This window comes from Oncorhynchus kisutch, linkage group LG29 (genome assembly GCF_002021735.2).
Source record: "Oncorhynchus kisutch isolate 150728-3 linkage group LG29, Okis_V2, whole genome shotgun sequence".
NCBI classification, from domain to species: domain Eukaryota; kingdom Metazoa; phylum Chordata; class Actinopteri; order Salmoniformes; family Salmonidae; genus Oncorhynchus; species Oncorhynchus kisutch.
This window is the reverse complement of record NC_034202.2, coordinates 18,032,203-18,176,381: the sequence shown is the minus strand read 5'-3', so window position 1 is coordinate 18,176,381 and position 144,179 is coordinate 18,032,203. Positions and strand designations below refer to the sequence as shown.

Here is a 144,179-nt window from a genome sequence, read left to right as displayed (position 1 = left end):
AATCATGTGTTTTATCTTCAACAACAAGACACAGTTGAGCCACTCTTTACAGGATTGGTGGAGAAAAAGAGCTGGGTCTCATTCAAGGCAGACGACCTGTGATTCTGCTTGCATTCTTTGACCTTCCTTCCTCTCCTTATTCAGTGACACCTAAACCCACCGCCACTCTACGTCATAGTCCTGAGGTGACCACACACACTGCTATTCTCAACCAGCACTGTGGTGTGGTATGCTAACTGAAAGACAGACAGAATATAATTTACTTTTAGTAAACCATGAATGAGCATTATCCTCTCTCAGGAATGTCTGTACAGTGCGTACAGGAACCTCGGAATAGCCCAGTATTGCGTCGCGGGGAGGGGGGGTGGGGGGGGGGGGGGGGGTTACCTTGAAAGAGAATCAGGTGAAGTTTAATCACCTTCCATTTCCATACACTCATGTTGAGATGATTAAGATGGTTAAATCCACAGCCTTGTTCTCTTTAATGGGATTAGGCAGAGAGATTTATGTCTGGCTGTTCTGTGGATCAACTTCTGACAATGAAGCACCGGTGATTAATATGAAGGATATGTTTCCACCCCTGGGAGTGTGTGGTACATGCCTCATTTTACATGATCTGTGTTAGATTGGATTACTATGAATGTGTCATTAAATATGAACCACCTCGCAGACAGACAGGGAGAGAGAAATATAGGCGGGGGGTTAAATAGATGAGAGGAGGTATAGCTGGATCATCTTCCTTTGAAATGTAAGCCTAGAAGCTGTTTTCTGTCTGTTTCTCCATCTGTGGTGAGTCTCACCCAGCAGATTCATTAGCGGGAGGTATGAGCGCATCACATTCATTAACTCAGTCGCAAGGAAAACCTGCCACCTTGAGAAATGTCAACAACAGGAAGCGTACTGTGTGTTTAGTCTGGCAGATAACTGTGGGACACCGTGATATTATAGCCTTGTTGGGGCTACACACCCAGCAATGGAAGGTCAGCTGCTTAAGACGAGAGATCTGCATCCTGCATAGATGAAGGAGAGAATTATGGAAAGTAGGCAACAAGCATGCACATAGGAGCATGTTCTCAATGGTTAGGAGCTGGATGTTCTGACTGAAGTACGTCGCCTGAGGGATCCACACGCAGTGTGCCCTGAGGGCAAAATGGGATTTGATGATCAAATTCAAACTTTGTTTGTGAAACATAATTAGCGGAGTGGTATGATTTACATTTGACGTGTTCTAATTCCTGATCCTGTTTATCTCCTTCGCATCACTGTCACACCTCACGCAGCGACTTCATTTGATCTCACCGGGGAAGCTTTTAATATCTGCTTTAATTCAAACTTTCTGTCCTCTTCATTTGGCTGATGGTTTGAGCAGATGGGTTTCTCACTGACTGACACAGGAAAAAGAATGGTCCAGGAATGAGATGGGGTATTAGCACCCAAAAGACGGTATCATCTCATCCAAAGACGCGGCCTTTGCCGAGTGATAGGAAATTCTCATGATGAGAAAGCCTCTTTTAAAATCATCATGAGAAATCCTACCGCCGCACTGTACGGAACTTGGGTAGGGACAACTTACTGGACGTCAGATAACAGACCTCACAATGGCTCAGTGGCCAATTTTAGGCCCTATTACTGAAATGAAGCCCTATTCAGTTTTATATAGGCCATCTGTAACTCTACTCAAAACTCTATAAATAAGATGGAGTGGAGTTGAGAGTATTCGTCCCTCTCTCTCGTCTCTCTATGGCAGAGATGGCCTCGAGCTGAAAGGGGTTTCTGAGGAGAGAGATGGAGCCAGAGGAAACGGAGAATATGGCTCTCAGATTGACGAGCTCTAAATCTATAATCCAGACGGACAACATGTAGGTCTGGACAAGAAAAATGATTGACCAAGCGAAGACTGGCCTCTCAATCAATGAGCATTGCTGCCAGTTTCTCACTTTGAAGAAAAATGGATGATTCTCCTATACCCATTTCAGACAGAATATGTTTGTATGAGCCCCTTTCAAACAGCCCCTTATTTACCACTTTCTTGCAGGTACATTATACCCCTTTTATACATATCAGTGGGTAACTGGCGAATTGGGAGGGGTGGTGGCAGGGGGGTCTTGTTAAACCACGGGGGCTGTTTGCATTTCAAATTAGGGAGGTGTTGAACAATAATAGTGTTAATGAATTTACCTGCAAACAAGCAAAAAACAATTCACAAAGACCTGATACCTGTATTTTGGTTACAGGGTCTGTACAAATGCAGGAATCATGACTAAGGCCTTTAGGTGGGGATTCCCATGTTGTTGTTTTTGACCACTTACACCTTTCAGATATACAACAGAGTAGGCCAAATGAGGCAGCCATGGTAAATTAGTGGGATTTCAGTCTGTGTGTAAAATGGATACTAGTATGGTGCATACCTGTGACAAGGCATTACTTCAGGTGTGCAAAAGTGTTTTATTCCAGGAAGTTCTCACTTGAACAGGAGAGACATCTGTAATAACATCACATGTATTACATTGTCAAAGTCATCCTACAATGCGATAGGTCCCGAGGAGTTCCTGTTCCGGACTGATTCTACTTTTGCGTTGAATTGTGAGATAATAACATAACAAGAACAACAAACAATATGCTTTACACAAGCCGGGGCATGTGGGATAGTAGAGTCCTCCTGGCTACAGCAGCAGGTGTTCCCAGCAGCCTCGAGCTCCGAGGAGCCACCTGACCCACTACACAGTCACACACACACGTCCCAGGAGCCAGCACTCAGAGAGGACAGGACAGCTCGACGACACACTCGTTCACTGAAGTAACAGCCACAGTCTCTGCTCTTTGTATAAGGTACGAATTGTACAGAATTAGTACAAAGGTAAATGGGACAGTCAGTGGCATACGTCAGACAGAGTTTGACTACGGGAGCCTGTCTGCAGTGTTTGTGTCTGTGTGAGAAAAGAGACAAATAGAAGGCTCTTATCTAGAGCAGCTTACAGCACTACATTTCAGGTACCTTTTTATATTGCTCCCGCGTGGGAATCAAACTCACAACTCTGACGTTGCAAGCGCCATGCTCTACCAACTGAGCCACACAGGAAGACTAGACCGTAAGTGTAATTAGATGACAGATTATAATGTCTTGTTACGGGGTAAATATTATGTCTATATCACTCGCAATGATAATATGCCGGGGTCGCACGAGCGCACACACAGATACACACACAGATACACACACACACTTTGCATTCCTTCCTTTATGTGCAAGAATTCGAGTGACCTCCCGGTGTTTGACATTCCTTCCTTTTATAGGCCTGTTCTTTGTTAATTAGGGTAAATGATTTTATTGTTCGGGTAATTAGCTTGGCTTTACAGTTTGGTGACACTTGACTGGAAGTGGCAGAGGAGTTTTCATATGAGCTGGGGTTCAGACTGGGGATCAGTAGGGTTTCGTGGCTAGCAGACAGATGCTATAGGGTTTGATGGATGACTTACCATTACTCACACACTGCCACTCACTGGCACAACTCCCAGTGCTTGCCAGGAGCAGTGATGGACACAGCCAACTAGATGTGAGAATAAGGGAGAGTTGCTACTGAGGGAACTACTGTGCCAAAGTGGGATTATTTAATTTGGATCCACATTAGCTGACGCCATGATGACAGCTAGTCTTCCTGGGGGTCCAACAAGAGATAATAACGGGTTTTCACACAGACCACTAACGTTGCTGTTTATAAAAACAGTTTCTAAAAAGGAGGAGAGGAGGAAAGGAAGAAAATGAAGAAACCAAAGTGTTCACACTGAGTAGACACACAATGGTAGTTTTGCCTGGAATTATAGGCCAAGTCTAGTTCTACAAGATCCCTCAGCTGGGTTTAAGCCATGTACACACAGCATACGCTTTCTGTCTGCCATCGCTTTCTCTATACGCTGTCAAAACCGCCTCAACAATCTAAGCTCACAGAGGGCAGTAAAAGTGAATATGTCTTTGCTTCAAATGTGTCAGAGAGGAAGTAGGCATGTGTAAGAATAACAAGGCATATCAGAGTTCTGCGGTATTGTTGGAAATGTCCCCTTGTCCCAGTCTGATGCAGAGAAACTCGTCCATTTATTTTGTCTCCTGATCCCTGGCAGGAGTCTCCAGAAGCTCCAGTTCACACTGAGTAGACACACAATGGTAGTTTTGCCTGGAATTATAGGCCAAGTCTAGTTCTACAAGATCCCTCAGCTGGGTTTAAGCCATGTACACACAGCATACGCTTTCTGTCTGCCATCGCTTTCTCTATACGCTGTCAAAACCGCCTCAACAATCTAAGCTCACAGAGGGCAGTAAAAGTGAATATGTCTTTGCTTCAAATGTGTCAGAGAGGAAGTAGGCATGTGTAAGAATAACAAGGCATATCAGAGTTCTGCGGTATTGTTGGAAATGTCCCCTTGTCCCAGTCTGATGCAGAGAAACTCGTCCATTTATTTTGTCTCCTGATCCCTGGCAGGAGTCTCCAGAAGCTCCAGTACATTCAGATCAGCGCTGGCAGGATCCTGATGAAAGTGAGTAAACACTTTCATCATCTCTCCACTGGCTTCCCGAATCGAATTCAAAACCCTCCTGCTGACATTCCAGTGCATCCATGGCAATGCCCCTCCATACCTCAAAGACCAGCTCATATCTCATCTCCCAACCTGCAACCTCTTATCAAGCGATAGCCTGTTCCTCCACATCCCCAGGACCAAGATTTGCTCCATGGGTGATCATGCTTTCTGCTCGACCCCCCCCCCCCCTCCCCCCCCTCCCCCTCCCACCTCTGGAATGTACTCCTGGACAACCTGAAAGCAACCGGACAACAGACTCTAGGCTCCTTTAAAAATGGCCTACCAAGCCTCCTGTTAGGGAAGGCCTTCCGTTAGACATAGCTGTGTTTTTTTGCTGTCCTTGCCTCTTTTGTAGCATCCGCTGTGTCCTTTGTGTCAGTTGCCCTGTCTAGTTACTTCCTTTTTTGTTGTTGTCTACCTCTCGTTTTTATTTATTTTAATGCACTTGCTGTAGCACATTGAGATTGTTTTTCAATGAAAAGCATGTTATAAACTCACTGTGTTATTCTTATTATTTGTGAAAGGACTGTATAGAGGAGGTGTGTGAGGACCAATTGGAGGCAAAATGTACGCTGTCGGCGAAAACATTCCCCACATTGTTACTACACCGCCACCAGCCTGTACCGTTTAACCAGGCAGGGTGGGGGAATGGACTCGTGTTGCATATCCTGACTCTGTCATCAGCAGGACGCTACAGGAACTGGGATTTGTCGGACAAGGCAATGGTTTTCTACTCCTCAATTGTTTCTTCTTGTTTTTAGCTGATAGGAGTGCTGCAATAGCCCATCCGTGACAAGGACCGACGAGTTGTGCGTTCCGAAATGCCGTTCTGCTCACCACTGTTGTACTGTGCCAATATTTGTCTGTTTGTGGCCCGCCTGTTAGCATGCATGGTTCTTGCCATCCGCATTCGACCTCTCATCAACAAGTAAACCCTAGACCAGGGGTCGCCAACCTTTCTATGACATTTACTTTAAACAAATTAAACTTTTCGCTAGCTACACAATCTTCTCTTCTCCTCTGCAACTCTTCCCCGGGTCCTTAGTGTACAAGAGAAAGCAGTGCACTACTTTTTTCTGGCAATATACCTGGTAAACTAATGGTTAATAAACAACTGAGGGGGGCCATAAAAAATCTGTGATTTGTTCCCCAAAATTATGTTTTATATTTTCCCAATAGATTTTATAGTTTTTTTCTCTCTAAAAATTACAATTGTTCACAGTGAAACAACAAAATAGGATGTTCTGAGCCCATGTCAATACTTAAACCACATCAGAAGACAACTTTTTAGGTCAGGAAGAAAACGAACAAATTTTGATTTGAGTGTAATTCCGCATCTAGCCAGTGAGGAATGTGCCTTCTAATGTGCCGGTCTAGGATGGTTCTGTACTGCGGCTGCTCCTTTCATGGCACAGTTTGCAAATAACAAATAATAGATACAAACAATATACTTACTCATGTCCTTCTGCCAGGTAAGCCTACTTTGCAGTTAACATTTAATTGAGAAGGTTTTGGGGAAATTATTTCTGTCAACGCACAAGATTGTTTTCACATTAACTGGCTAAACATGTGTGATAGACAAAGTGTGCACCACACAGACAGACGGGCAATATTGCTGAAAATGTATTGGCAGATATTGTGTTAGGTATGGTTTTTTAAACCAGTAGTGGCTAAACTCTTTCAGAATTTTTGGGCGAGCTACTGGTAGCTCTCTATCAAACTGTTAGAGACCCCTGCCCTAGATAGACACTGTCTTGCGTGAAAAGCCCAGGAGGCTGGCCGTTTCTGAGATACTGGAACCGGTGCGCCTGGCACCAACAATCATATTATGCTCAAAGTCCTTTAGGTCATTTTGCTCATTCTAATGTTCAAACAAACAGTAACTGAATGCCTCAATGTGTCACGTCTACTCCCTCTCCCCCTCTCCGGTGCTCGATGTCGCCGGTCTACTAACCACGGTCCTGGCAACCCATCATTACGCACACATGGCAACCCATCATTACGCACACATGGCAACCCTCATTATGCACACATGCGCCCCATCATGAGGCACACCTGGATTCCATCACTGCCCTGACTACTTCCCCCTTTATCTAGCACTCCCTTGTTATCACCCACCAGGCAATATTGTTTATGTTTCCATGTTAGACATGTTTCCTTGTTTTGTATCGTTCCGTCATCTTCGTAATTAAACTCGCTAACTGCACTTTCTTCCTGACTCCTTGCATTTACGTTACAGAATATTGCCTCACAAAATGGAAGCGGCAGCCAACCGAGACATCTCCCAGATGGTCGACGAACAGGGAGACCTACTTCGCCAACAGCACGATAAGCTGGCACAACTGGGGAAGGCGATGGATGAGGTCCTCCATCTTCTTCACATCTGGCATCACCCCCAACGAGCGGAGGATCCTCTACCATGAGTCGGCCCAGCGAGCCCGCTGTGGAGTACGCCCTCACCTTTTGTGCAGTAGCAGCATCCAGTGGATGGAATGAGCTGGTGCTCTGCACCTTATTCAGAAGAGGATTGAGTGAAGAGGTCCCGACAGAGCTGGCATGCAAAGATGACACCCTCTCATTGGAAGCACTCATCACGATGGCCATCCATCTGGATAACCTCCTTCGGAAGTGTCGGCACTCCCATCGCCTCTCTCCCTCCTTCGTTGACCGATCTGAGTCAGAGCCATACCCGTTCTGCTTTCCGGTTCAAGCGCTGGATAAACGACCACTGGGGTCTGGCACAGTCACACACATCACAGCACCACTCACCATCACCGTGGGACCCCTGCACCAAGAAAGTCTCCCTTTCCTCATCATCCAGGCATCCATACACAAGGTCATCCTCTGCCTCCCGTGGCTCCAATGCCACGACCCCACCATCTCCTGGCCGTGGATGGAGATTACGGAGGTTTACCTAGATCTCTGGGAGGTTTTCTCTAAGACTCACAACATCTGTCTTTCTCCTCATTGCCCCTGGGACTGTGCCATCGACCTGCTATCAGACTCTGCACCTCCGCATCTACGCCCTGTCGGGGGCTGAAACCAAGGCTATGGAGGAGTACATCCAGGAGGCTCTCCAACAGGGTTTCATCCACCCATCCAACTCCCCTGCGTCAGCTGGTTTATTTTTTTGTGGCCAAGAAGGAGGGGGGTGTTTGTCCGTTTATTGATGACAGAGCTCTCAATGCCATCACTACCAAATACCAAATAACCCCTCCCGTTTCTGCCGGCCACCATTGAACAGCTCCGTGGGGGCCAGTTTTTCTTACTAAGCTGGATCTGTGGAGTACCTACAATTTGATCTGCATTCGGGAGGGGGATGAATTGAAGACGGCCTTCAGCACGGTGTCTGGGCACTAATGAGTACTTGGTGATGCCATATTGTTTAGCCAATGCTTCGTCGGTGTTCCAGGCATTCGTGAACGAGGTGTTTCGGGACATGCTTGGGCGCTTGGGTTGTGTTCATCGACGACATGCTGATCTACTCGACCACCTTGTAGGATCACATCACCCGCGTGATGTCCTGGGACGCCTCCTGGATAACCATCTGTACGTCAAAGCAGAGAAGTGCCAGTTCCATCATGTCGCCGTCTCCTTCTTGGGATATCAGATCATCCCGCAGGGAGTGGTTATGGAGGAAAGGAAGGTAGATGCAGTCAGGTCATGGCCAGTCCCAGCCACCATAAAAGAACTACAACGGCCTTCCGCCTGCTGAAGGGGCGTTTGACCTCCCCCCCGTTGCTGAAATAACCAGAGCCTACGCTGCTCTTTGTGGTGGTGTGCCTCAGAAGTGGGTGTGGGGGCCTTCCTGTCACAACGTCAAGGTAATCCACAGAAACTGTATCCATGTGCATACTACTCAAAAAAACTGTCCCCTGCAGAGAGGAACTATGATGTTGGTGATCGGGAACTCCTGGCAGTGAAGTTGGCATTAGAGGAGTGGAGACACTGGCTGGAGGGTGCCACGGACCCATTTCTCATCTTCACCGACCATCGGAACTTGGAGTACATAAGGACAGCGAGGCGTCTGAATCCTCGCCAAGCAAGGTGGGCCCTTTTCTTTACTAGATTCAACGTCACCTTGTCATACCACCCAGGTTCAAATAACATCAAAGCCGATGCCCTGTCCCATCTCCACGATTCGGGAGAGTTCCCCATCCTGAGTGTTCCCAAATCACCCTCCCAAATCGTTGCCCACGTACTCTGGGACATAGATGTGGACATACGCCAGGCACCGGCTACCTGTCTTTCGGAGCACACCTAAGTTCCCACGGAGGTAAGGGATTGGCCTTTGATCTGGGCGCACACATCCCTTGCCGCTGGATACCCAGGTATCACACGCATCACTCAATCCATCTCCGTTAAGTACTGGTGGCTCACCTTGGTGCTGGACGTCACCCACTATGCCAACTCCTGTTCCATTTGTTCCCAAACCAAGTCTCTCCGGAACACTCCAGCAGGGTAACTTCTTCCCCTCCCTGTGCCTCAGTGGCCTTGGACCCATCTGTCGATAGATTTTGTCTCCCTACCGCTCTCCAGGTTACTGAGGCACTGTTCCAGCAGGTCTTCCGGCACTATGGCCTTCCAGAGGATATAATCCCTGATCGTGGCCCCCAATTCACATCACGTGTATGGAGGGCTTTTGTGGAGAAGCTGGGGGTCACGGTCAGCCTCACTTCCGGGTATGGTCCTCAATCTAATGGGAAGGTGGAGTGGATGAACTGGGGAGATTCCTGATGTGTCACTGCCAGTACCGGCAGGGGGAGTGGGCTCTATTCCTTCCTTGGGCTGAACACGCCCAGAATTCATTGCGACACTCCTCCACCGGCCTAACTTCCTTCCAGTGTGTTCTGGGTTATCAGCCGGCCCTGGCTCCGTGGATCTAAGCAGACCGAAGCTCCTGGTGTGGACAAGTGGTTCAGGTGCTCAGAAGAGGTATGGAACGCGGCCCAAGTCCGCCGCCAGAAAGAGCAGGCAGATCACCACTGCAGTGAAGCTCCCGTATTCCATCCTGGTGATCGCGTCTGGCTCTCCACCAGAAACCTCCCATTCCGCCTTCCCTGTAAGAAGCTAAGTCCCTGGTTCAATGTCCTCAGGACGGTCAACGAGGTATTTTACAGATTACAACTCTCCACTAACTACCGGATCTCACCATCTTTTCATGTTTCCCTCCTCAGGCCGGTGGTGCCTGGTCCCTGGCTGATGTCGTCCCCCAGGACACCCCTCCGCCTCCCTTGGACATTGAGGGGAGCCCCACCTATGCCGTCAGATCACTCCTGGACTCCCAACGTCGTGGGAGTCGGTTCCAGTACCTGATGGAATGTGAGGGGTACGGTCCAGAGGAGCTGTGCTGGGTTCTGGTGGATGACATTCTAGATCCCAGCATCATCCGAGAATTCCACCTTCGCCATCCGGAGCGGCCCGCTCCTCACGCTTGGGACTGTCCTCCAGGCTGGCGTCGGGGGGGGTACTGTAACATCTACTCCTGCTCCCCCCCTCCAGCGCCCAATGTCACCAGACTACTAACCACCGGTCCTGGCAACCCATCATTATACACACCTGGCAACCCTCATTACACACACATGCGCCCCATCATGAGGCACACCTGGACTCTATCACTACCCTGACTACTTCCCCTTTTATCTAGCACTCCTTTGTTATCACCCACCAGGCAATATTGTTTGTTTCCATGTTAGACGCTTCCCTTGTTTTGTTAAATGGCATGTTCTTCATCATTAAACTTCTCCTAACTCTGTGTCTACGTTACACAATGCCTGCTATATATAGCAAGCCAAGTGACTCCCTGTCTGTGGGAGCGAACCATTTTCATGAACGGGGTGGTGTACCTAATAAACAAAAATACATATTTTGGATAGATAGTAGGCTAGATAAAGGCTCCCCTCTTTCCCTAAAATATGCCTGGGTTTAAACATCTGTTGTACAGAAAGTGAATAGCTTAATCAATGGATAGTGACAGAATTAGATTACTTTCCAAGCAAAGTCAATTGTTTGTCTCCTATAGAAGGTTGTAGCTCAGATTCTGAATGTCAAAGAAAAAAAAAGAAGATATCCCCAATTGTATCGGAGTCACGTCTTTCCCGGGTATTTTAGCTTGTTTCTAGTATAATGCATCACAGACCAAAACGCTGTTATAAATCACTTTATATAATCGGCTCTGTTTTTATTTTCTTCAAAATCTTAAGCTAACAAGAGGTAGGCCTGTGCTTTTTACCATTTTCTTGAATAAAAACTAGGCCTATGGCATTCTCTCTCATACCCCCTCAATTCTAATCTTTTCATTTTAATTTAACAACCCTTCACGTTCACTCGGGTAGGCTATTTAAAGAGTGCATGGTGGGTGGAGGAATTGACCAACAAATCTTTGGATATAACAGCTTATAGCCTAATTTTGTCTGTTAAACAGGAAGGTCTACCTATTATTTCTAACTATTATTTATTGCTCTTGCTGATCAAAACAGTTTTGATCAGCAAGAGCAGAGCAGGCCAGGGCTCAGGATTGGAATATCCATTGCAGTGTGTAATGCAGCCTAGTTTTATTTACACTTTCCCAGCAGCTATCTTAGAAATATAACTTTTGCTCTGTGCTCTGTGCTTCCAAGCATGCACTTCATAGCCTATAGCTTATAGGCTATGGATCATTTGATTGAGACCACACTAAATAGCCTATAGGCACAGATTATATTGTCAGCCCCAGCAGAGAATCAGAGATGAGGGGCGGCATTGGGCACACATGATATATAGCCTAATAAGCAACTCATTCTAAAACACTGAGAAACATAGAAATGTCATCAATTACATGACCCTACCCTGGTCTAGATTAAAAAAAAACACTAAACCATCCCTCTTAAAAAAACATGACCCTCCCCCATTTTCCTCCAGGTATCCATTATGTAAATTTCAATCTATCCCTTAGGTTTTCCACAGGAATGATGACATAGACAGAGGCTTGTTTACATCTAGTTTTCTGTTATATTACAGTACAAGTGGGGAAACAGTCTATTTTTGATGCCCATTCAGAATTCACAGTACTGTAATAAAATACATTTCAATCCGTCACGAATCCAGCCGAAGATGGTGCCTCTTCCTGTTCGGGCGGCGCTCGGCGGTCGACGTGGCCGGCCTATTAGCTGCCATCGATTCCCTTTCCTTTTGTTTCTGTTTATTGGGTTTAATTGGGTACACCTGTTTTGAGTTAGTGTTGTTTGTAGGCTATTTAAGGGCACTAGGTCCGCTGGGTATTGTGCGGGCTTGTTCTCTGTTATTTTGGTGTTGGTGTATAAGTGTTATCTCATTATTTACCGGACAGTTTTAGTCCTGTGTATTTTGGACGGGTTGTTTCATGCGCCCGAGTGTTGGCATGTCCATGTCTCCGCTGTCGTTGGAATAAATAGATTCACGTACGACATTACCTGCTCTCTGCGTTTGACTCCTCCACCGCACCATTTATAGAAGGCGTAACACAATCGTAAATAAAAACCAATAACAGAAGTCAACCGGATCTATTTGTATCTGTTTAGGAAATAGACCCTTAGTAAATAATCAAATATATAACTCAATGAGCCAAGTCTGATGTTGTATTTTAAGCGTGTTCGGCTTCCTCTCCCAACATGTGTTCTAAATGAACCTTTAAATATCTTTCCTGGGTTTATCCCAGTTCTGCCACTGCCAAAGAAGCGCAGGCCTCAGATGGGCAACGGCTCATGTGCAAAACTCAGGAGAAAGCAAATAAAGCCAATGTTTCATATCTAGTAATTAAACTCCATTCATCATTGTGTTCTCTATTCTCAACCCACTGTTTTTTCATATATGAGAGTACTCAATGGTCTACAGTACATGCTCTATATCATTGAGATTGAACACGTCAGTGGAAAGTTACAAACAGAGGTTAAACTAGGAGGGAACACCAACCAGCATCCTTAGTTTTTATGATCAAGGAAAGCCTAGTTTACTGTCTATAACTTCCATTTATCTGACAGGAACATTTGGCCGGTATGTTTGCGCTGATGGTTTTCCGACTCCTACACAGGCCTATATTTTAGGCTTACATGTCAATGAGGAACATATCCACCCACCACAATCAGGAGATTCTTAAGATTCACCATCATCACATTCTCATCTTCCTTTTATCCAGACAAAACATAGCTGGTATGTAAAGATGGAATCCCTAATAGAATCAAAGATGCTTTTGGAACTCTGTGAAGAAGACGACGTAATGAGATGTGAGGCATTCCGAGTCAGCCTCGGTGAGAGTTCCCCCCCCGTTCCCCCTGTTCCCCCTGCCAAGCCTCTGAGGCCCACCTCAGGTCAGCCCCGCTATGTGATTTATGTGCTTCTTTATCAGATATAATGAGCCTTTTCACAATTAGCTTATAGCCACTATCACAAGCCAGCCAGCGCTCTGTCAGTCCTGACCCGTGCAAAAACAGCTGCTTTTTAACGACACAAACCTGGGGTTTCTGTTTAATGGGCGGATATCGCCGCTACGGTCGCAGGCAGCCGCAGCTCATTATGCCATCTCATGAGAACTGCTCTCATCTCGGCACAGAAATGCACCGGCTCCATTCTCTCCCTGCTTCCACAGCCCTTTGAGTTTTTAGAGGGATGGTAAATCATGTTTCTAAATAGCCAGCCGCTGACTGCAGGTGTCAACATTGTTTATAGAAATGTAGACGTATCACTGAACCTACTGAGCACTGTGTCGCTGTCTAAACTCCAGCTATCAGCATCTTAATCACCACAAAATAACCCACCTGGGGAACTGAGGCTTTAAGAATCCCATTGTGCTAAACGTTCATTCTGCCTTGCCATTTAGACCCACTGAACCTGCTGAAGTGCTCTGCTGCAGAACGGAAACCTGCGTTACTGACTGCATTATTGACAGGATGTGGCTGAACCCTTCAATTTAAAGATCCATGAATGTGGCAATTAGTCAGCAGTGGAGGCAGCATGCCACTTTGACTGTTCACCCGGACAGTTTATAAGGCAGGGTTATACTGTAATCCAAAGCCACTCTCTATTCAGCCTGCCCGTTTATTAGTGTGTCATAGAGCAGAGGTCTGGTGCTTGAATCATTGGTTCCACAGGCTCAAAAGGAGCAGGCAGGAACAAAACACTAACAACGAGGTGTGTAGAGGAATGACTCATAGATTCGATTCGATACATTTTTTGCTAAAATCCATGGGTTTACGGATTATATGAACTAAAGCATGAATCATTTCTAAATGAATAGGCCTATGCCAGTAAAAGTTTCAAGAGAATGATGGTGCCTCAACTCTTCAGAGCACAATGAAGCTTTGATTTCTGATAAAGCCTTGTGCTTGCAATTGGAGTTCACAAATAATTTATGAACACGCCAGTCTTCAAGAAATAATGTGCTTATAAAGCACATGGGGGATGTGTGAAACTTACTCTCTAGCCTGAAGGGTTGCCCCTTGCGCCACTTGTTAACTTTTCAGTGGAGCCTACTGGTAAGACACTTCGGGACAGGGGTCACGTGTGCTAGCAAAAGCAGAGGTCCTGGGTTTAAGCCTCGGTGTGAGCCGAATCAGGAGGAAGTGATCCTCGCTAAACAAGCAGCGTGACATCCTTTATACTTAGTAGGCATTTTATGATACAGCCTTGGCAGTGAATCATTCAGTAAATATTCAGTGTCGTGGGGAATGCACTGCAAACAAAAGCCCTCTAATAAATGGCCATCCATATAAAATACAAATGGTCTCTCTGAAAAGCATTTCCATAAATAGCCTAACTCTGAGTCATTCTTCCGTACTGATTTGCCTCGCATTTCCATAAATTGATGAGAAATGAGTGACAATGGGAGAAATGTGCTGTGACACAAAATGCTGAGAGGACTATAATGTGGGGCTTCAGTTTGATTATTTAGCTAAATAATTTCAGAACAATCTCTGGAGCACATGCGTGCCTTTTCCGCGCTCTGCAAATAAGGCCGTTTGTTTTCTCAAGGACCATGTATCAACTTCCAATTCAGAGCTCCTTGCTTCATTAGACAAATACGAATCTTAAATCTTAAAGAGACTCTCTGGTACTTTTGTATACTTTTCCCCCTGGGATTTCATGGCTAATTAAGACTGTAATTATGCTCATAGATGATGCATGTATGAACTACACATTGACACATTCTGCCCAAAGCGGGAGGTTTAAAACATACTTTGTAGTTGCCAAAGTTCCGGAGCATCTTTAATTACAAAATTATGCAAATGTCTTCGAAGATGTCAACTTCCCTTATCATCATCAAAATGAAAAAGTTGAAATCAACCCACTCAATCAGTTTCAGTAAGTTGTTTGAAGCAAAAAATATTGTTTCCCATGATCTAAGCAATATCTCCATGCCTCAGGCTCCCAGCATGAATCACTGTATGGTGCCTATAGAGTCAGACTTTCTGGCACACTTAGGACCACTAAGGGACCCGGAAGTCAGACTGGGACTTCCTCAGAGTCTCCTTCAGAGTCACACAGATGTAGTAAGTACATAACATGAGACATTGAAAAAGATGGTACCAAGAGATGCATTTCTTCTCTTCTGATTTCAATAAAACAAAAGGAGGCTTAATTAACCCATAACAGTTCAAAGGTGTGTTCGTGTGTGTGTGTGAATCTGTTATTCATACAAATGCATTGAATAACAGATTCACTATATGGAACAATAGATAGTCCCCCCAAAAAAATGTCATGGAAGTTTGTTCTGAAATGTCTGTCCTATACCTGAGCAATATAAGAAATACCAGGAAACTTATATATATATATTTTTTACATGTATTTAACCCCTTATTTTAGGCACTAAACATCTCCATATATAGTACCAGTCGAAAGATTGCACACATCTACTGTACTCATTCAAGGGTTTTTATCTATTTTGACTATTTTCTTAATTGTAGAATAACAGTGAAGACATCAAAACTATGAAATAACACATATGAAATCAGGGAGTAACCAAAAAAAGTGTTTTTTACATTTGAGATTCTTCAAAGTAGCCACCCTTTGCCTTGATGACAGCTTTGCACACTCTTGGCGTTCTCTCAACAAGCATCATGAGGTAGTCGCCTGGAATGCATTTAAATTAACAGGTGTGCCTTGTTAAAAGTTAATTTGTGGAATTTATTTCCTTCTTAACTCGTTTCAGCCAATCAGTTGTGTTGTAACAAGGGAGGGGTGGTATATGAAGATATCCCTATTTGTTAAAAGACTAAGTCCATATTATGGCAAGAACAGCTCAAATAAGCAAAGAGAAACGACAGTCCATCATTACTTTAAGACATGAAGGTCAGTCAATCCGGAAAATTTCAAGAACTTTTCTTCCAGTGCAGTCGCAAAAACGATCAAGCGCTATGATGAAACTGGCTCTCATAAGGACCACCACAGGAAAGGAAGGCCCCAAGACCCCAAGTCTGCTGCAGAGGATAAGTTCATTCGAGTTACCAGCCTCAGAAATTGCAGCCCAAATAAATGCTTCACAGAGTTTAAGAAACAGATACATCTCGACATCAACTGTACAGAGAAGACTGAGTGAATCAGACCTTCATGGTCAAATTGCTGCAAAGAAACCACTACTAAAGGACACCAATGAGAAGAACAGACTTGCTTGAGTCAAGAAACATGAGCAATGGACATTAGACCAGTGGAAGTCTTTCCTTTGGTCTGATGAGTCCAAATTGGAGATTTTTGATCCAACCGCTATGTCTTTGTGAGACGCAGAGTAGGTGAACGGATGATATCCGCATGTGTGGTTCCCAACATGAAGCATGGAGGAAGAGGTGTGATGGTGTGGGGGTGCTTTGCTGGTGACACTGTCAGTGATTTATTTAGAATTCAAGGCACACTTAACCAGCATGGTTAACATGTATCTAACTTCAAAATGTTCATCTTCATATAGATTTTTTCTATAGATTAGGGACAGATATAAATAAACAGTTGAAACACTTTGTCAATACAATGCATCATACTTTAAGGCAATTTGCAATGCTATTTGTGATACAATTTACTGATTTCCCATGGCCACCCTTGACTGGGGCCCCCACATTTTTTTTTTTTATCATAGAAAAGCTCATGGAGACACTAATCATGCTATTTAAGTGTCACACCCTGGCCATAGAGAGGCTTTTATACTCTATTATAGTTAGGCCAGGGTGTGACTAGGGTGGGCATTCGGACCGGAGCCTGCAGTGAGGATCCATGGCACGGAGCCTCCAGCATAGATCCGCGGTCCGGAGCCTGCAGCGACGGTCTCCGGTCTGGAGCCTCCAGCGACGGCCTCCGGTCCAGAGCCTCCAGCGACGGTCCCCAGTCCAGAGGCGCCACCAAAGTGGGGGGAGCCAGAGGTGGAGCGGGGTCTGCGTCCCGCACCGGAGCCGCCACTGAAGTAGATGCCCACTCGGACCCTCCCCTATAGAGTCAGGTTTTGCAGCCTGACTCTGGTTAGGCCAGGGTGGGACTAGTGTGGACATTCTAGTTTCTTTATTTCTATGTTTTGGCTGGGTATGGTTCTCAATCAGGGACAGCTGTCTATCTTTGTCTCTGATTGGGAATCATACTTAGGCAGCCTTTTTCCCACCTGTGTTTTGTGGGTAGTTATTTTCTGTTTAGCTGTTTAGTTGCCTGACATAACTGTGCGCTTTCATTTTTTACTTTGTTATTTTGTTGCGGTGTTCAGTTGAATAAATATCATGAACTCCTACCACGCTGCACCTTGGTCTCCTTCTTCAACCCACGAGAGTCGTGACATTAAGTGTATTCAATTCAAAAGCCTGTGGGTGTGAGATAAAAGTTAATGCACTCATTCAGCCTATCATCCACTTAGGAGTGAGCTATTATCTTTTTTGGGGAGATCATTTCTCAGAAGACTTCTGATTACACCGTTATCACCTTGAGGTAAGTCATCTGTTCCAACGTTCTATCCTGTGGTGAAAATGGTCGGAATCCAGTCAGACATTACTACACGACCCAATTACTGAAATGTCAGGCTAGTCATTCCCTTCCCCCATCCTGTTCCATTACAGGCATACTTAAGGCCATCTCTATAAAGGCTGGTATCAGACAAATTAAATTGACAGTACTGGGTGACCCAGACTGAGATTCATATCAAAGGAGAGGTTTATTTATTTTCTGAGAGGAGAAGAAGCCAGGATGTTCTTGTCATAGAACCCAGCTCCCTCTCAATTTCCTGCTGAAACATCTTGAGAGGACCTTTCACATGGAAAGATGTTACATTGTTGTCCCAGACTCTCCCATAGTATCCTCCTAAATTGTCCCACAGTGCTGTGCCAGAGGATGTTAAATCACTATGGGTGGGTGAACATCAAGCAGGGCTCCCTAGATTTCAGTGAAGTGGCTGACCTCAATTCTGTGGTTTGCTCCACCATATTCTCTGGTCTATGATGTTCTTTACTTACCACCTGTACTGAGGTCATTTCCTGAAGTAGCTAGCTGCCCCTATCCCCAATCAATCTAACAGCCTGGGACGTACACATTGTGTCAAGCCTCTCCTGTTTTCTAGAACAAACATACCTTAACGTTGCTCTTAAATACATTCAATGTATCAAATGACCTGAATGTAACATGTGACATGTCCGTTCTCATAGGTACATACCAATGGAATCAACAAGTTGAGTAATTGCTCATTTTACAAGAGACATAATAATGAACATGAGTAGAGGACATAAAACTCAAATTTGGTCCCAACTCCACCTGCATTCCAGCCTAATCCCGTCATGTTGCTGTGTTTGCCCAGCTAACACGATTTACCCTGTGCACTGGTCCAGTCACTGCAGGGCTCCAGCTGCATATTAAGTTATAACCGCCCAACCCATGGAATTTGGCGGTTTCCATTTTTCTGCCCCTATGCTTTTCTGGAAGTCATCCCAGGAAGTTATGTCTTTCAGCAGGATTATAGGGGACTAAAACGCCCTCAGCCAGACCAAAAAACACAGAGGCCAGCCAGGTCAGACATACTGAATTAGATAGGTGCAAGGGTATTTCTATCAGCTTTCATACAGCTGGCTTACAAAAACAACACTGTGATGTAGGGGCTAAATCACTGAAATATTACTGTCAGTGAAATACATTTTTTGGGCGCCAGGACATCCCAGGTGTTACTGTGAAAATTCCATCTGGTTCATTAATTGGAAGTTATTCCAGACGATTACAGATCCCCCCAGGACCGGCGCAAGCACATCTCTGCATGCATACTGAATATCATAAATAAGACACATCTCTGCATGCATACTGAATATCATAAATAAGACACATCTCTGCATGCATACTGAATATCATAAATAAGACACATCTCTGCATGCATACTGAATATCATAAATAAGACACATCTCTGCATGCATACTGAATATCATAAATAAGACACATGTCTGCATGCATACTGAATATCATAAATAAGACACATCTCTGCATGCATACTGAATATCATAAATAAGACACATGTCTGCAATGCATACTGAATATCATAAATAAGACACATGTCTGCATGCATACTGAATATCATAAATAAGACACATGTCTGCATGCATACTGAATATCATAAATAAGACACATGTCTGCATGCATACTGAATATCATAAATAAGACATGTCTGAATGCATACTGAATATCATAAATAAGACACATGTCTGCATGCATACTGAATATCATAAATAAGACACATATCTGCATGCATACTGAATATCATAAATAAGACATGTCTGCATGCATACTGAATATCATAAATAAGACACATGTCTGCATGCATACTGAATATCATAAATAAGACACATCACCAGATGGATCTGTATACATCCTGTTGTCTGTCTGTAATTGTGTAATGACTTGGTGCTGACTGTCTTGGCCAGGACGCTCTTGAAAAAGAGATTACAAATCTCGATGAGCCCTTCCTGGTTAAATTAAGGTTAAATAAAAGATCTGCTGTTGTGATGGGATGAACAGTTCAGTATAGTTTATGCTCATGCAGCTATCTTATTGATACAGGATGGATGAAGTCTCATGTGAAAACATTCAACATCAAAACATTGATTATTAAAACAAAAATGAATAGTCTGGAGACTATCTTTAGAGCAACCAGGGCTGATCTAAATAGCACATTGTGTTTGATCAACAAGGATACATGTATTTTATCCAGCATGGTTAGATCACTGATTACAATTTTTGCCAGGCCTACAAAAAAGAATGTAGCAGATTTTTGGGTCCACACCTTCTCACCCATCCCACCTCAGTATGGGACTGGTTGGGGGTGACATGGGATGGGTGAGAAGGTGCCCCAGACCATGCCCCCTGTAACCTTGAGAGGGAGCCATTGCTCCCAACCTCTTACAGCCTTACCCCCATCATTTACCTCTTTCCCCAGGGGAGATCAACAGGGCTCTGGAGTGGGACTCAGCATGTATCACCAAAAATGTAGTTGAATCTTTTTTTATTATTGGACCTCTGTGTCTTACAGAATGTTCATGTTTCTCATGCTGCTAATGTCATAGTATCCCACCCTGCAAACTCCTGTCCTGGCCCAACCCTCCACCTTAGAATTACAGTTGTAAATTGCCTGAGGTGTAATCCAGTCAGTGATGAAGCCCCATTTCCCCTGTAGTGTGCCTTCAAGGCTTTAAGTGTATCTTTGAGCAGGATATGGGGATGGGGGGACTCATTTGGGGAGTGAGTGATGGATGCTGTTGGTCTGGCTGTCTTATGGATAATAGTGATGGGGGGAATCGATAGTTACATATACCAATACTATTTTTGAGGATGTAATATCGGTACTTTGACTCCAAGTATCGATTTCCTAGGTAGCGTTAGCTAGCGCTAGTCGGCTGTGCATGCGACAAAACTGGTATTTTTCATCCAATAGCTTGTTTTCCATCTTCTTTCTAAATAGTGAACCAACATGTTTTCAGCACTCCTATTTCTGTGACTGATCAAAACTCATTTTCTCATGCTCTCTCGTCTCCCTGCAGCAGACATATAGTGAGACATATGTTTGGAACATCAAATCACTAGGCTATTACCACCTACGTATCGTAATAATATCGTATCGTGTGGTCCTTGGCAATTCCCAGCCCTAATCAATGTGATCTCACTGCAAACAACTAATCAATCCCCCAGATCCCTACATCATCTGGCCTGTCTGGGGCCCTGACTGATGGTGACACCTGTAATTGGATTCAGTCTGTGAAACAACAGGCTAGAAACTATCCAGAAAGAATGAGACAATTATATACAATGGTAATGCACTCTGCAGCAGATTTAGGCCAACTCATATTTATTCTGGGAAGGAGATGAGGACTGTGTTCCTCTGAGGTGTTTTATTGAATTTATCGGGTTGTTTTCTTTCACCAACACCCCCCCCCCCACACACACACACACACACATCCCTCACTCTATCTGCTCTATCCATCAAACAAACACACACACACACACACACACACACAAAAGTTCCTAAAAAATGATGGGTTTTTCCACACCCCGGGGCTCAGTCGACCCTGTGCCAGATTAAATCTTGCCCTCATGACCGTGCCTGTCAGGGGAAAAACTAAGCAGGGGAAAAAACGGTGAGCAGAGAGTGACAGACTAATTAGGGCCTTCCTGTGAGGAGCTTTATTTTCATATTTACTCTAGAGCGACAAAGGCTAAACACCAAGCTAACCCTAACAGCTCGCATTACTTAGGCTGGTCACACGCGCACACACACACACACATGCACACACACACACACACACACACACACACACACACACACACACACACACACACACACACACACACACACACACACACACACACACACACACACACACACACACACACACACACACACACACACACACACACAGAGATCAACAGACATGCTGAGAAAATACCCCTTATGGCCTTTGGAAATAACAATTACAGGGCACAAGCTTTATATTACCACTTAACAAAACGTGCACTACTTCCCCTTCTCAGACTGTAGGCCAGTGTTTCCCAACTCCAGTCCTTGAGTACCCCCATCAACACACATGTTTGTTGTAGTCCCTGACATACTCACCTTATTCAACTCATTGGGGGTTTGAATCAGGTGTGCTTGTCTGGGGCTGCAACAAAAATGTGTGCTGTTGGGGGTACTCGAGGACTGGAGTTGGGAAACACTTGACCTACAGTCTGAGAAGGGGAAGTAGTGCAGTTGGGAAACAGGGGTATTAGGGATAGTTATAAATTAAAAAGAATGGCGCCCTCTCCTGGCTGAGTGATACATCACGTCCTCCACTGTAGGTCATACTGTAAAACAGTGCCAGTTGGTGCCGTTTAAGATGAGTGAGTACAATACTTTTTTTAATGAGCATGGCCTTATTTCTATTACAGCATATTGGATGACTATCATTCATATTCCATTCACCCAGTTCAATGTAACATTGATACTCACATTTTCCCTATACCCTTCATGAGGTTGCTACAACCTAGACAACAAATTAAAGTTTACAACATAGGTGCACACAGGTCGAGAATAAGATTTGAGGTGCCAGACATGTCAGGGTGGACAACATGTCAGTTCATGCTACAAGAGCTCTGATAGGTTGGAGGACGTCCTCTGGAAGTTAGTCATAGTTACTGTGTAAGTCTATGGAAGGGGTGAGAACCGTGAGCCTCCATGGTTTTGTATTGAAGTCAATGTACCCAGAGCAGGACAGAAGCTAGCTGTCCTCCGGCTACACCATGGTGCTACCCTACAGAGTGCTGCTGAGGATACTGTAGACCTTCATCGCATAACAGTGTGCTTTAATCAATTATTTAGTGAGGTGAATATATTTTGTATAGTTTTATCTAAAAAGGATAACTTTTCAAATGTTTCACTATTTTTATGAAATTCACTTATGAGGATGGAACTCCCCTTCCTCCTCGAGGAGTCTCCACTGCTATAAAATAATAATCTCTGTCTGCAGCTGACATCAGACCAAAGATGGCTACATGACCCCAATACAACTAAAATAGAGCTTACATAGCATTGTATGAGGATAAATCACAAACTTCAGAGCAAATATTCTAAACCCAACATCTGTCCAGGGAGGCATTCAAGAGCATGCATAAGCACATTAGAGTTGAAACTATGTGAAATATAGACTTTATAATTCAACATGTTGCTTTTCCATGATTCATGTGCCGTCCATTTCCAGTCCTGTAGTTCTTGAGAGATCTATCCCCAAAGGATAATTACATGGTCTCCATGGTTTAGCGTTTCTCCTGTGATTTCCTGCCTCATGAAATTAGTCCTCGCTACCACCATTTATCACTCCATTACCACATTGCTGTTCCTCTAAATATAGGCTGCCCAGGTCCGCTAAAGTGGAGAGCTCTGCCTGCCAACAACAATAACAGCAATTCCAGATACGGTCATAGTCGCTTGATTATAGCATTTCAAATGACCTTATGCACGTACAAAAACAAACTCCATCAGCACGTGGGCTCCTAAACTCAATGTTAGGTTTGATTGATGCTGCTGAGGTGAATATGGGTCTTGTAATGGCCTACAAAACCCAATAACACATTTTAATAAAGCCCAACCTGTGCCTATTCATATTGCAGAACAAGTCGTGTTGTGAATCAATAGCTGTCATGTAGCTTGAACACGGAAACAATTGAGTACAATTAAAAGCGCACCATTTAAAAGACCTGCAGTACGTGTGAGCCTGTTTGTACATAAATCTCCCGAGTCTCCTTCTCTTTGGTGGACGGTCAGAGATGTGATTTGTCAGACACTTAAAGCATACAATGCCTCGTTATATGAGGGTTCTTACACAGCCTTCCTTTCAGGAACTATTCATCACTCGTAGTTATTCAAATGTAGTTGCACAAGTATGCATGTCTATACGAAACACACAAGGGAAGTGCATACTGGAACCAGGAAATATATCTAGTGCATGTTTGACTTTAGTGGTCAATGAGGAAATTAGGGTAAAATGGTCACACTTAATTTGAGGCTTATACTTGACAAGGTGTCACTGTGCACACCACGACATGGCCTGTAAACACACACTTTCACCTATAATCTGAACAATGTTCACACTTTAACACTTTAAAATAATGTTCACACTTTAACACTCGATCCTTATCTGCAAATGACCATTTTCACAAGATGTGTGTTCCATTTCCATTGAATCATTTGTATATCGTCTTCTGCCGTCACGAGGACGGCGGGGGAAAGTGTTTATATTCAAAATACCATTGAAAGAGGAAATCATGAAAATGTCTTTGACCTTTGAACTAAGATTAGATTTTGATAAAGTGGGGTGCAAAATGGCCACAGAGGCTGTCCTGGCAGGTCATGTGTGGTGGGAAAATATCTGATAGGAAGTGGAAAGCGATGAGGGTCATGGTAAAAGGTCGTGACAAGGGAACCCTCACAGGTCTGGGGTATAGGACCCTGGGGGGCCTTGTTCAAATAGGAATAGTAAAGAAAATAACTCCATCTGAATCGCTGACAGAGTTTACTCTATGTATGACGAACATGCATTTCCCTGTAGATCCATAACTATTCATTAGTTATAATACTTTAGGTAATAATATGATATTACTGTCATGTTTTTAGTACTACAAAGAATCATTCTGAATTCAGTTCAAATACACATCGTTTATCTGTCTTGATTTAAGCAGGGTTTTGACTATGCACAATATGGTTAGCTTTTCCTCATAAATGTTATTACTACTCTTATCATATTTCCCCGGGAGTATCTGTCGTTTTTTCCTGCGGAGAACTAACTCAAAACATGTTTCCTGTGATCCCGCAGAGCGAGCCTGGCCCTTATTTATCCATAAAACAAGAGCTTAATTTTGGCTGGGAAGATCGTGAAGCGCCTGGAATGGGATCGTGTATCACTGGTCATTCTCAGAATTCGGAAAAGACAGTCTCCAGGCAGTCCGAGAAGGCAATTCCAAAAGGCAAAACAATGTCCCAACGTGAATGCCACTCAACTGTGTCAGCTGATGAAGAAACATGTTTTGAGTTAGACCCAGACATAATAAACTATGATAAAAAGCTTATTAACAGTCTAACATGGCTGGTTAAAATTAAAAAAGGGAAAGTTGATATACCCATATATACATATTGTCTGGTACGCTCCGGGGTGCAGAGTCCTTAGGCTAACATTAACACACAATATGGGAGAAAAATGTAAACTTTTTCTCAGAAATGTATGAAATCAACCCCGAAATTAAACTATTGTTGTATCTTATGGCTGTCGAAGGTCGAAGGTCATTTAATAGCGACTGGTGAGCAGAAATATGAGGTCATGTGAATTTCACAGCCAGTGCTAGGGGCTGTGGTGGTAACGAAGGATGGAAGGGTTACCCACAGTTTATAACATTCCCATGACAAACATGATGAAGCAGAAAGTAGAGGTCCCTATATTAAACAAGCACAGAGAGCAAACAAGAGCCAGATAAATTCATCTCTCAAACAAATCACACATTGGGCACAAACATTTGTGTATCCTTGGCGTCGCTCATAGGCCCCTTGTTTGATGTTTATACATGTTCTCCTGGGAAGAACTGCTCTCGACATACACTACCGTTCAAAAGTTTGGGCACTCTGAGAAATGTCCTTGTTTTTTAAAGAAAATGACTTATTTCCCCCTTTAAAATAACATAAAATGTATTAGAAAGTGCAGACAGTGTTGATGTTGTAAATTACTATTGTAGCTAGAAACGGCAGATTTTTCATGGAATATCTTCATAGGCGTACAGAGGCCCATTATCAGAACCATAACTCCTGTGTTCCAATGGCATGTTGTGTTAGCTAATTCAAGTTTATCATTTTAAAAGGCTAATTGATCATTAGAAAACCCTTTTGCAATTATGTTAGCACAGCTGAAAACTGTTGTGCTGATTTAAGGAAGCAATAAAACTGGCCTTCTTTAGACTAGTTGAGTATCTGGAGCATCTGCATTTGTGGGTTCGATTACAGGCTCAAAATGTCCAGAAACAAAGTACTTTCTTCTGAAACTCGTCAGTCTATTCTTGTTCTGAGAAATGAAGGGAGTAGTACACAGCGGTGTACGAGTTTTTCAGTTTCTTGGCAATTTCTCGTATGGAATAGCCTTCATTACTCAGAACAATAGACTGACGAGTCCTTTGTTTCTGGCCATTTTGAGCCTGTAATCGAACCCACAAATGCTGATGCTCCAGATACTCAACTAGTCTAAAGACCAGTTTTATTGCTTCTATAATCACGACAACAGTTTTCATTTGTGCTAACATAATTGTAAAAGGGTTTTCTAATATTCATTTAAAATGATCAACTTGGATTAGCTAACACAACGTGCCATTGGAACACAGGAGTGATGGTGGCTGATAATGGGCGCCTATGTAGATATTCCATGAAAGAATCTGCTGTTTCCAGCTATAACAGTCATTTACAACATTAACAATGTCTACACTGTATTTCTGATCAATTTGATGTTATTTTAATGAACAGAAAATTGCTTTTCTTTCAAAACAAGGACATTCCTAAGTGACCCCAAACTTTTGAACGGAAGTGTGCATCATAAAGTACTGCAACGCTCAAACTTAATGTGTGTCCTACACAGAGACTTTGAAGGAGGATAATGATGGTGACGATCACAAAGATGATAATGCTGACAGTAATGGGCATGATGATGGGAATCATGACAAAATACATTGTTGAGGTTAAAGATCAGGATGAGGAATAGGAAGAAGATAATTGGAGGACAAAATCTTAATCTTAATTTAGATATATACATAGTAATTCCTGTTGGAGAGTATTTCAAGTCTCTTCTCCTCTTGCACATCCCCTCCTACTTTGTATGTGTACTGTGTATGAGTCATGGCTGACCTCGTATCAGCAGCTTCTGACTGATCCCGTCACAAATGAGTTTGAACATTTTCATGATCTATTCTCAGACAAATGGATCCAATGAGTTTAAATGAAACCTGAACATATGATTCTAAAATGAAGCCCGATAAACATCAAGTTTTGTGCTATGTGGTTGTATTTCACCCAGACGCCATGCAGTCAATGTACCTAGATTAATGAATCACCCAGTACATATGGGTCAAATAATCCATGCCATAATTATAGCTCATCCATTACCTTACCCACTATCCAACTCGTATGAATGGGTTTCAGTCATTGTCTTAATGATTCACAGTCTTAGCCAATACTGTAGTATCCTGGATTCAGAAATCAACACATGAAAAGGATGAACCCTCATCCATTTGACTTACTCCTCGAATTAAGCACTAATGATGATCTATTTTGCCTACCTGGATGTTTGAGTGACATAGGTCAGAGATCATCTTGCGTGATTCAGGGGGCTGTCTGTCTCTCCTGTACACTCTTAACCTCTGTGAATCATAGACATCTGTTAAACCATTAGTCCATGTTATACAGCAGGCCCCGAGGTAGCCTGGGCAGCCGCTAGTGGGCGCTATGGATCTCCACTATCGTCTGGATGTAATGTGCCCAGCCGGTAATCACTGTTCCCCGGCGACCAGTTCATACTTAAAACATTCTCCATTCAGGCTTCAATTTCCTCCTTAACTAGATTTAATGGCAAGAAAGCTGGTGTAAAGGACGCCACGCTGCTTGCTTAGTGAGTACCGTTCCCTCCTGATTCGGCTCACACCTAGGCTTAAACCCAGGACCTAGCTAGCACACATAACCGCCTTCCTTACGTGTCTTACCAGTCAGCTGATGTTGTTGCGTATCACGATCAGCCAATCAGGTCGTAGCAGTCTGTTTATCCAACCCTAACCTAACATAGCAGGTGCAAAAGAACAGAACAACGGGTCTGATAGTCTCAAAATAAAAGTTGTGCTTACTGAACATACAGCTTTAAATTACATGCTATCAGGTATCAAGGTAAGACCCAGATGCAGACCATGTCGAAGTAACAATGTTTATTACAGCAACCGGGGCAAAGGTACAGGACGGTAGGCAGGCTCAGGGTCAGGGCGGGTGGGTGGGTACAGGGTCAGGACAGGCAGAGTGGTCAGGCGGGTGGGTACAGGGTCAGGATAGGCAAGGGTCAAAAACCAGGAGGATGAGAAAAGAGAGACTGGGGAAAAGCAGGAGCTGACACAAAAACAGTGGTTGGCTTGACAAATAAGACGAACTGGCAACAGACAAACAGAGATGTAAGAGGTATAAATACACAGGGGATAATGAGGAAGATGGGTGACACAGGGAGGGGGGTGGAGACAATCACAAAGACCGGTGAAACAGTCAGGATGTGACACATATGGATTTGTTGGCATGAACTCTTAAAAAACATGATTCACAGTTTAAATAAGAGAGATTAAACATTTATGAAGTGAAATTATAAAGTTAAAACGCGACTTAGTGTAGAATACATTTATTTTTCACCCCCACACTATCAACAGCAGACAAATACAGAAAATACTCACTCAACTGACATATTCTAACTTGAACTTCACTCCTTTCTTGTAGTTGTACGAGTCATTGACGTCAGCTAGGCCTACTAACACCAGCCGATCTTCCCATTCTCAGGCTGCTGTGTGTGGAGAAAGCATTACGGCCCATATAGACTATACAGTGGTAACTTGCCGCATGCGTCTACAGCCGCCCAGATTGGCTTGCTTGTGGGGGTGCTGGCAGCATATAGCAGCACGTTCGATTGTGCATCAAGAATTGTGCATGGCAAGTTTGTATGAAGGTCTGGTTATTAAATGGGTAAATAGTTCCATCCATTCTTTGTAAAACTTTTTTTTTTTTTACAGGTAAATAGTATCTTTTTTGGGTGTGTATAAAATCAATACAACCAGCTATGCTAGCTGAGGTTCATAGTAGCCTGTACTGGTGGCAGTAATAGCTTTCATTATATTTCTCATGCAACAAATACATAATTACTTAATGAGTAACAAATGAGAACTGCAGAACAACAATGTGCCCGTAATGTACCGTCCTCTGGCTGTGGTTCAATGTGGAGTAGTAATGTACCGTCCTCTGGCTGTGGTTCAATGTGGAGTAGTAATGTACCGTCCTCTGGCTGTGGTTCAATGTGGAGTAGTAATGTACCGTCCTCTGGCTGTGGTTCAATGTGGAGTAGTAATGTACCGTCCTCTGGCTGTGGTTCAATGTGGAGTAGTAATATACCGTCCTCTGGCTGTGGTTAAATGTGGAGTAGTAATGTACCGTCCTCTGGCTGTGGTTCAATGTGGAGTAGTAATGTACCGTCCTCTGGCTGTGGTTCAATGTGGAGTAGTAATATACCGTCCTCTGGCTGTGGTTCAATGTGGAGTAGTAATGTACCGTCCTCTGGCTGTGGTTCAATGTGAAGTAGTAATGTACCGTCCTCTGGCTGTGGTTCAATGTGGAGTAGTAATGTACCGTCCTCTGGCTGTGGTTCAATGTAGAGTAGTAATGTACCGTCCTCTGGCTGTGGTTCAATGTGGAGTAGTAATGTACCGTCCTCTGACTGTGGTTCAATGTGGAGTAGTAATGTACCGTCCTCTGGCTATGGTTCAATGTATAGTAGTAATGTACCGTCCTCTGGCTGTGGTTCAATGTGGAGTAGTAATGTACCGTCCTCTGGCTGTGGTTCAATGTGGAGTAGTAATGTACCGTCCTCTGGCTGTGGTTCAATGTGGAGTAGTAATGTACCGTCCTCTGGCTGTGGTTCAATGTGGAGTAGTAATGTACCGTCCTCTGGCTGTGGTTCAATGTGGAGTAGTACTGAAGCAGGACTTTCATTCCATAATAACAGTCTGACATGTAATAGTCACATTTCCTTCACTCAGTCGTTTTCTGCAATTTCTTGGTGATTAATAATTAACCAGTGGAAGCAATTATAACCACTGTTCTGAACTCATATTTACAGTATACCAAACGTTCGGCTACATAGCTACACATCCACAGGCATACAGGTCTTTTTATCCTCCACTACACAATAAGCAAGAAAATAGTTTGCTACGTTACTTCAACTGGATTGCATGGCCCATATCTTCAATCCCAAACGTTAACATACTGTTACTACCATAAAGAACAATGAGACGCTTGATTTTTTTATGAACAGCAAGGCAAGCTTACAAAATTGTATATTCAATTTGCAGTAAATGCTTTAGCTAGATTATTTACACATACTGTGTTTCACAAGATCACAGCCTGGTTTGCTGGTCTTCTCAGGAGTCCCTAAAACATTTAACAACACGAATTACAATTTCATACATGTCAAAACGCCCATGAAGCTAGCTAACACTGAACACTGACAGCTTGCCTTTGGACAAGCTAAACACCTTCTTCGCCCGCTTTGAGGATAACACAGTGCCACCGACACGGCCCGCTACCAAGGACTGTGGGCTCTCCTACTCCGTGGCGACGTGAGTAAAATGTTTAAACGTGTTAACCATCACAAGGCTGCCGGCCCAGATGGCATCCCTAGCCGCATCCTCAGAGCATGCGAAGACCAGCTGGCTGGAGTGTTTATGGACACATTCAATCTCTTCCTATCCCTGTCTGTTGTTCCCACATGCTTCAAGATGTCCCCCATTGTTCCTGTACCCAAGAAAGCAAAGCTAATTGAACAAAATGACTAACTTAGGACTCACTTCTGTCATCATGAAGTGCTTTGAGAGACTAGTAAATGATCATATCACCTCCACGTTACCTGACACCCTAGACCCACTTCAATTTGCTTACCGCCCCAATAGATCCACAGAGGATGCAATTGCCGTCGCACCGCACACTGCCCTATCCCATCTGGACAAAAGGAATACCTATGTAAGAACGCAACAGTGCCTCTTCAACCTCAGGAGGCTGAAAAAAATGTAGCAGCGAACTAGCTAACTAGCTAACCGACCCTCTGCCCATTCATCGCCATTTTACCTGTTGTTGTTTTAGCTGATTAGCTGTTGTTGTTGTCTTAGCTAGCTCTCCAAATCAACACCTGTGACTACTTTATGCCTGGCTGTATGTCTCTCTCATATGTCAATATGCCTTGTATACTGTTGTTTAGGTTAGTTATCATTGTTTTAGTTTACAATGGAGCCCCTAGTTCCACTCATTATACCTCTGATACCTCCCACCTCCCACACATGCGGTGACCTCACCCATTATAACCAGCTTATCCAGAGATACAACCTCTCTTATCATCACTCAGTGCCTGGGCTTACCCCCGCTGTACCCGCACCCCACCATACCCCTGTCTGCACATTATGCCCTGATTCTACTCTACTACGCCCAGAAATCTGCTCCTTTTATTCTTTGTCCCCAATGCTCTAGGCGACCAGTTTTGATACCCTTTAGCCGTACCCTCATCCTACTCCTACTCTGTTCCTCGGGTGATGTGGAGGTAAACCCAGGCCCCGCGTGTCCCCAGGCACCCTCATTTGGTGACTTCTGTGATCGAAGAAAACCTTGGTTTCATGCATGTCAACATCAGAAGCCTCCTCCCTAAGTTTGTTTTACTCACTGCTTTAGCACACTCTGCCAACCCTGATGTCCTTGCTGTGTCTGAATCCTGGCTTAGGAAGGCCACCAACAATTCTGAGATTTCCATACCCAGGTACAACATTTTCCGTCAAGATAGAACTGCCAAAGGGGGAGGAGTTGCAATCTACTGCAGAGAGAGCCTGCAAAGTTCTGTCATACTTTCCAGGTCTATACCCAAACAGTTTGAAATTCTAATTTTAAAAATGAACCTCTCCAGAAATAAGTCTCTCACCGTTTCCGCCTGCTATCGCCCCCCCTCCGCTCCCGGCTGTGCCCTGGACACCATTTGTGAATTGATCGCCCCTCATCTAGCTTCAGAGTTTGTTCTGTTAGGTGACCTAAACTGGGATATGCTTAACACCCCGGCAGTCCTACAATCTAAGCTAGATGCCCTCAATCTTACACAAATCATCAAGGAACCCACCAGGTACAACTTGCCCTCCAAATACACGTCCGCTGTTTTCAATCAGGATCTCAGCGATCACTGCCTCATTGCCTGTATCCGCTATGGGTCCGCGGTCAAGCGTCCAACCCTCATCACTGTCAAACGCTCCCTAAAACACTTCTGCGAGCAGGCCTTTCTAATCAACCTGGCCCGGGTATCCTGGAAGGATACTGACCTCATCCCGTCAGTCGAGGATGCCTGGTCATTTTTTTAAAGTAATTTCCTCACCATCTTAGAAAAGCATTCCCCGTTCAAAAAATGCAGAACTAAGAACAGATATAGCCCTTGGTTCAGAACAGATATACAGATATAGACCTGACTGCACTTGACCAGCACAAAAACATCCTGTTTTTGCACTATTTGATGCTGCCATAGCATAGAATAGTGCAACTGTTCAGGGAAGTCAGGAATCAATACACGCAGTCAGTCAGGAAAGCAAAGGCTAGCTTTTTCAAGCAAAAATGTGCATCTAACTCCCCCCCCTCCTTCACCCAGATCCAGATAGCAGATGTTCTGAAAGAGCTGCAAAACCTGGACCAGTGCAAATCAGCTGGGCTAGACAATATGGACCCTCTCTTTCTAAAACTACCTGCCACCATTGTTGCAACCCTATTACCAGCCTGTTCAACCTCTCTTTCGTATCGTCCAAGATCCCTAAAGATTGGAAAGCTGCAACGGCCATCCCCCTCTTCAAAGGTGGTGACACCTTAGACCCAAACTGTTACAGACCTATATCCATCCTGCCCTGCCTATCTAAAGTTTTTGAAAGCCAAGTTAATAAACAGATCACTGACCATTTCGAATCCCACCGTACCTTCTCCGCTGTGCAATCCGGCTTCCGAACCAGTCACAGGTGCACCTCAGCCACGCTCAAGGTACTAAAAGATATCTTAACCGCCATCGATAAAAGACAGTACTGTGCAGCCGTCTTCATCGACCTGGCCAAGGCTTTCGACTCTGTCGACCACCATATTCTTATCGGCAAACTAAATAGCTTTGGTTTTTCTGACGACAGCCTCGCCTGGTTCACCAACTTTGCAGACAGAGTTCAGTGTGTCAAATCTGGGGGCATGTTGTCCGGACCTCTAGCACTCTCTATGGGGGTACCACAGGGTTACATTCTCGGGCCGACTCTTTTCTCTGTATATATCAATGATGTCGCTCTTGCTGCGGACGATTCCCTGATCCACCTCTGCGCAGACGACACCATTCTGTATACTTCTGGCCCTTCCTTGGACACTGTGCTAACTAACCTCCAAACGAGCTTCACTGCCATACAACACTCCTTCCGTGGCCTCCAACTGCTCTTAAACGCTAGTAAAACCAAATGCATGCTTTTCAACCGTTCGCTGCCCGCACCCGCCCACTAGTCGAATAGCATCACCACCCTGGACGGTTCCGACCAGGAATATGTGGACAACTATAAATACCTAGGTGTCTGGCTAGACTGTAAACTCTCCTTCCAGACTCATATTAAACATCTCCAATCCAAAATCAAATCTAGAATCTGCTTTCTATTTCGCAACAAAGACTCCTTCACTCACACCGCCAAACTTACCCTAGTAAAACTGACTATCGTCAACTTCGGCGATGCCATCTACAAAATAGCTTCCAACACTCTACTCAGCAAACTGGATGCAGTTTATCACAGTGCCATCCGTTTTGTTACCAAATCACCTTATACCACCCACCACTGCGACCTGTATGCTCTAGTTGGCTGGCCCTCGCTACATATTCGTCGCCAGACCCACTGGCTCCAGGCCATCTATAAGTCTATGCTAGGTAAATCTCCGCCTTATCTCAGTTCACTGGTCACGATAACAACACCCACCCGTAGCACACGTTCCAGCAGGTATATCTCACTAATCATCCCCAAAGCCAACACCTCTTTGGCCGCCTTTCCTTCCAGTTCTCTGCTGCTAGTGACTGGAACGAATTGCAAAATCGCTGAAGTTGGAGACTTTTATTTCCCTCATCAACTTTAAACATCAACTATCTGAACTGTAGCTGTACATAGTCCATCTGTAAATAGACAAACCAATCTACCTACCTCATCCCCATACTGTTTTTATTTTATTTACTTTTCTGCTCTTTTGCACACCAGTATCTCTACTTGCACATCATCATCTGCTCATTTATCACTCCAGTGTTAATTTGCTAAATTGTAATTATTTGCTTCTATGGCCTATTTATTGCCTACCTCCTCATGCCTTTTGCACACACTGTATATAGACTTTCTTTTTTATACTGTGTCATTGACTTGTTTGTGTTATTGGCTTATTTATTGTTTACTCCATGTGTAACTCTGTGTTGTTGTCTGTGTCACACTGCTTTGCTTTATCTTGGCCAGGTCGCAGTTGCAAATGAGAACTTGTTCTCAACTAGCCTACCTGGTTAAATAAAGGTGAAAAGCCAAAAAGCTCATCAAGGACAACAACCACCCGAGCCACTGCCTGTTCGCCCCGGTGTCATCCAGAATGGCGAGGTCAGTACAGGTGCATCAAAGCTGGGGCCGAGAGACTGAAAAACAGATACCAACTCATCAGACTGTTAAATAGCCATCACTAGCACATTAGAGGCTGCTGCCCTATATACATTGACTTGAAATCACTGGCCACTTTAATAATTGGAACACTAGTCACTTTAATAATGTTTACATATTTTGGATTACTCATCTCATATCTATATACTGTATTGTATCCTATTCTACTGTATCTTAGTCTATGCCGCTCTGACATTGATATATTGATATATTCTTAATTGCATTCCTTTACTTTAGATTGTGTGTATTGTTAGATATTACTTGTTAGATATTACTGCACTGTTGGAGCTACAAACACAAGCATACTTGTTAGTCTCTACATTAAGAAACATATTCCTCTTAACTGTAAATGTTTTGCATGATTCGTTACAAAGTTATTATTACTTAAATTTGCTTCCATCCTAGTATTTTTCAGTCATCTTGGGTCGCAGAGGGAAAGGGCCAAAAGGACACGCCCAAACTGCTATTTCATTTCAGAGTTTATAAACATTAGGTTACAGTTAGGTTTACATTTAAGGTCAGGGTTAAGGGTTTGGTTAAGGTTAGGTTTAAGCGTCAGCTGTGTCCTTATAGTCTCTCCCTTCCCAGAGCTTGGGAGTTTTGGGAAGCACTTGTTATGATTGGTCATTACTCAATGTTCACCGCTGGAAATTTGAATAAAGTTGGGTAATCCGATATGCACTACGTTACGTTGGTCAAAACTAGGCCACGCCTAGCTACCATTCCTAATTTCCTTCTTCTTTTTGGGTGCCTAATTCCTTCTTCCCAATGCAGTACTCGTGGTGGGTTAAACTGATTTTGTTGCTAGCAGTTCCTGTGGGTCAGAGCATAATTTCAATCTTAAATTGCAGCAGTGGTATTATTTTTATATATTTTTTTATAGACATTCCTATTGACAGATGTAGTTTGAGATGTCTGGAAGAGGTGGAAAGCATTTCAGTCTGAGTACATGCAGCAACTGTGAGTGGCCAAATGTAACTATTTCAAAGAGAGAGTAGGTTTTCTGTTTTCTCCATGAAAATGTTTTAGAAGTGCATTTACTACTACTCTCCAATCTAAACTTTTTTATACATTTGATACGGTTTCAGATTAAATGTGACCCTGGTATTAAACTTGTAAATCTATCTTTATTTTAATCTGGAATCACATTGAATTGAAGCTAAAATACAAATGTGACCATCCTGCTTATCTTTCTGAATGTTGTCAATGCTACAACCCTTACATATTTCATATACAGTAAACTTTGTATATCACATTTTTGTTTGTGTGCTGGATCCTTTCAAATGGCCTATTCACTCTTATCAGTATGCACTGTTGAGATTGCTTTGAGGCACAGTACACAAAACATCCTGTACAAATCAGCTTTAATATTGCAAATACATTGTGGCATCTATCAATGTAATTGTCTGCATAATTTCCAATTCCACATATATATATTTTTCTAAATATATATATTATTTTAAATACAGTATATTTGTTTATATATTTTCCTTCATTATTCTCCCCTAACCTTAGAAGTAAACTAATTGACAACAGCACTTAGTTTTCTACTTCAAGCTTTAACATACTATCTACATTTTGTGGACACAGTATATTTTAGACAAGTTATCTTTTGTTTGTTTTTCGTCCCATCCTTCATCTACCCTCAGCCCCTCACATCTATCTCTGAAGACCATCCTGTTTTGATTTGCCAAATATTTTTCAACTTTGCTGTGATGTTCCACAAAGTCACAGTATGTAATTTGTGTAGCTAGTTGTGTCATACTATGGATTCTGTCCTCTCACTGTAGGCAGAAATTGCTCTGGATTGTCAAGTAAATAGTGTACACATGCATTGCTTTATTGAATTCTTTATAAGCATTTGTATGGGTGAAATCTAGTCGTAGGATACTGTACGTCCTACAATTCATATTATATTGTACGACCGCTATTCCATTGGTAGACTAATGTAATGCAACCTAACGTAACATATCATACTAAAGCAGTCACACGTAATTTCGTGACAGGTGGCTCGGCTCCGGCAGCTGGATACTATATGGGAATCCAGAACTTTTCCTCCACCCACTCTGCTTCTCACCACTTTCCTTCAATTGAAAATGAATAGGAAGCATTTTTTTCCCCCCGTGGTGCCGCTTACTAGTGTATACCATGTGTTACACCTCGAACACAGAGGTTATTGCCGTATGGTACGTTTTATGTAGTCTTCATTCACGCGCCGCATCACAATAAAATGAATCATGCTACACATTAGCAACTTCTTTGGCGGTTAACTACTGCTACCACATGACAAAGCACAAACTGAAAAAATCTAACGCATGGGACACTCTGCACTCAGTGCCACCCAGCACAACCCAATCCAGCAAATGATTTGCAGCAATGCAGATTGCCTCCCAATGAAATGAATGGATTTCTCCCAATGAAATGAATGGACTCCTGCCCGAACGCATGCAGTTTGAGGCAACCGATGTGCACGAGGCGTTAGCCACCAGTTCCAGAGAGAAAAGACGCATGTTTAGAGTTTGGTCAGGATGTGGCAATTGGTTTAAGCAGGCACAACTAAAGCATCAAATCAAATCACATTTTATTTGTCACATGCGCCAAATACAACAGGTGTAGTTACAGTGAAATGCTTACTTAAACGCCCTTAACCAACAATGCAGTTTCAAGAAAATACACCCCCCCCCAAAACAAAAAAAAGTAAGAGATAAGAATAGCACCTAATTAAAGAGCAGCAGTAAATAACAATAGTGGGGCTATATACAGGTAACGGTAAAGAGTCAATGTGCAGGGCTACTGGTGTCGAGGTAATTGAGGTAATATGTACATGTAGGTAGAGTTAATAAAGTGACTATGCATAGATAATAAAAGAGAGTAGCAGCAGCATTGGGGAGGGGGGGGCAATGCAAATAGTCTGGGTAGCCATTTGATTAGCTGTTCAGGAGTCTTATGGCTTGGGGGTAGAAGCTGTTTAGAAGCCTCTTGGACCTAGACTTGGCTCTCTGGTACCACTTGCCGTGTGGTAGCAGCGATAGCAGTCTATGACTTGGGTGGCTGGAGTCTTTGGTCATTTTTAGAGCCTTCCTCTGACACCACCATTGGCTCATTTCTTTCCTTGAGGCCCCCACAACGGCCCATTTTTTCCTTGAGGCCCCCATATAGACTTGTCAAGTATGCTGTTCCATGTTCATCGTCTGGTTTGTTATTATGTAAAAATTGTAGACAACTATTTATCCACTTGCAAATAAAAGGCCAGAAAAACATTTGCCTCCTCACTGCATCCACCATGACGATCTATCTCACAGCCTGCTTTCAGGTAAGATGCAGTGAGTCAGATTTAAAAAAATAAGATTGATGAATAGATATCAAATCAAATCAAATTTATCTATATAGACCTCTGTACATCAGCTGATATCTCAAAGTGCTGTACAGAAACCCAGCCTAAAACCCCAAACAGCAAGCAATGCAGGTGTAGAAGCACGGTGGCTAGGAAAAACTCCCTAGAAAGGCCAAAACCTAGGAAGAAACCTAGAGAGGAACCAGGCTATGTGTGGTGGCCAGTCCTCTTCTGGCTGTGCCGAGTGGAGATTATAACAGAACATGGCAAAGATGTTCAAATGTTCATAAATGACCAGCATGGTCCAATAATAATAAGGCAGAACAGTTGAAACTGGAGCAGCAGCACGGCCAGGTGGACTGGGGACAGCAAGGAGTCATCATGTCAGGTAGTCCTGAGGCATGGTCCTAGGGCTCAGGTCCTCGGAGAGAGAGAAAGAAAGAGAGAAAGAGAGAATTAGAGAGAGCACACTTAAATTCACACAGGACACCGAATAGGACAGGAGAAGTACTCCAGATATAACAAACTTACCCTAGCCCCCTGACACATAAACTACTGCAACATAAATACTGGAGGTTGAGACAGGAGGTGTCAGGAGACACTGTGGCCCCATCCGAGGACACCCCCGGACAGGGCCAAACAGGAAGGATATAACCCCACCCACTTTGCCAAAGCACAGCCCCCACACCACTAGAGGGATATCTTCAACCACCAACTTACCATCCTGAGACAAGGCTGAGTATAGCCCACAAAGATCTCCGCCACGGCACAACCCAAGTGGGGGGGGGGGGGGGGGGGGGAGGGGAGCCCCAGTAAGCCAGTGACTCAGCCCCTGTAATAGGGTTAGAGGCAGAGAATCCCAGTGGAAAGAGGGGAACCGGCCAGGCAGAGACAGCAAGGGCGGCTCGTTGCTCCAGAGCCTTTCCGTTCACCTTCCCACTCTTGGGCCAGACTACACTCAATCATATGACCCACTGAAGAGATGAGTCTTCAGTAAAGACTTAAAGGTTGAGACCGAGTTTGCGTCTCTGACATGGGTAGGCAGACCGTTCCATAAAAATGGAGCTCTATAGGAGAAAGCCCTGCCTCCAGCTGTTTGCTTAGAAATTCTAGGGACAATTAGGAGGCCTGCGTCTTGTGACCGTAGCGTACGTGTAGGTATGTACGGCAGGACCAAATCAGAGAGATAGGTAGGAGCAAGCCCATGTAATGCTTTGTAGGTTAGCAGTAAAACCTTGAAATCAGCCCTTGCTTTGACAGGAAGCCAGTGTAGGGGGGCTAGCACTGGAGTAATATGATCAAATTTTTGGGTTCTAGTCAGGATTCTAGCAGTCGTATTTAGAACTAACTGAAGTTTATTTAGTGCTTTATCTGGGTAGCCGGAAAGTAGAGAATTGCAGTAGTCTAACCTAGAAGTGACAAAAGCATGGATTCATTTTTCTGCATCATTTTTGGACAGAAAGTTTCTGATTTTTGCAATGTTACGTAGATGGAAAAAAGCTGTCCTTGAAATGGTCTTGATATGTTCTTCAAAGGAGAGATCAGGGTCCAGAGTAACGCCGAGGTCCTTCACAGTTTTATTTGAGACGACTGTACAACCATTAAGATTAATTGTCAGAATCAACAGAAGATCTCTTTGTTTCTTGGGACCTAGAACAAGCATCTCTGTTTTGTCCGAGTTTAAAAGTAGAAAGTTTGCAGCCATCCATCCAGATATAATTGTCAAACCGACACATCGTGTTCAGCAAGCATGGTAGACGCATGTCTGTGTGTAGCTGCTTTTAGCAACGGGGGTGTCACGACTTCCGCCGAAGTCGGCCCTTCTCCTTGTTCGGGTGGTGTTCGGCTTTCTAGTCACCGGCTTTCTAGTCACCATCGATCCATGTTTCAGTTTCGTTTTGTTTTGTCTGTATTACACACACACACCTGGTTTCTATTACATATCACGTTCCTTATTTAACCCCCTGGCATACATTCCTGTTCTGTCCGTGATTGTTTATGTCGTTAGTGGTTGTGTTTTGTGCTATTGTTTTTTGTATGTTCCTATTTGGAATTTTGCTTGATATTTTGAGTCAACTCAGTTATGTTACTCAATACCTGTGTCCTGCGCCTGACTCCGCTATAACTCTGCACCCAATCGCTGACAGTGGGTGTATTTACATACACTAGGGTTGCTCCTTATTGTATTGGGTTGCACAAAAACAGTGTGAAGCCATAAGTTAATTATATAAAATTATATTTCAACTTTATTTGCCAGAGGACAGGGCGGTTGGTCATTATGAGACAAAAATATCTAAAGGAATGTATTATTCAATAGACTTTCCAAACACGGAAGTGGGTCTGTTGTAGACCTATGTCAAAATAAAAGTAATACACGTGCGCCATATGTGCACTAACTTGGGGGGGACTTTTATTTTGACATTTTGTAAGCAGAGAGAGAACGGGTCTACAACAGACCCATGTTTGTAGCCTAAAAGCGTTCCCAGATATAGGTTTGGATTGCAGAACTTGGTCAGGTCCAGACCATTGCTTGAAAAACAAGATAAAAAGTGTCAATGTTAGTGATTGTCCCTCTTGAGATGCTATGCCAACAACATCGTCAGTGTACACTTCCTCAAAATAGTCCGAATGAATCTAAGATAAATCAAGAAATCTGCAATACATTTTGACGTGTTTGCTGAGGAGGTCTTACTCACGCAATTTTAACTAAGGAGTTTGGTGCAGTATTTCTCAATAATGTGCATGAAAAGTAGTCTCTCGTTGAATGTGACAACAAACACTTATTTGAAGAATCCTGTCCATAGTTCCCACTCCACTAGGAGTAGCCAAGCAGAAATTGTATTTATTTCAAAATACTTTAATCATGATCATACTTCATCAATATACACTACATGGCCAAAAGTATGTGGACACCCCTTCAAATGAGTGAATTTGGCTATTCAGCCACACCCATTGCTGACAGGTGTAAAACAAATCGAGCACACAGCCATGCAATCTCCATAGACAAATATTGGCAGAAGACTGGCCCGTACTGTAGAGCTCAGTGACTTTCAAAGTGGCACCTTTCCAACAAGTAAGAATGGGACCGCCGAGTGCTGTAGCACTTAAAAATCGTCTGCTCTCGATTGCAACACTCACTACCAAGTTCCAAACTGCCTCTGGCAGCAACGTCAGCACAATAACTGTTTGTTGGGAGCTTCATGAAATGGGTTTCTACTGCTGAGCAGCCGTCGTGTTTTTTCTTCTTCTCAGTATTACCTCAGTGCCTTGTTGCATACAAGATGCATGTTTTCAAATATTTTTTATTCTGTATATTCGTATTCTTCTTTTAACGAAGTAAGCCTAGTAAACAAAATATCAGATCAATAAAGGCATGACACAATCTATAATAGGCTAGTTACATTAACAGTAAACAACCACAGTAAACAAAAGGTGAATGGTGATCCAAATAACCAAAACAGCCTACAGCCTACTACAGTGAGATGCAGCCATGCACAGCTGTCAAATACACTGAGTGTACAAAACATTAGGAACACCTGCTCTTTCCATGACATAGACGGACCAGGTGATTCCAGGTTAAAGCTATGATCCCTTATTCATGTCACCTGTTAAATCCACATCAATCATTAATAGGAAGAGGCAGGTTAAATAATGATTTTTAAGCTTTGAGACAATTGAGACATGGATTGTGTATGTGTGCAATTCAGAGGATGAATTGTGCAAGACCAAATATTTAAGTGCCTTTGAACGGGGTATGGTAGTGGGTGCCAGGTGTACTGCTTTGAGTATGTCAAGAACTGCAAACACAGCTGGGTTTTTCACGCTCAACAGTTTCCCATATGTATCAAAAATGGTCCACTAACCAAAGGACATCCAGCCAACTTGACTGTGGGAAGCATTGGATTAACATTGGCCAGCATCCCTGTGGAATGCTTTCAACACCTTGTAGAGTCCATGCCCCGACGAATGGAGGCTGTTTTGAGGGCAAAAGGGGGTGCAACTCAATATCAGGAAGGTGTTCCTAATGTTTTGTGCAATCAGTGTAAATAGGCCTATACAGGCCCGCTTCAAACATGGAAAATATTGCCGCTTGCTCATGACTTCAGCATCAAGCTGTGATATGGCACAGTACACTTCTTTTTTTGTAAAAAAAAGAAATTCAGAGGGGGCATATACAGCTATTTTTCTTTTTTTTTCTAAATGAATATGAAGATAACCCCGTCCCATTTTCCCTCTCAGTCCTCATCCACCCACCCACATTCTCCTTCCCCACTCGGATACCATACTTCCCACCCCGCCATTCTAACCTCGCGCCCCACCACAAAGAAAGCATGCCTCCCACTCCTTCCCACCCCTTACCGTACCACCCCTTCCCCGTTGGCCTGAAAGCAAAGAAAGTTACAAAAGTTAAAATAAATATATTTATAACTAAACACAGCAAATACAGAAATGTCCTCTCACAGTCACCTGCGTTTACTGTCAGCAAACTTAACATGTGTAAATATTTGTATGAACATAACAAGATTCAACAACTGAGACATACAGTCCCTTGCGAAAGTATTCGGCCCCCTTGAACTTTGCGACCTTTTGCCACATTTCAGGCTTCAAACATAAAGATATAAAACTGTATTTTTTTGTGAAGAATCAACAACAAGTGGGACACAATCATGAAGTGGAACGACATTTATTGGATATTTCAAACTTTTTTAACAAATCAAAAACTGAAAAATTGGGCGTGCAAAATTATTCAGCCCCTTTACTTTCAGTGCAGCAAACTCTCTCCAGAAGTTCAGTGAGGATCTCTGAATGATCCAATGTTGACCTAAATGACTAATGATGATAAATACAATCCACCTGTGTGTAATCAAGTCTCTGTATAAATGCACCTGCACTGTGATAGTCTCAGAGGTCCGTTAAAAGCGCAGAGAGCATCATGAAGAACAAGGAACACACCAGGCAGGTCCGAGATACTGTTGTGAAGAAGTTTAAAGCTGGATTTGGATACAAAAAGATTTCCCAAGCTTTAAACATCCCAAGGAGCACTGTGCAAGAGATAATATTGAAATGGAAGGAGTATCAGACCACTGCAAATCTACCTAGACCTGGCCGTCCCTCTAAACTTTCAGCTCATACAAGGAGAAGACTGATCAGAGATGCAGCCAAGAGGCCCATGATCACTCTGGATGAACTGCAGAGATCTACAGCTGAGGTGGGAGACTCTGTCCATAGGACAACAATCAGTCGTATATTGCACAAATCTGGCCTTTATGGAAGAGTGGCAAGAAGAAAGCCATTTCTTAAAGATATCCATAAAAAGTGTCGTTTAAAGTTTGCCACAAGCCACCTGGGAGTAACACCAAACATGTGGAAGAAGGTGCTCTAGTCAGATGAAACCAAAATTGAACTTTTTGGCAACAATGCAAAACGTTATGTTTGGCGTAAAAGCAACACAGCTCATCACCCTGAACACAACGTCCCCACTGTCAAGCATAGTGGTGGCAGTATCATTGCTTGGGCCTGCTTTTCTTCAGAAGGGACAGGGAAGATGGTTAAAATTGATGGGAAGATGGATGGAGCCAAATAGAGGACCATTCTGGAAGAAAACCTGATGGAGTCTGCAAAAGACCTGAGACTGGGACGGAGATTTGTCTTCCAACAAGACAATGATCCAAAACATAAAGCAAAATCTACAATGGAATGGTTCAAAAATAAACATATCCAGGTGTTAGAATGGCCAAGTCAAAGTCCAGACCTGAATCTGTGGAAAGAACTGAAAACTGCTGTTCACAAATGCTCTCCATCCAACCTCACTGAGCTCGAGCTGTTTTGCAAGGAGGAATGGGAAAAAATGTCAGTCTCTCGATGTGCAAAACTGATAGAGACATACCCCAAGCGACTTACAGCTGTAATCGCAGCAAAAGGTGATGCTACAAAGTATTAACTTAAGGGGGCTGAATAATTTTTCAGTTTTTGATTTGTTAAAAAAGTTTGAAATATCCAATACATGTCGTTCCACTTCATGATTGTGTCCCACTTGTTGTTGATTCTTCACAAAAAAATACAGTTTTATATCTTTATGTTTGAAGCCTGAAATGTGGCAAAAGGTTGCAAAGTTCAAGGGGGCCGAATACTTTCGCAATGCACTGTAAACTCAACAAGTTCCACAGACATGTGACTAACAGAAATGGAATAATGTGTCCCTGAACAACAGGGGGGGTCAAAATCAAAAGAAACAGCGTTGAGATTGCCTGCAAGGAAAACAAGCTCAGTCCGATGATGCTGTGACACACCACCTCAGACCATGACGGACCCTCCACCTCCAAATCGATCCCGCTCCAGTGTACAGGCCTCGGTGTAACGCTCATTCCTTCGACGATAAACGCAAATCCGACCATCACCCCTGGTGAGACAAAACCGCAACTTGTCAGTGAAGAACATTGCAATTTATTGCCATGGCCATATCTACAGTCCTCATGCCTCCTTGCAGCATGCCTAAGGCATGTTCACGCAGATGAGCAGGGACCCTGGGCAACTTTCTTCTGGTGTTTTTCAGAGTCAGTAGAAAGGCCTCTTTAGTGTCCTAAGTTTTCATAACTGTGACCTTAATTGCCTACTGTCTGTAAGCTGTCTTAATGACCGTTCCACAGGTGCATGTTCATTAACTGTTTATGGTTCATTGAACAAGCATGGGAAACAATGTTTAAACCCTTTACAATGAAGATATGTAAAGTTATTTGGATTTTTACAAATGAGCTTTGAAAGGCAGGGTCCTGAAAAAGGGACATGGGGATTTAGCTGAGATTGTTCTTTACAGAGTCAAGTTTATTTGTCCAGGCCTCAATTGTTTCATGATTAGCACCATTCATTCTAGCTGTCGGTTATTATAGTTTTGAACATCTAAAAATAACTGTATCCACTGGTTAAATGGGAATGTGTGAGGTGGTTTCCATCTTAGAGGAAACTCATTTTTGCATTTCAGAAGTAATCTTCTCTGATTGATTGAGAGATTCAACGGGTTATCACCATTAAGTAACATAATAGATGGAAAGCCTTGAATATTTTAATTCATGCACTTCTAAATGAATTTTGTTACTTTGCCCCAGAAGCATTTAACTGAGGGGACACAGTGAACAGATGGGAGTTGGGGCCAATTTCCTTGAAAAACACTTCCTTGGTGTTAAATACAGTCTTTTAACAAACTTAAAATGTATCAATACATTTTCCATATTCTTTACCAGTTAACGCGTGGCTAAGATTCAATTAGATCTGTGGACCATACTTTTTTAATAGCTAGCTCAGAATATGAGCTTTCCAAAAGTTGTTTATATATTATAAAGGTCAGTCCTTTTGGGAGCCTAGATAATTTATTTATAAATGCTCCCATTGGATATTTCGGTATTTGGGTTTCCCCAAGAGACTCCATAGGCCAGCATAGCTTGACCTAAGTTGTAAATATAGAAAAAAGGAGTTGTCTGGTATGTATGTGTCTTATAAACCTTGGAATGTTCTCAAACCATTGCTGTCCATGATATTGGTAAGGGTACGGATTCCACATTTGGAACATTGGGGGGGGATACAAAAGGCCGCCCTCCAGATCACAAGGCATTATTGTGAAATATTGGAGTATGGGCATGCCATTTTGAATCCCAGTTACATTGTTTTTCAATTTTGCGCCCAATAGAAATGGTGTGAGCAATAACAGAACCAAAGCATACTTTACATTGTTTAAAGGATATATCAGTGAAGACCACCTCTTCCAGGGCAATAGGAGACACCATATGTCTCTCTATACTCAGCCAGGGGGCAGAAGAGTCATGTCTAAACCAATTTTGGATGGGGTCAAATGCTAGAGCGTGGAAATACATTTTTTTAAATGATGTACAGATAGTCCTCCTACATTTTTCCCTCTTTGTAAATGTGTTAATTTTATTCAGTATCGTTTACTTTACCATATACATTTTGAAACTGCACTAGGAATGTTATCCCAATAGCCAGAAGGAGGAGCCATGGGAAGCATTCAACTACAAAAATTCAGCCGTGGCAATATATTCATTAGATAGATATTCTGGCGCTTAAAGCAACTGCGATGTTAGTTCATCTACTGAGGATGGATTGAATTCATTTGAGCGTTCTGTTAAAGCTTCTGGCAATGGTTTTATCTAAAGAAGGAAATATATCTAGTTCCAAATATTTAAAATGGGAAACTTGTTAAGTGCCTTTTTGAAGGAGGGACGTGCAGGAATCAGGAGCAGGAGAGCAAGGAAGTCCCAGTGGCACAACAGTTTATTCCGAAAGTCCCAACTCAACAACAACATGGGGGGGAATACGCCCAAACGAGGTCGCCACACCCAGGGATAAACGATACACACGGGGAGAATAAACGATACACACGGGGAGAAACCTCTACTCCTACACATATACCAAACCGGTACAACTGCCGTGTGAAAGAGAAAAAAAAGACAGCAAAACAATCCCGCACAAAGACTAACAGGCAGCGAAGGTAAATAAACCCACCAAAATCAACTAATAGGACACAGGTGTAAACAATACACACAGACACAAACAAGGACGACCCGGAGGACGAGAAGCAGGGAGTTCCGGATGAAGGCGGTGAAACTCACTCAGCAGAGATGGGTCCAAGACGTCCTCCACCGGTACCCAGCATCTCTCCTCCGGACCGTACCCACCCAATCCACGAGGTACTGCAGGCCCCTCACCCGACACCTGGAATCCAATATGGAGGGGGGGCGGACCATCTACCACCGGCCTGAGGAGAGACACATGAATTGAGAGGTTAATATGGTAATAAGGGGGAGCTGTAACCTATAACACACCTAGTTTATTCTCCTCAGGACTTTAAATGGCCCCACAAACTGCGGATCCAGCTTACGGCAGGGCAGGCGGAGGGGCAGGTTTCGGGTCGAGAGCCAGACGAACACCGGGGCCTCACTGCGGTGGCGGTCAGCGCTCGCTTTCTGCCGCCCTTCGGCCCGTTACGAAGATGGAAAAAGGCTGCTCTTTAAATATTTTTTTATATGTTCGTCAAAAGAGAGATCAGCTTCCAGAGTAACGTCGAGGTCCTTCACAGTTTTATTTGAGACAACTGTATAACCAGTAAGATTCATTGTCATATCCGACAACAGATCTCTTTGTTTCTTGGGACCTAGAACTAGCATCTCTGTTTAGTCCGAGCGTAAAAGTTAAACAATTGCAGTCACTCACTTCCTTACGTCTGAAACAAAGGCTTCCAATTTAGGCAATTTTGGGGTTTTACCATGTTTCATCAAAATGTACAACTGTGTGACGTCTGCATAGCAGTGAAAGTTGACATTATGATTCCAAATGACATCACCAAGAGTTAGCATATATAGTGAAAACTATAGTGGTCCTAGAACGGAACCTTGAGGAACATCATGGATTTATCAGAGGACAAACCATCCACAGAGACGAACTGATATCTTTCTAACAGATAAGCTCTAAACTAGACAAGAACTTGTCCACGTTGACCAATTCTGGTTTCCAATCTCTCCAAAATAATGTGTTGATCGATGGTGTCGAAGTGGTACTACGGTCTAGGAGCATGAGGACAGACGCAGAGCCATGGTCTGATGCCATTATATGGTAACCACCTTCACGAGTGTGGTCTCAGTACTATAATGGGGTCTAAAACCAGACTGGAACATTTAATTTGCATTAAATGTGAGGCAGTGAGTTGCTTGGCAACCGCTTTTTCTAAAACGTTTGAGAGGAATGGGAGATTCGACATAGGTGGGAAAGTTATTTTCTGGGTCAAGTTTTGGCTTTTTCAGGAGAGGCTTTATTACTACCTTTTAATCCCGTTTCCACTGGCACTTAAAATGATATCCCTATATCCCCAGCACCATCTTCAGACTTTATGTCGGTATCCCTGCCCTCTGGTAAACAATGTGTGATCGCTGGATGATTATTTTTAAGTCTAATATTGCGGGTAATGAAGTTGCCAATGACTAGGGTTTTCAATTTGTCATAGGTAATGGTTAGGGGGCTTCGGTGGCTCAGACCCCGTAACAGGTGGAGGAGAGACCCGAGAATGCTCAGGCTCTGACTCATTGCTAGGCGTGGTTTCTATCGGCTGAATGAGTGACACCGGTTGAGCATTCCGACAACATTTCTTTCCAGAAGCCGTGAGAAAATTGTCCGACGGGGACTGTGTGGGGAGATTAACACTACTACCTGTACTTACTGGTGGCACGGATGCTGTTTCATCCTTTCCTACACTTAAATTACCCTTACCTTACGATTGCGTCTGAAGGTGGGCTTGCAAACTCGGCTATCCTCACCATAAGGCGATAGTTCTCCTGCATATTAAGAGTACAGCGACTGCAATTAGAAGGGTTAATGTTACTTAGCTTTTTTGGCTGGCGGAGGTCCTGCAGACTCATGTCTAAAACAGTCTTCTCAGAGAACGAAGGGGAGGACCATCCTCCTAAGTGAATTTCATAAAAAAAGATGTTTTTTTAAACATTTGAAAAGTTATAGATAAAGCTATACTAAATATATTCACGCCACCAAATAATTGATTAAAACACTTCATTGTTTTTCAATGAAGGTCCACAGTAGCCTCAACAGCACTCTGTAGGGTAGCACCACGGTGTAGCCAGCTAACTTCTGTGCTCCTCTGGGTACATTGACTTCAATACAAAACCTAGGAGACTCATGGTTCTCACCCCATTCTATAGACTTACACAGTAATTATGACAACTTCTGGAGAACGTCTTCCAACCTATCAGAGCTCCTGCAGCATGAACTGACACGTTGTCCACCCAATCAAATGGTCAGATCATGAATCTAGTACTGAAAGCATAAGCTACAGCTAGCAAGCACATCAGTGCATAACATGTTGTGAGGAGAAAGACAATAGTTTAACAGTTTTGAACAAATTATTTTATTCAAAAATGAAGGAGGACGTACTTAGCTAACAAATGCAGCTAGCTAGTTGGTCTACTCAGACACCCTTCTCAAACAGAGGGATGTTATGTTAGCTAGCTGGCTATCAAATCAAATCAAATCAAATGTATTTATATAGCCCTTCGTACATCCGCTGATATCTCAAAGTGCTGTACAGAAACCCAGCCAAACCCCCAAACAGCAAGCAATGCAGGTGTAGAAGCACGGTGGCTAGCAAAAACTCCCTAGAAAGGCAAAAACCTAGGAAGAAACCTAGAGAGGAACCAGGCTATGTGGGGTGGCCAGTCCTCTTCTGGCTGTGCCGGGTGGAGATTATAACAGAACATGGCCAAGATGTTCAAATGTTCATAAATGACCAGCATGGTCGAATAATAATAAGGCAGAACAGTTGAAACTGGAGCAGCAGCACGGCCAGGTGGACTGGGGACAGCAAGGAGTCATCATGTCAGGTAGTCCTGAGGCATGGTCCTAGGGCTCAGGTCCTCCGAGAGAGAGAAAGAAAGAGAGAATTAGAGAGAGCACACTTAAATTCACACAGGACACCGAATAGGATAGGAGAAGTACTCCAGATATAACAAGCCGACCCTAGCCCCTGACACATAAACTACTGCAGCATAAATACTGGAGGCTGAGACAGGAGGAGTCAGGAGACACTGTGGCCCCATCCAAGAACACCCCCAGACAGGGCCAAACAGGAAGGATATAACCCCACCCACTTTGCCAAAGCACAGCCCCCACACCACTAGAGGGATATCTTCCACCACCAACTTACCATCCTGAGACAAGGCTGAGTATAGCCCACAAAGATCTCCGCCACGGCACAACCCAAGGGGGGGGGCGCCAACCCAGACAGGATGACCACATCAGTGACTCAACCCACTCAGGTGACACACCCCTCCCAGGGACGGTATGAGAGCCCCAGTAAGCCAGTGACTCAGCCCCTGTAATAGGGTTAGAGGCAGAGAATCCCAGTGGAAAGAGGGGAACCGGCCAGGCAGAGACAGCAAGGACGGTTCGTTGCTCCAGAGCCTTTCCGTTCACCTTCCCACTCCTGGGCCAGACTACACTCAATCATATGAGATGAGTCTTCAGTAAAGACTTAAAGGTTGAGACCGAGTTTGCGTCTCTGACATGGGTAAGCAGACCTTTCCATAAAAATGGAGCTCTATAGGAGAAAGCCCTGCCTCCAGCTGTTTGCTTAGAAATTCTAGGGACAATTAGGAGGCCTGCGTCTTGTGACCATAGCGTACGTGTAGGTATGTACGGCAGGAGCAAATCAGAGAGATAGGTAGGAGCAAGCCCATGTAATGCTTTGTAGGTTAGCAGTAAAACCTTGAAATCAGCCCTTGCTTTGACAGGAAGCCAGTGTAGGGAGGCTAGCACTGGAGTAATATGATAAATTTTTTGGGTTCTAGTCAGGATTCTAGCAGCCGTATTTAGCACTAACTGAAATGTATTTAGTGCTTTATCCGGGTAGCCGGAAAGTAGAGCATTGCAGTAGTCTAACCTAGAAGTGACAAAAGCATGGATTAATTTTTCTGCATCATTTTTGGACAGAAAGTTTCTGATTTTTGCAATGTTACGTAGATGGAAAAAAGACCTTGAAATGGTCTTGATATGTTCTTCAAAAGAGAGATCAGGGTCCAGAGTAACGCCGAGGTCCTTCACAGTTTTATTTGAGACGACTGTACAACTATTAAGATTAATTGTCAGATTCAACAGAAGATCTCTTTGTTTCTTGGGACCTAGAACAAGCATCTCTGTTTTGTCCGAGTTTAAAAGTAGAAAGTTTGCAGCCATCCACTTCCTTATGTCTGAAACACATGCTTCTAGTGAGGGCAATTTTGGGGCTTCACCATGTTTCATTGAAATGTACAGCTGTGTGTCATCCGCATAGCAGTGAAAGTTAACATTACGTTTTCGAATGACATCCCCAAGAGGTAAAATATATAGTGAAAACAATAGTGGTCCTAAAACGGAACCTTGAGGAACACCGAAATTTACAGTTGATTTGTCAGAGGACAAACCATTCACAGAGACAAACTGATATCTTTCCGACAGATAAGATCTAAACCAGGCCAGAACTTGTCCGTGTAGACCAATTTGGGTTTCCAATCTCTCCAAAAGAATGTGGTGATCGATGGTATCAAAAGCAGCACTAAGGTCTAGGAGCACGAGGACAGATGCAGAGCCTCGGTCTGATGCCATTAAAAGGTAATTTACCAACTTCACAAGTGCAGTCTCAGTGCTATGATGGGGCCTAAAACCAGACTGAAGCATTTCGTATACATTGTTTTTCTTCAGGAAGGCAGTGAGTTGCTGCGCAACAGCCTTTTCTAAAATTTTTGAGAGGAATGGAAGATTCGATATAGGCCGATAGTTTTTTATATTTTCTGGGTCAAGGTTTGGATTTTTCAAGAGAGGCTTTATTACTGCTACTTTTAGTGAGTTTGGCACACATCCGGTGGATAGAGAGCCGTTTATTATGTTCAACATAGGAAGGCCAAGCACAGGAAGCAGCTCTTTCAGTCGTTTAGTTGGAATAGGGTCCAGTATGCAGCTTGAAGGTTTAGAGGCCATGATTATTTTCATCATTGTGTCAAGAGATATAGTACTAAAACACTTGAGCGTCTCTCTTGATCCTAGGTCCTGGCAGAGTTGTGCAGACTCAGGACAACTGAGCTTTGAAGGAATACGCAGATTTAAAGAGGAGTCCGTAATTTGCTTTCTAATAATCATGATCTTTTCCTCAAAGAAGTTCATGAATTTATCACTTCTGAAGTGAAAGCCATCCTCTCTTGGGGAATGCTGCTTTTTAGTTAGCTTTGCGACAGTATCAAAAAGGAATTTTGGATTGTTCTTATTTTCGTCAATTAAGTTAGAAAAATAGGATGATCGAGCAGCAGTAAGGGCTCTTCGGTACTGCACGGTACTGTCTTTCCAAGCTATGACTATCCAACACAACACTGGAACTCTTCCAAGCCAAGGTAAGCTTTGGTTTTTACAAATGTATTGCCACTGGGGCCCACCCGTGTCCCCCTCAACTACCAATTGGATTAGTTGAGCTTTCAGGTGTAGCATGCTTCTTCTTTGCTGACTACACATGTTTGTCAAAGTGGACAATTCATTTTCGCATTTAGCTGTGGACACCACAAAGGTCAATCCATGTTTCAGTGCAGTAAACACGGTCGGCATAGTGGAGACCGGGCTAGAGAATCATACACACTGAAGGTAGACGGGACCAAGGATCCTTCTGGATGTAGAAATAGAGAGAGCCATGACTTTCTTTATGTGAAAAAGGTGAAACCGCTACAGATTTGGTGGTGAATCAGGACGAGACAGTCAGGCAGGCAGTGTTTCTTAGCCAGTCAAAATCATGATTCAGCTGTCCTAATTATTCTGGATATATACAAGATTTTTTTTTTTTTTTAAGTAGCCAGAGTGTGCAATTTCAGTCTACAAAAACTGGCGAGCGACATTAAACTCAGCTTCCAGCAAATATGTTTCTCTTAGATCCAGAAGTGGTTTCACCTTTGCACATCTAGAAAGTCATGGCTCTCTCTATTTCTACATCCAGAAGGAGCCTTGGTCCCGTCTATCTTCAGTGTGTACTAAGATTCTCAGATTTCATTACCTACTTCCTCAGTAACAATCTCACTTATGAGCCCTATGATTTCATTTTTAATATGTGTGACGTGTATGTGGCATTGTGGGGTATGGTGCTAAACCCCTTGCAAAGTTCATTTATTTTCAGAGAGTATATTCCATCATAGACAGAAAAAGTCCACTGCCCCCTCCCCTCTTGACTCTATCGTGTCCAATGTCCTCCTCAATGGTTGCTGGTTTGAAACAAGGAACTCAATAACGTCCACAATCGCTGACAAATACATGCGAAGGCTATCATTAACAAGTGTTGACACTAATGTTTCTCATTGCACTTTGAAGTTGTTTTTCTTTCCATGGTGCAGTGCATTTCAAACGCTCTTTGCTTGATGGGTGCCTAGCAAATCTTTTGGTAGTATCAATAGCATTCTTCAAAATACCGAGCTTTGTTGAAAGCCTTGTCTGCGTTAGCATTGGACCCAGCACAGAACTTTCTACATGGAAAACAAAATGCCGCAATCTGCAGCAACCGAGTATTCCAGCCACTCTCTTCCTATGAACCATTAAATACATTAGCTGGAGCTCGGCAGCGGCTTGGCAGCTGTCTCATGGTTTGATGCTGCTGCTCATCGCTCTCCTTCTCCTTTGTTTGGATACTTTGGCGAAGTCAATTTCTGATATCCATCGTGGAAGATTAGCTGGTTCGAGCTAGCTAAATAGGCTAAGGCTAATAACACTAACCCTTTTTACAGCTGGCTAAGAAGCTAACTAAACTCAGTAGTGGTGGAGCGTGAGGCAGAGTTGTGTGAAGCAGCTTCAACGGTACACTTGACCCCACCCTTATTAATCAAGATCAAATATTACAGGTGGAGGCATATCATGTTATTCCTTTAGCCCACCACAGAGATGAGAAGCATTTTCCCCACTTTTTATGGAAAACCAAAGGAGTCATCCCTAACTGCCCAGTGGCTTTCCGTAGACCCCTACACACAGATTTTTATTTTATTTTCGCCAACCTGTCGTTCAATCATTTAAACTGTTTTGCTATTTATATAAGGACATAAAACTAAAACTGAGAGGGCTTAAGCCCCCTTTAGCCCCTTCATGGAGCCGGGTATGCCCCCTTCTCTACAAGTGTTCTAATCTAGGCCAACAAAAACGTCACACAATGTCTTCATAATATATGCGCAAACTGTTCCGACTGGGAAGCATGGGACAGGTTTTAGAGTTCAGAGAGTACAATAAGCCCTTCTCTGCAAGTGTTCTAATCTAGGCCAATAAACGTGTTAATAGTTTTAGCTTTGTGAACGCAGGGAGGACCACATAGTGTGTGCTATTCTGTCTCACAGCTTATTGAGAAGCATGCAGATCTTACAAATGAGAGCGTATATGCTGGGGCTTCTGTGTCTCTTGTGTGTTTTCAGTTCTGTGTGGTCCCTATGATTCATGGAACTTTATACAACGGTGGGTCTAATCATGAATCGTGCTGGTGTCTATTCCACAAGTTGCCACCGGCTAAATCGATGATGTGAAAATGCTTATTTACACTGTTCCATCTGACTGCGCAATCCATTGTCTCATCAGCCCAGCCAAGCAATTTATGAACTTGATCTGCACTATAAAAAGCATCTAGACATTATCTCACATTTCTTTTAGACTAACATTTAGTTTTCAAAAGAGATTTGTATAAATCTTTCTGTCTGTCTCTCTGACATTTGCAACATTGTTTCAATATTCAAATTTGAGCTCCTGCTGTCCCATAGTAATAGAGAGAGCCATGACTTTCTTTATGTGAAAAAGGTGAAACCGCTACAGATTTGGTGGTGAGTCGGGATGAGACAGACAGGCAGGCAGCGTTTCTCAGCCAGTTGAAATCATGATTCAGCTGGCATCATTTTTATGGATATATACAAAAAAAATGTCAATTGAAAAAAGGTAAAATGAATCGCAGCTAATTTGCGATCTTTCCAGCTTCACTTTGAAGTGATTATGTTACTGTAGTTGTGTTATTGGATAGTTCCTCTGAATAATAGTGTCCTGACGAGAGAGCACATTTTCCATGTCAGACGAAATCGCGGCTCATCAGTTTATTGTTATGGATGCATCCAAATAAATGTTTAAACAGCTTAAACAAATGCCAATGTGGCTACTTTCCTATTATTCTGGCTTCACCTTTTGACGTGACTGTAAATTAGCCGTAGTTGGCTAGCTAGCAAGCAAGGGATAAGAATGTTACCAGCCAGTATGGCAATGAAACATTTAGAATGAACGACTGGGTCGCGTCCATAGATACAGAACAAACAGCCTGAACGACTGGGTCACGTCCATAGATACAGAACAAAAAGATTGAACAACTGTGTCGCATCTGTAGAAACCCTAGATTTGTGTCAGGACTATATTTTGCTGAAGGATGAAATAGTATGAATAAATTAATCAAAATAACATTTTGAATGAAAATGTGTCAATTATTTGAATATGTTGGTAACCCATTGTATAAAAGTGACAATGCCCTCAAAGCCGGTGTTTAGAGGATAGATTGGCACGATTTGCATGGTTAACAATACCCATGGCAATATATCCTCCAAACACTGGCTTTGAGGGCATTATCACTTAAATATAATTATAACATAACATCCATTATGTTTTGCGGATTTAGTTTTCTGTGTAGACTGTTGTTTTATGTTCCGCATTCACTTGTGTATTAAAGAATCTGGCAGTGATAATGGCCTCACACTGAGAGTCCACTGATGACCTTATTAGCTGCTGTACGACTAACTACAGTTACTGAACACCCTATGTATCTTTTGGCTGACATCTCTCTCTCTCTTTCTCTCTCTCTCTACCTATGCCTCATGTACTCTCCCACACATATCTACACATACCAGGGCTTGAGGTTTAATTGTCTGTGGATGGTTTTCACACACCACACATGGACTCCACAAGTGTAACTCCATGCCCCACCCTCATTGGAGGAATGCAGATAACATTCTTACAAGAAGAAAGAGAGTCACACACTTAAAATGTATATGAAATCATTCTAAACGACTAGCGTGATAACATATTTCCAGTGAAGTGAAATCGCTACAGCACACCATGACATTTTAGATGATTCTGTGCTTCCAACTTTGTGGCAACAGTTTGGGGAAAGCCCTTTCTTGTTTCAGCATGACGATACCCCCATGCACAAAGCGAGGTTCATATAGAAATGGTTTGTCGAGATCTGTGTGGAAGAACTTGACTGGCCTGCACCGAGCCCTGATCTCAACCCCATAGAACACTTTTGGGATGAATTGCAACGCCGACTGCAAGCCAGGCCTAATCGTCCAACATCAGTGCCCGACCTCACTAATTCTCTTGTGGCTGAATGGAAGCAAGTCCCCGCAGCAATGTTCCAGTGGTAAGCCTTCCCAGAACAGCGGAGGCTGTTATATCAGCAAAGGGGGGAACAGCTCCATATTAATGCCCATGATTTTGGAATGAAATGTTCGATCATGTAGTGTACCTTAAAAAAAGGGAGGGGCGGGGATCTGAAAACCAATCAGTATCTGGCGTGACCATCATTTTCCTCATGCAGCGGGACACATCTCCTTCGCATAGAGTATTTTATTTTATTTTTTTACCCCTTTTTCTCCCCAATTTCATGGTATCCAATTGTTGTAGTAGCTACTATCTTGTCTCATCGCTACAACTCCCATACGGGCTCGGGAGAGACGAAGGTTGAAAGTCGTGCGTCCTCCGATACACAACCCAACCAGCCGCACTGCTTCTTAACACAGCGCGCATCCAACCCGGAAGCCAGCCGCACCAATGTGTCGGAGGCTACACCGTGCACCTGGCAACCTTGGTTAGCACGCACTGCGCCCGGCCCGCCACAGGAGTCGCTGGTGCGCGATGAGACAAGGACATCCCTACCGACCAAGCCCTCCCTAACCCGGACGACGCTAGGCCAATTGTGCGTCGCCCCACGGACCTCCCGGTCGCGGCCGGTTACGACAGAGCCTGGGCGAAACCAGGGACTCTGATGGCACAGCTGGCACTGCAGTACAGCGCCCTTAACCACTGCGCCACCCGGGAGGCCTCCTTCGCATAGAGTTGATCAGGCTGTTGATTGTGGCCTGTGGAATGTTGTCCCACTTCTCTTCAATTACTGTGCGAAGTTTCTGGATATTGGCGAGAACTGGAACATGCTGTTGTACCCGGTGATCAAGAGCATTCCAAACATGCTCAATGGGTGACATGTCTGGTGAGCATGCAGGCCATGGAAGAACTGGGACATTTTCAGCTTCCAGGAATTGTGTACAGATCCTTGCGACATGTGGCCGTGCATTATCATGCTGAAACATAAGGTGATGGCGGCTGATGAATGGCACGACAATGGGCCTTAGGATCTCATCACCACCACCACCTCTGTGCATTGAAATTGCCATCGTTGTCTGTAGCTTATGCCTGCCCATACCATAACCCCACAGCCACCATGGGGCACTCTGTTCACAATGTTGACATCAGCAAATCGCTCGCCCACACAATGTCATACACACTGTCTGCTATCTGCCCGGTACAGTTGAAACCAGGATTAATCCTTGAAGAGCACACTTCTCCAGCGTGCCAGTGCCCATCGAAGGTGAGCATTTGCCCACTGAAGCTGGTTACAACGTCGAACTGCAGTCAGTCAGTCAAGACCCTGGTGAGGACGACAAGCATGCAGATGAGCTTCCCTGAGACGGTTTCTGACAGTTTGCACAGAAATGATTTGGTTGTGCAAACCCACAGTTTCATCAGCAAATTGGGGACCAACTCCATATTAATGCACATGATTTTGGGATGAGATGTTCCACGAGCACGTGTCCACATACTTTTAAATGATTGTAAATGTAGTACATCACACATTAAAATACAAAAACAGTCAATAACACAACCAAGCCCAAGACGGGCTAGCCTACATCTATCCAACACAGGCTAGAGGGCACCAAACCAACATTGACCAGCCCACACCAAACCAACATGGGCCAGCCCACACCAAGACCAACACGGGTTAGCCCACACCAAGCCCTGCACAAGAAAACATTCTGTGTGCACGAACTGCCTTTCATAAAACCTGCCGAACACCAAAACAAACAAAAACATCACACAATGTCTTCATAATATATGCCAAACTGTTCTGACTGGGAAGCATGGGACAAGCTTTAGAGTTCAGAGAGTACAATAAGCCCCCCTTCTCTGCCAGTGTTCTAATATAACCCAATAAAAGTGTATGTCGTGGATTCTCTAATCCCAGTTAAAATAAGGAAACAAGGAGAGTCAAAGTCCACAAAAACACTAGAATAGTTTTAGTGCTGTGGCCGCAGGGAGGACCACATAGTGTGTGTTATTCTGTCTCATGGCTCATTGAGAAGCAGATCTTACAAATGAGAGCGTATACGCTGGGGCTTCTGTGTCTCTTGTGTGTTTTCAGTTCTGTGTGGTCCTTGATGATTTATGGAACTACATCATTTCATACCTACTATGTTTTGAGGATTCTGTTTTCTGTGTACTGTTGTTTTATGTTCCACATTCACTTGTGTGTTAAGGAATCTGGCAGTGAGTATGGCCTCACACTGTGAGTCCACTGATGATCTTACTAGCTGCTGTACAACTAAACACAGTAACTGAACACCCTATGTATCCTTTGGCAGACCTCTCTCTCTCTGTCTACACCTCATGTAGTCACCCACACATATCCACACATAACCAGGGCTTGAAGTTTTAATTGTCTATGGGTGGTTTTTACACACCACACATGGACTCCACAAGTGCAACTCCATGGCCACCCCCATTGGAGGAATGCAGTACACATTTTTATAAGGTGGGAAAGAGAGAGAGAGAGAGCAAGATCATTTTAAACAGCTAGCATCGTAACCCCCCGCACCTATGAGAGCCATAAGCAAATTATAAAGGCAACTAACATCTGCATTTCTCTTGTATATCCCAAGGTAATTCCCCTATAAAACAGTCCTATAGTTATGTATACCAGTCAAAGGTTTAGACACACCTACTCATTCCAGAGTTTTTCTTTATTTTGACTATTTTCAACATTGTAAAATAATAGTGTAGACATCAAAATGATTAAATAACACATATGGAATCACATAGTAACCCAAAAAGTGTTAAACCATTTTTTTTTTAAATATTTGAGATGCTTCGAAGTAGCCACCCTTTGCCTTGATGACAGCTTTGCACACTCTTGGCATTCTCTCAACAAGCTTCATGAGGTAGTCACCTGGAATGTATTTCAATGAAAAGGTGTGCCTTGTTAAAAGTTAATTTGTGGAATTTCTTTCCTTCTTATTAAGGCATTTGAGCCAATCAGTTGTGTTGTGACAAGGTAGGAGTGGTATACAGCAGATAGCACCCAGCTGAAATAAGCAAAGAGAAACGACAGTCCATCAATACATTAAAACATGACGGTCAGTCAATCTGGAAAATTTCAAGAGCTTTGAACGTTTCTTCAAGTTCAGTCACAAAAAATGAATGAAACTATGATGAAACTGTCTCTCATGGTGTTTTCAATTAGTGTACAAACATTAGGAACATCTGTTCTTTCCATGACATAGAATGACCATTTGAATCCAGGTAATAGCTATGATCCCATTTGAATCCAGGTGATAGCTATGATCCCATTTGAATCCAGGTGAAAGCTATGATCCCTTATTGATGTCTCTTGTTAAGCCTTTAAGCCTTGCCCCCAGAACAGCCTCAATTCGTTGAGGAATGGACTCTACTTGGTGTTGAAAGCGTTCCACAGGGATGCTGGCTCATGATGACTCCAATGCTTCCCACAGTTGTGTCAAGTTGTCTGGATGTCCTTTGGCTGGTGTAGTATTCTTGATACACAAGGGAAACTGTTAAGTGTGAAAACCCTAGCAGTGTTGCATTTTTGACACAAACCGATACGCCTGGCACCTACTACCATACCCCGTTCAAAGGCACTTAAATCGTTTGTCTTGACTATTTGTCTTGACAAGTCTTTTCAGACAGATTATTTCACGTATAATTCACTGTATCACAATTCCAGTAGGTCAGATGTTTACATACACTAAGTTGACTGTGCCTTTAAACAGCTTGGAAAATTCCAGAAAAGGATGTCATGGCTTTAGAAGCTTCTGATAGGCTAATTGACATCATTTGAGTCAATTGGAGGAGTACCTGTGGACGTATTTCAAGGTCCACCTTCAAACTCGGTGTATCTTTGCTTGACATCATGGGAAAATCAAAAGAAATCAGCCAAGACCTCAGAAAAAATTGTAGACCACCACAAATCTGATTAATCATTGGGAGCAATTTCCAAATGCCTGAAGGTACCACGTTCATCTGTACAAACAATAGTACGCAAGTATAAACACCATGGGACCACGCAGCCGTCATACCGCTCAGGAAGGAGGCGCGTTCTGTCTCCTAGTACTTTGGTGCGAAAAGTGCAAATCAATCCCAGAACAACAGCAAAGGACCTTGTGAAGATGCTAAAGGAAACAGGTACAAAAGTATCTATATCCACAGTAAAAAACGAGTCCTATATCGACATAACCTGAAAGGCCGCTCAGCAAGAAAGAAGCCACTGCTCTGAAACTGCCATAAAAAAGCCAGACTACGGTTTGCAACTGCACTTGGGGACAAAGATCGTACTTTTTGTAGAAATGTCCTCTGGTCTGATGAAACAAAAATAGAACTGTTTGGCCATTAATGACCATCGTTATGTTTGGAGGAAAAAGGGGGAAGCTTGCAAGCCGAAGAACACCATCCCAACCGTGAAGCACGGGGGTGGCAGCATCATGTTGTGGAGGTGCTCTGCTGCAGGAGGGACTGGTGCACTTCACAAAATAGATGGCTTCATGAGGAAGGAAAAGTATGTGGCTGTATTGAAGCAACATCTCAAGACATCATTCAGGAAGTTAAAGCCTGGGTTTTCCAAATGAACAATGACCCCAAGCATACTTCCAAAGATGTGGCAAAATGGCTTAAGGGCAACAAAGTCAAGGTATTGAAGTGGCCATCACAAAGCCCTGACCTCAATCCTATAGAAAATCTGTGGGCAGAACGGAAAAAGCGTGTGTGAGCAAGGAGGCCTACAAACCTGACTCAGTTACACCAACTCTGTCAGGAGGAATGGGCCAAAATTCACCCAACGTATCGTGCGAAGCTTGTTGAAGGCAACCCAAAATGTTTGACCCAAGTTAAACAATTTAAAGGCAATGCTACCAAATACTAATTGAGTGTATGTAAACTTCTGACCCACTGGGAATGTGATGAAAAAAATTAAAGAGGAAATACATAATTCTCTCTACTAATATTCTGACATTTCACATTCTTAAAATTAAGTGGTGATCCTAACTGACCAAAGACAGGAAATATTTACTAGAATTAACTGTAAATATTTGAGTATATCTTTTCATGTGACAACTCTGAAGAAATGACACTTTTCTACAATGTAAATTAGTGAGTGTACAGCTTGTATAACAGTGTAAATTTGCTGTCCCCTCAAAATAACTCAACACACAGCCATTAATGTCTAAACCGCTGGCAACAAAAGTGAGTACACCCCTAAGTGAAAATGTCCAAATTGGGCCCAAAGTGTCAATATTTTGTGTGGCCACCATCCTTTTCCAGCACTGCCTTAACCCTCTTGGGCATGGAGTTCACCAGAGCTTCACAGGTTGCCACTGGAGTCCTCTTCAACTCCTCCATGACGACATCACGGAGCTGATGGATGTTAGAGACCTTACACTCCTCCACCTTCTGTTTGAGGATGCCCCACAGATGCTCAATAGGGTTTAGGTCTGGAGACATGCTTGGCCAGTCCATCACCTTTACCCTCAGCTTCTTTAGCAAGGCAGTGGTCGTCTTGGAGGTGTGTTTGGGGTCGTTATCATGTTGGAATACTGCCCTGCGGCCCAGTCTCCGAAGGGAGGGGATCAAGCTCTGCTTCAGTATGTCACAGTACATGTTGGCATTCATGGTTCCCTCAATGAACTGTAGTGTTGTCACATGAAAAGAAATACTCAAATATTTACAAAAATGTGAGGGGTGTACTCACTTTTGTGATATACTGTGTATATATATATATATTAGCGACTCAACCTACTGTTGAAAATTACAATAGTAGAATACACAAGTTGCAATTGTGATATTTGGTTGTGCAACAACAGTTTTTCTCTTTAAATGACAGTCACTCAATTAGCCATATCTGCTGACAATTTTTAGATTGGTAAATTCATCTAGCCAGCTATCTAAACCTGTAGTAATCGTTGCCGAATACTGACTTGCCACTTAGGGCATGTGCCCAGGGGACCTGACCTCCGTGGGGTTCCCCTTGATTTTTTTTTGTCACTCTCACACAGATATCACATTAACATGACATAAGTCATAGCAAAATGTGTAGAACGGCAGAAAGCTTGCTTTAAAACGGCAACGTTTTCTCTACATCCCAATGCAAAATGTATAGAATTGCAGGAAATTCACTTTAAAATGTATTTTTTTCTCCCTGCTGTCAAGAGGGTACCACTAAAACAATTTGCCTGCGAGGTGGGGGGCCCCCCAACCAAATCTCGCTTAGGACCCCCTAAAGGCTAGGGCCGGCCCTGGTTATCAGGAGCAAGGCAGCAGCAGCATAGTAGCAACTGTTTATTCATGTCTGCACATGTACACACACACACACACATGAGATATGCTGAGACAGGTATCTCCCATTGCACAGAGAGAGAGAGAGAGAGAGAGAGAGAGAGAGAGAGAGAGAGAGAGAGAGAGAGAGAGAGAGAGAGAGAGAGAGAGAGAGACGGAGAGAGAGAGAGAGAGAGAGACGGAGAGAGAGACAGAGAGAGAGAGAGAGAGAGAGAGAGAGAGAGAGAGACAGAGAGAGAGACAGAGAGAGAGAGAGAGAGAGAGAGAGAGAGAGAGAGAGAGAGAGGTATTTATTCTCATCCACTACGGGAGAGGAGGATATCACGCTACCTTGTTTGAGAATGTGATGAAAGAGATGAGCGAATGTGTTTGTGTTTCTGGATTAATGTATGACCCCTGCAGCTGTGCAAATAGCAGTGTTGAGCAAAATTCCTCACTGCAAAAGACAGGCTGTGTTTCACTATCATAACAATAGACCATCACTGTATAATTAATCTGAGGAGCATAAAATATGCAACGGCTTTAAATTTCTTTTGAATACATTCATCATAGGTCTCAATGCGCTGCCCAGAACACCACAGCACATCGACAGAACAATGTTAGATATTATAATGGAGAAGGGAGAAGGAACTTTACTGCAAAAGACTCTGAAAGCCCTTAACCAGAAATACTTTATAAATAGGTTGTTGTAACATTGGTCTTATTCTACATTGGTAACATCAGTTTGATCTTTGATGTGGAATTATATGTAAGAGAAACATTTATACATGAGTTGTCATCTGCATGAATGGACTGACACAAGTAGTAACAGTAAGTACTGATCATTTTGTCCTTTACATGTGTAGAATGATGTAAACAAATAAACGATATATGTTGATATGGACACAATTATTATGATGACTCAGTATTACCTAACACAGGAAAACAGTGGCCTGACTTTTAGGGTAAATTATCTTCCTTGTCTTTCTGTACACATCAAATCAAATCCTTAGTTTGAACAATTTCAGCTAATTCATTCAGCATGGACCTCTCTGGTGTCCTAGCACTGCTTCGGGGCACATGCAGCTCATCGCTGCATACACATGAACGTTTATTTACTCATCCCAGCCTGCCTTCTTCAAGCGGGAACCAGGCTTTGATATTCATTACAGAGCAATTTGCTGGTAATATCTCAGCCAACGTTATGACTGTAATTATGTCTGTCAGTCAAACCAGGCTTTTAACATAATTGAGTCATAAGGAATTAGCATAAAGTCCAATTTGTTAGATTATGTGTGAATTTTGAGCATGATAGAAGTGAATGACAATGACTGGGAGGATATTTGACAAATTACTTGACAGAGGATCATTTACGGACTTAAACAGACACGCACTGATGTACAGTTAGCGTGAGCATACACACACACGTACACGCACACACGCGTACGAACGCACGCACGCACGCACGCACGCACACACACACACACACACACACACACACACACACACACACACACACACACACACACACACACACACACACACACACACACACACACACACACAGTGTTATGAGGGCCAGAGGCTTCTGTTCCCACTAAATAAAGACAGAATGACAATACTGTACACTAGGACTGCTGATTTGCTGACATGGCTGGTTTGGCCGGTCTACACGTACATCTTGTAAACCATATGTACAGCCTGAGGCCATCAGTACAGTAGGTGTCAAATTGTGGTGAAATGCCATGCTCCAGTCCCATGTGTGCCATTCACATCGTTTTCAGACCTGGAAGGGAAAGACTTTGGTCCGGTGTAATACAGTGATCCTCTGGAGGCAGCCGAGCGCAGAAATCCAATTTGCTCTGTGGAAGTATTAGCCTCCTGTGTTAATTCTCTCTGAAATGACTTCCATTGGATCTATCTGCTGAGCGGAGAGACTGTGAGGGAGGAGGGGGCTGCTACTGAGCCTTCTGTTGGCATGGGAACTGGGGTGGACACCAGTTCAGACACCGAAACACCCCTAAGAGCAACCTTGGGTTGTCTTCTCCTCCTAGTGCAGTGATGATGAATGTGATGAATTACTGATGTTCTCTCTTTTCTGTAGCATCGTAGTCAGAGCATTGGAATGCCTTGAGCAGCCCAAAAACATGCTAAAAGCATGATTGTAATGATACGCACATTGACGTAACATGCTTTCATGTGTGTCTTAGCTGCACGCATACACATACATTTCCAAGGAGATACGCTCTTGGACTCACTTCAGAAGAATTGTTGACAGATAAATAATAGGAAAGTTAGTCAACCACATTTGAGGCTTTCATGTTAGGCAGAGTCTGTCCATTTATATGTGGCACAGGTGAAGAGTTAAACTTGACTTCTAGTCATTTGTGGGATTAAGGAAGGAAAATTATGTGGATCTATATTGAGGCAACATCTCAAGACATCAGTCAGGAAGTTATAGCGTGGTCGCAAATGGGTCTTCCAAATGGACAATGTTCCCAAGCATACTTCCAAATTTGTGGCAAACTGGCTTAAGGGCAACAAAGTCAAGGTATTGAAGTGGCCATCACAAAGCCCTGACCTCAATCCTATAGAAAATCTGTGGGCAGAACGGAAAAAGCGTGTGTGAGCAAGGAGGCCTACAAACCTGACTCAGTTACATCCACTCTGTCATGAGGAATGGGACAAAATTCACCCAACTTATTGTGGGAAGCTTGTGGAAGGCTACCCAAAATGTTTGACCCAAGTTAAACAATTTAAAGACAATGCTACCAAATACGAATTGAGTGTATGTAAACATCTGACCCACTGGGAATGTGATGAAAGAAATTAAAGCTTAAATAAATCATTCTCTTTACTATTATTCTGACATTTCACATTCTTAAAATTAAGTGGTGATCTTAACTGACCTAAGACAGGGAATATTTACTAGGATTAAATGTCAGGAATTGTGAAAAACTGAGTTTACATGTATTTGGCTAAGGTGTATGTAAACTTCCGACTTCAACTGTATCCTCTGCCTTGAACTAATCTGTATAAATATATTTGCCCAGATAGAAGTATACTTTCGCAAGGCACTGTAGCTCTCATCACTATTCAAATTCGTCCATCTTCTCCTAAACTCATCGCCTGTTTTCATCCAAGCAAGCGACTCTGCTGCGAGGTTTACCCTCTGTCTCCAGCAAACTGTAATATAGATGGCAACCTCATCATGTCTCAGCAGGTCTCTCAGAGCTACAACCACAGGCCTGTAGTCTTGTCTCTGTAAACAGCAGTGTGGAAAATCCATCCAGCCCTCTTCCACACTGTTGGTGATTCATTTGACACGGGAAGTTTCCGGGTCTGCCATTTCCTGTCCAATGTACCTTATGCCAGTCTGATATTACTGACGACTTATTGAAATGAGACTCTTCTTCTCCTTACATCTCTGAGCTCATGAGCTCACGGTCACATTAAAATGACCCCCACTCAACAACATCTGGTATACACAGTATGCATAGATAACTGGTGCTAAAATCAATAATTTCTAATGGAATGGCTTAAAATGCTTAGCTTTTATTTGGGCGGCAATGTTCTGTAAAACAAACCAAAGCTGTGTAAATGCAGTACAATTATAGGGGTTTAGCTGAGCAGTAATGTAATTAGAGTGTCTGTGTTATTTTTGTCCAATAGGTGACACTGTTGCCCCATAGTCAGTTGAAGCAGACAGTTCTCTGATTCAACACCAGAGGGAAGCAGCAATGTGGACTTGGCAATATCTGCAGCACTTGATGTTGACTACGAGAAAGCAGCTCTCACACATCTCAGATATAGTCAGCAAGGGAGGTGAACAATCATCTGAATTGTGGTGTGTTTTCTGAGTCGGATCTCACAGTATGGGGTGGTAGGTACCCTAGTGGTTAGAGTGTTGGGCCAGTAACTGAAAGGTTGTTAGATCGAATCCCCGAGCTGACAAGGTAAAAAATCTGTCATTCTACCCCTGAACAAGGCAGTTAACCCACTGTTCTTAGGCCATCATTATAAATAAGAATTTGTTTTTAACTGACTCATCTAGTTAAATAGATAAATATGTGGCCAGTTTATTGTGCAAATAGAACAGTGTTTTCAACATCCACCTGCATATTATTGAGTTTGTTCGAGCAGTATACTGAAAAGAAAACGTTATATACTCAGAAAACAGATAAGCCATTCCTCAATGTATTCCCAATAGTGTAATGGAGACACTACAATCTAAAGATTCAAATCAACGTCACAAACTGAGGTACAGCTAACAGTATCTATTGTATCACAATAGAGCTAATATGATCTACTGGATAGATCTGCATGGGGTATGCAACTTTAAAATGGCTAAATAGGAAAAACTACAACTACTTCCATTACTTTTTAAGAAGACTACAAGCTCACTTCAACTAATTCAAAAGGAGGACCATTAAAACAATAAATGACCTATCATAGCTACACTCAACTTCTTGAAGAGAAGCTTCACTAAGAGCATAGAAACACTCCATCCACATCCAATCAGAAGCAGTGATCTTTGTTATGGTTGGGGAGTGCAATGAGTGCAGAGCTAGGACTGAGCTGCTGTTGGTTAGAAAAGGCCTGCCTCTACTAGGCTGGTGATAGTGATCCCTGAACAGATGAGATTCCTTCGCCCATATGGCTGCCCTCTGGGACTCCTTTGTGCTGTGACTGATGGGCTCGCGTTAATGCCTGTGAACTTTATGAGCTCTTTCTCTTCCAACCCAACCCATAGTAGCAGCTCCACCCATCCCTCTGCTCTCTCCTTTCAAAGGAGAGCCCACGTTGTCCTGTCAAAGTGTGCCTTTCGTTTTGTACACAAATGCCCCACCCGCCCTCTACTCTTTCCCCCCTCCTCCCCTGCACCCCTCCACCCTGCACACTCTCTGGTCCAGACTTTGTGTTTGTGAAAAGGACCGTCTCAAATGTCCTCTGCAGCCGCGGCAGCTGCTCCTGGACCTCACCATTCTTTCAGGGCCGAAACAAAAGGGGGGGTCTCAGTGAACCTTTGTGTTGTGCCCCTCCTACACACCCCACCCTTTGACAAGGGTGTAAGAGTTGTGGCTGCATCTTTTGTGTGAGCGTTCTTTTTTTGGGGGGGGGGGCTCCACATGACCACACAACCACATTAGCCATCTGATCAGTGCCTAGACCAGCACCTCCCCTCCATGGGGCTCTCGTAGGCCCCTCGAGGCCCTGGCTCAGCCTGTTTACACAGGCAGCACTCAGAGCACTGCTAGCGAGCACAGGCTCCCTAGCCTCCTCAACACACCCTCACACACACACAGCAATGATATAGAGCTGAGGAGAGAGATGTGTATGTGTGTGGGCGGAGATCTGCCTCAGCATCGTCTGGTTGAGGAGCCGTGTTTTGGCAAAAGTTGACAACGTGTGTCAGCACTAGGGTTGCAAAGGGAGGGCATTCTACTGGCAACTTTTTAAGTTCACAAGTTTTTATTTTACCTTTATTTAACTAGGCAAGTCAGTTAAGAACAAATTCATATTTACCCCTGCCTTGTTCAGGGGTAAGCAACAGATTGTTTTCCTTGTCAGCTCAGGGATTTGATCTAGCAACCTTTTGATTATAGGCCCAACTAGGCTACCTGCCAACCAGTAACCTACCAGAATTTTTGTATCTTTAAAAGATTTTATGTAATCTATCAAAATACTTCTTGTGGCTCTTTTGGGTACTTCAGATTATCACAGGTGTCTGTAATTATCTCTAGCCCCCTTTCTGGTCTTATCACATGTCAAATACTGTATATGAAATAATAATACTAAAATAAAAAGCTGCAAAACATCCTAAATATAACCATCGATTTAGTGAATACCATTGGTGTTTAATATGAGGGTTTCAGCGTTACATTTATTTTACACACTTTTATTTATTTTGCTACGTAAATAAGGATTTGTTGTCAATGTTTTTTTTAAATTAATTAGGGTTCTTTCACGTATTCTCCTATGATCCAGATCCTGGAGCATTTAGTACCCTTATCTGTGCTATGAAGCATGTGTGAAACGCAAACAAAACCTGGCTGAAAGGAATCCTGGATCAGCATGAGTAGTTACCGGTAACTGAGCTCCATTGTTACAGCACTAGACATGACAAAGCTAGAAACATCACCACGCCTGATTGTAGCTGCTCTGTGTAGGAGATAGTGGTAGAGTAAACAAGGAAGAATTTCAAGTACAGGCACGCAAGGATGGAACTGAAGAGCAAATTGTAACGATTTGACGAAATGATAGTGATGCAGTCATGGAGCTGACCTTTATTATTTACAATCAGAGGAATTACCATATCTTTATGTGGTGAAACATATGATAATTAGTTATCAGATTAATTATGAATTCAAACAGGGTAAAGCCATCCACTGGTGATTTGCATATGAGCAGCTGAGAAGGAGTGGAAATGTGTGCGTGTGTGTGTGAGTGTAAGGGTCCTGACCTCTGGTCCTCTGACCCCAGCAGCAGATTCATGGTAATAAGTGATATTAGCATAACCAACAGACTAGAGGACAACATATCACTACAGACACAGCCAGCTGAGCCTTACATCCCACCAGACACAACTACCCACTGGGCACAGACGTTAGTTCAACATCTAGCTTTGATTTACATTTGAGTTTGAGTTTTCAACTAACGTGAATTCAATGTGAAATCAACAAAAAATGTCACCATGTCATTGGATTTTAGTTCAAAGTTGGGTGAAAGAAAGACAAAGTGCCCTTTGATTTTTTTTTAGCAAATCCAATGGATTATTTTGATTGAAATGATGTGGAAACAATGTTGATTCGACCAGTTTTTGCTCCATGGTTAGTTTCATCCGAACCACCACCATAGCAGGAATAACACATTGATTCCTAAGGTAACACTTCAGAAACAGCATTATTGTAACGATCTTCTTCAGGAGAAAGAGAGGAGGACCAAAGCGCAGCGTGGTAAGTGTTCATAATTTTAATTAAAGAAAGCACTGAATCACCACAAAAATAACAAAATGAATGAACGAACCAGTCCTGTCTGGTGACATACACACGTAACACAAAGACAGAAAATAAACACCCACAAAACCGAGGGGGAAAAAGGCTACCTAATTGTGATTCCCAATCAGAGACAACTAACGACACCTGCCTCTGATTGAGAACCATACTAGGCCGAACACAAAAACCAACATAGAAAAACAAAGAGAGACTGCCCACCCCAACTCACGCCCTGACCATACAAAAAGACAAAACAAAGGAACTAAGGTCAGAACCTGACAATTATTCCTTTGATACTTCCCAAGCACAACTTTAGATTCTATGAAAAGCTTTACCCACATAGTTCAATCCAGATAAAACAACTTGACAAGAGGATGCAATGTTTACACTTTGTTGGGATGCTATAAATGCATATGTCGAGCAGAAGCAATGTCCAATGGTGCAGTGGTGGAAAAAGAACCCAATTGTCATACTTGAGTAAAAGTAAAGATACCTTAAAAGTAAATGACTCCAGTAAAATAATACTTGAGTAAAAGACTAAAAGAATTTAGTTTTAAATATACTTAAATATACAAAAGTAAATGTAATCGCTAAAATATACTCAAGTATCAAAAGTAAAAGTATGAATCATTTAAAATTCCTTATATTAAGCAAACCAGACAGCACAATAAAAAAATATAGGTTTTTACGATAACCATGGGCAGAGACATAATTTACAAACAAAGCATTTGTTTTTAGTGAGATCGCCAGATCAGAGACAGTAGGGTTCACCGGGGATGTTCTCTTGATAAGTGTGAATTAGACAATTTTCCTGTCCTGCTAAGCATTCAAAATGTAACGAGTACTTTTGGGTGTCAGGGAAAATGTAAGAAGTAAAAAGTACATTATTTTCTTTAGGAATGTAGTGGAGTAAAAGTAAAAGTTGTCAAAAAATATAAATAGTAAAGTACAGATACCCCCCAAAATTACTTAAGTAGTACATTAAAGTATTTTTACACAAGTACTTTACACCACTGCAATCATGTGCAATGAGATAGCAGCAGTTTATGGGATTAAGATGATCAAGTAAAAAGGTGGCCATTCAACTGACCATTTAATCATACCAATCGACTGTCCCCTAAAAATAGAACCAAATAGAAACACAGACTTCCTGCAGACTAGTGGTAATGGAGGATTCCGATGTCTGTAGCCTGGGCAACAGGGCGGCCTAGAACAGAAGCCCAATCTGACCCCCCATCACATCCTCTTCCCTCAGCACCATCTGCTGCTGCTGCTGCTCCTGGGGCGTCGTCAGCTCATTGTGCAGAGGGAGGGGGGCATTAGTGTTGAAAAGACACTTGAGAAGAGCCATGTGGCTGGAACAGAGCCTTTATAAAACGGGTTAAGACGGGGGGTCAACCGGGGTTGTTTGAGGAGGTACAGATAATGAAATATTGTGACACAGGGCAATTAAAGCAGCCTCTGCTGCCCACCTTTGCACATTAGACACTGCACATATCAGAGCAGCTGTGAAGTGCAGAGATAGAGCGATCGAGAGAGCACCAGCCCTTTTGGGATGCACAGCTGCAGAGCACATGCTTTCATATCAGTGCATGAACCTCATGGGGGTATTACTACTAACATTGCATTGGGGGGGGGGGGGGAGTGAGTCCTGCCTTGTGCCAGGCACAGTGCTCCTCCCTTCCTCCTCCTCTCCTCTCTCTCATTACGCGGGGCAGCAGGGGGAGTCAGTGTTTGTGGGCCAGTTGCCGGGTAGATTTAGGGGGGTTGGTTGTAGATTTTGGGGGGTTTGGCTGGGTCTGCAGGCGCTTGCTGTCTGACGGGGAACAATATCCCCGGCTGCACACCGCCATAGACGTTGCACTGGGCCACTAATTAAACAAACCATTCTTGGGGGCTGATTTGATGGAAGCGTTTGGCAGCTCAGTGCAGGGCCGCAGATCTGGAGGTCAGATAGGACTGCTACTGAGGGGGGAGGAGATGGAGAGGGGGGTATTCAGAGATAGAGTGTCAGAGTTGGGGCATGAGGGCTGGGGCAGCTGTTGAATAGTACATACAGGCACAATGCTTCAGAATGACATGAAGCATACTGGCCAAGAATGACATTGGAGTTTGTTTCTAAAAGCACAAAAGCCCCGGAAAGTTCTGAATTTCCAATGAATGGCGGCTATTCACAAACTGTGTGTTCCAAGAGCAAAAGAGCACAGTGAAAAGCTGGATACATCTCTTCTTTGTTTTGTTCGGCTGTGACATGTGTATGGAATAAGATTGCTTTTTGTTATTCTCTGTCATCTTTAGGTGAAATAATTGCCACAAAATCAATGGTCCACATAACAACCAAAGGTAGTTCCTCTATCACACACCACCACTCTAGTAAAAAAGTAGAACCCTGGATCTGAGTGGATCTTAAACAGCCATAAGAGACATTAACAACACCACTATCCTCCATCCACTGCCTCTAAAGCTACCACATGCAATATGCACCCACAGGACTGATTAGAGGCAGTCCTCAGTGCACAACACCCATAAATACACACCTTGAAAATAGAAGTTAGAATCAGGTGCAAACTCAAAATAACCAAAGAAAACTCTCTCCTAATCCTGCTGCAACATGCAATTGGAAGTAGATGTGCATGTTGTGCACAATGGTCATAAACACTATAGGGACATTTGATCAATGTGTATAGGTGTGCCTAATTACCATACAAGGGAGTAATTACGTCATTCAACCAAATCTCAACTCTTAAGTGACTGAGGACATAAAGTGACAATTAATCATCAATGTATTATTGATCAATCAATCTGGTTACTTGCCATCTGATTAGTGACAGACACAACGATTGTTCTCCTGTACTGCTGTGTACAGTACAGCTCATTCTCTGTATGTTGTGGGTATGTGTGGAAGAGAGGTCTGTTAGGGCTAGCAGATATGGGAGTCAATTCAGTTGAACCTTCATAATATCACGGAATGGTTTGGGGTGCTGTAAAAACATACTACAATCCTCTGTCTTGTAGTCGTAGTATATATTTTTGAATTGATGTAGTTCTGTTCTTGCCTATTACTGTTCTGTATTATGTCATGTTTCACGTTTTGTGTGTGACCCCAGGAAGAGTAGCTGCTGCTTTCGCAACAGCTAATGGGGATCCTAATAAAATAGCAATAAAAAAAACAAATACCAAGATAGACCTCTCACAGGTAAATGCTTCCAGTGGTCAGAATAGATGTGGGCCTGCAAGGGCAGTAGTTTGTAAACAAAGACACTGCATAAACATGGATATAACAGGCCATGATGATAGGTCAATTAGGATAGAACACAAGTACATCAGGCCTATGGGATGTACAAGTGTTGGGTAGTGGTAAGAGCACCAAACACTGTGCAAGTGCCAACGGTTATTTAAGAATTATTGTTGGGAGCTGAGTTGATTTAGTTTTTAGTATGGAGAGAACATTCAAGATCCAAAAATAAATTTACGCTCAACATTTTATTGATCATTTCACCATACATGACATTTATAAAGTGAAACCTTTAGAAAATAACAAATATATTATTTCATTTATCTTCTTTCTTAGTTTGACAATCAGGAATTCAACAGTAAAACATTTCATTGAACAATAAATATTTTTTCTTTTATGTAATCAGGAGTTCAACATTGTAGCATTTTCAATAATAAATGCTCATATTGAATGTCTAAAGTAAAACCTTCAGAGCATTACAGTACATTTCTTGTTTCCTTTCTTTTTTGAGTTTGTCATATTCAAATCATCTAAAGTGAAACCTTCAGAGAATTAAGACAATTCTGGAAAGATGGAAGTATATCGCTGAATGTAACGGTTGTTATTGCCGCTCAGCAAGAAGACATTTTTTTTAAATTCAGTTTTTAAGAATGCTTCTTCTTGGCACCGCTTCTTCTCCTACTGCGCGTGCTTCAACGTGCGACGTTCACTCTGTGGAACACAAGATGCAGAACTCGCTCCTCCTTTCTCTCCAAACCTCATCCGCACAAAGAATGAGGGCCGTTTTGTCGCTCTTGTGGCATACCTGACCTCATTCACATAAAGAATGGAAGTCATCTTGGCATGGACGGGACAAGAGACGACGAAATCACGGGGGCCCATTCGGGCCGGCCACGCGATGCCTGGATCAAAATCCTCCTCAGGAGTATCCAGGGATGAGAAACAGTGTCATCCTGTGAAAGGATGAATATTTCCTTATAGGATGAAGGTTTACAGCATCTCAAGAGAAAAGATCAGCGTTTAGGGAGGGTGATCTCTGGAACCCAGTCGTTCAGACCGCGGCTCTCCTCACAGAACAGGTGCAGCTTCTCCAAAGCAGGGTCCTCCCAAGAACCATCAGCTGAGTTCTGTTGACAAACAAGAGGGGAAAGAAACATTAGTCACATGGACACAATTAATGGTTTATTAAAGAGTTCAATAAAGTAGGTTTGAGTTGAATTAGTACATACCGTGATGAGACAGCAGTGGGCATCTTCAAACTGGCCAGCCTTGTCCCCAACAATCTCGGCCAGTCGCTGCATGTTGTTCACTCTGACAATGCTGATGTCGTTGTCAAAACAGTAAGACTGGATGAGGGTGAAGTGGATCTGGAGAGCAATATTACACTCCCACTCCTCATCGGTTGCCAGGACACAGAAAGACACACTGTCTGGGTCACTGTTGAGATAAAAAAAAAAAAAAAATTAGTCAATATTATCATACAATAACACGGTGACTTCAGTAATGAGTAAATCTACATATTTAAAAAAATCTAAATAAAGTTCAAATTCAGAACATAAAATACTTACTCATTCATTATTTTGGCACTTTCATAGACACCAACAGTGAGGCGATCCTCACACTGGGCAGACTTGAGAGCTTCCTTCAGAGATTTGCCAATCGTTTCCATTGTAGAGCCTAGTTCGAGGAAATGCTGACAAGGTTTCAACAGAAGTGTGTTTGTGCTAGTTGTAAGAAACAGCTAGTATTTATAGGGAGGACGTGGCACACGCGCGTTTTGTGATTGGCTGCTGGGAGACAATGCACATGCGACCCCTAGCAGGCTCGTGCCTATAGACACAATTTCAGAAGAAAGGACAGGGCAGTTTCCGTTCGATTGAATGGATGCAAATGCAGAACTCCCTGACGTTTATGAATGAATTAATTCCGATTTGTGCAGGGTCGGTTTGAATGATGAGATTATTAGCCTACTATAATATCCATAATTACCACCCATATCCAAGTGGCACATTTAAGGCTTCCAAACTACATAAAGATATCGCTATACTATCGAAATCTGGTCAACTTTTCTGGTGCACACTTCATGATTTAAATAGAGTAAATGCATGATATATCAAGTAGATTTAGCATACCTTTAGCATACACCTTTATGTATTAAGAAATATTTCTGGAAAACTCAATATTATTGTGTTACTTCAATATCCAGATAACTCACAACTTGTAGGCCTATAAAATTGTTCTGATTAGGCAAGTATTGGAGAACAGAATTGGCTCAAAGTTCCTATTTGCAAACGATAATGGCACGCGCCGCTGTTTTGCATTTGTAAAACCATGGCTGACTTCAGGCGCGTGGCATCTGGAGATGCCTGTATCTCTCTCCATAGCAACAAGATCCCATCTGTCCGTGGGGGTGGGGGAAGGTGAAGGGGTCAACAAAGAAAACTTCTGCTGCACGATACAAGCAGAGATAAGTCGGCACATGCAGTGCATAATGGCCAATGACTGCCACAGATATTGCGCATGGCCAACATAAAACGTGTGTCTGTAAATAAGAAATTGTAATAGAGTGCATTAGTAGCCTTGACTGGTAAAACGAACAGAGGCAAGCGCAATAGTTTGGACATTACAATATTGTAGAAGTCTCGCAGCTTTTCCTATGTTATTTGATTGCATAATATACCCAAAGTATCCTACACTGTGACCGCACTGTTTCAACTTGCAAGTTGCAAACCCAACTTCATCGTGCATGACCCATTTTATTATTAGGCTCTGAACCAACATGATTGCTACTACTAAATGAATAGAACGTTGCTAATGGAAAGTAGTCTAGTTGAAGTTATCTGGTTGTTTGGCTCATTTGCATATGCACAAAGAACTTTTGAGCCATGGGTCAATGTGCAGTAGGCTATGTCATTCGCCAGAGCGAGCTATGGCTTGAGCCAGAAACACCTGTCACGCGCTGCTGGGGAGGGGGCCCCGTCTGGCAGATGTGCTTCTTCATGAACAATGCGTCCTATATCGACTTGCACGCGCCTGCCCTGTTGCCAAGCTAGGCTAGTTTGAGACTTCCAAAAATAGCATAGTCTTTGAGCTGCTATCGGATGAATCAATCCAAGGAACCCTATCTGTTAACTTTGTAAACTGTTGTGCATTAGGCTAACTTACTGTATAAAAAACGATGGGTTGTTGTTGCCTGCAACATGGGCCATTTAAACCTCTCAACTAATGATTGCCTAATAATAAACCAATGATAATTAACTAGTCTAATTGCTCTAATCATTTCGTTTGTTATGTTGTGTAGCAAAATAACATGATTTAATCAAAACAGCATATTTATTTATTGGGTGTGTTTATGCCCAAAACATTTCTGAATGATTCATTCTTGGGCTGCAACTCATGCGCGTGGCCTATGTTAAAGATAAGACTACGCCTATCAAAGATTCATAGTCGTGAGTTTTGACCATACGCTCGCATTATTTACATTTAAATTGGATAAAAACTCAGACAACAGACTTTTTCTTCCAGCGAATGTAAAGACTCGCGGACAATAGGAGCGGCGCGCCACCGGGTGGGAGAAGGGGGGGGGGGGGCTCTGCCGGGATGAGGGGGTGTCCTCATAGCAATAGTCCACCATCTGCCGCGCTGCTATCCACCAAACAATGGAGCTGAATCAATCACCGCGAACCTGTTATCTCGACCCTCTAATTACGCACGCAGCAGTCCTATTCTAGATTATTTTATGCATCTTAAATGCCACCTAAGTGGATACAATTTGGCCAAACTGCGTAATATTCGAATTTTTGTGTAGGCTATTAGGCTTTACCCTGCAAATATAACTTGGCCTTAATGGTTAACCGTGCCAGTTGCTCAACTTTTATAATTAATTGTATGGTAAAGTATGGCTATAATCTTCATTGGTCCATGTGGCAAAAGTAAATAAATAAAAGTTCGGACAGCTGATAGCGATCACGTGGTCAGTATATTGTGCGGCACGCACGGTCTCCTGGCACGCGCTGTTAATTTACATTTGTATTGAGAGGGTGATAATAGGAGTTTCTGCGAGCACAATAGGGGCCGTTTTTGGTCAGGCTCTACAGATGGCCATCCTCCACCTGCCCTCTAATAACGGGGAGATGGTTGCCCTTCTGCGCACTTTACTTTCACTATATTATTGTTTGTGTTTGGACATACTTTCACCTAAAACTGAAACATACAGAATCTTAATCAGAGACCATTTGGGCACTTTTAAGCACTTTACAAAGTTTTATTCTCTTTCGATTTTTTGTTTCAGTAGGTTTATAGACTGATTTAATAAATTATCAAATGCATCTCCGAAAGCATATTTTGAGGCTATTGGCATTAATTAGCGTGTCATGTGAAACAATCAAAACTCAAGCAAAATATGACAGCCAAAATCTCAATTTATTGAGTTCAAACTTGGAGAGAACATTATCTAAATCCATCTGAAATAAATATAAACATTTTTGTTTTCGGTTGGAGCATGCCCGGCACAGAAAAAGACGTGCCATTGTGCCTCCTATCAATCTGCCACGAGCCGTGAGACAATACAATTAGCATACTATTGCGCCATTCAGGTCAACCAATCAGGGCGCTGCGTATTCACAGGCGCCACTAGCCCAAAGGTATAAAAGCGCAGCGCAGTCTCTTCAGAATCACTAATCTTTTCGGATTTACTCTCCGGCTATACTAACTCCCACTCAGGAAGTTTTTGGAATATTCTGCATCATCATGACTCTTGAGGAAGTTCTGATCCAGAAGCCCGTTGAACGTGCCCAGTGCACCGGCAAAGCGCTGGAGGAAGTTCTGCTCTCCGCTAAAGACAACAACTGCCTGACTGTCGGTGTCTATGAGTCTGCTAAAGTTATGAATGTGTAAGTATGAGTTTCTTGAAATGCATATGTAAACTTAACTTCTATGTTTGCTTATTTTGAAGTCATTTTGCATGTACTTATGGTTCTTCTATGTTTTCTTTGCAGTGACCCAGACAATGTGTGTTTCTGTGTCCTGGCAACCGATGAGGAGTGGGAGTGTGACATTGCTCTCCAGATCCACTTCACCCTCATCCAGTCTTACTGTTTTGACAACGACATCAGCATCGTCAGGGTGAACAACATGCAGCGACTGGCCGAAATTGTTCGTGACAAGACTGGCCAGCTTGAAGATGCCCACTGCTGTCTTATCATGGTGTGTACTATTTCAACCCAAGCTGACTTTATTAAAACATGCAATAATATATCATGGTTTTAACTGTTCATTGTGTCCATGTGACTAATGTTTCTTTCCCCTCTTGTTTGTCAACAGAACTCAGCTGATGGTTCTTGGGAGGACCCTGCATTGGAGAAGCTGCACCTGTTCTGTGAGGAGAGCCGCGGTCTGAACGACTGGGTTCCAGAGATCACCCTCCCTAAACGCTGATTTGGGACTTTACTCTTCTCTCTTGAGATACTGTAAACCTTCAACCTATAAGGAAATACTCATCCTTTTACAGGATGACACTGTTTCTCATCCCTGGATACTCCTGAGGAGGGTTCTGATCCAGGCATCGCGTGGCCGGCCCGAATGGGCCCCCGTGATTTCGTCGTCTCTTGTCCCGTCCATGCCAAGATGACTTCCATTCTTTATGTGAATGAGGTCAGGTATGCCACAAGAGCGACAAAACGGCCCTCATTCTTTGTGTGGATGAGGTTTGGAGAGAAAGGAGGAGCGAGTTCTGCATCTTGTGTTCCACAGAGCGAACGTCGCACGTTGAAGCACGCGCAGTAGGAGAAGAAGCGGTGCCAAGAAGAAGCATTCTTAAAAACTGACTTTTAAAAAAATGTCTTCTTGCTGAGCGGCAGTAACAACCGTTACATTCAGCGAAATGTTTCCCACTTTCCAGAATTGTCTTAATTCTCTAAAGGTTTAACTTTAGAAATGTAATAATGACAAAAAATGAACATAAAAAAATATAAATATTACACTTATAATGCTCTAAAGGTTTCACGTTAGAATGTTTTGCCTAACTTTTCAAAAATATATATTTTTACTTATGTTATCTATTTTTATACATGTTTATGCTTGATAACATTTCATTGTTAAACATTAAAAGGGGGAAAAAATGAATAATTATTTAAATGTTTATAAAAAACGAATACCCTAATAAATTGAATGAATATCGTATTTTTCGTCATGTGTTTTCACTCTCCTTATTAAGTTTGGAGAGTAGCCTAGGCCTACTAAACTGGGGAGGTTATTGGGTTGACAAAAAAAATGTGCTCAGCAGGCGCTTAAGGGTGTCAACTGCTCGCTGTTGTCCCACCAGTAAAAGTCTGTTCTGTCCCTTCCTCCCTTCTTGGCTGATCTGCATGTGTATGGGGGCGCACAATAGCAGAATGCGCTCTGTTGTCACATCCAGCAGTCCACACAGAGGGATTATTGTCTGACCGGCAGATGTCTGTGTAGCCACGCTGTGCCATCTGCCGCTTTCTGCAGGTGAGGCCAGACAGGGGAGGAGTTGAGGGTGTTTTGGGTGCCTAAGGGTCCGAAGTAGACTGGTTTGGGGAGAAGGGTGCAATTGCAGCCCACAATTCGGGGCATTCCTACATGTGGGCATTCCTGCCTCTACAGCAACCCCTCTTTATACTTACATTAGGCGGGGGGGGCGACACCATGTGTTCGCTAGCTAGCAAGCTAGCACAGTGTCACTAACTAGCAAGCTGGTTAGCACCCAGTGTGGCTCCATCCTCCCACCTGCTGTATTAGCGGGAGGTGGGGCCACCGGTCAATAGTGTACTTTGCCCTGCCTGCCTTTCAGGCACCGCTTTCCCGAAGTTCTGTTAACAATGGTGAGGGCAGGTGTTCGGCAGGTGGGAGCGAAGGACAGTGTCTAAAGGCAAAAAAACTCATATACTTAGATTTTCCTTTTGACCCACATTCAAAAGTGTGTGTCTGTGTGGGGGGCTGCAGTTGCACACTATTGGGTTTGGGGGTTTAAATAGGGGGCTGACTATCATCTGGTGCTCTGCCAGCTGCTGTGGGCTATTGTTTACATGGTGTTTAGCAAGACTCTGGTGAAACTTTTGTAAACACTTAATACAAAGAATAGCAGCCCTAAATTTGCTTTCAGGAGGTTTATATTTGACCTCCACCTGCTTCAAATAAAAAAAATATGCATGAATGTCAACTAAATGTCAACTAAGTCTTTATTGCGCTTTATTTCGAGCATCAATAAGTCACAATGGTAAAAGTTCCATTTGGTGGTCGAATATAATACAGAGACAATCACCTGCACAAAATCAGTCTTCTCTAAGGGCAAGAAAAATCACGAAGACAAACAAGCATACCGATTTCAGAGACTATCGATGTTTCATCAAACAACCAAGGAGTTGTCTAAAAGCAATGCTCTTTCAGCACATTCTTCATATTTCATGCGCTCTATTGTGCTATGAATAAAAGTATATAAGTATCACTTCTTTTTTTTTTGTGTGTGGAATTTTGACCCCTTTTTCTCCCCAATTTCGTGGTCTCCAATTGTTTAGTAGCTACTATCTTGTCTCATCGCTACAACTCCCGTACGGGTTCGGGAGAGATGAAGGTTGAAAGTCATGCGTCCTCCGATACACAACCCAACCAAGCCGCACTGCTTCTTAACACAGCGCCATCCAACCCGGAAGCCAGCCGCACCAATGTGTCGGAGGAAACACCGTGCACCTGGCAACCTTGGTTAGCGCGCACTGCGCCCGGCCCGCCACAGGAGTCGCTGGTGCGCGATGAGACAAGGATTTCCCTACCGGCCAAACCCTCCCTAACCCGGACGACGCTAGGCCAATTGTGCGTTGCCCCACGGACCTCCCGGTCGCGGCCGGTTACGACAGAGCCTGGGCGCGAACCCAGGGTCTCTGGTGGCACAGCTAGTGCTGCAGTACAGTGCCCTTAACCATTGCATCACCCGGGAGGCCCCCATAAGTATCACTTCTATACTAAAAAGGGTGCTTCTTAAATTCATTTTGATGGGACTCATTATTTCATCAGGCACTTTTACACCTCTATTTCAGCTTCACAAAAGATTACCAATAACAATCTTACTTTGTTAGAGACATCATGACCAGCAGTCCAATGTTTCAGTATCTGTGTGTTACCACAACTGTTCATCTACAGAGGGTCCTGTGTGACATTCACACAAAACACATTTTCACTTTCATCCCAAAGTGCAATAAAACATTTGTAGCTGTATGACCCTGAGTGAATTTTCAATGGATTAAAGCAGGCTTACAAGGACCCACGTCCAGGCTGGTCACTTACTGAAGGACACATAACCTGGAGGAGTGCATCAGACTTCTGTAAGCTCGGAGGCCCTCTCTTTTAGGGTCCCGGACCAACCCTCCGACCACAGGCACAGTCTCAGCGCCACGCCTTTTCTGGGCACGGTGTAAGAGGATGCGGTAAAGTCCGGTGATGGGGCTGCGGCTGTCCTTGCCCTCATTGTTGCGTATGTGTTCCATGTTGACACCCAGCTCCTCCAGGGAGGCCCTGATCTCCTCCTCCTCATCATCCAGCTCCCCAGGCTCTGCATCCGCCAGGCGCAGAGGGTTGAGGGGGACCGGTGGCACCACAGTCCACGGGTATTCCACAGGAAGCAGCCAGTCACAGCCCAGCATCTGGTCCACCGCATAGCGTTCCACTGGCACAGGCTTCAGGATGCCCCGAATCAGCCTCTGGCATGGGCCTGGCACCCAGGGTGGGAGGGTGTAGACTCCTTCTATAACAGCGAGCCTCAGCTTGCCCATGGTTTCGGCTCGGAAGGGCATGGTGCCAGTCACCATGAAGAAGAGCAGGACGCCCATGGCCCATACATCCACTGGCGGCCCCACATAGCACTCGTCCCTGAAGAGTTCAGGCGCGGCATAGGGGGGAGAGCCACAAAAGGTGTCCAGGGTGTCACTGCAGTTGGTGACCCTGGTGCTGAAGCCAAAGTCAGCCACCTTCACACAGCCATTACAGGTGTACAGTACATTCTCAGCCTTCAGGTCCCGGTGGATTATGTTTTTCTCGTGCTGCAAATTAAAACAATAAACATACTGTATGAAATAATTTGATGATTGAAATTGACAAAAATAATATCTTTATATCAAGAATCTCTGTATTGGACTGTAATAAGACCTGGGATCACATGGCTGATTCTACAGTAGATGTGTATTCAATTGAATGTTACGGACCATGTGTTTGATGGCGGATAGGATTTGTGCGAAGGTGATCTTGGCCTCGGCTTCTGACAGCTTGCCATCGGAGCAGATGTGTGTGTGGAGGTCCCCTCCCCCGGCATACTCCAGCACCAGGTAGAGTCGGGTGTGTGACTCCACCACCTCGTACAGACGCACCACATTGGCATGCTGCAGGGCCTCCATGCTGGAGATCTCCCTGGAGAGCAGCCTCTGGGCCTGAACATCCAGCCGCATCTTATCCAGCACCTTGATGGCCACCTTGTCTGGGGGAGAGAAGGTGAGAGGTGTTGGATAACTTGAGACAGGTGTTTTTCTCAGTTAATTTTCAACATGCTTTACTGTGGTGGTTTTACAGTCACACGAATGAATTGCTATGCTGTTAGCATCATTGCATGGATGATGATACCAGCTGCACTGATTAATTATTGATTACATTTTGCACGGTCAGCAATGTGGCCCTTGCCTTTGGTGAGGGAGTGGAAGGCCATTTTGACGTGGGAGAAGGTTCCAGAGCCGATCTCACCTCGGACCTTGTAGAAGCCAATCCTACGGCCCACGATCAGCTCCTTGATGGTCTGCTCATCCTGACACATTTTGGTGGTGAGCTTCTCCAGAGGGCTGAGGCATGGTGGCGGGGTATCCTCCTCCTCATCCTGCCGACCTAATGAGCTGACTGACAGGCTATAGCGGCTGTGGAGAGTCCTCCTCCTGGTGGACACCTGGTACTGCCCCCCTGGCATCTTTACTACTGCTCAGGTCATGGCAGGTTATGGACTGTGGACAGGAAAGAAATTATATACAGTCATCTTGAGAACCCAATAGTCAATAGTATGATGGATTTCCTAGACAGTTACCATGAATTTAATTATATGTAGGAGAGTGGGGTAAGTTGAGCATTTTTTCCAACATTCAGCATCATTCAGCCATGGGAAATATAGTATTCTTTCTAACAAAGGTACAGTATCTACATATATTTCAGGATGTTGTGTATTCTTGGAAATAATTAGAATTCATGTAAACATCACAGTTTTGGAAGCATAGTTTGTACAAAAAAAGTGGTCGCTTGGCACAAATGACCCTGGGTTAAACCACCTATACATTTCTGTATTGCATTAAATCTTACTACCTTTTTAAAAACATGTCTATCTTAATTTCCCAAACACAATTTAACACAATCTTTTTTGGTATTTGAATAATTGTAAGCATCTTTTAACACAGGCTTAATACCTAACAAACACTTTTAACATACATGTACCCAAAAGGGCCACTAGAAGTCTTTGATAGATTATATAAAATCCTTGAATGATACCAATATTCTGGTATTTTACTGCTAAACTTTGGAAAGTTTCAGTAAAATACCCTCCCTTTGCAACTGTAGGCCTGACGTACTGACGTGGTGCTGGCCTACAGTTGCAAAGGGAGGGTATTTTACTGAAACTTTCCAAAGTTTAGCAGTAAAATACCAGAATATTGGTATCATTCAAGGATTTTATATAATCTATCAAAGACTTCTTGTCACGCCTTGGTCATAGTGTTTTGTGTTTTCGTTATATATTTTGGTCAGGCCAGGGTGTGACATGGGTTTATGTGTTGTGTTTCGTATTGGTGTTTTATAGGATTTGGGATTGCTAATGATTAGGGGTGTGTCTAGTTAGGTTTGGCTGCCTGAGGCGGTTCTCAATCTGAGTCAGGTGATTCTCGTTGTCTCGGATTGGGAACCGTATTTAGGTAGCCTGGGTTTCGCTTTGTATTTCGTGGGTGATTGTTCCTGTCTTTGTGTAGTGTTCACCAGATAGGCTGTATTAGGTTTCACATTCCATTTGTTGTTTTCGTATTTAATAGTTATTTCATCGAGTCGAAAAGAAAGACACGGTGGCGCGGAGCAAAAACCGAAAAGCAGCCCCAAAAATGTATTGGGGGGGGGCTCAGAGGGAGAGTGGCTGAGTCAGGAGATAGACCTGAGCCAACTCTCCCTGTTTATCGTGAGGAGCCAAGGAGGAGACCAGAACCAGAGCCGGTGTTGGAGGTGAGCGAAACAGAGACTGTGAAGGAGTTAATGGGGAAATTGGAGGAGAGAGAAATGAGGGAGTTGCTGTGTTGGTGCTTTTTGCATGGGATTCGCCCGACGGAACGGGTTGGGGATTTGATGGCACCTGGGTTAGCGCTCCATACTCGTCCTGAGGTGCGTGTTAGTCGGCTGGTGAAGTTGGTGCCAGCCTCACGCACCAGGCCTCCTGTGCACATCCCTAGCCTTGCACGTCCTGTGCCAACACTGCTCTCAAGATCTCCAGTACGCCTTCACGGTCTAGCCCATCCTGTGCCACCTCCACACTCCAGTCCTCCGGTAGCAGCTCCCCGCACCAGGCTTCCTGTGCGTGTCCTCGATCCAGTACCACCAGTTCCAGCACCACGCATCAGGCCTACAGTGCGCCTCGCCTCTCCTGCGCTGTCGGAGTCTCCCGCCTGTTCAGCGCTGTCGGAGCCTTTCACCTCTCCTGCGCTGCCGGAGTCTCTCGCCTGTTCAGCGCAGCCAGCGCTTTTCTCCTCTCCTGCGCTGCTGGAGTCTCCCGCCTGTTTAGCGCAGCTAGAGCCTTTCTCCTCTCCTGCACTGCCGGAGTCTCCCGCCTGTTCAGCGCAGCCAGCGCTTTTCTCCTCTACAGCGCTGCTGGAGTCTCCCGCCTGTTCAGCGCAGCCAGAGCCTCTCTCCTCTCCTGCGCTGCCGGAGTCTCCCGCCTGTTCAGCGCAGACAGAGCTGCCAGCCTGCAGGGAGCAGCTGGAGCTGCCAGCCTGCAGGGAGCAGCTGGAGCTGCCAGCCTGCAGGGAGCAGCTGGAGCTGCCAGCCTGCATGGAGAAGCCAGAGCTGCCAGCCTATATGGAGCAGCCAGAGCTGTCAGTCTGCATGGAGCAGCTGGAGCTGCCAGCCTGCATGGAGAAGCCAGAGCTGCCAGCCTGCATGGAGCAGCCAGAGCTGTCAGTCTGCATGAAGCAGCCAGAGCTGTCAGTCTGCAAGGAGCTGTCAGTCTGCAAGGAGCTGTCAGTCTGCAAGGAGCTGTCAGCCTGCATGGAGCAGTCAGAGCTGTCAGTCTGCAAGGAGCTGCCAGTCTGCATGGAGCTGTCAGTCTGCAAGGAGCTGTCAGTCTGCAAGGAGCTGCCAGTCTGCAGGGTGCTGTCAGCCTGCATGGAGCAGTCAGAGCTGCCAGCCTGCATGGAGCAGCCAGAGCTGTCAGTCTGCATGGAGCAGCCAGAGATGTCAGTCTGCATGGAGCAGCCAGAGCTGTCAGTCTGCATGAAGCAGCCCGAGCTGTCAGTCTGCAAGGAGCTGCCAGTCTGCAAGGAGCTGCCAGTCTGCAAGGAGCTGTCAGTCTGCACGGAGCTGTCAGTCTGCAAGGAGCTGTCAGTCTGCAAGGAGCTGTCAGCCTGCATGGAGCAGTCAGAGCTGTCAGTCTGCAAGGAGCTGCCAGTCTGCATGGAGCTGTCAGTCTGCAAGGAGCTGTCAGTCTGCAAGGAGCTGCCAGTCTGCAGGGTGCTGTCAGCCTGCATGGAGCAGTCAGAGCTGTCAGTCTGCATGAAGCAGCCAGAGCTGCCAGTCTGCAAAGAGCTGCCAGTCTGCAAGGAGCTGTCAGCCTGCATGGAGCAGTCAGAGCTGTCAGTCTGCATAGAGCAGCTAGATCCACCAGTCAGCCATGATCTTCTAGATCTGACAGTCAACCAGATTCTTCCAGATCAGCCTGTCAACCAGAATCTTCCAGATCTGCTAGTCAACCAGAATCTTCCAGATCTGCTAGTCAACCAGAATCTTCCAGATCCGCCAGCCAGCCAGGATCTACCGGAGCCTACAACCTACCTGAGCTTCATCTCAGTCCCGAGCTGCCCCTCAGTCCCGAGCTGCCCCTCAGTCCCGAGCTGCCCCTCAGTCCCGAGCTGCCCCTCAGTCCCGAGCTGCCCCCCAGTCCCGAGCTGCCCCTCAGTCCCGAGCTGCCCCTCAGTCCCGAGCTGCCCCTCAGTCCCGAGCTGTCCCTCAGTCCCGAGATGCCCCTCAGTCACGAGCTGCTCCTCAGTTCTGTGGGGTTCTGGGTGAGGACTATTAGGCCATGGTCGGCAGCGAGGGTGGATTATCCCAGGATGCGAAGGGGAGGAACTAGGACATTAATGAAGTGGGGTCCACGTCCCGAGCCGGAGCCGCCACCATGGACAGACGCCCACCCGGACCCTCCCTATGGTTTTGAGGTGCGTCCGGGAGTCCGCACCTTAGGGGGGGGGGGGGGGTTCTGTCACGCCTTGGTCATAGTGTTTTGTGTTTTCGTTATATATTTTGGTCAGGCCAGGGTGTGACATGGGTTTATGTGTTGTGTTTCGTATTGGGGTTTTATAGGATTTGGGATTGCTAATGATTAGGGGTGTGTCTAGTTAGGTTTGGCTGCCTGAGGCGGTTCTCAATCTGAGTCAGGTGATTCTCGTTGTCTCGGATTGGGAACCGTATTTAGGTAGACTGGTTTTCGCTTTGTATTTCGTGGGTGATTGTTCCTGTCTTTGTGTAGTGTTCACCAGATAGGCTGTATTAGGTTTCACGTTCCGTTTGTTGTTTTCGTATTTAATAGTTATTTCATGTATCGTCATTCATTCATTAAAGAACATGAGTAACCACCACGCTGCATTTCGGTCCTCTCTTTCAACAAAAGAAGAACGCCGTTACACTTCTAGTGGCCCTTTTGGGTACATCAGATTATCACGGATGTCTGTAATTATCTCTGGCCCTCTTTCTGGGATTATGACATGTAAAATACACTGAACAAAAATATAAACGCTTCCATTTCAAAGTTTTTACTGAGATACAGTTCATATAAGGAAGACAGTCAATTGAAATGAATAAATTACGCTCTAATCTATGGATTTCACATGACTGGGAATAAACATTTGCATCTGTTGGTCACAGATACATTTAAAAAAGGTAGTGGCTTGGATCTGAAAACCAGTCAGTATCTGGAGTGACCACCATTTGCCTCATGCAGCATGACACATCTCCTTCGCATATAATTGATCAGGCTGTTGATTGTGGCCTGTGGAATGTTGTCCCACTTCTCTTCAATGCCTGTGCAAAGTTGCTGGATATTGGCGGGAACTGGAACACGCTGTCGTACACGTCGATCCAGAGCATCCTAAACATGCTCAATGGGTGACATGTCTGGTGAGTATGCAGGCCATGGAAGAACTGAGACATTTTCAGCCTTCAGGAATTGTGTACAGATCCTTACGACATGGGGCCGTGTATTATCATGCTGAAACATGAGTAGATTGCAGCTGATGAATGGCACGACAATGGGCCTCAGGATCTCATCACAATATCTCTGTGCATGGAAATTGCCATTGATAAAATGCAATTGTGTTCGTTGTCCGTAACTTATGACTGCCCATACCATAACCCCACCGCCACCATGAACACTCTGTTCACAACATTGACATCAGAAAAGTGCTTGCCCAGACAACGCCATACATGCTGTATACCATCTGCCCAGTACAGTTGAAACCGATATTCCTCTGTGAAGAGCACACTTCTCCAGTGTGCCAGTGGCCATCGAAAGTGAGCATTTGCTCAATGAAGTCGGTTACGACGTCGCACTGCAGTCGGTCAAGACCCTGAGGATGACGAGCTTCCCTGAGATGGTTTCTGACAGTTTGTGCAGAAATTCTTCGGATGTTCAAACCTACAGTTTCATCAGCTGTCCGGTTGGCTGGTCTCAGATGATCCCGCAGGTGAAGAAGCCGGATGTGGAGGCCCTCTGCTGGCGTGGTTACATGTGGTCTGCGTTTGTGAGGCCGGTTGGACTTACTGCCAAATTCTCTAAAACAACATGGGAAGCGGCTTATGGTAAAGAAATGAACATTTGATTCTCTTGCAACAGCTCTGGTAGACATTCCTGCAGACAGCATGACAATTGCACCCTCCCTCAAAACTTGAGACATCTTTGACATTGTGTGTGACAAAACTGCACATTCTATTTTCCCCAGCACAAGTTGCACCTGTGTAATCAGCTTCTTGATATGCCACACCTGTCAGGTGGATGGATTATCTTGGCAAAGGATAAATGCTCACTAACAGGGATGTAAACAAATTTGTGCACCACATATGAGACGAATCAGATTTTTGTGCATATGCTTTTTTCATTAAGTAGGCTATTTGCTCTTGAACCATATGGTCTATCTACTAAAACTCAAGGACACAGATATAACAATTTTCTAATATATGTATATATGAATACTTTTTTAAAAAGTACACTACCAGTCAAAAGTTTTAGAACACCCACTCATTCAAGGGTTATTATTATTATTTTTTTACTATTTTCAACATTATAGAATAATAGTGAAGACATCAGAACTATGAAATAACACATATGGGATCACGTAGTAACCAAAGAAGTGTTAAACAAATGAAAATATATTTTACATTTGAGATTCTTCAAATAGCCACCCTTTGCCTTGATGACAGTTTTGCACACTCTTGGCATTCTCACTTTTCTGGTTACTACATGATTCCATATTTGTTTTTCCATAGTTTTGATGTCTTCACTATTATTCTACAATGTAGAAAATAGTAAAAATAAAGAAAAACCCTTGAATGAGTAGGTGTTCTAAAACTTTTGACCGGTAGTGTAAAAATGACCAAAGTTACGATAGATTGCCGTAGATTTTCTGTTAACTACCAAGATTCCGGTAACATTGGTGAATTACTGGTAGCCAGGCCCTGTTGTTACATCATGTCCCGGTGATTATGCCTTGCATTTCACCTGGGAAGAAAACTCTTCAATTTGCTCAACTTGCCATTGGCTCAACCATGGCTCCTAAATATTTGGTCAAATTATACATTTTATGTATGGTTTCTAAAAACAACGGTGGCTAAACTTACTCCTTTGGCTCAACTTAACCCACTCTCCACTACTATTATATAATATTATAGTAGTTTTACAGGGCATCAAAATGAGATTTTTTTAGAAAGAAAATTGTCAGTGTTTTGCAATGATTTATACAATAATACCAGCTTGAGAAGAGAGAACATATTTTTGCATATCTCACCTTCAAGTTTGAAAGCTGTCGCTCTGCTTCTATCCCATGTCAGACATTTTCATGACTCTCAGCACCTTTGGATACCCAAACAGCAGCTTCAGAAGTCATGGTAAAATCCATCAAATCATTTCTATGGAGCAAGTGGGAGATCTCCAATCCTCCTCAATGTCTTTTAAACTCTGAAATACAAATATCCAACTCCATTTAGCTTTTAGGTTCTGACTTCCACTGACGGTCTCAGAATATGTCTCTAGCTGTTCTTCCAGGTTTCCCCAGTTCTGATCTGTACGCCTGGTAATGGTCCTGGAGAGCATCAGCCTATTCAAGCTGCAGAGTCAACGTAAAATTAACTCTCCTCACCTCTGACGGTGTCTCCTTCTATCCCCTCCCCTCGCAAATAAAGTTGGTGTCATGCACTCTAATCCCCAAGCTCTATTTAGATATATCCCAATCTCCTCAAGTTGCTAATGTGAAAGGCTACAGAGCATGCAGAATAAGGGTAGATGGGATCATAACATGTACAGTATACCCGGCCAACTCAGCTGTTTTGGGGTGGCAGGTACCCTAGTGTTTAGAGCATTGGGCCAGTAACCGAATGGTTGATAGATCAAATCCCTGAACTGACAATGTAAAAATCTGGCGTTCTGCCCCTGAACAAGGCAGTTAACCCACTGTTCCCCGGTAGGTTGTCATTGCAAATAAGAATTTGTTCTTAAAACTGACTTGCCTAGTTAAATAAAGGTTACATTTAAAAAATATCTATAAACAGCGCCGTGAAAAAGTATTTGCCCACTTTCTGATTTTCTCTATTTTTGATACTGAATGTTAGCAGATCTTCAACCAAACCCTAATATTAGATAAAGGGAACCTGAGTTTACAAATAACAAAAAAAATGGAATGCTTATTTTATTTATTTAATGAACAAAGTTATGCAACACCCAATTCACCGGTGTGAAAAAATATTGCCCCCTTACACTCAATAACTGGTTTGGCACCTTTAGCAGCAATGACTGCAACCAAATGCTTCATGTAGTTGATCAGTCTCTCAGGCAGGACCGCTTTAACTCAACGACATTTGTGGGTTTTCCAGCATGAACTGTTAGTTTAAAGTCCTGCCACCAAATCTGAATTTGGATTAGGTCTGGACTTTGACGAGGCCATTCCAAAACTTCCGATTTGTTGCTTTTTAACCAGACATAATTGTCACTTCCTGATCTGGTTCACCAGTTCTTGTGATTGTCTCCACACCCTCCAGGTGTCGCTTATTATCCCCAGTGTATATATCCCTGTGTTTCCTGTCTCTCTGTGCCAGTTCGTGCCAGTTCTCTGTACCTGCCTTTGCCTACTCCCTTTGTTATAATAAATATCGTAGCTCTACCATCTGCCTCCTGTGTCTGCATTTGGGTCTCGCCTTGTGCCCTTATAATAATGGGATCCATCTCGTCCAAAAAGTTGACTCAAGTTTGCCAAAAGGTACCTTGATGATCATCAAGAGTCTTGGAATAATTTACTATGGACAGATGAGTCAAAAGTATAGTCTGGAATATGTTCCGGGATTGTTCCCCATGGCATTGAGGAGTACATCACGTCAGTCATTGGCTTCATCAATAAGTACATCGATGACATTGTACCCACAGTGACCGTACGTAGATACCCCAACCAGAAGCCATGGATTGCAGGCAACATTCGCAATGAGTTAAAGGCTAGAGCTGCTGCTTTCAAGGAGTGGGACTCTAACCCGGAAGCTTATAAGAAATCCTGCTATGCCCTTCAATGAACCATCAAACAGGCAAAGCGTCAATGCAGGACTAAGATCGAATTGTACTATACACGGATGTGGCAGGGCTTGCAACCCATTACAGACTACAAAGGAAAGCACAGCCGAGAGCTGCCCAGTGACACGAGCCTACCAGACGAGCTAAACTACTTCTATGCTCGCTTCGAGCCATATAACACTCAAACATGCATGAGAGCACCAGCTGTTCCGGATGACTGTGTGATCACGCTCTCCGCAGCCGATGTGAGTAAGACCTTTAAACAGTTCAACATTCACAAGGTTGCAGGGCCAGATGGATTACCAGGACGTGTACTGCAAGCATAAGCTGACCAACTGGCAAATGTCTTCATTGACATTTTCCACCTCTCCCTGACCGAGTCTGTAATAGCAACATGTTTTAAGCAGACCACCATAGTCCCTGTGCCCAAGAACACTAAGGTAACCTGCCTAAATGACTAACAACCTGTAGCACTCACGTCTGTAGCCATGAAGTGCTTTGAAAGGCTGGTCATGACCCACATCAACATCATTATCCCAGAAACCCTAGACCCACTCCAATTTGCATACCGCCCTAACAGATCCACAGATGATGCAATCTCTATTGCACTCCACACTGCCCTTTTCCACCTGGAGAAAAGGAACACCTATGTGAGAATACTATTCACTGACTAAAGCTCAGCGTTCAACACCATAGTGCCCTCAAAGCTCATCAATAAGCTGAGGACCCTGGGGCTAAACACCTCCCTCTGCAACTGGATCCTGGACTTCCTGAAGGGCCGCCCACGGGCGGTAAGGGTAGGTAACAACACATCCGCCTCGATGATTCGTAACACAGGGGCCCCTCAGGGGTGCATGCTCAGTCCCCTCCTCAAACTTTCTGCCATCCAGGACCTCTAAACCAGGCGGTGTCAGAGGAAGGCCCTTAAAATTGTAAAAGACTCCAGCCACCCTAGTCATAGACTGTTCTCTCTGCTACCACACGACAAGCGGTCCTGGATCGGCAAGTCTAGGTCCAAGAGGCTTCTAAACAGCTTCTACCCCCAAGCCATAAAACTCCTCAACAGCTAATCAAATGGCTACACAGACTATTTATATTGTCCCCTCTTTCTACGCTGCTACTCTCTGTTATTATCTATGCATAGTCACTTTAATAACTCTAACTCTACCTATATGTACATATTACCTCAATTACCTTGACTAATTGTTGCATCCGCACATTGACTCTGTACTGTACCCGCTGTATATAGTCTCGCTATTGTTATTTTACTGCAGCGGTTTAATTTCTTGTTCCTTCTATTTATTATTCATATTTTTTAAACTGCATTGTTGGTTAGGGGCTTGTAAGTAAGCATTTCCCGGTAAGGCCTACATCTGTTGTATTCGGCGTGTGTGACTAATACAATTTGATTCGATTTTTGATTTGATTACACCTGGCAAAACCAAGCATTGCATTCCACAGTAAGAACCTTATAACATCGGTCAAGCATGGTGGTGGTAGTGTGATGGTTTGGGGATGCTTTGCTGCCTCAGGACCTGGATGACTTGCCTTAATAGAAGGAATGATGAATTCTGCTCTGTATCAGATAATTCTATAGGAGAATGTCAGGCCATCAGTCTGTGAGCTGAAGCTGAAGTGCAGCAAGACAAAAGATCCAAAACACACAATCAAGTCTACATAAAAATGGTTAAAAGGTAACATATTTGAAGCTTTGGAATGTCCAGACCTAATTCCAATCGAGATGTTGTGGCAGGACTTGAAATGAGCAATTCGTACTTGAAAATCCACAAATGTTGCTGAGTTAAAGCGGGTCTGCCTGGAAGAGTTGTCCAAAATTCCTCCACCGCGATGTGAGAGACTGAACAACAACTACAGGAAGTGTTTGGTTGGAGTCATTGCAGCTAATGGTGGCACAACCAGTTATTGAGTGTAAGGGGAATATGACTTTTCACACAGGGTGTTGCATAACTTTGTTTATGAAATGAATTAAATAAGTATGTCATTTTTGTGTTATTTGTTCACTCAGGTTCCCTATATATAATATTAGGTTTTGGTTGAAGATCTGATAACATTCAGTATAAAAAATACGCAAAAAGTAGAGAAATTTTGAAAATGGCAAATACTTTTTCACAGCACTGTAAATGCCCTGCATAGGGTTTTAGGAAGGTAAAGGAATGTGCATTTGTGGACCCTTTGGCCTTGACTGTAGAGAACACCTGTGCTATGCAACCAAAGGGCTTCCTGCCGTGCCACACGGTTGACCTGTTGATTGCAATGAGCGACGGTGAGGACCAGACGTTGAGGATCAGACGTCATGTAACACTGTTACTCAATGTTCCCAGAGAGAGATTAGCTTGGCCTATTCCCTTCATAGACACAGCACACCACAGATAAAGAGATTACAGTAAATCTAACAACAACAAGTGGCTCAAATGCAGCCCCTCATTTTCAGGTGTACTGAACTTGCCCCTGTGCGAGAGAGAAATACAATGGGACTCCTACCAGCTGTTCGCAGTCTAGTGATAAGTAGTTAAGTGACATCTATACTGTGTCTTCTGGTATACGTTTTATGTGCTAAATGGAAAACAACATGCTTGATGTTCATGGATTTAGCCATTTATTTATTTGACATAAAAGCAACAAGGTTCTTAACAGTTCTACTACTTAACCCATCTCAATTGAACCCCTACATACAGATACCTGCTACCCAAGGTGCCCTACATGTTATTCAACTCTCTATGAGGGAGACGATTAACTATTGTTTATGAACCAAATGAATGAGGTCAATCAATACACAATCATTTACGTATTGCCTTGGCTGGGGGGAGGGGGGGGGGGAAACAGCATCTTAATTCCTTGAATGTGGGAGTCTTCCCAACAGTTAGCTTCCTTTCTCTCTCTGGGGATGACTGGTGCGGGGCGGGGGGGGGGGGGGGGGGGGGCGGGGGGGGCAGACATCTATCTATTGGATTAAGGGCTTGAATAGACACAGGCTTTGTTTACCTGAGTAGAGGACCCGTGTTAAAACACACATGCCTGTTCCCCATACGTCACCAGAAAGGGCATAAGATTGGCAGTGTAGACAGTAGACTCCAGCAATGACAACACTCTTCTGCAGGAAATGACCATTATTCTAAAATAAATGCATGAATTCGTGAGAATTGTTGTGATACTCTTAACCCTCATTCTCTGTGAAATTAAACTCAACTAACAAATGTACTTTCAAATATAGTTAGAAGACAATGATCTTTCATATACAGTGGGGCAAAAAAGTATTTAGTCAGCCACCAATTGTGCAAGTTCTCTCACTTACAAAGATGAGAGAGGCCTGTAATTTTCATCATAGGTACACATCAACTATGACAGAAAAAATGAGAGAAAAAAATCCAGAAAATTACATTGTAGGATTTTTAATGAAATTATTTGCAAATTATGGTGGAAAATAAGTATTTCGTCACCTACAAACAAGCACGATTTCTGGCTCTCACAGACCTATAACTTCTTATTTCAGAGGCTCCTCTGTCCTCCACTCGTTACCTGTATTAATGGCACCTGTTTGAACTTGTTTTCAGTATAAAAGACAGCTGTCCACAACCTCAAACAGTCACACTCCAAACTCCACTATGGCCAAGACCAAAGAGCTGTCAAAGGACACCAGAAACAAAATTGTAGACCTGCACCAGGCTGTGAAGACTGAATCTGCAATAGGTAAGCAGCTTGGTTTGAAGAAATCAACTGTGGGAGCAATTATTAGGAAGTGGAAGAATTACAAGACCACTGATAATCTCCCTCGATCTGGGGCTCCACGCAAGATCTCACCCCGTGGGGTCAAAATGATCACAAAAATCCCAGAACCACACGGGGGACCTAGTGAATGACCTGCAGAGAGCTGGGACCAATGTAACAAAGCCTACCATCAGTAACACACTACGCCGCCAGGGACTCAAATCCTGCAGTGCCAGACGTGTCCCCCTGCTTAAGCCAGTACATGTCCAGGCCCGTCTGAAGTTTGCTAGAGAGCATTTGGATGATCCAGAAGAAGATTGGGAGAATGTCATATGGTCAGATGAAACCAAAATATAACTTTGTGTTTGGAGGTCAAAGAATGCTGAGTTGCATCCAAAGAACACCATACCTACTGTGAAGCATGGGGGTGGAAACATCATGCTTTGGGCTGTTTTTCTGCAAAGGGACCAGGACGACTGATCCATGTAAAGGAAAGAATGAATGGGGCCATGTATCGTGAGATTTTGAGTGAAAACCTCCTTCCATCAGCAAGGGCATTGAAGATTAAACGTGGCTGGGTCTTTCAGCATGACAATGATCCCAAACACACCGCCTGGGCAACGAAGGAGTGGCTTCGTAAGAAGCATTTCAAGGTCCTGGAGTGGCCTAGCCAGTCTCCAGATCTCAACCCCATAGAAAATCTTTGGAGGGAGTTGAAAGTCTGTGTTGCCCAGCAACAGCCCCAAAACATCACTGCTCTACAGGAGATCTGCATGGAGGAATGGGCCAAAATACCAGCAACAGTGTGTGAAAACCTTGTGAAGACTTACAGAAAATGTTTGACTTCTGTCATTGCCAACAAAGGGTATATAACAAAGTATTGAGATAAACTTTTGTTACTGACCAAATACTTATTTTCCACCATAATTTGCAAATAAATTCATAAAAAATCCTACAATGTGATTTTCTGGATTTTTTTTCTCATTTTGTCTGTCATAGTTGAAGTGTACCTATGATGAAAATTACAGGCCTCTCTCATCTTTTTAAGTGGGAGAACTTGCACAATTGGTGGCTGACTAAATACTTTTTTGCCCCACTGTATAACTGCCGTCATGAAAATATTGTGATGGAAAATGTTATGCTGGCTTTTCTATTTTATACATTTCTTCTAATAACCATTTTCTGTGCTCATGCAAGTGACTGATTGAACGAATCCTCACTATCAGGGTCTGGAATTTGGCAGTTCACCCAGAACCTTGTTAAGAAAAAGGGATATCTCAGTTTCAAGGTCTCAGCTTAGAGAGGAGAAGCCTTGTGTGTCACGCCCTGACCTTAGAGAGCCTTTTTTATTCTCTATTTGGTTACGTCACTTGGATGTGACTTGGGTGGGCGTGACTTGGGTGGGCAAATCTATGTTTCTATTTCTTTGTTGGCCTAGTATGGTTTCCAATCAGAGGCAGCTGTTTATCGTTGTCTCTGACTGGGGATCATACTTAGGCAGCCCTTTTTCCCACCTTAGATTGTGGGATCTTGTTTGTGTGTAGTTGCTTTTTGCACTGCATGTAGCTTTACGTTCATTTTTGTATTTTGTTGGATTTTCAGTGTCATTTAAATAAAAGAAAAATGTATGCCTACCACATTGCATCTTGGTCCAATCCATCTCTAAAAGATCGTGACATTGTGAGGCGTTGGTCTGTCACATGCATGACCCAGTCTTGTTCTGTCACATGAATAGTATTGTAAAAAAAAAAGTATTGTGACAATGACACATTTGTTGTTGTTTTGGATTGGAAATGATACAATGACTATGAGGTTATAGTGCAGACTGCCAGCTTTAATTTCAGGGTATTTTCATCCATATCGGGCGAACCGTTTAGGAATTATAGCACTTTTTATACATAGCCCCACCATTTTAAGGGACCAAAGGTATTGGGACAAATTCACTTATGTGTATTAAAGTAGTAAAACGTGAAGTATTTAGTCCCATATTCCTAGCACGCAATGTATACATCAAGCTTGTGACCCAATTTTTTGGAATGTATTTGCTGATTGTTTTGGTTGTTTCAGATTATTTTGTGGCCAATAGAAATGAATAGTATATAATGTATTGTGTCATTTTGGAGTCACTTTTATTGTAAATACGAATATAATATGTTTCTAACACGTCTACATTAATGTGAATGCTACCATGATTACAGATAATCCTGAATGAATCGTGAATAATGATGAGTGAGAAAGTTACAGATGCACCAATATCATACCCCCAAGACATCCTAACCTTTCACCATTACAATAACAGGGGAGGTTTCATTTCTTGGGGGGTATGATATTTATGCCTCTGTAACCTTTCCTTTAAAAAAAATATACGTTTTGAGGTAAATTCCTGAGCCCTGGGACTGCTGCTGGATCCTCTGTGTTGTACTTTGCACCCTGGTAAGTTTAGCACCAAACTGACAGCAGAAGAAACAGTGTTAGGATTGATCTGTCCATCAAACTCAGCCATGCATATCTTTACCTAGAGCAGCAAATCAAACCAGATGTACCTTTGCACTATCCTGCCAGTAAAAAAACGAATTATTGTGAAAGCTAGCCTACCTACTATACAGTTGAAGTCGGAAGTTTACATACACTTAGGTTGGAGTCATTAAAACTTGTTTTTCAACCACTCCACAAATTTCTTGTTAACAAACTATAGTTTTGGCAAGTCGGTTAGGATCTCTACTTTGTGCATGACACAATACATTTTTCCAACAATTGTTTACAGACAGATTATTTCACATATAATTCACTGTATCACAATTCCAGTGGGTCAGAAGTTTACATATACTAAGTTGACTGTGCCTTTAAACAGCTTGGAAAATTCCAGAAAATGATGTCATGGCTTTAGAAGCTTCTGATAGGAGGTGTAGCTGTGGATGTGTTTCAAGGCCTACCTTCAAACTCAGTGCCTCTTTGCTTGACATCATGGGAAAATCAAAAGAAATCAGCCAAGACCTCAGAAAAAAAATTGTAGACCTCCGCAAGTCTGGTTCATCCTTGGGAGCAATTTCCATGTTCATCTGTACAAACAATAGCAAGCAAGTATAAAAGCCATGGGAACACGCAGCTGTCATACTGCTCAGGAAGGAGATGCGTTCTGTCTCCTAGAGATAAACGTACTTTGGTGCAAAAAGTGTAAATCAATCCCTTGTGAAGATGCTGGAAGAAACAGGTAGAAAAATATCTATATCCACAGTAAAACAAGTCCTATATTGACATAACCTGAAAGGCCGCTCAGCAAGGAAGAAGCAACTGCTCTAAAACCACCATAAAAAAGCCAGACTATGGTTTGCAACTGCACATGGGGACAAAGATCGTACTTTTTGGAGAAATGTCCTCTGGTCTGATGAAACAAAAATAGAACTGTTTGGTCATAATGACCATCGTTATGTTTGGAGGAAAAAGGGGTAGGCTTGTAAGCCGAAGAACACCATCCCAACCGTGAAGCATTGGGGTGGCAGCATCATGTTGTGGCGGTGCTTTGCTGCAGGAGGGACCGGTGCACTTCACAAAATAATGTTATGGCATCATGAGAAATTGTGTGGATATATTGAAGCAACATCTCAAGACATCAGTCAAGAAGTTAAAGCTTGGTCGTAATTGGGTCCTCCAAATGGACAATGACCCCAAGCATACTTCCAAAGTTGTGGCAAAATGGCGTGAGGACAACAAAGTCAAGGTATTGGAGTTGCCATCACAAGGTCCTGACCTCAATCCTATAGAAAATCTGTTGGCAGAACTAAAAAAGCGTGTGCGAGCAAGGAGGCCTACAAACCTGACTCAGTTACACCAACTCTGACAGGAGGAATGGGACAAAATTCACCCAACTTATTGTGGGAAGCTTGTGGAAGGCTACCCGAAACATTTGACCCAAGTTAAACAATTTAATGACAATGCTACCAAATACTAATTGAGTGTATGTAGTGTATGACCCACTGGGAATGTGATGAAATAAAAAAAACTGAAATAAATCATTCTCTCTACTATTATTCTAACATTTCACATTCTTAAAATTATGTGGTGATCCTAACTGACCTAAGGCAGGGAATTTTTACTAGGATTAAATGTCAGGAACTGTGCAAACTAAGTTTAAATGTATTTGGCTAAGGTGTATGTAAACTTCCGACTTCAACTGTATGTGTCAGATGATTAAAATAGCAGTCATATATACATGGAGCAGATTTGCCTATTACTATCAAACCAGTTACAAATACAGGTATATTTGCTCCTCTGTCAATCAAAAATCTAATTTATTTCAATCAATCAAATGTATTAATTAGCTGATGTCACAAAGTGCTGTACAGAAACCCAGCATTAAATCCTAATCAGCAGGCATCCTAGGTGCAGGAGCTCGGTGGCTAGGAAAAACTCCCTAGAAAGGCCAGAACCTAGGAAGAAACCTAGAGAGGAACCAGGCTATGAGGGGTGGCCAGTCCTCTTCTAGTTGTGCCAGGTGGAGATTATAACAGCACATGGCCAAGATGTTCATATGTTCATAGATGACCACCAGGGTCAAATAATAATAATCACAGTGGTTGTGGAGGGTGCAACAGGTCAGCACCTCAGGAGTAACTGTCAGTTGGCTTTTCATAGCCGATCATTCAGAGTATCTCTACCTCTCCTGCTGTCTCCTGCTGTAGCCCCGGACAGGGCCAAACAGGCAGGATATAACCCCACCCACTTTTCCAAAGCACAGCCCCGACACCACTAGAGGGATATCTTCAACCACCATCTTACTATCCTGAGACAAGGCCGAGTATGGCCCGCGAAGATCTCCCCCGCGGCACGAACCCAAGGAGGGGAGTCAACCCAGACAGGAAGATCACGTAAGTGACTCAACTCACTCAAGTGGCGCACCCCTCCTAGGGACGGCATAGAAGAGCACCAGTAAGCCCCTGTAATAGGGTTTGAGGCAGACAATCCCAGTGGAGAGAAGGGAACTGGCCAGGCAGAGACAGAAAGGGCGGTTGGTTGCTCCAGTGCCTTTCCGTTCACCTTCACACTCCTGGACCAGACTACACTCAATCATAGGACCTACTGAAGAGATGAGTCTTCAATAAAGACTTAAAGGTTGAGACCGAGTCTGCCTCTCTCACATGGATAGGCAGACAATTTCATAAAATGTAGCTCTATAGGAGAAAGCCCTGCCTCCAGCTGTTTTCTTAGAAATTCTAGGGATAGTAAGGAGGCCTGAAACTTGTGACCGTAGCGCAAGTGTAGGTATGTACGGCAAAAACAAGTTATTTATTATTCCTTAGCTCTCTACTGCCAGTCTATATCCCACATTTTGTATCTTCAATATTTCAAACTGCCTCTCTCCCTTCTGGTCCCTCTTTCTCATCTCCACCATATCGGACTTCTTTCTGTTATGCTCTGCATCTTTAGCCTCAACTGCACACAAAAATCACAATATAAGGCAAACAGGGGACTCTAAATATATATTTTGTTATATGTGTGGCATTTTGTTGTATGAAATTCGGTTTCAGAGACGGAAAGCTACATTCCAGTGATTCTCAATGTACCAGAAGCACCATTGACGCCAGTGTCTCTTTTATGAGGGAGTCATGGATATACAATTTCATAAAATATATTTAAAAAATATATACAATATAAAACAAATAGAATACAACACATTTTGCACAGACAAAGACATACATAAATATCCACAAAACACAGTCAACTAAAACTAAAGAGCTGCAACTCTGGACTTGTTCACCTGCTGTACGTTTTGTTGCTAGGATTTACTTTGCTACCTGCCAACTTTACGGTCTTTACTTTTCAATTGCCATTTTATATTTACATTTTTTCCCCCTCGCTCAACTATTTTCATTCAACTTTGTCACCCTGGACGCTAATATCTGGACATGGTTCTATAAGACCTGCCGAAACCAAGTAGTAACATTATGCCTTCTAAATGCAGTCGCTGTACTCATAATATACAGGAGAACGCCGTATGGTGAGGATAGCCATGCAGCAAGCCCAGCCTCAGATGCAATCATTAGGCAAGGGTAATTTAAGTGTATGAAAGGATGAAACAGGGTCTGTGCCACAAATAAGTACATATAGTAGTATAAATCTCCTCCCACAGTCCCCGCAGCCGGACAATTTTCTCATGGCTTCTGGAAGGAAATGTTGTAGGAATGCTCAACCGGTGTCGCTCATTCAGCCGACAGAAACATTCAACCAGTTCTCCCCATTAAGCAACGAGTCGGAGTCAGAGGCCGAGCCTTCTCTGGTCTCTCCTCCACCCGTTACGTGGTCTGAGATGCCGAAGCATCCCACCATTAGCTCAGACAAATTGAAAACCCTAGTCATTGGCAACTCCATTACCTGCAGTATTAGACTTAAAAATAATCATCCAGCGATCATACACTGTTTACCAGGGGGTAGGGCTACCGACGTTAAGGCTAATCTGAAGATGGTGCTGGCTAAGGTTAAAAATAGCGAGTGTAGAGAGTATAGGGATATTGTTATCCACGTCGGCACCAACAATGTTAGGATGAAACAGTCAGAGGTCACCAAGCGCAACATAACCTCAGAGTGTAAATCAGCTAGAAAGATGTCGGCATCGAGTAATTGTCTCTGTTTCCCTCCCAGTTAGGGGGAGTGATGAGCTCTACAGCAAAGTCTCACAACTCAATCACTGGTTGAAAATGGTTTTCTGCCCCTCCCAAAACATAGAATTTGTTGATAATTAGCCCTCTTTCTGGGACTCACCCATAAACAGGACCAAGCCTGGCCTGTTGAGGAGTGACGTACTCCATCCTAGCTGGAGAGGTGCTCTCATCTTATCTAGCACAGTCAGTGTAGTCAGCTCAGCTATCCCCATTGAGACCGTGTCTGTGCCTCGATCTAGGTTGGGCTAAACTAAACATGGCTGTGTTTGCCTTATCAATCTCACTGGAATAAAGACCTTTTCCATTCCTGTCATTATTGAAAGAGATTGTGATATCTCACATCTCAAAATAGGGCTACTTAATGTTAGATCCCTCACTTCCAAGGCAGTTAATAGTCAATTAACTAATCACTGATCATAATGTTGATGTGATTGGCCTAACTGAAACATGGCTTAAGCCTGATTAATTTACTGTGTTAAATGAGGCCTCTAATCCTAGTTACACTAGTGACTGTATCCCCCGCGCATCCTGCAAAGGTGGAGGTGTTGCTAACATTTACGATACCAAATTTAAATTTACCCCCAAAAAATGACTGTGTTTTCTTCTTCTCACTGAGTTCCCTGAATTCCTATCGGACCTTGTAGTCATGGCAGATAATATTACATTTTTTGGTGACTTTAATATTCACATGGAAAAGTCCACAAACTCACTCCAAAAGGCTTTTGGAGCCATCATCGACTCAGTGGGTTTTGCCCTCCGATTTGACACACTGAACTCTATCTGAGAAGTAGTTGGTGAACCAGGCGAGGCAGTCATTTGAGAAACCAAGGGGTATTGAGTCTGCCGATAAGAATGTGGTGATTAACATTGTAGAAAGCTTTGGCCAGGTCGATGAAGACGGCTGCACAGTACTGTCTTTTATCGATGACGGTTATGATATCGTTTAGGACCTTGAGAGTGGCTGAGGTGCACCCATGACCAGCTCGGAAACCAGATTGCATCGTGGAGAAGGTACGGTGGGATTCAAAATGGTCGGTGATCTGTTTAACTTGGCTTTCGAAGATTTTTTGAAAGGCAGGGCAGGATGGATATAGGTCTATAACAGTTTGCGTCTAGATTGTCACCCGCTTTGAAGAGGATCACGACGGCAGCTTTCCAATCTTTGGGGATCTCAGACGATACGAAAGAGATGTTGAATAGGTTAGTAGTAGGGGTTGCAACAATTTCGGTGGATCATTTTAGAAAGAGAGGGTCACGATTGTCTAGCCCAGCTGATTTGTAGGGATTCAGATTTTGCAGGTCTTTCAGAATATCAGCTCTCTGTATTTGGGTGAAGGAGAAGTGGGGGGAGGGGGGCTTGGGCAAGTTGCTGCAGGGGGTGCAGAGCTGTTGGCTGTGGTGGGGGTAGCCAGGTGGAAAGCATGGCCAGCCATAGAAAAATGCTTATTGAAATGATCAGTTGTGACAGTGTTTCCTAGCCTCAGTGCAGTGGGGAGGGGGTGCTCTTAGGTTGATTAGAAAGGCCTGCTCGCTGAAGTGTTTTAGGGAGCATTTGACAGTGATGAGGGGTGGTCGTTTGACCACGGACCCATTAAGGACGCAGGCAACGAGGCACTGATCGCTGAGATCCTGGTTGAAGACATCAGAGGTGTATTTAGAGGGTAGGCTGGTGGTTGCAACCAATTAGGGTTGTACCTGATAAAGCTAGGGCTGATTTCAAGATTTTACTGCTAAACTACAAGGCATTACATGGGCTTGCTCCTTGCTCCAAAACAGCTTATCTATCTTTCCAATTTGGTCCTGCCGTACATACCTACATGTACGCAATGATGAAACACTTGCTTCAGCGTATCAAGGTGTGTTGAGTATAAATTGAATCAGGGGTGGTTGCACTAAGCTGGGATACAAACATGAAACACTGCAGCTCTCCATGAGCAGGAATGAGGATCACTATCAGTCACTCAGTGTGTTTGTGTAATATGTGCTTATGTTTGCTCTGTGAGCGCTTTCCACCTCTCTCCTGTGCTGCTGTCACAATCTCGAGCTCCCTCTGGTGTCTCTGTCCAACAGCAACAATCTCTGCCACCAGCCTCTGAACCTCAGCCACCCGCTCCTGACCACACCCGGCCACAAGGGGGAAGCAGAGGCAACACATTTTGTTTCTCTGTTTTGTCATGTCAATTTTAAATCCAAACTATTTAACTATTATCAGTTAATTTAATCCTTCTGCCCTCACCTCTACTGTCCTCTCACGCGGCTTTCTTCACATCTGACACTATCTTACAGAAGATAATTCAAAGCTGAAAAGCAGAGTGTTACCATTTAATTTTATTCCAACCTTTTCAAGACAGCTTAGAATTAGACAATAGATGAAGTACTGTATCTAACAGATGAGACTATTCCCTCAGCTCACACTGCTGCTGTAGTCCCCTCACTTCTAGACCTCTCTCTGCAGGACATATTCAGGTGAACTGATGTTACATTACAGTACCACCAGAGGGAGACACAGACTGTAAATATAGTTTTTAAACTCGTTTTTAAAATAGCGTTTATCATTGAGGCCTATTTACCTTACTTTGAGAAGGACAGCTCCAATACAAGTTCATGTTTGATTGGAACTGGACTTTGGTAAAAGTACTAATGTAAATACCAACATTCCTAGTATTGGTCACTTTGTTGACTATTCACACCAGACCAAAGAGCTATCAATTCAATTCAATTCACGGGGCTTTATTGGCATGGGAAACATATGTTAACATTGCCAAAGCAGGTGAAGTAGATAATAAACAAAAGTGAAATAAACTATAAAAATGAATAGTAAACATTACACTCACAGAAGTTCCAAAGGAATAAAGACATTTCAAATGTCATATTATGTATGTATACAGTGTTGTAACAAGGTGCAAATGGTTAAATAAATGAACATAAATATGGGTTGTATTTACAATGGTGTTTGTTCTTCGCTGGTTGCCCTTTTCTTGTGGCAACAGGTCACAAATCTTTCTGCTGTGATGGCACACGGTGTTATTTCACCCAGTAGATATGGGAGTTTTTCAAAATTGGGTTTGTTTTCGAATTCTTTGTGGATCTGTGTAATTTGAGGGAAATATGTGTCTCTAATATGGTCATACATTTGCAGGAGGTTAGGAAGTGCAGCTCAGTTTCCACCATTTTGTGGGCAGTGTGCACACAGCCTGTCTTCTCTTGAGAGCCAGGGCTGCCTACGGCGGCCTATCTCAATAGCAAGGCTATGCTCACTGAGTCTGTACATAGTCAAAGCTTTCCTTAAGTTTGGTCAGGTATTCTGCCACTGTGTACTCTCTGTTTAGGGTCAAATAACATTCTAGTTTGCGGTTTTTGATAATTCTTTCCAATGTTTTCTTATGATTTGGTTGTGTCTAATTGTGTTGCTGTCCTGGGGCTCTGTGGGGTCTGTTCGTGTTTGTGAACAGAGCCCCAGGACCAGTAAGTGATGGCTTTGTTGTGGAAGGTTTAGGAATCACTTCCTTTTAAGTGGTTGTATAATTTAATGGCTCTTTTCTGGATTTTGATAATTAGAGGGTATCGGCCTAATTCTGTTCTGCATGCATTATTTGGTGTTTTACGTTGTACACTGGGGATATTGTTGCAGAATTCTGCATGCAGTCTCAATTTGGTGTTTGTCCCATTTTGTGAATTCTTGGTTGGTGAGCGGACCCCAGACCTCACAATGAAAAAAGAGCAATGGTTTCTCTAACTGATTCAAGTATTTTTTTGCCAGATCCTTATTGGTATGTCGAATTTTATGTTCCTTTTGATGGCATAGATGGCCCTTCTTTCCTTGTCTCTCAGATCGATCGTTCGCAGCTTTGTGGAAGTTACTTGTGGCGCTGATCTTTAAGCCGAGGTATGTATAGTTTTTTGTGTGCTCTAGGGCAACGGCGTCTAGATGTCATTTGTATTTGTGGTCCTGGCGACTGGACCTTTTTTGGAACACCATTATTTTGGCCTTTACTGTCAGGGCCCAGATCTGGCAGAATCTGTGCAGAAGATCTAGGAGCTGCTGTAGGCCCTAACTGGTTGGTGACAGAAGCACCAGATCATCAGCAAACAGTAGACATTAGACTTCAGATTCTAGTAGGGTGAGGCCAGGGGCTGCAGACTGTTCTAATGCCCTCGCCAATTCGTTGATATATATGTTGAAGAGGGTGGGGCTTAAGCTGCATCCCTGTCTCACCCCACAGCCCTGTGAAAAAATATTAACCGCAGACTTGTTTGTGGACATGGATTTTATAATGTCGTATGTTTTTCCTCCAACACCACTTTCCATCAATTAGTATAGCAGACCCGCATGCCAAATTGAGTTGAAGGCTTTTTTGAAATCAACAAAGCATGAGAAGACTTTGCCTTTGTTTTGATTTGTTTGTTTGTCAATTTTAGGGTGTGCAGGTGAATGAGGTCTGTCATTCATGTTCATCTGCTCATGACTGGTCTCTCTCCCTCTATCACTAAAGATAACACAATCCTGATGGGTGGCTACTTTAAAATTCATTTAAATTCTACGGATCTTAGATTCATTTGACGCTGTGAAATCAAATGGAGCCTAGTCCAATGGCTACAACTCAAAGCATTAGTACTACATGAAATGAATCAGTAGTTTTAATGTGAAATATGTTTATTTATAACATTATAGCTGTACAGTGAAGAACCATTACCATTTTCAGTTCCCCAGAAATATCATCTGACACTCATTTGATAGTCCCCTTTTTGCAAGCGTACATCATAGTAAGCAGAAAAAAATATATATAATTTTTGATAAAACACATTTGTGTATATATGGAAAAACAACACAATGACCTACTCTTATAGACTGGTTGAGAAGCCACAGTCAATCGGCAGAACACAGATGGTGTATTCCCACTTGTTTACCAAATGTTTCCCTTTTGACAATATTCCGATCTGTAAATACTTTTTAGTTGTAAGAACCAATAATTGGGATTATTGTAAATTATTGTTATCAACACCACTAAGTTAACTATATGTATCTTGTGCTGGCAATTAAAGTCACTTATAGATAATGTTCTTCAAAAACATTAGTAATATGTTAAGATATTTCATACGGCCAGCTCCTATGAGAGACCATAATCCCTTCTTGTCCTTCTATATCCTTTGTTTTCACAGTTAAGGTGTTAGCAGACAGGTGTGGCACATCAGTTCAGACCTTGAAGAACAAACCCCTCTCCTGACCTCCCCATCCTTCTTACCAAACCTCAAAATGTCTGTAGCGGTCATGTTGGGCGAAGGAAGGATAAGAGGTGGGGCAGGCAGGGGAACCCCCCTCATTTTTGGAGGTATACCATTTGGCAACCTACTCTTTGATTTATAGTCACTGAATTCCAATGCCACCTCTGATCTGTGTGCAATAGCATAGTCTCTACACCTATGAGTTATGGTGTAATATTTCCCAGTAGGTCAGGGGTCAGGTACCCCTCTGGTGTAGGTGTAGGAAGGGGCAGCTTGGTTAGGACTGGATGGGGTGCAGGTGGGGGGCTGGGCTTCAGAAGGAGGCTGTTCTGCCTGTCCACTCCCTCCACCATGGTGTAGACAGAGAGAGGGAGCAGTGGGGAGACGGGCGAGGCAGGTGGGATGGGGGGCATTTCAGCCTCAAAGTACAGGCTCTGGTACTCCCCAAAGGGCTGTCCCTGCACAAGCCTACTATCCTCTGTTGGAGCAGGCTGGCTGCCTCTCCCAGTAGGGAGTTTGGCACTCATCTTCCCAGCGTCTAACTCTGTGGTGTAACCTCCCCTGTCAGCATTCACTACCAGTAGCTGAAACTCCTTCCTCGGCTTCTTTTCCCCCATTTCCTCCTTAGCCTTCTCCTCTGCATCCTTCTCAACCTTGCTCTGCTCCTCAGGCATCAGCAGCACTTCACCAGTGGGTCTCACCTCGCTCACCTGGGTATAGAGGTCCTCCCTGCCAGGGACAGCCCAGAGAATCATCCCTGTGGTGGGGGTCTGGACTGGGGAGCTGGCCTCAGTGCTGGCACCAGAGGGCACCAGGCTGGGGCTGGTGTTGGAGAGGAGGGGATGGAAGGGGAAGGCCTCTGGTTCAGGCAGATCAGGGTCACAGCAGCTGGCCCGGCCAGAGTCGTCATCTCCGAAGCCAATGGTGAGAGGGGGACAGTCTGAGGAGGGCGAGCGGTCCATCAAGCACTGTGTGTCCAGCTCAGTCAGCCTGTCGTTGGGCTCCTCCATGTCCAGCTCGATGAACTCCACCCAGGGGTCTTCACCGTACAGCTCTGGCCTCAGGTCAGGGTGGTCGCCCAGGATGGAGGTCAGCTCAGCCAACTTACCTTTCTATGGACAAAGACATAATACCTCAGAGTTAGTTTAAAGGGGAAACATACATCTATTACAACCTCGCTGGTACTTCATATTGTCTCCCCGCTTTTTAAAATTGTGTCAAATTAATACCTTGAAGAGCTCAGGGTCGATTCCTTTGATTTTGGGACCAGGAATTGGAGGCAGGAGAATCATCATCAACCTTGAAGATAGAGGAATAGTTATTAACAGGCACACAGGTTGCATAAGACTTCATATTTAGAGGTTGAACATATTATTTTAAGACAGAGTAACAGGGAAAAGTAAATATCTTACTTCTGTTGCTGGGAATAGATGACCAGTATTAGGATGACTGCTAAACCCAAGGCAGCAAAGACAAGCAGGACAGTAACTGGAAATCGGGACTCTGAGCACACATATATAGAAGGCAATTAATATGATTCAAAACAGAGACATCATATATGTTATAACATGTTACATTCTATATGACAGTATATAAAAACTATACATGTCAGTACCTTTAGTGGGGATGTGTATGACTATGGGGTCGCTGAATTCCCCAAAATTACGGGATGCCAGCGTCTTGCACCTCACCCTGACCTCGTGATCTGTGTTGGTGCGCAGCCCGTACAGCGACCGCTGCCTCCCCTTCTCAAGGTTCACCTAGGGGGTGCAGTCAAAACAGAGAGGTTTCACACCAGTAAGTTGGTGAATAGCACCCACACAGCAGGCGAGACAACTTACATCGGCATGCTTCATCCATATAAGGACCTGAATCAACGAAAGCAAGTAGAGCCTTGGTATGTCACTTTGGTAGATTACCCCCAAGATTAGACTCATGTTCCCTTGCATGGAGGGAGATGAAAGGGGGAGAATGAGGACAGTGGGAAAGAGGCTGTCTGTTCTAAATTACAACGTGGGAGAAGGAGGCATAAGACTAGATTATTAGGTACTTTTAAAATAGTGCAGTAAAACTTGGTCATGTCAAAATTACATGGACAGCAGTCTTAGCAGGTCTGTCCAGATGAAGGTGTATATGAGCACTGAAAACTACATTTAGGAATCTATTCAATCTGTGTCGCTGAAGCGTTGCAGATTGCGTGATAGAAATGGTAAGGTCATTTAGGATTTAGCTGACAATATACATTGTTTACCGTGAATGCAGTCTCCGCTAACGCGGGAATTTAAACCATGCTGTAATGCTGAACTTCCTCGATACGGATTGAATAGAGCCCTATGTAAAAATTCTGAAATGTCACAATGGTTGGATCTGCAACAGTTTCACAAAAAGAGTCAGAGTCAGAGTCCTCAAGGGTAATCAAATCAAAGTTAATTGAATGCATACACAGATTTGCAGGTCTTCTGGCAGGTGCAGTGAAATGCTTGTGTTACTTTATCCATCAGTGCAGTAGAATGTCTCACTAATTTATCATGCAGAAAAGCCACCACTAGTCAGCTAACTGCTAGGGTGTAGACTCACCATCCTCCACAGTGTTGAATTGACCTCACGGTACTGCACCTCGTATTGTAGCGTCATCCAGCCCATAGACACGTCTGCAGAGTGTGGCGGCTCCCAGCTCACCATGATGTCAAAGTGGCTCCCGGTTAGACCCACATTCAGCAGGGTCCAGTTCAGCGCTATTGGAGGGTCTGGTTCCACTGGAAAACATTAGTTGGGTCATCACTTGAAATGCTGAACGGCACATACAAAATTCAACATATCTACACAACTAGGCAATATACTGTATATACTGTACACACACACACTGCATGACCAAAAGTATGTGGACACCAGCTCGTCGAAAATCTCATTCCAAAATCATGGGCATTAATATGGATTTGGTCCCCGCTTTGCTGCTATAACAGCCTCCACTCTTCTGGGAAGGCTTTCCACTAGATGTTGAAACATTGATGCAGTGACTTGCTTCTATTCAGCCACAAGAGCATTAGTGAGGTCGGGAGATTAGGCCTGGCTCGCAGTCAGTGTTCCGATTCATCCCAAAGGTGTTTGATGGGGTTGAGGTCAGGGCTATGTGCAGGGCAGTAAAGTTATTCCACACCGACCTCGACAAACCATTCCTGTATGGACCTCGCTTTGTGCATGGGGCATTGTCATGCTAAAACAGGAAAGGGCCTACCCTAAACTGTTGCCACAAATTTGGAAGCACAGAATCGTCTAGAATGTCATTGTATGCTGTAGAGTTAAGTTTTTCCTTCACTGGAACTAAGGGGCCTGAACCATGAAAAGCAGCCCATACTATTACTCCTCCACCAAACTTTACAGTTGGCACAATGCATTCGGGCAGGTTAGCATTCTTCTGGCATCCGCCAAACCCAGATTCGTCTGTTGGACAGCCAGATGGTGAAGCGTGATTCATCACTCCAGAGAATGCGTTTCCACTGCTCCAGAGTCCAATGGCAGCAAGCTTTACACCACTTCAGCCGACACCTGGGATTGCGCATGGTGATCTTAGGCTTGTGTGCAGCTGCTCGGCCATGGAAACCCATTTCACGAAGCTCCCAAAGAACAGTTATTGTGCTGACGTTGCTTCCAGAGGCAGTTTGGAACTCCGTAGTGAGTGTTGCAACCGAGGACAGACAATTTTTACACTCTATGCACAGCACTCAGCGGTCCTGTTCTGTGAGCTTGTGTGGCCTACCACATCACGGCTGAGCCATTGCTGGCCCTAGATGTTCCACTTCACAATAACAGCACAGCACTTACGGTTGACTGGGGCAGCTCTAGCAGAGCAGAAATTTGATGAAATGACTTGTTGGAAAGGTGGCATCCTAGGACGGTGCAACGCTGAAAGTCACAAGTTCTTCAGTAAGGCCAATTTACTGCCAGTGTTTGTCAATGGAGATTGCATGGCTGTGTGCTCAATTTCATACACCTGTCAGCAACAAATCATTAAGAACACCTGCTCTTTCCATAACATAGGAAGCCAGGGGAATCCAGGTGAAAGCAATGATCCCTCATTGATGTCACTTGTTAAATCTACTTCAATTAGCATAGATCAGTAGTCAAGATCACTTTGAGTCAAAATGCAAGCCAAGATCTTAAGAATGGCGCCGGAGGGGATGGCTGCCGTTTTACGGGCTCCTAACCAACTGTGCTATTTTGTTCGTTTTTTTGCGTTGTTTGTAACCTATTTTGTACATAATGTTGCTGCTACCGTCTCTTATGACTGAAAATAACTTCTGTACATCAGAACAGCGATTACTCACCTCGAACTAGACAAAGATTTTTTTCTTTACGAGTCTGACAGAAAGGAGATACTGCTTTCTTGGGAACAGGCCCAAATCCCAGTCATTTGCGTGAAGAAAAGATGGAGAAAACTCTAGACCACCTTTTCTCCACACACAGAGACGCATAGAAAGCTCTCCCTCGCCCTCCATTTGGCACATCTGACCATAATTCTATCATCGTGATTCCTGCTTACAAGCAAAAAGTAACAGTGACTCGCTCAGGAAGTAACAGTGACTTGCTCAATACAGAAGCGGTCAGATGTCGCGGATGCTACGCTACAGGACTGTTTTATTAGCCTGGAATACTGGAATATGTTCCTGGGATTCATCCAAGGACATTGAGGAGTATACCACCTAAATCATCGGCTTCATCAATAAGTGCATCAACGACGTTGTCCCCACAGTGACTGTACATATCCCAACCAGAAGCCTTGGATTACAGACAACATCCGCATCAAGCTACAAGTTAGAGCTGCCACTTTCAAGGAGACGGGACACTAATCCAGACGCTTATAAGAAATCCCGCAACTCCCTCAAACGAACCATCAAACATGCACAGCTTCAATACAGGATTAAGACTGAATCCCACTACACCGGCTCTGACTCTCGTCGGATGTGGCAGGGTTTAAAAACTATTACGGACTACAAAGGGAAATCCAGTCGTGCGCTGCCCAGTGAGCCTGCCAGACGAGCTAAATGCATTTTATGCTTGCTTCGAGGCAAGCAACACTGAAGCATGCATTAGAGCATCAGCTGTTAGGACGACTGTGTGATAAACGCTCTTCGTAGCCAATGTGAGCAAGACCTTTAAAACAGGTCAACATTCACAAAGCCGTGGGGCCAGACGGATTACCAGGACATGTACTCAAAGCATGCCTGGACCAACTGGCAAGTGTCTTAACTAGAGGTCGACTGATTAATCGGAATGGCCAATTTCAAGTATTTTTGGACACCGATTTTTATTTTATTTTTTATTATTATTATTTTTTTTTTTTACACATTTATTTATCCTTTATTTAACTAGTCAGTTAAGAACACATTCTTATTTTCAATGAAGGCCTAGGAACGGTGGGTTAACTGCCTTGTTCAGGGGCAGAATGACAGATGTGCACCTTGTCAGCTCGGGGATTCAATCTTCCAACCTTACAGTTAACTAGTCCAACGCTCTAACCACCTGATTACATTGCACTCCACGAGGAGGCTACACAAGTATATATTTTTAAACCTGCATATTTAGTTAATATTGCCTGCTAACCTGGCTCGTTGCGAACTCTGTGAAGACTATTTCTTCCTAACAAAGACAGCCAACTTCGCCAAACGGGGGATGATTTAACAAAAGCTCATTTGCGAAAAAAGCACAATCGTTGCACGACTGTACCTAACCATAAACATCAATGCCTTTCTTAAAATCAATACACAGAAGTATATATTTTTAAACCTGCATATTTAGCAGGCAATATTAACCAGGTGAAATTGTCTCACTTCTCTTGCGTTCATTGCACGCAGAGTCAGTGTACAGTGCCTTGCGAAAGTATTCGGCCCCCTTGAACTTTGCGACCTTATGCCACATTTCAGGCTTCAAACATAAAGATATAAAACTGTATTTTGTGAAGAATCAACAACAAGTGGGACACAATCATGAAGTGGAACGACATTTATTGGATACTTCAAACTTTTTTAACAAATCAAAAACTGAAAAATTGGGCGTGCAAAATTATTCAGCCCCCTTAAGTTAATACTTTGTAGCGCCACCTTTTGCTGCGATTACAGCTGTAAGTCGCTTGGGGTATGTCTCTATCAGTTTTGCACATCGAGAGACTGAAATGGTTTCCCATTCCTCCTTGCAAAACAGCTCGAGCTCAGTGAGGTTGGATGGAGAGCATTTGGGAACAGCAGTTTTCAGTTCTTTCCACAGATTCTCGATTGGATTCAGGTCTGGACTTTGACTTGGCCATTCTAACACCTGGATATGTTTATTTTTTAACCATTCCATTGTAGATTTTGCTTTATGTTTTGGATCATTGTCTTGTTGGAAGACAAATCTCTGTCTCAGTCTCAGGTCTTTTGCAGACTCCATCAGGCTTTCTTCCAGAATGGTCCTGTATTTGGCTCCATCCATCTTCCCATCAATTTTAACCATCTTCCCTGTCCCTGCTGAAGAAAAGCAGGCCCAAACCATGATGCTGCCACCACCATGTTTGACAGTGGGGATGGAGTGTTCAGGGTGATGGGCTGTGTTGCTTTTACGCCAAACATAATGTTTTGCATTGTTGCCAAAAAGTTCAATTTTGGTTTCATCTGACCAGAGCACCTTCTTCCACATGTTTGGTGTGTCTCCCAGGTGGCTTGTGGCAAACTTTAAACAACACTTTTTATGGATATCTTTAAGAAATGGCTTTCTTCTTGCCACTCTTCCATAAAGGCCAGATTTGTGCAATATACGACTGATTGTTGTCCTATGGACAGAGTCTCCCACCTCAGCTGTAGATCTCTGCAGTTCATCCAGAGTGATCATGGGCCTCTTGGCTGCATCTCTGATCAGTCTTCTCCTTGTATGAGCTGAAAGTTTAGAGGGACGGCCAGGTCTTGGTAGATTTGCAGTGGTCTGATACTCCTTCCATTTCAATATTATCGCTTGCACAGTGCTCCTTGGGATGTTTAAAGCTTGGGAAATCTTTTTGTATCCAAATCCGGCTTTAAACTTCTTCACAACAGTATCTCGGACCTGCCTGGTGTGTTCCTTGTTCTTCATGATGCTCTCTGCACTTTTAACGGACCTCAGACTATCACAGTGCAGGTGCATTTATACGGAGACTTGATTACACACAGGTGGATTGTATTTATCATCATTAGTCATTTAGGTCAACATTGGATCATTCAGAGATCCTCACTGAACTTCTGGAGAGAGTTTGCTGCACTGAAAGTAAAGGGGCTGAATAATTTAGCACGCTCAATTTTTCAGTTTTTGATTTGTTAAAAAAGTTTGAAATATCCAATAAATGTTGTTCCACTTCATGATTGTGTCCCACTTGTTGTTGATTCTTCACAAAAAAATACAGTTTTATATCTTTATGTTTGAAGCCTGAAATGTGGCAAAAGGTCGCAAAGTTCAAGGGGGCCGAATACTTTCGCAAGGCACTGTATATGAAAAAGTTTGGGCTGCCTAATTTGCCAGAATTGTACGTAATTATGACATAACATTGAAAGTTGTGCAATGTAACAGGAATATTTAGACTTATGGATGCCACCCATTAGATAAAATACAGAACGGTTCTGTATTTCACTGAAATAATAAACGTCTTGTTTTCGAGATGATAGGTCATTAATATGGTCGAATCCGGAAACTAAGGATAGTATTTCTTTGTGTTATGTTATAATTAGGTCTATGATTTGATAGAGCAGTCTGACTGAGCGATGGTAGGCACCAAGCAGGCTCGTAAGCATTCATTCAAACAGCACTTTCGTGCGTTTTGCCAGCAGCTCGTCGCTGTGCTTCAAGCATTGAGCTGTTTATGACTTCAATGCCAAGAGTGTGCAAAGCTGTCACCAAGGCAAAGGGTGGCTATTTGAAGAATCTCATAAGATATTTTGATTTGTTTTTTGGTTACTACAAAAATAATTACTTTTTGATGAACTTTTTTGGTTACTACATGATTCCAATTGTGTTATGTCATGGTTTTCATGTCTTCACTATTATTCTACAATGTAGAAAATAGTAAAAATAAAGCAAAACCGAGTAGGTGTTCTGAAATATATATACACACACACACACACAACCAGTCAAGAGTTTTAGAACACCTACTCATTCAAGGGTTTTTCTTTATTTTGTCTAGTAATAGTGATATATAAAATTCAGTATTTAATTTTTTTAATTCAGGCTGTAACGCAACAAAATGTGGAAAAAGTCAAGGGGTTGTGAACACTTTCTGAAAGTACTGTATAGGTAACTATGGTTTAGGAGGTCAGAGGCCAGGCTCACCGATGTCTTCCACAGTGAAGATGACCTCGTCATAGAGATTATCCTGATCTCCAGAGCGGAGTTGGACACTGTAGGTTATCCAGACCTTCGTGTAGCTTTCATTGAAGAAGCACTCGTCTATCCTGTCAGCCATGTAGTTAGGACACTCACTCCACTCTTTGGGAGATATGCTGCAGGCATGGGAGACAACATGGGGGGTTTAATACTGTGCTGATTGGAAGAAAGACTAACATCATGCACCTGACATGTAGGTAAGAGGAAGAGACTCGCATACGGCTAATAACTACAAAGGATTTCAAGAAAAATGAATTGGCCTATCAGTGAACAAACTCTTCATTCTCTCACTTCTTATTATTGATGTAGTAGAACATCCGCAGGTCTCTGGGCTCTGTGAGGTTCTGGAATGTTCCGACATTCCATCTGCAGCGGAACGTGTTCATGTCATGGGAGACACAGCCAGTGATCTGGGGGCGGATCTGGGGCAGGGCTGAGAGGGAGAGCGTGAGAAAGAGAGACGTGAGCACACACAGTCTATAAGGCTTGCAAACAGTCAAAACTCTAACTTAAACATTAACTTTGCGCCCATTTTTAATTATCCTAAAATGACACACACTCCCAGTCAAGTTGCACTACGCCCGTTGCTGTATATAGAGACCATTTACGGGGCTGAGCTGCTCTTCATGTGTAATAGCCACAGGGCGGACAGCTGTGTTTTCCTGGAAGTATCCGTAGACCTTCAAATTGTCAGCCAGACTATACTGCCCACGGGACTTTCTGGTAAATCCTCTCCGTTACCGGTTCTCAGAACTACATAGTACAAGGTGTGAAACCTCTACTCACAGTAAGGGACACTACTGTTCAGATATCTTCTGTTTCTGCAGGAAATGACAGCGGACAATTAAATTCCTAATTAAATTGCTCAATTGGAATGATTTTCTCAGAAGCCAATTACTACCTCTACACATGAAAACGCTGTAATATTGCTTATCTTGTTACCTTCTGCTCATTGAGATTATAAAGGAACCAATAAATAAGCTGTAGGAATGGTAAATTATCATTCTATCTTGTTTATACCAGGTAAGTGCTGTCCTGGTCTGTCTGTGCTATATTAAATTATCATACTAATGTGTCCTCGGGGAGAGGGGCGCTTAAGGTAAACACTCTTGTCTGTTCACAGCCCCGAGGAGTGACTTAAGTACCATCTCCCATAATGACACTGGCAAGAGCTGTCAGTCTGCCACATCAACACCGATGAGTGGGACAGCACAACAGCTGATTGAAGGGCCCTGGCGCCTAGGGAGATGGCAGCTTCAACGGTGTATTGCTCTTCTGAGGAGTGATGCATACCACTGGCTTGGTTAGCAGCTCAACAAGGGGGGAAGGGGGCGCAAAGGTTAAAAATAACCTGTTTACCAGATCCTTTCCTCCCAGGAACACCCTTAGAATTAAGAGGAAAAATCTATCCAACACCTGGCAACGCTTAAGGGTTTCATACTAGGTACATTTCCTGTGACTGATTAGGATTCAGGGACTAGTGGTGTGTGTGTGTGTGTGTGCGTGTGCGTGCGAGCGTGTGTGTGTGCGTACTATGCAGTCCCCATTTTGACTTACCCAATATTTTCTGAATGTAAATGTGCACGTGTAAATATATATGTGAGTACTTGTGAATGTTCTTGAATGTGGACTTGAGCGAGTGCTGTTTGATTAGTGTTCGCCAAGTTCAGGTCGCTAGTTTTCACAGAAGCAAAGGTGCGCAGCAGATATCACTGGCTCCAACAAAACGTTGAAGCTCTAACTTCAAAACACACTTTCCAAGAAAACATACACTTTTGAGTTCCAGTTATTCTAGTATTTCCAGTCACTGGAAGGTGAACTCTTTTCCATTACAATCCGTTTACCCTGACATCCCTGCAGTGCAGAGTACATTTAATTGCCTTTAATAACGATGCAAAACGTGCTCATTTATCTCGTAAAATCTCTCACATTAGGACTGAAATGTCAAAACATTCATCCTGACTAATCAAAGGAAAGAGAGCGTTGCGTTTGATCGGCTGCTGTCAAATAGGAGGTACGGTGGGAGAAAATGTATATTTTAATCAAGGGGCTTCTAAATGCACATGTACCTTTTAATGTAATTCCCTGTAGAGTACACATGCAAGGAGTGCTAGAACAGGCTGCTTTATAGAGGCAAATTCCCTATTATCGCTCTACAATGTCACTGACATATCCCATATACACAGTCACATCTATACAGATGAAAGGGATGGTGCTATTGCCTTAAACTCTACTAATGAAAAACCCTTCTGGGTCTGTTTTTTTTACCTCCTTCAATGGCTCAAAACCACTTTTTAACTCTGTGAAACATGGTTGGGCTGGGCTGTTTTTTTAACAGGGAGCTCGTCCTCCACTTTAGGAACATGCCGACTTAACGCAGAAGTTAGAATGACATAGTTATCTGAGAAAATGTATGTGTTACCTTTGTCCCGGTTCTCCCCTACACACCAGGGGGTATCATCATACTGTTACTGTCTGGCACACAGTTAACAACTCTCAGAGGACTAGGTCACAGATATACAGTATGAATGATTTAATTACACACTCTGGTTTAAATGTTACATAAATAATTGAATATAGCAGTTATTTGTGAAAACGCAACATGTTTTATGATAATGCAATGGCACTGTGTTTAGTGTATTATACAGACTAATACAATATGTTAGAACATGTTCTTTAAATAAGCATGCACGTATGGGCACATAGTGTTGCACTGGGCACGCTGCACATCGAGTGCTTTCCAGGAACTGGATTCCCAGGAATTCTGAAGGGGCAGTGTGGGAGCAGTGAGTAGTGCACTGTGGGAAACGGTTTAGATATTCAGAGGCCCCCTTCATTCAAGAGTGTTGAATGAACAAAGTTTGAGTGCAGGAAGTTTTATTCCTAGGTGGTTCAGGCCTTCATGGTGAGTGAAGTCACACTTTCATAAGTGTTTCTTCATGTTACGTAACATTATACACTTTATTAGAGCTCTATAGCGATGACTGATTGAGCAGAGGCTTTCCCTCTACCGTGAGTCTGTTTTGTCTGATTTGTGGCTTTGACTGTGTTGCTTCTTCGACAAAGTTCCTCTGTTTCCAGTGAGTGTTACTTCACTTTGTCAGAATAGTTGAGATCCCAGACAAAAATATAATTTACACATTTTATCTGAGATAAATGGGTGGGAGGTGCAGGAGGTGGGGACACAAACAGAAAGAAAAGCTTTATAATCCAAGGTTTTACCTCAGTGCTTTAAATCTGTTCAATTGAAGGAGAATACCTTGGTTGCAGCTACTGCTTTAAAGTGCCCACATAAGTACAATATATATCAGATGTCCTTCACTCAAGTTTCCTCTACCATAAATGGGGAAATGGGACATTGCACATGTAATTCACTTCATTTCTTGAACAAAACAGAACAGGTAAATGCTTGCTGTATATTTATTTTTGGAAACTATCATGAATTACTCTCTCACGTTAGGACTGAAAAGTCCAAACATTCATCATGACTTTAATCAAAGGGAAAGAGAGGGTTGTGTTTGCACAGCTGCTGGGTAATAGTAGGGATGGAGATAGGAAATGGCTGTTTTAATGGGGAGGGGGACGAAGCGCACTCCCCTGACAGCCAAGGCAGCGGATTGATGAAGCTTGAACAAGTAACTCTCTCTAAATAACCACTGGCCTCCATGTTCTTCGGGAGGCCATTTATTAAATACATTACTTCAAATGAGGAAAAACAACATTGAGAGGTTGTTAAGGTTCCAAACATGTCACTTTCTTAAACCATCTAGTGGACAAATGACAGTAAAGATTTCAAGTGTCATGCTAGCTAGTCTTGGGTGTTAGCCTGGGAGAAGTTACAGGAGAAAGGGGTGGGACGAAAGTAACAATGTTAACTGATGAACCTGGAATAGAATAAACCGTTTAAGCACAGTTCATATTGCTTTTATAACGTTAGCAAGATATCAACAAGTGACTGAATGTTTGAACATTATATGACATTAGAATTATGCCTTAATAAATTGACTGGATGGATCCACTTCTCACAAGCTTTAAATCAACAAGTTAGTGGTTAAAAATATATACATATATTTATGATTATGTGGGTCAATTACCTTGTGTCAATCCATGGAAATGTGATAAGCATGATGAGTATGCCATTTTGTGAAGAAAATAAAAATGTTTTATTCTATCAAGACACGAGGAGTGCACATGACAAGGACAGCTGGAGCACACCTGATTGGTAGGGCTATGCATGAATATTCATTTAAAAATGGTGAAACACATCTCTTTCTACATTCCCATTAAAGTGAGATTAGGAAATGATGGTTAATACAGCCATTATGTGATTCCTTTTAGTCTGATTAATATTGTACGCCAAAAATATTATGATTGCGCAACATTGAGATGTTGTCGCAAGGTTCATTTTCATACACTTCTAACCTTTAACATGAATTATTCAAATCGACAATGAAATTATGTCTGATAGTACATTTGTCGAAAGTAATGAGCATTACAAACCAGAAACATGGGGATAAGACAGATATTGTGCACTTTTCACAAGCTGTCACTTCCACCCCAAGGCTGTGTTACTCTCGCCCCGCTGGAAGTTACAATAGTAACATTGCAGTAGTTCTGGTCTTGGTCTATTTAATTTAAACTAATTTACCCTAAAGAAGAAATTATAGTTGCTTATGGTAGAGGACATATATACTGTAAGTTGTTTGTCATGATAAGTGTTGTTTGTCATAAAATATGGTGTCTCTAGCTTTATCGATCTAAGTAATTAGGGAAAAAACTAAGTGTTACTTTCATCCTGGTTCTCCCCTATGTATATAATACTACATAGTGTACATACAAGACAGTCCTTACTACGAACTATACATGCACAGGAAGTACTTCTAGGAATCTGATAGGTCTGTATTGATTGTCCAGCGAAAGGAAAGCCCCTCTGGTTTGGTCTGGTTCATCATTAATCAAATGTACCTTGTTCAGAAGTTGGCGGCTCCTGCGACACAACTGTTAGGATGAGGAGAAGGCAGATGAAGAGAATGCGGGAGGTTGCCATGCTGTTCATCCCTAGAAAAACATGAGAGAAGAGTTAACCCCACTGAACATCACCCTTAAGCTGGCCCGCTGCCATTAAGTAGGGTGGGCTTACAAACCGAAACATACAGTATAAGTCCAGAGTCTGGTAAATCAAATCAAATTTTATTCCAATTCCAATTCCAATTTGATCCCCACCATTGCCTGTGTATTGTATATGTATTCATAGTAGCTTATCTATTCTTCTAGGTCTCAACATATAATTTGCTGAATTTGAGCCCATTGTCCCGTCTAAATATTATGTTACATTCTTGAAGTTTGATCTCCGAGCTTCCATGAAACAGACTGCTCTCCCACTATACACAGAGTATACAAAGCATTGAGAACACCTGCTCTTTCAATGACATAGACTGACCAGGTGAAAGCTATAATCCCTTATGTCACTTGTTCAATCCACTTCAATCAGTGTAGATGAAGGGGAGGAGACATGCTAAATAAGGATTTTGAAGATTTGAGACATGGGTTGTGTATGTGTGCCATTCAGAGGGTGAATGGGCAATAAAATACTTAAGTGCCTTTGAACAGGGTATGGTAGTAGATGCCAGCCTGGGTTTTTTCAGTTAACAGTTTCCTGTGTGTATCAAGAATGGTCCACCACCCAAAGGACTTCCATCCAACTTGACAGAACTGTGGGAAGCAGCATCCCCGTCGAACGCTTTTGACATCTTGTAGTGTCCATGCCCATCGAAATGAGGCTGTTCTGAAGGCAAAAGTTGTTCCTACGGTTTGGAAAACTCAGTGTATATAGTAACTGGAAACTCCAAGGGAGATCCGAAAAAGAAAAGAAGTTCACATTTTTCCTGTGTATTCTGCCTGATAGTAAATGTGAATATAAACAGAGGAGTATATCATGCCGAAGAAGTTATACAAACTACATAATAATTAATACAAAATTATACAAACTAGGTTTTTTTTTTCTTCGTGATATCCAATTGGTAGGTACGATCTTGTCTCATTGCTGCAACTCACCAACGGGCTCAGGAGAGGCTAAGGTCGGGTCTTGCGTCCTCTGAAACATGACCCGCCAAGCCGCGGTGCTTCTTAAAACCTGCTCGCTTAACCCGGAAGCCAGACGCATCAATGTGTAGGAGGAAAAACCATTCAACTGATGACTGAAGTTAGGATTTGCTAGAGCCCATTGAGCCAAGATAACCCCCCTGGCCAAACCGGGCGAAGCTGGGCCAATTGTGCGCCGCCCTACGGGACTCCCGGCCAGCTGTGACACAGTCTGGGATTGAACCCCAGTCTGTAGTGACGGACACCGACATCACGCTTCCAGACAAACTAAAAACCTTCTTTGCCCGCTTTGAGGATAATACAGTGCCACAGCATTGTTCCTGAACCCAAGAAGGCAAAGATAACTGAACTAACTGACTAGCACTCACTTCTGTCATCATGAAGTGCTTTGAGAGACTAGTCAAGGATCATATCACCTCCATCTTACCGGCCACCTTAGACCCACTTCAGTTTGCATACCGCCCCAACAGGTCCACAGACGATGCAATCGCCATCACACTGTACACTGCCTATCCCATCTGGACAAGAGGAATACCTATGTAATAATGCTGTTCATTGATGACAGCTCAGCATTCAATACCATAGTACCCTTCAAGCTCATCATCAAGCTGGAGGTCCTGGGTCTCAACCCCACCCTGTGCAATTGGGTCCTGGAATTTGACGGGCCGCCCCACAGGTGGTGAAGGTAGGAAACAACATCTCCACTTCGCTGACCCTCAACACTGGGGTCCCAACAAGGGTGCGTGTTCAGCCCCCTCCTGTACTCCCTGTTCACACACGACTGCGTGGCCATGCACGACTCCAACTCAATCATCAAGTTTGCAGACGACAACAGTAGTGGGCTTGATTACCAACAACGACGAGACAGCCTACAGGGAGGAGGTGAGGGCACTCGGAGTGTGGTGTCAGGAAAATAACCTCTCACTCAACATCAACAAAACAAAGGAGAAGATCGTGGACTTCAGAAAACAGCAGAGGGAGCACCCCCCTATCCACATCGAAGAGACAGCAGCAAACAATGTATACGAAATGCTTTAGTCTGGTTTTAGACCCCATCATAGCACTGAGACTGCACTTGTGAAGGTGGTAAATTACCTTTTAATGGCATCAGACCGAGGCTCTGCATCTGTCCTCGTGCTCCTAGACCTTAGTGCTGCTTTTGATACCATCGATCACCACATTCTTTTGGAGAGATTGGAAACCCAAATTGGTCTACACGGACAAGTTCTGACCTGGTTTAGATCTTATCTGTCGGAAAGATATCAGTTTGTCTCTGTGAATGGTTTGTCCTCTGACAAATCAACTGTAAATTTTCAGTGTTCCTCAAGGTTCCGTTTTAGGACCACTATTGTTTTCACTATATATTTTACCTCTTGGGGATGTCATTCAAAAACCTAATGTTAACTTTCACTGCTATGCGGATGACACACAGCTGTACATTTCAATGAAACATGGTGAAGCCCCAAAATTGCCCTCGCTAGAAGCCTGTGTTTCAGACATAAGGAAGTGGATGGCTGCAAACTTTCTACTTTTAAACTCGGACAAAACAGAGATGCTTGTTCTAGGTCCCAAGAAACAAAGAGATCTTCTGTTGAATCTGACAATTAATCTTGATGGTTGTACAGTCGTCTCAAATAAAACTGTGAAGGACCTGGGCGTTACTCTGGACCCTGATCTCTCTTTTGACGAACATATCAAGACTGTTTCAAGGACAACTTTTTTCCATCTATGTAACATTGCAAGAATCAGAAACTTTCTGTCCAAAAATGATGCAGAAAAATGTATCCATGCTTTTGTTACTTCTAGGTTAGACTACTGCAATGCTCTACTTTCCGGCTACCCGGATAAAGCACTAAATAAACTTCAGTTTCAGTTTACGGCTGCTAGAATCCTGACTAGAACCAAAAAATTTGATCATATTACTCCAGTGCTAGCCTCCCTACATTGGCTTCCTGTTAAGGCAAGGGCTGATTTCAAGGTTTTACTGCTAACCTACAAAGCATTACATGGGCTTGCTCCTACCTATCTTTCTGATTTGGTCCTGCCGTACCTACCTACATGTACGATACGGTCACAAGACGCAGGCCTCCTAATTGTCCCTAGAATTTCTAAGCAAACAGCTGGAGGCATGGCTTTCTCCTATAGAGCTCCATTTTTATGGAATGGTCTACCAACCCACGTGAGAGACGCAGACTCGGTCTCAACCTTTAAGTCTTTACTGAAGACTCATCTCTTCAGTGGGTCATATGATTGAGTGTAGTCTGGCCCAGTAGTGTGAAGGTGAATGGAAAGGCTCTGGAGCAACGAACCGCCCTTGCTGTCTCTGCCTGGCCGTTTCCCCTCTTTTCACTGGGATTCTCTGCCCCTAACCCTATTACAGGGGCTGAGTCACTGGCTTACTGGTGCTCTTTCATGCCGTCCCTAGGAGGGGTGCGTCACTTGAGTCACTGATGTGATCTTCCTGTCTGGGTTGGCGCCCCCCCTTGGGTTGTGCCGTGGCGGAGATCTTTGTGGGCTATACTCGGCCTTGTCTCAGGATGATGGTAAGTTGGTGGTTGAAGATATCCCTCTAGTGGTGTGGGGGCTGTGCTTTGGCAAAGTGGGTGGGTTTATATCCTTCCTGTTTGGCCCTGTCCGGGGGTATCATCGGATGGGGCCACAGTGTCTCCTGACCCCTCCTGTCTCAGCCTCCAGTATTTATGCTGCAGTCGTTTATGTGTCGGGAGGATAGGGTCAGTTTGTTATATCTGGAGTACTTCTCCGGTCTTATCCGGTGTCCTGTGTGAATTTAAGTATGCTCTCTCTAATTCTCTCTTTCTTTCTCTCTCTCGGAGGACCTGCGACCTAGGACCATGTCTCAGGACTACCTGGCATGATGACTCCTTGCTGTCCCCAGTCCACCTGGCCGTGCTGCTGCTCCAGTTTCAACTGTTCTGCCTGCGGCTATGGAATCCTGACCTGTTCACGGGACATGCTACCTGTCCCAGACCTGCTGTTTTCAACTCTCTAGAGACAGCAGGAGTGGTAGAGATACTCTTAATGATCAGCTATGAAAAGCCAACTGACATTTACTCCTGAGTGCTGACTTGCTGCACCCTCGACAACTACTGTGATTATTATTATTTGACCATTATTTGGCCATGTTCTGTTATAATCTCCACTCGGCACAGCCAGAAGAGGACTGGCCACCCCTCATAGCCTGGTTCCTCTCTAGGTTTCTTCCTAGGTTTTGTCCTTTCTAGGGAGTTTTTCCTAGCCGCCGTGCTTCTACGCCTGCATTGCTTGCTGTTTGGGGTTTTAGGCTGGGTTTCTGTACAGCACTCTGGAGATATCAGCTGATGTACAGAGGGCTATATAAATAAATGGATCACTAGTCACTTTAAACCAGGGCTCTCCAACCCTGTTCCTGGAGAGCTACCTTCCTGTAGGTTTTCGCTCCAACCCCACTTGTAACTAACCTGATTCAGCTTTTCAACCAGGTAATTATTAGTATCAGGTGCGCTTGATTAGGGTTAAAGAGAAAACCTACAGTGGATACAAATTGCTTTTTCTATAAAATGTATTTGATGACAAATGTCAAGAAAATGTTGAGCAACATAATAAAGTAATTACTTTTTAAGTAAATGAAGTTACACTTTATGTTAATTTGTTAGCTACGCCACAGTCGCCAGCCTTACGAACCGCATAGCATTACAGCAGTTTTACTTCCGGCGCCGACAGAGATGGCCGCCTCGCTTCACGTTCCTAGGAAACTATGCAGTTTTTTGTTTTTTTACGTGTTATTTCTTACACTAGTACCCCAGGTCATCTTAGGTTTCATTACATACAGCCGAGAAGAACTACTGAATATAAGATCAGCGTCAACTCACCATCAGTACGACCAAGAATATGTTTTTCGCGATGCGGATCCTGTGTTCAGCCTTACAACCAGTGTAACGGAGTGGATTACATGCAGCGACCCAAAAAAACGACTCAGAAAAAGAGGGAAACGAAGCGGTCTTCTGGTCAGACTCCGGAGACAGGCACATCGTGCACCACTCCCTAGCATTCTTCTTGCCAATGTCCAGTCTCTTGACAACAAGGTTGATGAAATCCGAGCAAGGGTAGCATTCCAGAGGGACATCAGAGACTGTAACGTTCTCTGCTTCACGGAAACATGGCTAACTGGAGAGACGCAATCCGAAGCGGTGCAGCCAGCGGGTTTCTCCACGCATCGCGCCGACAGAAACGAACATCTTTCTGGTAAGAAGAGGGGCGGGGGCGTATGCCTTATGGCCAACGTGACATGGTGTGATGAAAGAAACATACAGGAACTCAAATCCTTCTGTTCACCTGATTTAGAATTCCTCACAATCAAATGTAGACCGCATTATCTACCAAGAGAATTCTCTTCGATTATAATCACAGCCGTATATATCCCCCCCCCAAGCAGACACATCGATGGCTCTGAACTAACTTTATTTAACTCTCTGCAAACTGGAAACGAATTATCCAGAGGCTGCATTCATTGTAGCTGGGGATTTTAACAAGGCTAATCTGAAAACAAGACTCCCTAAATTTTATCAGCATATCGATTGCGCAACCAGGGGTGGAAAGACCCTGGATCATTGTTACTCTAACTTCCGCGACGCATATAAGGCCCTGCCCCGCCCCCCTTTCGGAAAAGCTGACCACGACTCCATTTTGTTGATACCTGCCTACAGACAGAAACTAAAACAAGAAGCTCCCACGCTGAGGTCTGTCCAACGCTGGTCCGACCAAGCTGACTCCACACTCCAAGACTGCTTCCATCACGTGGACTGGGAGATGTTTCGTATTGCGTCAGATAACAACATTGACGAATACGCTGATTCGGTGTGCGAGTTCATTAGAACGTGCGTTGAAGATGTCGTTCCCATAGCAACGATTAAAACATTCCCTAACCAGAAACCGTGGATTGATGGCAGCATTCGTGTGGAACTGAAGGCGCAAACCACTGCTTTTAATCAGGGCAAAGTGTCTGGTGACATGACTGAATACAAACAGTGCAGCTATTCCCTCCGCAAGGCTATCAAACAAGCTAAGCGCCAGTACAGAGACAAAGTAGAATCTCAATTCAACGGCTCAGACACAAGAGGCATGTGGCAGGGTCTACAGTCAATCACGGACTACAGGAAGAAACCCAGCCCAGTCACGGACCAGGATGTCTTGCTCCCAGGCAGACTAAATAACTTTTTTGCCCGCTTTGAGGACAATACAGTGCCACCGACACGGCCTGCAACGAAAACATGCAGTCTCTCCTTCACTGCAGCCGAAGTGAGTAAGACATTTAGACGTGTTAACCCTCGCAAGGCTGCAGGCCCAGACGGCATCCCCAGCCGCGCCCTCAGAGCATGCGCAGACCAGCTGGCCGGTGTGTTTACGGACATATTCAATCAATCCCTATACCAGTCTGCTGTTCCCACATGCTTCAAGAGGGCCACCATTGTTCCTGTTCCCAAGAAAGCTAAGGTAACTGAGCTAAACGACTACCGCCCCGTAGCACTCACATCCGTCATCATGAAGTGCTTTGAGAGACTAGTCAAGGACCATATCACCTCCACCCTACCAGACACCCTTGACCCACTCCAATTTGCTTACCGCCCAAATAGGTCCACAGACGATGCAATCTCAACCACACTGCACATTGCCCTAACCCATCTGGACAAGAGGAATACCTATGTGAGAATGCTGTTCATCGACTACAGCTCGGCATTCAAACACCATAGTACCCTCCAAGCTCGTCATCAAGCTCGAGACCCTGGGTCTCGACCCCGCCCTGTGCAACTGGGTACTGGACTTCCTGACGGGCCGCCCCCAGGTGGTGAGGGTAGGCAACAACATCTCCTCCCCGCTGATCCTCAACACTGGGGCCCCACAAGGGTGCGTTCTGAGCCCTCTCCTGTACTCCCTGTTCACCCACGACTGCGTGGCCATGCACGCCTCCAACTCAATCATCAAGTTTGCGGACGACACAACAGTGGTAGGCTTGATTACCAATAACGACGAGACGGCCTACAGGGAGGAGGTGAGGGCCCTCGGAGTGTGGCGTCAGGAAAATAACCTCACACTGAACGTCAACAAAACTAAGGAGATGATTGTGGACTTCAGGAAACAGCAGAGGGAACACCCCCCCATCCAAATCGATGGAACAGTAGTGGAGAGGGTAGCAAGTTTTAAGTTCCTCGGCATACACATCACAGACAAACTGAATTGGTCCACTCACACAGACAGCATCGTGAGGAAGGCGCAGCAGCGCCTCTTCAACCTCAGGAGGCTGAAGAAATTTGGCTTGTCACCAAAAGCACTCAAACTTCTACAGATGCACAATCGAGAGCATCCTGGCGGGCTGTATCACCGCCTGGTATGGCAACTGCACCGCCCTCAACCGTAAGGCTCTCCAGAGGGTAGTGAGGTCTGCACAACGCATCACCGGGGGCAAACTACCTGCCCTCCAGGACACCTACACCACCCGATGCTACAGGAAGGCCATAAAGATCATCAAGGACATCAACCACCCGAGCCACTGCCTGTTCACCCCGCTGTCATCCAGAAGGCGAGGTCAGTACAGGTGCATCAAAGCTGGGACCGAGAGACTGAAAAACAGCTTCTATCTCAAGGCCATCAGACTGTTAAACAGCCACCACTAACATTGAGTGGCTACTGCCAACACACTGTCAATGACACTGACTCTACTCCAGCCACTTTAATCATGGGAATTGATGGGAAATTATGTAAATATATCACTAGCCACTTTAAACAATGCTACCTTATATAATGTTACTTACCCTACATTATTCATCTCATATGCATACGTAGATACTGTACTCTATATCATCGACTGCATCCTTATGTAATACATGTATCACTAGCCACTTTAACTACGCCACTTGGTTTACATACTCATCTCATATGTATATACTGTACTCGATATCATCTACTGTATCTTGCCTATGCTGCTCTGTACCATCACTCATTCATATATCCTTATGTACATATTCTTTATCCCCTTACACTGTGTATAAGACAGTAGTTTTTTGGGGAATTGTTAGTTAGATTACTTGTTTGTTATTACTGCATTGTCGGAACTAGAAGCATTTCGCTACACTCGCATTAACATCTGCTAACCATGTGTATGTGACAAATAAAATTTGATTTGATTTGATTTGTATGTACCGGTAACGTTAGTTGGCTACTAACACATCAAACTTGCCAGTATATTAACTATATTGTAAAGACCCTGGGTTTATAAGCGTGGAAATCGAGCCTGCCGCACAAGCATGCTTTTGCAGCACAGTCGATAGCACGCCGGACCTCGGGCTCGAAGGTCCAGGGACCGGCTCCCTGCTGTTTCATTACAATATGCTAGCCAACTAACTACCCAACATTTATTGACTTGATTATTCACGTCATTCTTAGCGGTATATGTGTTGTGCATTCTCAATGGACATTGTTACTACAATGAAGTCATAAGATTTCTAGCTAGTATTTGTTATGCTAACAAACTAGCAAGAAGTTGCATAGCAACAGCATAAACTTCCGGTAGACAGGTGAAGCAGAAGTACACTCAACTGAAATAATACTGTTTGTTTATAGTATACTAAAATTAACTAGTTGTATGTAGTACACAGTATGTTAGCATATTGGTATTCGAACACAGTTGAGGTATTTTAAATGTACCCTTCGCTAAGCCCAGCCCCCCTTAGTTACTGTTGCAACCTCCGATAACATTTTCCCGGAATGCCCAATTCCATTCAACCGCTGGCGAAATCCCTTCACAATTATCTCAAAAACGGTGTGTCTAATACACATCTAAATTCAACACAACTACCCCTGGCTGATCAAGAAACTCTTGGGTATCTTGCGATGGACTGTCATTACAATTGCTTCACCGGAACCTGGTTAAAATCTGTAACAGTGTAGCTAGCTGAATGGCTCTGAAGTCAATGTCAGCATGCAGTCAAAGCAAAACTGTTTTATAGCCCTCACTGGCTTTCATGGGATTTAAACATGAACATGTCGGAGGTGTTGAACTCGACGACCGTTGCTATCCATTGGGAGTGCTGCGGTTGGTTGCAGAAACATTTAGACGCCAGGCTTAGCGAAGGGGCAATTGCACACGCCCATCTGATGTCACGGACAACGAGTGACTCAGTAGTGTGAGCGCTGTCCACAATTCCTGGTTTTCCTGGTGGTATTGAGTTTGACCGTTCGGTCGCGTTACGAAACATGACAAAGTCAACAGTCCACTGCTGAACATGACATTCAAGATCTGCAGCCAAATACTCTGGGCTGGGTTGTGCCCAGCACTTGTTTTGTGAAATAAAACCATCCTACATCCTGGCCCGATTCAAGTTATTTTCCCCGCTCTATGGAAAATATAGGCGTTCTTCTGAAACAACAATACTCTCATTTTTCTTCAATCACTATTGCTGTATGCCAACCAAAACATATCAGTCTTTAAGAAACTGCCGCAGAGTGGAAGATGTTAATCTTAAACGACAAATAGATTTGTATGTGTTTGTTTTCACTGAAAGACGATCTGGGAAAACAGGGTCCGATCGAGGGGGAGAGGATATGGGAGGGGCGTGGGGAAGGAAAGGAGAATGGGGCACTAACGCCACAATAACACAATGGTCTAAATAGCGTACATATTTTAGGTGTGGTGTACTATGACACTTATTCTTGTTGTCTTCCTGTTTTTATACTAACAATAGAAACTCAAGAAGTCATATGTTTTACTATTGTAAATGCCTATCCATAAAATACAAAAAATATGTTTTAGTAATTTAGCATTCACTCTTATCCAGAGGGCCTCACAGTAGTGAGTGCATACATGTTTGTACTTCTTCCCATATTGGTCCCACCTGGGAATCAGACCCACAACCCTGACGTTGAACTACATCATCACGCTCAGACTTTTATTCACAACAAGTCAGTTTGGTAGAAACCCCTAATACATACTACACACAATTACCTGTCATGTGAACTAATGGTAAATATAACTCCCTTCATGGTGACCATAAGCAGAAAACTTAAATTTGGATGCGTTTATTTTCTGTATTCATCAACAGACAGTATGAGCCATTGCATGCTGTACTCTCTCTCCTCAATCTAGAATCCCACAGGAGACAGAATGGGTAAACAATAAACACCAGTACAAATCATTAGTAATAACACCAATGAGTGTTTCAATTTCTTTTTAACTGTCTGGCAAAGGGCCCAATGGACAATTACACTAAAGAGAGTGGCAGACAATGACATGTGTTCAAAAGTGGATAAGACATTTTGATTAGAAAAGTAATTATGTCAATCAGAGTGAATTTGATGATTTTAATGGACACATTCATATTGTATTGATATTTTAGTATGTTTGAGATGGCACATCTTATTTCCTTAATACATACACATGAGGTAAATGATCATTTAGACAGATTGTTGATATCTTACTTCTTCAACAAACATTACATTCTTAGTTTTATATGAGGACAGTCATGTGTTTCAGTCTCCATCTGAGGAATTCAAGGTACTACATGCAAAGCTGAATCAGAGTGTTACCATGTATCAATGGATATAAATGAAGACTGTGTAATAGGTGAATACTGTTGTGGAAAAGTCCTAATACTCATTATTTACTTTGGCAGTGTCAACTCTTCTTGTGAGGCTGCCACATGTGTTATTTTATTTCGTTCAGTGTAGGCTACAATTATGAATACAAAACGTGACTTGTCATTGCTTCGCCTATTGACTTTTTTGCACACATTTTATACGTAGGTCTACAGGATTTTGACTTTGGAATAATTGAATTGACCAATTCATATGCTAATTACATTGAGATATTGTTTTGGAATTTAGCCATTTGCCTTTAAATTAACAGAACGTGCACATATGCAGTAGAGATTGTATATAGCCTACCGTGAAGAACAAAATAGTATAATCTTAACAGTAGGATAGGCCTAGTAGACCAGGGTTTCCCAAACTCGGCCCTGGGGCCCTCCGGGTGCACGTTATGTTATTTTGCCCTGTAACTACACAGCTGATTCAAATTATCAAAGCTTGAAGACGAGTTGGTTGTTTGAATCAGCTGTGTAGTTCTATGGCAGATATGGTTGAGAAATCCCTGTACTAGCCCAGTTAGCAAAGAACAATCGTGCGGCTGGTGCCTACTCACTGTATAAGCAAGTTGTAAAATGCTGCTGGTTTCTTCAAGACTTGATCAAGCGGAACACTCGTCTCAACCACGGACTGCAATCTACTAGACCATCACCAAAAACGGTCACGCCTTGGTGGAAAAAATCCCCAAACTCAACATTTAAACGTTACTATATTCCAAAAATGACATATTGTAGCAAGACGCATAGCTTTTTCTTTCTCGTACACTCTTCCCCTTGATTCAATTCTGTCAATCTGTGGCTGCGCGCTCTGCGAGCATTTACTGCTGCCATTAAGGGGATTCGATTAATCTGGCCGGGTAAACGTATGAGGCACCGGTTGAAGGTAAATTGCATTCGTTCGTGAGCCAGGTGTCCAGTTCAAAGCAGGCGAAATCGGTTAAAAACAAAAGGGATGTGGCCCTAAAACATAAGTGATATAGGCCTAATTAATCACGTGCAGTAATGAGTAGGATTCTGTGTTTTCACATGCAAAAGTGAATGCTTTTGATAAAAACGTCCCCCAATGAAAACTAGTTTGAAAATTCAAACAGATGTATGTTTCTGGACTATGCACCATGCTGCTTTGTTGACAACACAACCAAGCTGTGCAGATTAGGCTAGTGTTCGATTTGAGAAGGGAGTGCCTCCCTCAACATGTTTTCCGGTTCAAATCACGAGTCCAAAACCAGATTAAGATTTATCAATGGCAGCCATTGCAAGTGTACCCATTAGTTTAACAGTCAAATTGGCAGGTGAAGAGGTTCCAAAACCCTTCAATGGATTATATGTCTATGGCCACAACAAGCCGTTCTATATTTGGCCCGCATGCTGCCCAAATTGTGGCCCTGCCGACTAGGAATACAGTATCTGCTTGTTTTATACCACAGCTATGTTTTTTTTTTAAACTATTGATAATCTGTGGGGAAAAAATATGCTCTCTGGTGTATTTTGAACATTGTGAGCAGGCTCCTGTGGTTGGTTGCAGTAAAATAATATCTATTGTTACTGTAGCTGTACTTTTTTTCAGATTACGGCTCCCTACAAAATCCTGCATTAGTCCGGTCCATAAACGGGTGCCCCGCGGCTCAGCATAATCGAATCCACCACTCTGTGGCATCGTGAAAGCGCCACCAGCTGGTAAATATTTAACATAACAGGCAAGACCACAATTTCGGAGAAATTGTTTACGCATTTTATGCACAAAAATTACATACCCTACAGTTCAGTCGTGAAAAGAAACCTTTGTCATAATTTACACCCGTTGACAATTGTCCTGAATTATTTTACGGAACCGCCTTTCGAGATTGTGCAAGTTGTTTTTCTTGTTCGTCTGTAAGTAGTCTATGACCTCTTCAATGTCCGCTCTCACAGACGCACATGTGGTGGCTATGGGGAATTTAAGGCCCATCCATTGATTTAGGACCCTATTTCCATTTATATTTTCCTCGCAGTATGGATTGAAGAGTTCAATGAAGTGGAATACTCACTTTCACCTATTCAATGTTAGGTTATAAGGAGGGGATGAGTCTATATTTTTGAACCCCCAGTCTCACCTACTAGAGTGGGCATAGCCGGCACACTGAAGTGCACTCACAACTGCAAGACAAACATTTAGCAGGAAGTGTATACCATGTGTATTTTGTTCATACAACTTGAAATGGTTTCCATGTTTTTCTATGTTGGTTGGTTGAGGGATTATGTTATTGAAAGTAACATGGTTTTGACTTTTTTCCCTTTACCAAACAAATCACAGCAGCTGTGGTAAGTCTATGTATAGGTTACTCAAATTACGGTAGATGGAATACATTCTCCTCTCATGGCACTCAGCCCTGGGAGAGGTTCAATTATCTAAAAGATAGGGTCTAAAGATGTATTCCTTCACAAATCTGCCCCCACTGTTCAGAGTCATTATCTCATTGGCTCTAGAGAGAGTGTTTGGCATGTGAGCCCCTGACTCAACTCATTCTCTGAAGTCTGTCAAGTGAGACTCCCTACCCTTGTCACAATGTTCGGACCAAGGCGCAGCGAATGTAGAGTTCCACATGCTTTATTAATAGTGAAACTTAACAAAACAATAAAAACAAACCGTGACTACAGAGGTGCAAAGTGCTCCAAACAATATCCCATAACACACAGGGGGAAAAAATGCTACTTAAATATGATCCCCCACTAGAGACAACGATAGCCAGCTGCCTCTAATTGGGAATCATACCAATACACCAACATAGAAAATACAAACTAGAACCCCACATAGAAAATATAAACTAGACTAAACCCCTAGTCATGCTCTGACCTACTCTACCATAGAAAATAAAGGCTTTCTATGGTCAGGACGTGACAACCCTCCATGCACATGCTCTTATAAATAGACAGTCTCTCTCTCTCTAACAAAGTTTGGAATTGAAAGCTTGAAATTCTTCTCAAAATGTGGTCTTCCATGTTGATCCTGTGATTATGCTACCTGGTCTCATGCCTTTTTAGGTTTTAACTTGAATGTGGGGGAAACAGGGACTTACCCTTTCACGAGGTGCTTTGAAAGCCTACATTTAAAACTTTTGGTCAGTATGGTACTAATAAGCAGTATCACTTTTAATTGGTCAATTTCTCAGTCACTCCAGGGATGCCCCCACCCCTCCTGGCCTGATTGTTGACTGGGCCCAGGGGGAATGACCTGTACTGCAAACCTCCAACACTCAGTTTTCCGAAAGACTTGACAGACAGATTCCGAAAATGGCGTCCTTCAGAATTCTGTCAAAATCAGAGCAATTTCATAGAAATATATCTTCAGTGAGAAGACAAAAAGGAGTACTGTCTATGCAGTATGGCAAGGTAGGAACAACTTTATAATTTTAACACAATTTGTGTTATGTGTATAATAAACCTGAACATTAGGTAAAATGTTGTTTATTAATCCAGTATATCAAGCTAGTATTGTATTGCTCCATATACAATGTAACGATTGTGTGCTAAATTGTGACTATTGATACTGTTTAATGGTATGGAACTGTTAGGAACCTCACACAGGTATCTGTTCTGAACCTCAAATGTTTTATTCTTGTCTCTGAAGTACATACGGAAAGATTTCGGACCCCTTCCCTTTTTCCACATTTGGTTACCTTACAGCCTTATTCTAAAATTGATTAAATATTTTTTCCCCCGTCATCAATCTACACACAATACCCCATAATGACAAAGTGAAAACAGGTTTTTAGAAATTGTTGCACATTATATTCTTTTCCCAGCTAGCGACTGGAACGAGCTGCAACAAACACTCAAACTGGACAGTTCTCAATCTCTATATTCAAAGACTCAATCATGGACACTCTTACTGACCGTTGTGGCTGCTTTGTGTGATGTATTGTCTCTACCTTATTGCCCTTTGTGCTGCTGTCTGTGTCCAATAATGTTTGTACCATGTTTTGTGCTGCTACCATGTTGTGTTGCTACCATGTTGTTGTTATGTTGTGTTGCTACCATGCTGTGTCATGTGTTGCTGCCTTGCTATGTTGTTGTCTTAGTTCTCTCTTCATGTAGTGCTGTGTTGTCTCGTTGTGATGTGTGTTTTGTCCTATGTTTATATTTTTATTTTTAATCCCAGGCCCCAGTCCCCGCAGGAGGCCTTTGCCTTTTTGTAGGCCTTCATTGTAAATAACAATGTGTTCTTAACGGACTTTTCTAGTTAAAAAGGTTAAATATTAAATAAAAAAATACAATTGGAAAGGCACACACCTGTCTATATAAGGTCCCACAGTTGACAGTGCATGTCGGAGCAAAAACCAAGCCATGAGGTCAAAGGAATTGTCCATAGAGATCCGAGACAGGATTGTGTCGAGGCACAGATCTGGGGAAGGGTACCAAAACATTTATGCAGCATTGAAGGTCCCCAAGAACACAGTGGCCTACATCATTCTTAATGGAAGAAGTTTGGAACCACCAATACTCTTCCTAGAGCTGGCTGCCCGGCCAAACTGAGCAATCGGGAGAAGGGCCTTGGTCAGGGAGGTGACCAAGAATCCGATGGTCACTCTGACAGAGCTCCAGAGTTCCTCTTTGGAGATGGGAGAACCTTCCAGAAGGACAACCATTTCTCCAGCACTCCATCAATCAGACCTTTATGGTAGAGTGGCCAGACAAAAAAAAAAATCTCAGTAAAAGGCTCATGACAGCCCGCTTAGAGTTTGCCTAAAGGCACCTATAGGACTTTAATCAATTTTAGAATAAGGCTGTAACGTAAAAAGTCAAGGGGCCTGAATACCTTCCGAATGCACTGTATGTGGGAGTGTTTTATTTATCTTTTTTTCTTTCTTTACTTTACTTACCTACACACACACACACACACACACACCTTTTTTTCGCACTATTGGTTAGAGCCTGTAAGTAAGCATTTCACTGTAAGGTCTACACCTGTTGTATTCTCCGCACGTGACAAAGAAACTTGATTTGAGTGCTATAATACTGTGGATGGGTCACTCAGAGTTCTTATGGATGAGAACTGTCTAAGTGGAGAGCATTAGAATAAATCAAGTAGGAAACCTACAAGATCTTTTACAAGTTTTTATTCTAGAATGAATCCTAGTCCATGAGAGAAACCAGGCACAGTGCTACATGAATCACTTTGAATTAACCATTTTTGACACAACTCTAACATACCTTTTTTCCCCTGACAAAATGGGGGCACGAAATAACAACATGCAAATTTGTATCAATTTCATTGAGGGGGATTGAACTAACTCACTGGTAAAAATCCAGGTTTACTGTGATGTCCTTGTCCAAATTGTCATGTGGCTATTTCAGTGTGTTCCTCACCCTCGGGTGTGTGGCTGTTGCTTCTCCACCTCCTGCCCCAGGGATGCCCGCTTCTTTACCGACCCCACAGAGGCAGTGAAAGACATCCCAGATGACTCCACTCTACTAGTCGGAGGTAGCATACTGTACCTACTCTCAGGCCTTTTTCATCACATAGTTATGCTTTAGTCAAATGTCAAATTCAAAAGTTTTGCATTTCAAACCTGATAAATATCTTCTGCTTCTGGGAAAACAATATGTCATATTTGTTTAAGCGCTAATCATTAACATTCCATGTTTGCGTTTGTACATTAGTTTGGGTAATGTATAGGATAATTCAGAGTTTAATGTTTTCTGAATGTTTTTCCAGGGTTTGGTTTGTGTGGAATACCCGAGAATCTGATTGGGAGTTTATTGAAGACTGGAGTGAAAGGTATCACAGCAGTCAGCAACAACGCTGGGTAATTAGGCTACTACAAAATGAGTGTGTGTGCGAGTGCCTTTGAGTATATTTGTTTTTGTGCATGTGTTGTATGTATCTAAGCAAGATAGAAATGTGTTTGTGTGTTATTCTCGTGTGGATAAATATCTTGTGTGTGTGTGCAGTGTGGATAATTTTGGTCTTGGTCTGCTGCTGAGGACCAAGCAGATCAAGCGGATGATTTCCTCCTACGTTGGGGAGAATGCAGAGTTTGAGAGACAGTACCTTTCAGGGGAACTGGAGGTGGAGCTAACGCCTCAGGTTAGACTCGAATGACTGTGTGTCATTCTAAAGTATTTTCTCCATCTGGTTTGTAATGAAAAATGGATTTGCCTGTCATTCTCGCTATAACAAGTTTGTTATAACATTTTTGTATCTTGTTATAGCCTACGTGTTAGATCATGTTAAGACTTTCTTATACCATACATCTACTGAAGGGTACCCTGGCAGAGAGGGTACGTGCCGGCGGTGCTGGGGTCCCTGCCTTCTTCACGCCCACTGGGTATGGCACACTGATCCAGGAGGGAGGCTCACCCATCAAATACAACACAGACGGCAGTGTGGCCATCGCTAGCAAGAAGAGAGAGGTATGCAAAAACACAAACATATATTCATATTGAACCTTTATTTACCCAGAATAATTCACTTTATTTCCCCAAGAAAGACCGGGTAATATTAGAGAGATAGAGGTGGACACTATGGGGTCAGCTCAGCTTTTACTCCTGACCCTGACACATGTGATGTCATTATCTCACAGGTGAGGGAGTTCAATGGCATCCACTATGTCATGGAGAGAGCTATCACAGGGGACTTTGCTTTGATCAAGGCCTGGAAAGCTGATCGAGCTGGTAACATTGTGTTCAGGTGGGGTTGGCTGATTTTTCAACAACAATCATAAGAACGTGTTATATTCAAACTCCACAAGAGGTCAGCATTTCCTAGCATGATGTTGCGCCACTGCTAGTGCTAACATTCAAAATCAATTACAACGGACAACGACTGTCACTGTGAATGATTATATAGTTAATGCACTATGACTACTTAGCATATCAGCATACAATAAACAGTTCATGATACTGTCTTTCTATAGAAAAACAGCACGGAACTTCAACCAGCCCATGTGTAAAGCAGCTAAAGTCACCGTAGTGGAGGTTAGCATGTCAATGAACCAGTTTCAATTAACAGCTTGTTCAACTATCATGTGTGGCCTAAGTTTACTGAACCTTACACCAGACTTTTAAACCCAAACTGGGTCTTCGGTTACTACTGTCTTAGGTAGAAGAGATTGTAGATGTGGGGACCTTTGCTCCAGAAGATATCCATGTCCCCAGCATCTATGTTGACAGGATTGTGAAGGGGGCAGTCTATGAGAAGAGGATAGAGGTAAGCCTGCCTGTCTGTGTCTGTCAGTCTGTTGGTGGCAGGTAATGTGGAATCGGTTGTTTTCTCTGTACTATTGATTGGCAATAATCCCTGTTCACTGTGCAGAAGAGAACGGTCCAGAAAGGCTCTATGGAGACACCCAAAGCCAAGAGGAAGGCAGACCTGCTCCGAGAGAGGATCATCAGGAGGGCAGCACTGGAGTTCCAGGATGGGATGTATGGTATCCTTTACGGAGGGAACAGTGTGGATTGATATTGAAACGTGAGGTACATATAGGGCTATGGCGGTCACAAAATTTCCTCAGACGGTAATTGTCAAGCAAATAAATGGTCGGTCTCACGGTAATTGACAGTTAATTAACAAACACATTTAGCATCTCCTGGCTTGCACACAGCCTACAAGCCACTGATGCAGACCTTTGGAACATCTACATTTGGAAAAAGTCTAATAAAGCCATGTAATATAGCCTATACCTTCACAATAAATCCATTCTTTATTTTAGACAGTTCTAAAGAAACATGATATGAAGAAAATGTGGTCTATTTCAGAAGAACAGAATAGCATACTCTGAGTTGTCCTTATGGTAGGTCCTGATCTGGCTATTCCATATGGCTGTGGGCTACGCTAGTTCATTTAGCAGACAAGATTTGCTTAGAATTCCGTGGCATTATTTTATAGTATGAAGAATACAATTGAACATAGCTGGATTACATTGAAAGGATATTTTCTCCAAACGATTCAGGGAGTGTGCACATGCGGCTATTCTGTGTTGAGCGGTTAACAAAGAAATAGGTATCTATATGCTTAATTTTGAAAGACATGAGCTCATGACCTCTGCTCTGTTTATTTGCGCAGGCTGTTCACACTTCAGTCTCTCATTCACAATTTGACAATGCCTTGAATTTCCCGGCGTCATCCCCTTTGTGGCCGTAATGCATCCTAAAAAAATCCATGCCTTTTGTGGCCAGTGGCCATTGTGCCCTTCTCCCTGAGTGCTGCGTGCTCTTCTCCCTGAGTGCTGCATGCTCCGAAGCACCTCTCACTCACATGGCTTTCCATCACTGATCGGGTCTTTCATACAGGCTACAAGTGAAGACATACACATCGGGGACGCAACTGTGCACGTCCTTATCCAATTCTGAGATTCATATTGGAATAACTGTCCACATTTACTTTTCAGCAGCCAACAAGATGAGAAAGGCCTAACTAACAGCAAAAGCACTAGCCTATGTCAATTGACTATCCCCCATAGTACAAATGTTGACCTATTCTGTGTGAGAAATAAATATTCCAAAGATAGTCTGGAACAGTTGTAAAATGCGATAGATCCTAAATAAAAAAATTACACAATGTGGTGGACCAAACAGATCAGAACGTGGCAGAAAACGTTGATAAATTATTAGGCTATTTCTTCACATTATAAGCGCAGCAATGCGCACACGGCAGTAGGCTATATGCTCGAATGTTCCATTAGCGTGAAAAAACCCTTATCAAAATCAAATTTATTGGTCACATACACGTGTTTAGCAGATGTTATTGTGGGTGTAGTGAAATGCTTGTGCTTCTAGCTCCGACAGTGCAGTAATATCTAACAACTAATATCTAACAGTTTCACAACATATACCCCAAAATACATGTAAATCTAAGTAAGGAATGGATTAAGCATATATACATATGTCAGAGTGGCATTGGACTAAGATACAGTGGCGTAGTATAGAATACAGTATATACATACAGTATGAGATGGGTGACGCAATATTTACACACAATTAAAGTGACTAAGATACCGTAGAAGAGTACAGAGTACAGTTTATACATATGAGATGAGTAATGCAAGATACGGAGATATTAAAGTTGCTAGTGATCCATTTCTAAAAGTGGCCAGTGATTCCTAATCTATGTCTATAGGCAGCAGCCTCTGATGTGTTGGAGATGGCTGTTTAACAGTCAGCGGTGTAGTATAGAATACAATACAGTATATACATATGAGATGGGTGATGTAATATGTATTTTTATTTTTAAAGTGACTAAGATACCATAGAAAAATGTGGAGTGCAGTTTATACATATTAGCTGAGTAATGCTAGATACGGAACATTATTAAAGTGGCTAGTGATCCATTTCTAAAAGTGACCAGTGATTCCTAATATATATGTCTATAGGCAGCCGCCCTTATATGCTAGTGATGGCTGTTTAGCAGTCTGATGGCCTTGATATAGAAGCTGTTTTTCAGTCTCTCGGTCCCAGCTTTGATACACCTGTACTGACCTCACCTTCTGGATGGTAGTGGGGTGAACAGGCAGTGGCTCGGGTGGTTGATGTCCTTGATGATCTTTTTTGCCTTCCTATGGCATCGGGTGCTGTAGGTGTCCTGGAGTGCAGGACGTTTGCCCCCGGTGATGCGTTGGGAAGACCATCAGCTGGAGTTTTGCAGTTGCGGGCGGTGCAGTTGCCTTACGAGGTGGTGATACAGCCCGACAGGGCACTCTCAATTGTGCATCTGTAAAAGTTTGAGAGGGTTTTAGGTGTTAAGCCAAATTTCTTTAGCCTCCTGACATTGAAGAGGCGCTCTTGCGCCTTCTACACCCAGACGCGCTGTTGCGCCTTCTTCACCACACGGTCTGTGTGGGTAGACATTTTCAGTTTGTCAGTGATGTGTATGCTTTCCACCTTCTCCACTGCGGTCCCTTCAATGTGGATTGGGGGGTGCTCCCGCTACTGTTTCCTGAAGTCCACAATCATCTCCTTAGTTTTGTTGATGTTTAGTGAGAGGTTTCCGCAAATGCGATTATGCATATAATGTTTTTATACTAAAAAGGGCATTTAAGGTAAATTCTTCTCCAAACTTGAAACTCACACGGTCCTTATGTATGACACCCTTTGTAAGCAGATTAAATGTACTAAAAATGAAGTTATTTGGCCACTTTAGTTGTGATACAAACCTTTTCAAAATTAGGCTACATGAGGTGTGCGTATATGATTCGAAGAAGTCGCAAAAAAAAGCATGGTCTCTTGCCTTAAGCTGGGCATCATTCACAAGTGAAAATATATCATTCACAAGTGATAGGCTAATATTGTCACCTATCAGACTATTCTTGATTTGAATCTTTACATATACTAAATAATATGTTTGAGATTTGTGGACCATTTTATCATGCACCTGTCTCAAAACAGGGGGGGGGGGGGGAATACATGTAATCTATGCACTTAAACATCGAATTTAGGACACTTTTTCCCATGGTTCATTTTCATGCCAGCCAGGTAGCTGTGCTGGCAAGATAAACAATGTGCTTAATATAAGGAAAGTTGGGAAATAAATATAGAAAGCTGAGAGGCCATCACTCTTGTTTTCTCATGCAATTGCATAGCCTATAGAAATGTTGCGCAACATGAGCTCATATGAAGTTTTATTATATCTTTGATCACATTTGCATTGATGTCAGAGTGATTAGAGGAACAGTAGAGTTCGAAGTACCAGGCAGTTAGCAAGTTTGGTAGACTACTAATTAGCAGCATCAGAGCTTGGAGCAGCCTAATTACCATGACTAAACGTGGAATTTGACTGCCTTCATGACATGGCTGCCGGTGTGGCGTTAATATGGTCACCAAACAGCCCTAGGTATATACAATATGTAGACGTGGTGGATGTTATTGGTTATTAATAGGTCCCTTGACTACAGCATCTTCAGCAAACCTTGGTATTGGGATCCCGATGCTGGCCAGCAACTTCATCAACTCTGACATCACTGTGCACCTACAGAGTGAGAATGGACTTCTGGGCCTGGTGAGCCATATTAAAACTGTTAGATTTACAGATACAAGTAGAAAGTGCATTCAGGAAAGTGGGCACCCTCTCTTTGACAAAGCCCTGTGTGTGTGTGTCTGTATAATTTTGTTGTTTTGTCTGTGAATTATAAAAAGGGTCCTTATCCCACCGAAAGTGAGGTAGACCCAGACCTTATCAATGCAGGTGCGTACAGCAAGCACATACGTCAACACTACACCTACAAAGTTGTAGAAAGTCTTTGGTTGGACATGCTATCCTCAAATCAAAGCTTTCTCGGAACATCTTTCCTGGCCTTTACCCTCCTACCCAGTCTCTGTTTGTGTTATTTAGGTAAAGAGGTTGTAACTGTGGTTCCTGGAGCCGCGTTTTTCTCCAGTGATGAATCATTTGCTATGATCAGGGGGTGAGTGCTCAAACCACCTACTGTACTCCCCGATCTTTAGCTCCACTAACCGTAGTATCACTTTTTCCTTTGGAGTAGCTGAAGGTAACATGAACCACCTCTACTTTCAGTGGCCACATTGACCTGACCATGTTGGGGGCCATGCAGGTGTCTAAGTATGGGGACCTGGCCAACTGGATGATCCCGGTATGATCATGTCTCTCACCCTGGCCGATCGTAGGAATACGTGTATATAATGTTTCAACATGTGTATGCTCTCTTCATTGACCTCCAAAGGGAAAGATGGTGAAAGGAATGGGAGGGGCTATGGACCTAGTGGCAAGTGCAGGAACCAAAGTGGTGGTGACCATGGAGCATTCTGCTAAGGTACAAAATGACACTACCTCTGGTGCTTCATACATATGGTTTTAGACCTTACTACACTATAGGAGTGTACCCTATAGTAAACATTTTCTCCTTACAAACTTAAGGGGGACAAACACAAAATCCTGGAGAGTTGTACTCTCCCACTGACCGGGAAGCAGTGTGTGGATAGAATCATCACTGAAAAGGTGAGCTTTTTAAATAAAGTTCAGCTTGTCAGCTGCAGGCAGTGTCAATCTCCTCTCCCTGTATGCAGTAGCTTACACTCTCTCCCCCCTCCCCCAGGCAGTTTTTGATGTTGACAAGGCCAGCGGCCTCACTCTCATAGAGATCTGGGAGGGGCTGACTCCTGATGACATCAGAGCTTGCACTGGCACAGATTTTGCTGTGAGTTTGACAAACCCATCATAGCTCAGATGAATCATGGAATAACTACTGACTCATTAACTCAACACTGAATGTTCTGTGCTTCCATTATAATGACTCAACTCTGATCACTGTTTGTGTTTCTTGATTAGGTGTCCCCAAATCTAAGACCAATGCAGCAGATCTGAACCCAGTGACTCCAAATCTTTCTGCAGTGCACAGAATCCTTCTTTTAACATTCCACGTGACCATAGTGCTACAAATGCATGTACACAACAACTCTGGGAGAGAGGTATAAATAGACCTGCAGACTTAAAGGTATTGACAGTTAAGAGTCAGTCGGCTACAACGTGCCTGTGACTTAGAATCAGCTTGCTGAAGTCTAGGTCTACAATGCAATGACTGGTCATTCCAAGCTGTATATGGTATGATCCATGGCAGATTGTTTTACTCTTAAAATGGCATAACTAAATTTGTTTGAGTTTCATAATTTTACAGAGACACTCAAGTGCTAAGTATTTTTTTTTTGGTTCAGGATGGGATGATATCAAATCAAATTGATTTGTCACATACACATGGTTAGCAGATGTTAATGCGAGTGTAGCGAAATGCTTGTGCTTCTAGTTCCGACAATGCAGTAATAACCAACGAGTAATCTAACAATTCCAAAACTACTACCTTATACACACACAAGTGTAAAGGGATAAAGAATATGTACATAAAGATATGAATGAGTGATGGTACAGGACGGCATAGGCAAGATGCAGAAGATGGTATCGAGTACAGTATATACATATGAGATAAGTAATGTAGGGTATGTAAACAAAGTGGCATAGTTTAATAAAGTAGCTACAGCAGCAGATGGCACAGGGATGTATTGTCTGCATGATATCATACATGATATACACTTAAGAGCATCTGGGGTAGTCAAACTCATACAATGTGTCTAACTTGGGTAAATTCAGCATTGTGACCTTTGCACTAATGGTACGGCGCAGAGAGGCTCAACCAGGAAAAACAATTGTTACGCAACCTGTTCCCTACTCAGAAAAGGGGGGTGGTGATTTGCTCCTGGGTTCTGTTGGATTGTAAGGCCGGTAGGTAGGATGTGATGGTCTAGGAGGAAGAGAGAAAATACACTGCTCAAAAAAATAAAGGGAACACTTAAACAACACAATGTAACTCCAAGTCAATCACACTTCTGTGAAATCAAACTGTCCACTTAGGGAGCAACACTGATTGACAATAAATTTCACATGCTGTTGTGCAAATGGAATAGACAACAGGTGAAAATTATATGCATTTAGCAAGACACCCCCAATAAAGAAGTGGTTCTGGAGGTGGGACCACAGACCACTTCTCAGTTCCTATGCTTCCTGGCTGATGTTTTGGTCACTTTCGAATGCTGGCGGTGCTTTCACTCTAGAGTGGTAGTATGAGACGGAGTCTACAACCCACACAACTGGCTCAGGTATGGCACATCAATGCGAGATGTGACAAGAAGGTTTGCTGTGTCTGTCAGCGTAGTGTCCAGAGCATGGAGGCCCTACCAGGAGACAGGCCAGTACATCAGGAGACGTGGAGGAGGCCGTAGGAGGGCAACAACCCAGCAGCAGGACCGCTACCTCCGCCTTTGTGCAAGTAGGAGCAGGAGGAGCACTGCCAGAGCCCTGCAAAATGACCTCCAGCAGGCCACAAATGTGCATGTGTCTGCTCAAACGGTCAGAAACAGACTCCATGAGGGCCTGACGTCCACAGGTGGGGGTTGTGCTTACAGCCCAACACCGTGCAGGAGGTTTGGCATTTGCCAGAGAACACCAAGATTGGCAAATTCGCCACTGGCGCCCTGTGCTCTTCACAGATGAAAGCAGGTTCACACTGAGCGCATGTGACAGATGTGACAGTCTGGAGACGCCATGGAGAACGTTCTTCTGCCTGCAACATCCTCCAGCATGACTGGTTTGGCGGTTCCTCCTAATGCAAGACAATGCTAGACCTCATGTGGCTGGAGTGTGTCAGCAGTTCCTGCAAGAGGAAGGCATTGATGCTATGGACTGGCCCGCCCGTTCCCCAGACATGAATCCAATTGAGCACACCATTGAGCTCCATCCACCAACGCCACGTTGCACCACAGACTGTCCAGGAGTTGGCGGATGCTTTAGTCCAGGTCTGGGAGGAGATCCCTCAGGAGACCATCCGCCACCTCATCAGGAGCATGCCCAGGCATTGTAGGGAGGTCATACAGGCACGTGGAGGCCACACACACACTACTGAGCCTCATTTTGACTTGTTTTAAAGGACATTACATCAAAGTTGGATCAGCCTGTAGTGTGGTTTTCCTCTTTAATTTTGAGTGTGACTCCAAATCCAGACCTCCATGGGTTGATAAATTTGATTTCCATTGATAATTTGTGTGATTTTGTTGTCAGCACATTCAACTATGTAAAGAAAAGTATTTAATAAGAATATTTCATTCATTCAGATCTAGGACGTGTTATTTTAGTGGTCCCTTTATTTTTTTGAGCAGTG

General features: G+C 43.4%; 5 protein-coding genes and 1 pseudogene across 5 annotated transcripts; 2 read left to right on the top strand and 4 right to left on the bottom strand.

The window, feature by feature from the left end:
• Positions 1-72,005: 72,005 nt before the first annotated feature.
• Positions 72,006-73,476, bottom strand: LOC109874105 (growth arrest and DNA damage-inducible protein GADD45 gamma). Its single transcript, XM_020465881.2, has 3 exons — positions 73,339-73,476; positions 73,000-73,207; positions 72,006-72,897 (listed from the first exon to the last, which is right to left on the bottom strand). Exons 1-3 carry the CDS (start codon positions 73,437-73,439, stop codon positions 72,784-72,786), a joined length of 423 nt encoding a protein of 140 aa, XP_020321470.1. The 5' UTR covers positions 73,440-73,476; the 3' UTR covers positions 72,006-72,783.
• Positions 73,477-76,451: 2,975 nt separating this feature from the next.
• On the top strand, positions 76,452-77,948 carry LOC109874104 (growth arrest and DNA damage-inducible protein GADD45 gamma). The gene is made up of 3 exons (XM_020465880.2): positions 76,452-76,662; positions 76,768-76,975; positions 77,093-77,948. The coding sequence occupies exons 1-3, from the start codon at positions 76,520-76,522 to the stop codon at positions 77,204-77,206; spliced, it is 465 nt and encodes a 154-aa protein (XP_020321469.1). The 5' UTR covers positions 76,452-76,519; the 3' UTR covers positions 77,207-77,948.
• A 1,010-nt stretch (positions 77,949-78,958) lies between these two features.
• LOC109873586 (serine/threonine-protein kinase NIM1-like) lies at positions 78,959-81,253 on the bottom strand. Its single transcript, XM_031809637.1, has 2 exons — positions 80,986-81,253; positions 78,959-80,823 (listed from the first exon to the last, which is right to left on the bottom strand). Exons 1-2 carry the CDS (start codon positions 81,223-81,225, stop codon positions 80,068-80,070), a joined length of 996 nt encoding a protein of 331 aa, XP_031665497.1. The 5' UTR covers positions 81,226-81,253; the 3' UTR covers positions 78,959-80,067.
• A 160-nt stretch (positions 81,254-81,413) lies between these two features.
• Positions 81,414-88,351, bottom strand: LOC116358230 (serine/threonine-protein kinase NIM1 pseudogene; annotated as a pseudogene).
• A 16,492-nt stretch (positions 88,352-104,843) lies between these two features.
• LOC109873840 (growth hormone receptor) lies at positions 104,844-130,440 on the bottom strand. The gene is made up of 9 exons (XM_020465568.2): positions 130,101-130,440; positions 118,775-118,867; positions 114,101-114,242; positions 113,756-113,925; positions 108,008-108,186; positions 107,046-107,190; positions 106,843-106,933; positions 106,660-106,729; positions 104,844-106,542 (listed from the first exon to the last, which is right to left on the bottom strand). The coding sequence occupies exons 2-9, from the start codon at positions 118,863-118,865 to the stop codon at positions 105,634-105,636; spliced, it is 1,797 nt and encodes a 598-aa protein (XP_020321157.1). The 5' UTR covers positions 118,866-118,867; positions 130,101-130,440; the 3' UTR covers positions 104,844-105,633.
• Positions 130,441-132,695: 2,255 nt separating this feature from the next.
• Positions 132,696-142,523, top strand: LOC109873606 (succinyl-CoA:3-ketoacid coenzyme A transferase 1, mitochondrial). Its single transcript, XM_020465244.2, has 17 exons — positions 132,696-132,912; positions 134,878-135,004; positions 135,239-135,329; positions 135,475-135,610; positions 135,787-135,936; positions 136,107-136,213; positions 136,440-136,500; positions 136,625-136,732; positions 136,838-136,952; positions 140,421-140,515; positions 140,653-140,701; positions 140,849-140,921; positions 141,032-141,107; positions 141,198-141,287; positions 141,392-141,472; positions 141,570-141,671; positions 141,803-142,523. The coding sequence occupies exons 1-17, from the start codon at positions 132,814-132,816 to the stop codon at positions 141,836-141,838; spliced, it is 1,596 nt and encodes a 531-aa protein (XP_020320833.1). The 5' UTR covers positions 132,696-132,813; the 3' UTR covers positions 141,839-142,523.
• The last annotated feature ends 1,656 nt before the right edge of the window (positions 142,524-144,179 follow it).

What these genes read in the sequence shown, in the direction of transcription:
- LOC109873840 (XM_020465568.2), bottom strand. Translation starts at nt 118,865, where the DNA reads ATGAACAGCATGGCAACCTCCCGCATTCTCTTCATCTGCCTTCTCCTC. An exon ending in GCCGCCAACTTCTGAACAAG is followed by an intron (nt 114,243 to 118,774) that starts GTACATTTGATT and finishes TCTCCCTCTCAG; the next exon opens with CCCTGCCCCAGATCCGCCCC. An exon ending in ATCTATTCCCAGCAACAGAA is followed by an intron (nt 106,730 to 106,842) that starts GTAAGATATTTA and finishes TCTATCTTCAAG; the next exon opens with GTTGATGATGATTCTCCTGC.
- LOC109874104 (XM_020465880.2), top strand. Translation starts at nt 76,520, where the DNA reads ATGACTCTTGAGGAAGTTCTGATCCAGAAGCCCGTTGAACGTGCCCAG. An exon ending in TCTGCTAAAGTTATGAATGT is followed by an intron (nt 76,663 to 76,767) that starts GTAAGTATGAGT and finishes TTTTCTTTGCAG; the next exon opens with TGACCCAGACAATGTGTGTT. An exon ending in CCCACTGCTGTCTTATCATG is followed by an intron (nt 76,976 to 77,092) that starts GTGTGTACTATT and finishes GTTTGTCAACAG; the next exon opens with AACTCAGCTGATGGTTCTTG.
- LOC109873606 (XM_020465244.2), top strand. Translation starts at nt 132,814, where the DNA reads ATGGCGTCCTTCAGAATTCTGTCAAAATCAGAGCAATTTCATAGAAAT. An exon ending in CTAAAGTCACCGTAGTGGAG is followed by an intron (nt 136,501 to 136,624) that starts GTTAGCATGTCA and finishes CTACTGTCTTAG; the next exon opens with GTAGAAGAGATTGTAGATGT. An exon ending in GTTCCAGGATGGGATGTATG is followed by an intron (nt 136,953 to 140,420) that starts GTATCCTTTACG and finishes CAGCATCTTCAG; the next exon opens with CAAACCTTGGTATTGGGATC.
- LOC109874105 (XM_020465881.2), bottom strand. Translation starts at nt 73,439, where the DNA reads ATGGAAACGATTGGCAAATCTCTGAAGGAAGCTCTCAAGTCTGCCCAG. An exon ending in AGTGCCAAAATAATGAATGA is followed by an intron (nt 73,208 to 73,338) that starts GTAAGTATTTTA and finishes TTATCTCAACAG; the next exon opens with TGACCCAGACAGTGTGTCTT. An exon ending in CCCACTGCTGTCTCATCACG is followed by an intron (nt 72,898 to 72,999) that starts GTATGTACTAAT and finishes GTTTGTCAACAG; the next exon opens with AACTCAGCTGATGGTTCTTG.
- LOC109873586 (XM_031809637.1), bottom strand. Translation starts at nt 81,225, where the DNA reads ATGCGGCTGGATGTTCAGGCCCAGAGGCTGCTCTCCAGGGAGATCTCC. An exon ending in TATCCGCCATCAAACACATG is followed by an intron (nt 80,824 to 80,985) that starts GTCCGTAACATT and finishes TTTAATTTGCAG; the next exon opens with CACGAGAAAAACATAATCCA.